General features: G+C 44.3%; 2 protein-coding genes and 1 pseudogene across 6 annotated transcripts; 1 reads left to right on the forward strand and 2 right to left on the reverse strand.

Moving 5' to 3' along the window:
* Positions 1-5,576: 5,576 nt before the first annotated feature.
* Positions 5,577-8,867, reverse strand: LOC140907804 (large ribosomal subunit protein eL38 pseudogene; annotated as a pseudogene).
* Positions 8,868-9,421: 554 nt separating this feature from the next.
* LOC140899739 (protein mono-ADP-ribosyltransferase PARP12) lies at positions 9,422-53,395 on the forward strand. Of its 4 annotated transcripts, none has more exons than XM_073315718.2 (13): positions 9,422-9,826; positions 22,848-22,980; positions 28,656-28,917; positions 29,041-29,172; positions 31,239-31,337; positions 33,335-33,458; positions 36,101-36,272; positions 39,806-39,926; positions 42,219-42,315; positions 42,952-43,030; positions 48,522-48,652; positions 49,908-50,059; positions 51,216-53,395. In XM_073315718.2, exons 1-13 carry the CDS (start codon positions 9,540-9,542, stop codon positions 51,311-51,313), a joined length of 1,887 nt encoding a protein of 628 aa, XP_073171819.1. In that variant the 5' UTR covers positions 9,422-9,539; the 3' UTR covers positions 51,314-53,395. The 4 variants fall into 4 exon arrangements, with proteins under 4 accessions (XP_073171819.1, XP_073171809.1, XP_073171839.1 ...); XM_073315708.1 differs by having other exon boundaries at positions 50,814-51,308; XM_073315738.1 differs by lacking the exons at positions 48,522-48,652; positions 51,216-53,395 and having other exon boundaries at positions 49,908-50,051.
* An 8,334-nt stretch (positions 53,396-61,729) lies between these two features.
* LOC140899753 (tetratricopeptide repeat protein 38) lies at positions 61,730-101,207 on the reverse strand. 2 transcript variants are annotated; one of them, XM_073315761.1, is made up of 14 exons: positions 101,105-101,207; positions 97,925-98,002; positions 94,297-94,378; positions 91,927-92,098; positions 90,603-90,776; positions 89,362-89,437; positions 87,971-88,090; positions 82,880-82,939; positions 82,072-82,110; positions 81,004-81,085; positions 79,861-80,026; positions 65,544-65,703; positions 65,186-65,259; positions 61,730-63,061 (listed from the first exon to the last, which is right to left on the reverse strand). In XM_073315761.1, the coding sequence occupies exons 1-14, from the start codon at positions 101,126-101,128 to the stop codon at positions 62,968-62,970; spliced, it is 1,401 nt and encodes a 466-aa protein (XP_073171862.1). In that variant the 5' UTR covers positions 101,129-101,207; the 3' UTR covers positions 61,730-62,967. The 2 variants fall into 2 exon arrangements, with proteins under 2 accessions (XP_073171862.1, XP_073171869.1); XM_073315768.1 differs by lacking the exons at positions 94,297-94,378; positions 101,105-101,207 and having other exon boundaries at positions 97,925-98,004.
* Between the last annotated feature and the right edge of the window lie 1,432 nt (positions 101,208-102,639).

Consider the following 102,639-nt stretch of genomic DNA (forward strand, 5'->3'; position numbering starts at 1 on the left):
AGTGCTGTGGTCAGATATAATGGCTCTGCCTGGGTTTCCCTTGTTTGTGTATTTTGGGAAGCATGTAGAAGGTCCCTGAGGTAGATTCATGGGGGATGAGGTTCATAGATTCATAGATATTTAGGTCAGAAGGGACCATTATGATCATCTAGTCTGACCTCCTGCACAATGCAGGCCACAGAATTTCACCCACCACTCCTAAAAAAGACCTCACACCTATATCTGTGCTATTGAAGTCCTCAAATTGTAGTTTGAAGACCTCAAGGAGCAGAGAATCCTCCAGCAAGTGACCCGTGCCCCATGCTACAGAGGAAGGCGAAAAACCTCCAGGGCCTTCCAATCTGCCCTGGAGGAAAATTCCTTCCCGACCCCAAATATGGCGATCAGCTAAACCCTGAGCATATGGGCAAGATTCATCAGCCAGATACTACAGAAAATTCTTTCCCGGGTAACTTGGATCTTACCCCCATCTAAAAACCCATCACAGGCCATTGGGCCTATTTACCATGAATATTTAATTACCAAAACCATGTTATCCAATCATACCATCTCCTCCATAAACTTATCGAGTTTAATCTTAAAGCAAGATAGATCTTTTGCCCCCACTACTTCCCTCGGAAGGCTATTCCAAAACTTCACTCCTCTGATGGTTAGAAACCTTCGTCTAATTTCTAATCTAAATTTCCTAGTGGCCAGTTTATATCCATTTGTTCTTGTGTCCACATTGGTACTGAGTTTAAATAATTCCTCTCCCTCTCTGGTATTTATCCCTCTGATATATTTATAGAGAGCAATCATATCTCCCCTCAACCTTCTTTTAGTTAGGCTAAACAAGCCAAGCTCCCTGAGTCTCCTTTCATAAGACAAGTTTTCCATTCCTCGGATCATCCTAGTAGCCCTTCTCTGTACCTGTTCCAGTTTGAATTCATCCTTCTTAAACATGGGAGACCAGAACTGCACACAGTATTCCAGGTGAGGTCTCACCAGTGCCTTATATAACGGTACTAAAACCTCCTTATCCCTACTGGAAATACCTCTCCTGTTGCATCCCAAGACGACATTAGCTTTTTTCACAGCCATATCACATTGGCAGCTCATAGTCATCCTATGATCAACCAATACTCCAAGGTCCTTTTCCTCCTCCGTTACTTCTAGTTGATGCGTCCCTAGCTTATAACTAAAATTCTTGTTATTAATCCCTAAATGCATGACCTTACACTTCTCACTATTAAATTTCATCCTATTCCTATTACTCCAGTTTACAAGGTCATCCAGATCCTCCTGTAGGGTATCCCTGTCCTTCTCTAAATTAGCAATACCTCCCAGCTGAAGTAGATTCATGGGGGATGAGGTTGTAGAGTTTCTCTGAGTTGTTTGAGGAAGGATTTTGATATCCTTAACTTCCTGGATAAATTGTAGTACGGGATCTTCTTTGAGTTCTTTATAGTTGGAGGTCATGGAGAGTTGTTGGTTGGCCTGGCAGGGCCGTCCTTGACAAACACAGCATACTCTCCTGGCTCTTCCTCTCCCTGTTCTGACCCTTCCTGCTGGTTCCCACAGTTAGCTGCTGCAGCCTGATGACTCTTACTCCAGAGGGGATCTAGTAACTTAAAAGTGAAAAAGCCTTCAGCCCTCCAGACCTATGAGCAGAACACTGAAACTGTTAAAGAGCCATTCAAGTGGTAATGAAGCCATTTAACAGGCCTTTGCCAACCCACAGGGGTGTGTGTGTGTATGTATATGTGTGTGTATATATATATATATACACACACACACACACATATACATCTGGCATGCAATGGAAAACATACTACAAAAAAACACCTCTTCTGCAATTTCTTTTTAAAGAAAATGTTTTGTTTTTTTCTCCAAATGCTATCTGCTTCATTTGGGTTCAGGGATTTGGCTGGAAGAGGGTGAGCAGGGTGGGGGAGGGAAGAGAATAGGGGGACAATAGGGAGAGGGCGGGGCCTGGGGCAGAGCAGGCGGGGCCTGGGGCAGAGCAGGAGTGGAGTATGGGTGGGACTACAGGCAGAGGTGGGCTGGGGAGCTAGCCTCCCCATGTGGCAGCTCCACCCACTGCCCACACCACCAGGTAAAAGCAAGTTGAGTCCTGTACACCTAGTGCACACTACGGTCCCCTTAGGCAGGGGCCATATTCACAGAGCTGAATATACCAGTGCCGCGCATTCTGCGTGAGAGAGAGGGTACTGGGGTCTCTGCGGGGAACTGTGACTTACCGCCACCATGAAGCAGGCCAGATGTCTCGGTATCCTTTGCTGCCTCCCCCCTTCACCCCGGGTTGCGAGCCCAGGCTGCCGTCGGGCATAGGGGCACCAGTTTAATATTGCGTAGGGCCCCATAAATACTAAGGACGGCCCTGTGGCCTAGCTAATGTACTCATCGCAGTTGGAGACTATGATTGGGGGTCCTCCCCTTTGTCTGCTAATTTGATCAGCATCTGGTGGTAGAATTTTCTGCATAGCTGTCCTCTCAGCAGTGGGGAGATTGTGGTAGATGTGATGTTTCAGGATTTCACAGTCAATCAGTGTTATGATCAAGAGTGTGGTTTTTGATGTCCAGTCAGATTCTTTTTTCCTATAACTGTTGGTGGGAACATGGTAATCGTGGGTGACGACATTGTTGTGAAAGATTTCTTGTAGTTCTCCACGTGTTAGTATGGTATAAGGTTCTGTTGGGGCACAGAAGACCAGTCCCTTGGAGAGTACAGATAATTCAGCTCCAGTTGGGGGTAGTCTTGATAAACTGATGACCAAGCTTCTTAGCTCAGGAACCTTTCTCCCAGTATCCAACAAGTACTTCCCTTGTTGCTTTAGGTGCCACCAGTGTGATGGGAATGGGGAGAGAGAGGGTCCTGACCTAAGGAGCTTGGTCAGTAAGACCACTGAAAGTGAGAAAACTTTACTTCGAATTTAACACAATTTGAGTTACATGCTAGCTGTGTTTCATGTAATCATTTCTGACTTTTATGCCTCATTACTTGTACTCACTTATTAACTACAAAGAGATTTTAACTGTACTTTAATTTAAACACACTGGATTAGATAAAATAAAGTGTCTGGGAAACACTATTTGGGGTGGCAACTTGAGTGCATATTATTTCTATTCTAAGAAATAATGGACTTTATATGATCTGTATTGTCAAGAAGAAAGTTGGGCAATATAGGACATACATGTCTGGGGGGAAATCTAAGATTGGGGGTGTGTTGGGGTCACCTTGTAGTATAACCAAGGCTGGTGAGAGCCAGAGTGTGATCCAAGTGTGGCTGGCAGGCTGCAATGGCACACAAACACTCATGTGTGGCTGGAAGGCTGTTTGTGAGGAGCCCAGGTGGGAACTCCTTCAGCAAGGCAATGCAAAGCACCCAATGTTGCAGGGCAAGCGTGAGACAGCTGCTCATAAGTCTGGATTGTAACCTGATATGTCACAGGCATTGAAGGAACAGAAGTTCGACATCATGTAGAGTCAAGCACGAGGGTTTATTACGCACAGTGCTGGCAGAGTGTCCCTTCGCTTCTTAGGCTCAGTGAGATGCTGCTAAACAATTGATTTATGATAGGGTGCCAATGGGTGGAGAGAAGTGACTGGGTGGGAATTCCCAGGACCCTGGATACGTTCTAGCAGCAAGACAAAATTAGCACAACAAGCCAATAGTCTAAAAGATTCCATAATGGCTCTGCCCGTAGCTCAGGTTAACATGTTAGCGAATACACAGGGGTTATCCCTCAAAATTCTCCTCTTGCAATGTGTAAGTTATATCCTGATTTCAGGTCCATAGAAATGACAGTGGCTCTTTCCAGACAGGTTCGCCCACAGCTACATTCTTGGAGGGTCTTAAAGCAAAAAGAACAGTAAACAGTACACAGCAATGACAATCATGTATGATTTACCAATGCATTTCTGCGAACTAGGATTGGCATCTGTGAGAGACGGATGCCATAACTCATGACGTCATGTTAGGCCTCTCCCTAAACCCTGATTAGCATTCGGGGAGTATGTACAGTTATCTCCTCCTGAACCAGGGAGCAGACTTCAATGCCCCTCTCAGCGAGTTCTGTGTCTATAACTCTCGATAAGCCTCCCAATTACTGCTCTCCACCTGGAGTTATGCTGTCTCAGCTTATTTTATGTATAGTTGAACAAACAAAGTTGCTTCCTGCTTATCCCAGCTTTTCTTTAGCAATGTATTGTCCATTGTTAATCAGGCCTCATGCCGCAGGCCGTGGAGTTTGGGCTTATGTGAAAGATTCTTAATAGACTCAGTGGTCAAGATCTTGCATACAGTCACTCCCCAGGTTATGCAAACCCGACTTACACAAATCTGCACTTACAGAAAAAGTTCCATAAGCTAGAAATAGGATGGGTTTGGGGATTTTTTTTGGCATAATGGTCAGATACGTTTCCGACTCTTGCAAAATCTGAGTTACGCAAGTGTTCCGGAGCAGAATGCTTGCGTAAGTTGGGGAGCGTCTGTAAATATTATTGGGATTTTGGCTCTTCAGCCATGTTGATTCTTCCCCAGTAAATCATATTAATCTGTCTCTGAGAATTCTCTTTACAATTTGCATGGTACTGATGTTAAGCTTACTGGCCTGTAATTTCCAGGATCATCTTTGGAGCCTTAGGTTTTTTTAAAAAAAAGTAGCTATTCTCTAGTCATCTGGTACAGAAACTTATTTAAGTGATGTTACATACCACAATTAATAATTCTGCAATTTCATATTTGAGTTCTGTCAGAACTCTTGGGTGAATACCATCTGGTTCTGGTGACTTATTACTGTTTTATCGATTGTTCCAAAAATTCCTCTATTGACACATCAATCTGGCACAGTTCCTCAGATTTGCCTTCTAAAAAGAATGATTCTGGTGTGGGAATCTCCCACATCCTCTGCAGTGAATACTGATACAAAGAATTCATTTAGCTTCTCCACAATGGCCTTGTCTTCCTTGAGTGCTCCTTTAGCACCTCGATCATCCAATGACTCCACTGATTGTTTAGCAGATTTCCTTCTGATCTACTTAATTTTTTGCTGTTAGTTTGAGAGTCTTGCTCGTTGCTCTTCAAATTCCTTTTTTTGGCCTGCCTAATTATACCTTTACACTTCACTTGCCAGAATTAATGCTCTTTTCTATTTCGTCAGTAGCATTTGACTTCCAGATTTTAAAGAATGTATTTTTGCCTCTAACTGCTCCTTTTACTCTGTTCTTTAGCCATTGTGGTATAATAGATATTACCTCATCAACCTTGTCTCTCATGGTGTGTTTTTTTTGTGTGTTAACATTTGGGCTTGGCCAGAGGTGTTGCATGGAGGGTCAACGAGCATGCTCAGTAACACTGCTGAAGTTGGCTTCCCTCACTCTGCATCCCTCCTCTCCCCCCCCATCCCACTATTGGCAGGTACAGGTCATCTCTTGGCTTGGCAATATTGCTATGGTACAATCTCCAGTGCTCTGTCTACATTGAAGCTTCTGTTCGGTGTTTTTTTAAAAAACAAAAAAAGAGTTCCCTCTTTTTTTATTATAATACATGAAAAAAGCTCTGTGCATGACTGGTTCATTTCAGTTCTTCCACAGTCAAACCAGGTGGCTGGGATGCCTTCAGTTTCTCAGCCTTCTCCTTATCTGTGATGAGCAGAGTGTATAGGTCAGCGATCAGCAACCTGCAGCACGTGTGCCAAAAGCAGCACGTGAGCAGACTTTTACTGGCATGCTGCTGCCAGCCGGGGTCCTGGCTGCCAGTCCTGCTCAGCCAGCTGCCTGCCTGGGTAAATAGAACCCCCAGGGGGCTGAGCAGGGCTGGCAGCTGGGACACCAGCTGGCAGGAGCCGGCGGAACCCCAGACCAGCAGCGGGTGAGCTGCTGCCGGTCTGGGGTTCTGTCTGCCACCCCGCTCAGCCTGCTGATGGTCTGGGGTTCCAGCCGTCAGCCCCTTGCCAGCTGGGGTCCGGGCCATCAGCCCCGCTCAGCCTGCTGCTGGCCTGGGACCAGCATGGGCTCCACTCACCTCGCTGCTAGTCTGGGGTTCCAGCTGCCAGTCCCCATGCCAGCCAGGGTCTGGGCCTCCGGCTCTGGTCAGCCTCTTGCCAGCTTGGGGTACTGGCAGCCAGCCCAGTGCTCTACAGCCCTTATCAAAAATTACACTACAATTAGCTTAAAAACTTTGTATATTACAGTAATAATGTATATAATGTTAATAAATACATAGGTTTGATGAAAGTAGTTGTACTTATGTGCCTGTGCTTAATTTTGGTGTGTTTGATGATTTACCTTCTTAAAGTCTCACGTCTCACCCCCAGAAGGGGCATTTTGCACCCCCCAGGGGTGTGTGCACCCCAGGATCTGCATTTTAATCTAATTTTAAATGAAGCTTCTTAAACATTTTAAAAACCTTGTTTACTTTACATACAATAGTTTAGTTATACAATATAGACTTAGAGAGAGACCTTCTAAAAACATTAAAATGTATTACTGGCACATGAAACCTTAAATTAGAGTGAATAAATGAAGACTCAGCACTCCACTTCTGAAAGGTTGCTGACCCCTGGTATAGGTAGGTACTGGCTTCAGCACACCTTGAATTTCATGGTCTTTTGATTCTTGATCTTAACAGATTTTGGATCCTTCCTCCTGGCTGTGAGCAGGAAGTCTTTAATTTCTTCAGTTTTGTGTGGCACGGCAATGGGCCAAGCTCTAGGCATTTGCTGCTCAAGCAGCCACAGACATGATGGTAACCTGTAAGAAGAGGAGTGGTGTGAAGACATTGCAAAATATTAGTGTTCTCACTGGACCACTGAGTGAGTTGAAACTGCAGCAGTGGTGAATTATGGATCACCCTGAAAACATATGTTCAGGGTTGGGTTACATTCCAGAAATGCATGCAATGAAGTCCCTGTTTAACTTTCAGCTGTAATATGAACAAACAAACAAAAACAAACTTTAGTTACTGTGATTTGCATTGTAATGGTTTACAAAGAAAAGGAGATTAGAGCAGGTTCACATGCCACATAAGTTAATTGGTTTTCATCAAATAGTACAAGTGGCTTAGGCCTTGTCACTGCCACTTTACAGCGCTTCAACTTTCTCGCTCAGGGGTGTGAAAAAACACCCCCCCGAGTGCTGCAAGTTTCAGCACTGTAAAGTGGCAGTGTAGACAATGCACCAGTGCTGGGAGCTACTCCCCTCATGGAGGTGGGAGCTTCTATAGCTCCCAGCACCGGTGCCGTGACTACACAGCCACATTAAAGCACTGCTGCAGTGAAGACATGCCCTCAGTATTTGTGTGTAACTTCCTAATACTAAACGACAAGTTAACTTCATTAGTTTAATCTTCTAACTCTACATTGTTTAAATGTTTAACATTTAAATTTCTTCCTTATGGATTTACTCTAAATTTTCAGTTTAACCACAACTGACTTTTCTCCTCAATGTGTGTTTACCTTCCCACCTCTCTTTTTTCCCCCCACAAACAAACCGCATTGGAAATTAACAAAACTTATTTACTTGCTTGGTTCTGCGCAATCGTTTATTATATCAGCACAGCTTCGCACATAGATTGTATTAATTAGCTGCTGCTTTCATGGCTAGCAGAAGGAATGGCAAGGACACAATGTGTAGGTCCTACATAAACAATATTTCAGAATGGTAGCACTCTTTTCTTCCTTCTTATTTAAGTTATAGCTTTGAAACGCACATGTGTGCACACAACCTGGGGAAAATTTCTGACTCTTAGTGTCCACTGAGAGTCCATCACAATCATTTGTCTAGCCGGGGATTGTGGATTTGGAAAGATATATTCATCTAATGTAACACCATTGACTTCAGTGATGCATTTGAAGCTTGGGGGGGGGGGGGTTGGTTTTTTGGGTTTTTTTAATTTTTTTTTGGTTTTACTCTTATACATGCAGCCCACAAGTCATGTGTGCTATAGCTCTTGCCGGTTATATTATACTGGCTCAAAAAACCATCTCAGGACTAATAGCTTTTACATTTATTTTGAGCTTTCACCTATTGTCATCAAATGTCACCAGTGTTGTGCTCAGCTCTGTTGTATGTTGATAACAATCGGCTGCATGTGTGTGTTCCATCTATATGCTGCCCCAGCTCTGCAGATCACTGACACAGCAGACCCCGAGAGAATCCCCAATGAACACAGACTCTGATAAGGTACGAAGGCACCCGGCCAGGCTTACTGCCAAGCAAAACAGTCTCTAGCTCCCCAGATCAGATAACTACAGTTCTGCTAGTACATATGTGCTCCCTGACAATGGACCAGCTCAGTCATTGGCAGGACTTACCACTGCCCCCTAGGCCAGTCAAAGACCACTCTTCAAGGGTACGCTTTTATACACCTGTACAACCAAGTTACACGTTGCTCCTGACCTATAGAGATGCAACCCCTCTACATGTTAGGGTACCACCTCTCACCTTGTACATGTTGGTTCAAACAAAACAACTCTCTCATATTACCCTCCTGCTGCAAACTTTAGGATGGGTCAGTCTGTTCCTTGTTATCTATGTGGAATGTGCTTGTATCATAATGTTCCGGTACCATTCCTGGCACATGTTTATATTACTAGTGCGTAGTACCTGTTTTTGGGTATGTGTATAACTGCAATGTCAGTCGCCTTGCCAGCTTCTGTGAGCAGGGCCTCCCTCTGGCGCACAGCTTAACTTTGATTTATGCTAGCAAAGTCTTGACCATTACTTTAGTTCAGGGCTTGGGTCTCATACCAGGCCTCTGATACAAGGGCTTATGTTTCAGGGCCTCCTCTTACCACACCCATTACCTGCATATAAACATGTTTATCCTAATCTTCACTGCAGAGGCTGTACGGCCAGGGTCCATCCAGGGCGTGGCGATGATTATTTTCTGGCCATGCCCCCACGGTTGCAATGCCACTCATTAACATTCAGAAGGGATGGGTGTAAGGGTGCATGGGCCAGGAGGGTCAGGCTGCTGCTGGTGGTGGTTGGTGCCAGAGAGGGGAAGAGGAGGGTCAGGCAGAAAGGGCAAAACTGACCCTCCCAGTTTAAATGGCCTCCTGCTGCTCCTCCTACACTGTATGGTCAAGATAATAACATCTTTCTAGTTTGCAACTTGTATCCCTTAGCTTTAGATCCAGGATAACTTTATTCTGTAAAGGAGAAGCTGTCTTTTCCCCTTCTCGACTGCAATTCTACAAGTGGGAATGAATAAACGCACGTCACAGAAAAGGGCAAAGGCACCCACATTTCAAAAGGAAATAGACTGGGTATAAAAATGCCCTTCACTCTTCCTACATATTTTGCATGCTATCACTTTTTAATTTGCTGCCTTAAACCACTGCCCTGCCGCCCGTCACCCAAAGGCATGCTTTTTCTGCCTTCAGTTTCGATTCTTCTTTCCAGCTGGATGGGAGGAGGAGCCTGATCCGCCCACGAAACCGAGCGAGCGGACGGAGAGGCTGCCTAGTCCGGTTTTAGAGTGGCAGCCGTGTTAGGCTGCCTAGCCAGTAACCCCCTGGGCTCGAGAGCCAACATGTCTGACCCCGCGGTCTGCAGCTTCATTACCAAGGTCCTGTGTTCTAACGGGGGGCGGCTGGAGCGCAGCAAGATCCCCCAGCACGTTGAGCTCTCCGAGCAGCAGCTGGAGGAGATCCTGCAGGATGTGGGGCACGAGAGGTTTCTGGTGCACGAGGAGGGGGGCTGCCGCTGGGTGCTGGCTGTGTCCCCGCTGCGGCTCTGCGTCCGCAAGGAGTGTGAGGGCTGCGAGCGCCTCCACTTCTGCAAGCTCAACCTCATGGGCAAGTGCAACTTTGGAGTCCGGTGAGTGAAAAGGAGGGGAAGGGAGGAGGCTGGCACCGGGGGCAACACTGGGGGAGGGAGTAGGGGGACAGGCACTAAGGTGCAAGGAGGGGGAGGGGAAAGAAGCAGGGGGCTGGTACCAGGAGCAATAGTGGAGGGACGGGGTCGGTTAGGCACCAGGGTGCAAAGTGACCGGGGGGCAGAGGATCTCTGGCAACACAGGCAGAGGGCCTGGTGGTTTGTGCCTTGCACTCCTGATACTGTACTCTAGGCTGGTGGGGCATGTAACTAATGAACCCCTGTGGTTGCACTGAACAAGGGTGGATAAAAATCGATTATTTATATACATAAAAATCAGGTCTTTTTTTTTTTGTTCAAATATATTTCTTTTTTAAAATACAAATATTTGAAATTATGATCCTATATTAAGGCCCAAGTATAATCCGTTGATTTAAAGTTAAGTAACAAATAATGGTAAGCAGTGCATGTTTGCCACCGAAGTTTTAAAGAAAGTCAGATGGACTAGACCAGGGGTTCTCAGCCTTTCTTTCTGAGGTGCTCCCTCCCCCCTTCCCCCATGCTATTAAAAACTCCACCACCCACCTGTGCCACAACATCTGTTTTTTGCATATAAAAGCCAGGCCTGGGGTTAAGGAGTAGCAACCAGAGCAATTGCCTGGGCCCCCAAACCACAGGGTGCCCCCACAAAGCTAAGTTGCTCAGGCTTCTTGCTTCAGCCACAGGTGGCAGGGGCCCAGGGCATGGCAGGGCTTAGGCTCTCTGCCCTGGGCCCTAGGTAGTCTAATGCTGGTCCTGCTTGGTGGACTCCCTGAAACCTACTCCCCACAGGGCCCGAGACCCTGGTTGAGAAACACTGGACTGATGCCCTCACGAGGTCCCTTCCAGCCCTACATTTCTGAGATTCTGTGAAATCCTTGAACAGGGGCACCATTTCAGATTTTGGTGGGGGAGAGTGCACAACTTTAACTATGATTCCAGAGGCTACTTGGGCACCTGAAAACTCATTTTTTTTTGCAGATAACTTAGATACAGTGCTCCTGTCAGATAATTTCTAATTCCTATATAAAGAAAGAAATAGAAAATTAAATAAATAAATATTAGATCCACTCAGCTCTAATAATATTCTGTCCATTCACTTAAGGGACACTGGTTAGGTTTAAAAATGTAATGTATATTCTTACTTTGTTACTAACTCTTGAATGTAACAATTGTAGAAAAATCTAGGTTACTTTGTATGACTCTTTTTGCAGTTCATCAAACTTGGAATAGCTCATTTAACTTCTGGAAACATCCTGCTAGGGCATGTTCCCATGAGTTTATACTGCACCTGCCTGGGACTGTAGGGGTTTTACCTCACTACAAATAGACTAGAAACAGACTTTAAACAGGAGTGAAACTCACACGTAGTCTTTCATGATTTTTGAATATTTGGGGTTGGCAATACTATGAATCAGGCTCACCAAAAATCATGAGATTGGCTTTAAAATAATGAGATTATGTAAAAATAATGTTTTTATTTACGTTCTGCTTTTTAAGCCTTTAGGGTGCCCTGGGGTCACATTTTGATGCTTTCTCCACAGCCACAAGGGCTAGAAACTTCATTTTTCTTTAAGAATGAGGGCTGAAATCATCACACAGCCACTTGACTCCAGGAGTTGGGGCTTTAAGCAAAACACAAAAATCATGAGACTCATGACAAAATCATGAGAGTTAGTAACACTATTTTCACTTCTGTTTAAAGGCTAGTCCCTTTCCAGAAGGGCCTTAAACATAACACTACAGTGATTGAGCTGCAGTTTTCACAGGAGAATATTTTAAACCAAACACCTACAAAATTTCATGTTTTAAAGTTGAGGGGGGAAAAATTGAGAGTTCTGAGGTATATCAGGGCCACTGCAGGCAGGAAAGGAAAATAAACAGGCACAAGAGCTCTGGGCAGCTTTTCCTCTTGAAAGAAAGTTGGAGGGTCAAATCTTCTAGTCCTTAATCAAGTAAAACTTTTATCGCCATCAGCGCCTTCACTCATAGATATGTTATCACATGTTCACTGTGATAATATGTGGTCAATAACTATACACTTAATATTTATATATCTGAGCCATCTTATCCAGAGTTACACATCTTGTATGCATTGGCTCCGGAACTACATTTACTGGCATATTCTGAACAGTGCTGAGCACACAGATAGTGCCCAGTGAATAATACAAATCATAACAATAATTTGTTCACTTTATGGACTCTGTGTATACAACTTCTGTTCTTCGTTCTATATGACCTCAGGTCAATGCCTTAGAGACAGAGTTTCAAAGGTTTTTAGGCACCCAAAGAGGCATCTAGTGGGGTTTACAAAGCACCTAACCTTCTAGGCACTTCTGAAAATCCCACTAGGTGCCTGAAAATCTGTCCTTTAGCCTGTGTCCCCATCAGTGCCCCATCTATACAATGAGGATAACAGCACTGCTCTACCTCACCGTGGGGCTGTGATCTAAGGTACTCAGACTACAGTGATGGGGTACCACAGGTATAGAGAAGTTCCCACTCTACTACTGCTATCCCTCCCCTGGGTTTTGGCTCCTTCTTTTCACTCCTGCTCCCTCATCTCCCTCTTTTCTGAATATAAACTTGGCTCAGAGGGCTTAGCTGTATGTCTTCTGAGTCCCCTGCGTTGTCTCTTCAATACCTCCCTCCTCCCCCAGGGATTCCTGGTTTTTACAAAAAGAAAAGGAGTACTTGTGGCACCTTAGAGACTAACCAATTTATTTGAGCATAAGCTTTCGTGAGCTACAGCTCACTTCATCGGATGCATTCAGTGGAAACTACAGTGGGGAGATTTATATACATAGAGAACGTGAAACAATGGGTGTTACCATACACACTGTAACCAGAGTGATCACTTAAGGTGAGCTATTACCAGCGGGGGGGAGGGGGGGACCTTTTGTAGTGATAATCAAGGTGGGCCATTACCAGCAGTTGACAAGAATGTCTGAGGAACAGTGGGTGGGGGGGTGGAAATAGACATGGGGAAATGGTTTTACTTTGTGTAATGACCCATCCACTCCCAGTCTTTATTTAAGCCTAAGTTAATTGTATCCAGTTTGCAAATTAATTCCAGTTCAGCAGTCTCTCATTGGAGTCTGTTTTTGAAGTTTTTTTGTTAAAGAATTGCAACTTTTAGGTCTGTAATTGAGTGACCAAATAGACTGAAGTGTTCTCCAACTGGTTTTTGAATGTTATAATTCTTGACGTCTGATTTGTGTCCATTTATTCTTTTATGTAGAGACTGTCCAGTTTGACCAATGTATATGGCAGAGGGGCATTGTTGGCACATGATGGCATATATCACATAGGTAGATGTGCAGGTGAACGAGCCTCTGATAGTGTGGCTGATGTGATTAGGTCCTATGGTGGTGTCCCCTGAATAGATATGTGGACACAGTTGGCAACGGGCTTTGTTGCAATGATCGGTTCCTGGATTAGTGGTTCTGTTTTGTGGTGTGTGGTTGCTGGTGAGTATTTTGCTTCAGGTTGGGGGGCTGTCTGTAAGCAAGGACTGGCCTGTCTCCCAAGATCCGTGAGAGTGATGGGTCGTCCTTCAGGATGGGTTGTAGATCCTTGATGATGCGTTGGAGGGGTTTTAGTTGGGGGCTGAAGGTGATGGCTAGTGGCGTCCTGTTATTTTCTTTGTTGGCCTGTCCTGTAGTAGGTGACTTCTGGGTACTCTTTTGGCTCTGTCAATCTGTTTCTTCACTTCAGCAGGTGGGTATTACATCCTGTGGGCATGAATCACACATTGTGTGAAAGTTTTTTCTTTTATTAATGTTGAATTTGCCACTGTAGCCCATAAGGCTAGCTTAGCACCATCTTTCAATTTAATTGAATGTCCCTTGTGCTGGTGTTCTGAGGCAGGGCCAACAGACTTTCCTGACCCACGCATTCAGATCATTCATTATGTGATATAACTTTATCATGTCTCCTTTCTAATACAAACACATTCCTTTCAGTCCTTCCTCATGATAGTTTTTCTGTACTCCAGAGTTAGTCTCAAGGACCTTCTCTGAACCCTCCGTATGTGGTGACCTCTACTGCACACAGTACTCTAGATGAGGGTGTCACCAGCACAGCTTCTCCCCAGTTCCAAAATACACCGCCCCATGCAGTGCCTTTCAGGGAGGTTCAGTTTCTTAAGTAAACAGATAATCTTTCAACTCAGTCCTCACTTTCAAGTTTCATCCTGCTCAGGGACCTCTGGCAGCTTCCCACTTCTGACCAGCTCTGCCTCCTCTCTGGGACAGCAGCCCCCTCAGGGCAGCCTCCTTGCTCCAGGCGGCCCACCACAGCTCCACTCTGCTGTAGTTTTCCCACCCCAGGCACAGGTGCATAAGTAAGGGGACTCCTGCTATGTGCTCGCTGTGTCCCTGATATGACTCTGCTTTAGGGTTGCCAACTTTCTAGTCACACAAAACTGAACACCCTAGCCCAGTCCCTTCCCCAAGACCCCGCCCCCGCTCACTACATTCCCCCTCCCCCAGTGGCTCGCTTTCCCCCACCCTCACTTTCACTGGGCTGGGGCAGGGGGTTGGGGTGCAGGAGCAGATGAGAGCTCTAACTGAGGATGTGGGCTCCAGGGTGGGGCCAGAAATGAGGGGTTCAGGGTGCAGGAGCCGGCTGTGGGTTGAGGCAGGAAGTTGGGATGTGGGAGGGGGTGAGGGCTCTGGGCTGGGGGTGCTGGCTGTGGGGTGGGGCCGGGGGTGAGGGATTCAGGGTGTGGGAGGGGACTCTGGGTTGGGGCAGGGGGTTGGAGTGCAGGGGGGGTGAGGGTTCTGGCCTGGGGGTGCAGGCTCTGGGCAGGTGCTGGGGATGAGGGGTTTGGGGTGCAGGAAGAAGCTCTGGGTTTGGGGCGGTCAGGGCTGGGGTAGGGGGTTGGGGCTCGTGGTTGGGGCATGGGCTTACCTCGGGCGGTTCACAGTCTGAGGCTAAAGCAGGCTGGCTGCCTGTCTTGATAGTGGCACTGCGCATGCCCACTGCACCCCAGAAGCAGCCAGCAGGTCCGGGTCCTAGGCTGGGGGCCCGGAGGCTCCACCCACCACTCTCACTTGCAGGCACTCCTCACCGCCCCCCAGCTCCCATTGGCTAGGAACTGGCCAATGGGAGTACAGAGCTGGTGCCTGGGCAATGCGTGGAGCCGCATTGGGGGAGCCCCCCACCTAGGAGCCGGACCTGCTGGCTGCTTCTGGGGTGCAGCAAGGAGCCGGGACTAGCCTGCCTTAGCACTGCAGCACCACTGACCAGACTTTTAATGGCCCGGTCGGCAGTGATGACCACGGTCCCTTTTCGACCAGGTGTTCTGGTCAGCAACTGGACACCTGGTCACCCTACTCCGCTTTCACAAGAAGTGTGCGTGGGCAAGTGCAGTGTTGTAGACAGACCAGTGGTATGAAGTGTAAAGCAATGCAAGAATCGTTTCAGAGTAACAGCCGTGTTAGTCTGTATTCGCAAAAAGAAAAGGAGTACTTGTGGCACCTTAGAGACTAACCAATTTATTTGAGCATAAGCTTTCGTGAGCTACAGCATCCGATGAAGTGAGCATACTGTGGAAAGCACAGAAGATCTTTTTATACACACAAACCATGGAAAAAAATGGGTGTTTACCACTACAAAAGGTTTTCTCTCCCCCCACCCCACTCTCCTGCTGGTAATAGCTTATCTCCTTACAATGTGTATGATGATCAAGGTAGGCCATCTCCAGCACAAATCCAGAGTTTAACAAGAACATATGGGGGGAGGGGGGTAGGAAAAAACAAGGGGAAGTAAGTTACTTTGCATAATGACTTAGCCACTCCCAGTCTCTATTCAAGCCTAAGTTAATAGTATCCAATTTGCAAATGAATTCCAATTCAACAGTTTCTCCCTGGAGTCTGGTTTTGAAGTTTTTCTGTTGTAATATCGCAACTGTCATGTCTGTAATCGTGTGACCAGAGAGATTGAAGTGTTCTCCGACTGGTTTATGAATGTTATAATTATTGACATCTGATTTATGTCCATTTATTCTTTTACGTAGAGACTGTCCAGTTTGACCAATGTACATGGCAGAGGGGCATTGCTGGCACATGATGGCATATATCACATTGGTGGATGTGCAGATGAACGAGCCTCCGATAGTGTGGCTGATGTTATTAGGCCCTGTGATGGTGTCCCCTGAATAGATACGTGGGCACAGTTGGCAACAGGCTTTGTTGCAAGGATAGGTTCCTGGGTTAGTGGTTCTGTTATGTGGTATGTGGTTGCTGGTGAGTATTTGCTTCAGGTTGGGGGGCTGTCTGTAGGCAAGGACTGGCCTGTCTCCCAAGATTTGTGAGAGTGTTGGGTCATTCCTCAGGGTAGGTTGTAGATCCCTAATAATGCGTTGGAGGGGTTTTAGTTGGGGGCTGAAGGTGACGGCTAGTGGTGTTCTGTTGTTTTTGTTAGGCCTGTCCTGTAATAGGTGACTTCTGGGAACTCTTCTGGCTCTATCAATCTGTTTCTTCACTTCCGCAGGTTGGTATTGTAGTTGTAAGAATGCTTGATAGAGATCTTGTAGGTGTTTGTCTCTGTCTGAGGGGTTGGAGCAAATGCGGTTGTATCGCAGAGCTTGGCTGTAGACAATGGATCGTGTGGTGTGGTCAGGGTGAAAGCTGGAGGCATGTAGGTAGGAATAGTGGTCAGTAGGTTTCCTGTATAGGGTGGTGTTTATGTGACTATCGTTTATTAGCACTGTGGTGTCCAGGAAGTGGATCTCTTGTGTGGACTGGACCAGGCTGAGGTTGATGGTGGGATGGAAATTGTTGAAATCATGGTGGAATTCCTCAAGGGCGTCTTTTCCACGGGTCCAGATGATGATGTCATCAATATAGCGCAAGTAGAGTAGGGGCGTTAGGGGACGAGAGCTGAAGAAGCGTTGTTCTAAGTCAGCCATAAAAATGTTGGGAGACTGTGGGGCCATGCGGGTACACATAGCAGTGCCGCTGATCTGAAGGTATACATTGTCCCCAAATGTGAAGTAGTTATGGGTAAGGACAAAGTCACAAAGTTCAGCCACCAGGTTAGCCGTGACATTATCGGGGATAGTGTTCTTGACGGCTTGTAGTCCATCTTTGTGTGGAATGTTGGTGTAGAGGGCTTCTACATCCATAGCGGCCAGGATGGTGTTATCAGGAAGATCACCGATGGATTGTAGTTTCCTCAGGAAGTCAGTGGTGTCTCAAAGGTAGCTGGGAGTGCTGGTAGTGTAGAGCCTGAGGAGGGAGTCTACATAGCCAGACAATCCTGCTGTCAGGGTGCCAAAGCCTGAGATGATGGGGCGCCCAGGATTTCCAGGTTTATGGATCTTGGATAGTAGATAGAATATCCCAGGTCGAGGTTCCAGGGGTGTGTCTGTGCGAATTTGATCTTGTGCCTTTTCAGGGAGTTTCTTGAGCAAATGCTGTAGTTTCTTTTGGTAACTCTCAGTGGGATCAGAGGGTAATGGCTTGTAGAAAGTGGTGTTGGAGAGCTGCCGAGCAGCCTCTTGTTCATATTCCGACCTATTCATGATGACAACAGCACCTCCTTTGTCAGCCTTTTTGATTATGATGCTGTGGATAGCATTGTGTTCTGCATGGCTGAGGTTGTGGGGCAAGTGATGCTGCTTTTCCACAATTTCAGCCCGTGCATGTCAGCGGAAGCTCTCTATGTAGAAGTCCAGTCTGCTGTCTCGACCTTCAGGAAGAGTCCACCTAGAATCCTTCTTTTTGTAGTGTTGGTAGGGAGGTCTCTGTGGTTTAGTATGTTGTTCAGAGGTGTGTTGGAAATATTCCTTGAGTCGGAGACATCAAAAATAGGATTCTAGGTCACCACAGAACTGTATCATGTTCGTGGGGGTGGAGGGGCAGAAGGAGAGGCCCCGAGATAGGACAGCTGCTTCTGCTGGGTTAAGAGTATAGTTGGATAGATTAACAATATTGCTGGGTGGGTTGAGGGAACCGTTGCTGTGGCCCCTTGTGGCATGTAGTAGTTTAGAAAGTTTAGTATCCTTTTTCTTTTGTAGAGAAGCAAAGTGTGTGTTTTAAATGCAAGAAGGGGACTGGTACCAATGGGCAAAGAGAAACTAAGAGATAAAGGGGACTGACAGCCAGTGGTTTGGGAGTTGTAAAAGGACAGTCTCAAATCAGTCTTTCTGATTGTGCTGGCACAAACTTTCACTCTGGATCATAGTAGTGGGTGGAGGAGGTGGAGAAGACAGATTAGCATACCGTTTAAAGTGGCTGGGACCTGTGCTCACAACTTGAGTCTGTTAAACACTGAAATACCCCTCTTTCTTGGTACTGGAAATGGTAACCATGTGATGTTCCCACACTGGTGCTTTTCCAGGCATTGAAGGAAGCATTGAAAGCTTAATCAAGGGCTTACAGGAGTTAACTAGGATGTGGGCACAAGTGTGATCTAATGCAGGGGTTTTCACAACCACTTTTTTTGGTGACCTCAGTGTAGCCACCAACTCTTGCTGCTGGCCATTCTGACAAATTGTGCTAAGATACTTAATTTTAGGAAAAACAAATTAAATATATGTCCAAATCATTGTAATTTATGTAGAGTTTGTTTGTTTTTGTTTTGCAGACTCAATAACAAAAATAACACCCTATATATGTAAAAACATATGTATGATATTCTTTATTTGCCCCAACTACCTCCCACAACCCATCCCCCCTAGGGCCCTGCTGCCTTCCTCCCTCCATTTCCCCCATCTCCCTTCCACAGTCTCACACCCCAGGCCCATCCTAGTCCTTGCCTCTTGACCATGGCACACTGTGCTGTCAGCTGCTGAAGCCCTGCCAGAGCCCCGGGGGCTGAAGCCCAGAGTCCCGCCGCCAGAAGCCCAGAGTGGGAGCGCTGGGGGCGGAAGCCCAGAGCCCTGGAGGCAGGAACCCTAGGGGTGGGAGCCAGAGCCTGGGAATGGGAGCTCAGGTGTGAATCCCACCACTGGAGCATGGGGGCTGAAGCCTGAGCCCCCACCACTCCCAGGAAGGTGGGTCAGGGAACTCACCAGCCACCTGTGGAATCCAAGGTTCCTCCAGCATCCTGCACACCATCCCCAAACATCTGCAGAGGCACTGCCTGGACTCCTAAGGAGGCTGCGCAGTGCAGGGCACCAATCCGCAGCTGGCGGTGCCAGCAAACACCAAGGCAGCGCCTCCAGGACAACAGCTGAACATTGGAAGGAGGGGCTGCTGCTTTGCCTTTTCCCCCATTCTCCACACAGGAGGCTGTTGTGGCCACAGAAAAATTCCCAGGTAGCCGCATGTGACCACATATGAGAAATCATAGAATATCAGGGTTGGAAGGGACCTCAGGAGGTCATCTAGTCCAAACCCCTTGCTCAAAGCAGGGCCAATCCCTAATTTTTGCCCCAGATCCCTAAATGGCCCCTCAATGATTGAACTCACAACCCTGGGTTTAGTAGCTCAATGTTCAAACCACTGAGCAGAAATGCTGATCTGATGCCTTGAATTGCTGGATGGGGAGTCATGAAAAATATTCCTGTCCTCCAGGAAGCATTATGTGACTGGAAAGTGGTGGTACTCGCTCCCGCTTGCAGATAAAAGGCCCTATAGGAAACTTGCTCAGTTGAAAGTGGCCTAGGTGGGATTTAGCTCTGGATATGACCAGTGTGTCCTCACTAATGACTGATGTGTTATCCAAAGATTATGGTGGTGGTGTAATTTGTCCTAACCCACCCTGGGCTGACCCCTCTCAGGCATATTCCATGTGTAGGAAAATCCAACATATAAGCAAGATATAACCTGTTAAAATAAGTTAGTTAGAAAGAGACAGAATTGGAAGAACAATTGTTCTGATTCCTTCCAAAGAGAATATGCTGTGCTTTGCATTATTTTTAATGAGGCTTTTCACTCCTCAGCCCCACAATCTGCATTTTATAACGTTGTTGTTTTACATATATAGGGAGATATTCAAATCTATTAATTTCCTTTAGGCTCATAAAGAAGGAGACAACATTTTGATAAAATGTAGATAAAATGCATTCCTGGGTAAATAGTTCCCCTTTTCTTAGGCAGTGCAAAGTTTTTTCTTAACATAGGAATTTTTAACAGGGATTTATTCTACAATAAATTATCCAAATTCTATTGGACAAGTAGTGTTGTAGGTTACTTTGAGTTTATGCTGGAATAACCCAGAAGAGAATTTGACTCTAGGGATCAAATCTACACTTAAATATGCAGGAGTATCACCCTTTGAACCTATCCTGCTCTTGATTTCTCCCCACCTCCCCCTTGTCGCCCTGTTGACTTTACTGTTTTCAGTTTATTCAGTACAAGTAGGATTCCATACAGGCCTAGGAGCCTATACTTTCAGGTCCTAATGCGGAATTAGGGGTCTTGGATCATAAACTCCTTAAGACGGAAAATAAGGTCAATTTGTTAATAAAACACAAGGCAAACCTGTAGTGTTATATAATGATACTGGGAGGGGAAAAAACTACAGGAATCAAGTCTTGTACAGGACAAGGGGCAGATCAATAGCAGCATGTGAACAGAAGGTTCAAAAGTCAGAGACCTTCAGAGGGTAAGCACTAAACAGTAGTTACATTGAACAGTGACAGGAGAAGTTTTATTTTATATATTTTATTTTAGTACGCATAGTTACAGGGCTTTACTGAGTCACATTTCAGACTAGCCAGACTAACAGTTAGCATTGTTTCTGGATCTATCCTAGTTCCCTCAGCATTCCTGATTATCTTATGTTGTCCTTCATTCTCACTGCAAATGGCTTATTGTTGCTCTGAGATAAACCGATCCCTTTTAATACTTTATTGTCCTGATTTCTCCCCTCCCTTCTTTGTACACAACCCATAAGATTGGGTTCCATATTTCTTTAAACTTTTCTAAATCTTTCCTCTACCTTCCTTGTCAACAAGGTGAACCACGTCCTTGTCCTATTCAACTCCTTTCTCTATTCTGAGTGCACCTTTGAGCGCTTGACAAACTGTTGCTGCTTTCTGTGCAACCACTCCATACCACTGCAACCATTTTTGCCATGTCCTTCTCTGTAATCTGTAACCACCACCGTGTCTATCCAATTTTATTTTTTTGTGATAAAGTAATCTTCCCCATCTGCTTTTCTGACCATGTCACTCTGACACACTTCACAAGCTTCCTCTCACCATCCATGTCATTTTCGAGCTCCTTGTCCTTGACTAAGCTATGCAGAAGTTCATTTTGTTTCTTATTAGTAAGGATACAATATTGTCACAGAGGTTACAGGACACCGTGACTTCTTTAGCTTCAGCCCTGCTGCAATGGCGGGACTGGAGCAGCTGTCTGCCCCCGCTGCAGGAGCAGCAATCAGGGTTGGAGCAGTGGCTGTGGCCAGACTGGGGCAGAAGCAGTGGCCAGGGCTGGTGCTGGAACAGGAGCTGGCAGGGGTGCTGGAACAGTTTTTTATAGTGCGGGTGCTGAGAGCCATAGAACCAAACTGTAAATCCTGTAAGTGATAGAAACCACTTCAAGCCAGGGGGTGCAGTAGCACCCCTAGTTCCAGCACCTATGCGGGCTGGGTGAGCCACCAGGGCCAGAGCAGCTGCCAGAGCTGGAGCAGCCTAACCCTAACTCCCCCTCCCAGTACAACACACCCATCCAGTGGCCCCCCTCCTCCAAACTGTACCTCCTCTCCCCTCCCCCAGGAGTGTCCTCTATTTGGGGATCTCTGTATGGTAATCCTAGGGGAACAAGGTGGAAAAACAAGAATCAATTAAAAGACCGAAGGGGCAGAGTTTTCCCCCCAAGATGTGCCCAGCTGGCACATGTGACACAGCCAGATGGAGGCACCCAAGAAACTACTTTCAGTGGGCTGGGTACATAAGAAAAAAATATCAAAACAAGTTTTGCTTTTAAAACTAACTGATTTATTAAAGAAAAGCAGTAGTATCTGCTGTTAGTGAATTGAACAAATTGTTTCTGTGGTCATCACGCCCTTCAAGTTTTTAGTAGATCTTATCCTCTCACACCTAGGGCAGGCCTTCACTACCTGCTGGATCGGCGAGTAGTGATCGCTCTATCGGGGATCGATTTATTGTGTCTCGTCTAGACACGAAGTTGCGTATTTTAGGTTGACCGCCCCGCCCCCCGTGTAGACCAGGGCCTAGTTCTTATGCATAGATTGTAAGAAGAAAACAAGCATCCCTGCATTTTCAATTCCAGATTAGTTTCTTAGCTTTGAATGAAGTAGTTATTGAACTGAACTAGTTGAATAAACTGAAAGAAAGAGAATTCTCTCTGCACCTACAAGAGGCTACTGGTGTCAAAAGCTGGTTTAGCAGTTCAACAAATGCTGGTTGCAGGTGCTTAGTGAGTGACTTTAATCAGCTCAGTGATTTGATAGGAAACTTACTACTTAATTTTTAAATTTTAATTTAAATGATTTTAATAGATTATAGTAAATTTAGGTCTTAACATAGGTTGTCATAATTTAAAATTAAGTTTTAAATAGGTTTATTTTTTAAAATAAAACTAATTTAATTTAAATCAGATATTTAAATAAAAAAATCAATTTTTGAAAATTCATTGTTTTTGTTTTTATCCACCCTGCTTAAGGCATTAGCCTAGGACTTGGGGAACCTGATTCTGCCAGACTTCCTTCTGCCACAGAAGTCACTTAGCCTCTCTGAGCCACAATTCCCCATCTGTTTTAAAAACAAAACAGGGATAATAGCACTTCCCTAGCACACAGGGGTGTTGTGAGGATAAATCTATTAAAGAACCTGAGCACCTCACAGTCTATGCTAATGGAGGCCATTATATATATAACTAAGATAGATTTCTTGCTAGGCTTCCCTTGTTCTCTATGCTTCTGCCAAGCTTCCTTTCTAGTCTCATCTGTTTCCTTCTCCCACTCTCACCTTCCTTGCTGTTCTTTAGGTGTGGTTGCTTTCATAAGCCACCCTGGTTGAAGATCAACATATTTGATCTGAATTTTGTGTGTTCCTTTCCAGGGCATGTAAATACTCCCATGATATCTTCACGGATGAAAACCGAAAAGTGCTGAAGACCCATGAAGTCAGTGGCCTCAACGAGAATGAGCTGCGGGTCCTGCTCCTCCAGAATGACCCTTTCCTCCTGCCTGATGTGAGTCATACTGATTTCTTAAGGAAAGGCTCTTTGCTGAATAGGGATGGAAGAGGTGAGATATGATGTTGAAGCTGAAGCATGGAATTGGATGTCAGGGAACCTAGATTTTTTTTTTTCCTTTGCAACTGATTCACTGTATGACTAAATCATCTACTCTCTGACTTAGTTTCTATGGCTATGTAAATTGGAGATAAAATACCTAGCGTGAAGGGCTGTTGGGAGGCCTTGTCTACATTACTAGTGCATTGCCAGGATAGCTGTACCAGCGTGTAGACTGGCTGTATGCCAGCAGGAGTTTGTCAGCATAGTAACACAACTTCTCTGAATGACCTTAACTAGGCTGACAGAAGCCCTCCTCTGTTGGCATAGCTGTGCCTGTGGTGGGGTTTTGGCAGCCTAGTTATGTTGGCTGGCGGGGGGGGGGAGCGTGTCTTTTCACACCCCTGACTAACACAGCTGTGCCAACGAAACTTTGTAGTATAGACCCAGGCTTACTGATGTTTTGTAAAATACTGTTTTGCTGGAGGGTGTTTGGTGGCTACGAGCAGGCATGTCTTTGAACTATAGGTGAGCACTGAGGCGGCTGGGCACATTAGCTACCCTTCATTCAAGGTAAATGGAAGAAGCAATTAAACTCCTTTTATGGAGTAAGAGAGCTGGGGACAGTGGATGCAACCATTCAAGGGACTCAGCTACATGCAAGGCTGATCAGAAGCTGAGCTCTGTGGATGGTAGGGTTTCCCTTAGGAGCTGATTGCAAACACAGGGCCTATGTATGTCTGAAGCAGACAAGACAAGAAAAAGGTAGGAGACAGCCAAGGAAGCACTGGTAGGTGGCCCTGGGAGGAAGCCAAGAGAGCGTCTTTTGGGCAGCCTGCTGGCTAGAAAGCGGCTTGGAATTGTGAGTAAGGAAACTGCCTGCTGTTTGTTCCTGCTGTGTTCAGAGAAACAGGATGTTGGGCACATTCTGTGTAAATAAACAGGGTTGCACCCTATAAGACTCATCTGACTCCCATCATCAATTTCTCCTCCTAATGGAAACAATCTGCAAGCTCCAAATATTGACTAACTGTTTGGGACAAAAAGGCCAACAATACTTTGAAATCCAAAGATGGTTCTGTAAAAATATTAAGTATTATTGCTTTCTGAAAGCTTACAGTAGGTTTGAATTAGAGGGGAAAGGTGGTGGTGGGGCAGGGAGTTTGCTTACATCTTATTCAGTATTGAAGTTATGCAAGGAAATGACAGAAAAGTGTCTATTTTTAAAATTATTGTGCCCCTCCTAGAATAGAAAGGGTCCATTTTAGGGCTGTCCAACACCCTAACAACAACAACAAAAGCCCAAGCATTTCCACCTCTTTAGTCCAAATTTTACAGTTAGCATTCAACTCATACAAACCAGATCATGAACACTTTTCCTGGGTAGCCGTCTCCATAAATTCAGTCATCTTGCAAAACGAAAAGGGGTTGTGCTGAAGATGCAATGGACAGTGAATATGCACTCACCAGAGTTAGAAACATATTTGAATTTTTTTAGCTCCTTGGAAAGAATATCAATATTTGCATACAAATATCTTACTCTTGGGGGAATTCTGCACCACTTGCACAATGCAGAATTTTGCAGAAGTTAATGTGTGTGCAGAATTTCCTTTCCCCCACAGAAATGGGCTGCAGTGCTGCTCGCCGCCACTAGGGGCCACAACTTGGAAGAGCCCAGCTTGCACTTAGAAGACACTGCTGTGGGGAGGGAAAGGGAGTTAAAGGGTTCCTGGCAGCTGCAGTTCACAGCATGCCCTGAGGGAAGCAGTGGGCGGCAACACGGGAAACTCCCGCACACGGGAAACTCCTGGGACTGAGCATCAGGCTGTTTATTCCCTCCCCCAGAGCCCAGGGATTCAGAGGAGGGAGTGGGTGTCTGTGCTGGGGGAGCCACAGCTTCACTCTAGGGAAGAGGGGGTGCAGGTATCTGGCCCCCTGGCTGGCTCTATGCAGGGGGAAGGGGACAGAGAAACAGGAACTGGGTTGTTATAGTTTCTTTAATTCTCTACTTCTGGGGGGATTTTTGCATTGTCAGTATTCTTACAGACATACTTGCTGACCGGTGTTTTGAAATACATTACCCAGATAATTGAAACTGGCTTGATTATATAATGTTGTTTTGACAAATAAAATTTGCAGAATTTTAAAATATTGTGTGCAGAATTTTTAATGTTTTGGCGCATAATGTCCCCAGGAGTAATATCTGCTTTCACACATCCTCCCCACCACATTTTAATTCTTACTGTGACCATAGAAATAAAGGCTGGAACAAGCCTGATGCAGTGTCTTCAATCAATTCCCTGCCACTGCGAAGGCCTTGGGTATGGGGCCCACAGGAGTTCAGTTTCCTGAGGACTGAAATGCGTTGGTCTAATTAGTCATTGGGGTTTCTGAGCCAAAATTTGTTTTGTGCTATGCAGCAAGTCAGACTAGATTATCTAATGGTCCCTACTGGCCTTGGAATCTCTTAAACAAGCAGCAACCAAGACCGGGACAGAAACATGAAGACAAACCACACCCCCCCCTTTCAACAAACACATTTATGAATGAGCTAAGATACCAGCACCTAGTCTATTTACTATTAATGAGCTTGAAATCCTAGAATAATTGTGAGTCTCATGGATTTAACGCTCTTTATCCTTTTTTTTTACCTTAATTTGTCCCCAGAGACTTGTGTGCTTTGTTTCTTATCTGGGTGAGAGATGTACCATTGTATTTCCTGGTTACTTTATCTCCTTGATGCTGTATTTGCATTTGCTGTGGCAACTAAGTCAGATGATTTGCCTGCAATTTTCCTCTTGTGTGGTAACTGGTGCCATTAATTTATTTTGTACAAATTTTGTGTAATCACAACTTGTGAAGGATAGACTGTAGGCTAGCATGATGTCTGGTTTCCCCTCTGCATACAGCCACAGCTTCTCCAGTATATAGTCATGACTTGTAGCCTCTCCAACAATTCCAGTCCTGGCCTATAGAGGCGCATACACATCTGCCAAAGCAAAAATAAAATCCAACATTGTGTAAGGACATTCCTAGTTGGCATTGGAATTCATGACTCTTCTACTGGTCTGTCAGTTTCTGCTGGAGGACACTAGTCCCCAGAATCCCTATGCAGTGATTGACTGGTTGATCCATTCCAAAATCTAGTTGTCAGCTGAAAACTGTTAGGATTTTTTCCCCTGAAACTTCTGCTAGGGATACTTCTTTCAAAATGGGAGGCTTCCATAAATGTGTGTCGAGGCATGAATGTCTGTTGTTCTGGTGCCGGAGTCATTTTAAAGCACTGTGAAAGGTTGGTTGACATGTAAGAGAAGCAGTTTTGTGAGTAAATAAGGTGATGGAGTGAGAAGGGGAAAGTGAGTCTGAGATGGGAAAGTGACAGAAACACTAAAATGTCTTGTGCCTAGCAGGGGAAGGTGGGGAAGAGAGATTCCCCTATCTGGAGAGGGGAAAAACAAGTAGCAGCGAGCATTCTACACAGAAAATACTGAGGGTCTTCTAGCGCTGTACGTAGGCAGTCAAATCAGACATGTACCACTCCAAGCCTAACAGCTTTCTCCATACTGAGCAGGCCTGGGTCAGGCTTCCAAAAATCTGTGAATCATTCCAGCTTTTCTGGTTTGTATACAGCCCACATCAGTGAGCATCTTCTAAAAGTGTATTAATAATTATAAGAGTTAGACAATTTATTACAGAGCTCTTCATCTAGAGCTCAGAGTACTTTACAAAGGAGTACAAGTATCATTACTCGCACTTTACAGATGGAAAAACTGAGGTACCGAGTGGGGAAGTGACTTGCCCAGTATCACCCAGCAGGCCAGTGGCAGAGCTGGAATGTCTCCTGAGTCCCAGTCCAGTGCTCTATCCATTAGGCCAGTGGTATGCAAATTGGAGAGTGCACCCCCCTTGGGGTGTGGGAAACAAGAGATTCTCTGGGGAGTGTGAAGAAACTGGGATCCTGCAGGGTCTGCTGCTGTAATAGCAGGAGCAGGATACAAATCGAGTAGGTATTGCAGGGTGGGATGGGAGCAGGATTAAAAAAAGTCGTCCTGCGCCGCAAACACCACGTATGCCCTGGCCAGCAGCTGCTACTCTCCCTCCTGCCAGCTCTCAAGGCAGCTCCGCCACTAGCAGCAGTGCAGAAATAAGGGATTACTTCAGATTACAAGCAATGGAGGGGGAAGGGGGCGACAAATTCCGTGAATGGTAACGGGGGGTGGGGTGACTGGAAAAGTTTGCACACCACTGCATTAGGCCTTTCTGCCATTAAATAAGAGTAGCCTCTGTCACTTGTTGTGTTTTTTGTTTATTTTTGTTTTTTCCCCCTCTTCCACTTTTAGGATAAATTGTGTGGGGATTTTTTTAGGAAGTCTGTACACAAAGGCAGTTTCGTAGAAATGTCTTGCCCTTGGAGCAGAAGATGGTTCCAAGATCCTGTGGGATTTTATTGTTTAGTCATGGAGTGGTCTCCAAGAAAGCGTTGTCTCCTGCACAGGCTAGAACATAAGGATGGCCATAGTGGGTCAAACCGATGGTCCATCTAGCCCAGAATCCTGTCTTCTGATAGCGGTCAATGCCAGGTGCTTCAGAGGGAATGAACAGAACAGGTAATCATCAAGTGATCCCACCACTAGACTCACCTTTAGAGTGGAAAGTTCCCTTCTGCCAGAGGAGCAGAGCTTTCAGCTGCGGTTGTGGGTATCCTGGGCCCAAGTCATTGAGTGCTCCCTCTGTTCAGTGAGCAGACAGAAAACAAGGATAATGCATCTCAAAATGTACTCATAGTTTATTTTGGCAATATTAGTTTTCTCTCTAAGTTGATGTACTATTTAACTCTTTACAGTAACATACTCTAGTCATACTTGGCATTTTCTAGCACTTTTCCCATCCAAGGATCTTGATAACGAAATCTTGGTAAGAGACCGAATAGTAGTCTGTGTTAAGTAGGGAGACAACATCATTTGTGTGTGAATTGTAAGGTGTGGCTCACTTACTTCTCAGTCCAATGTAAGAAAGACCTAGAAAAAGTGTAGAACAAACCTGTTAAAAATGCAATCATCCAAGCAAAAAGGAAGCCTGGCTTTTGCAGTTTAGAATTTCATGTTTTTAATTACTGTAACAGCTAAGAGCCTTAGTCATGGATCACAGGACCCCATTCTGCTAGGCGCTGCACAAACAGAGAAAAAGGCAGACCCTGCCTCAAGAAATGATACACTTTTGCAACCTATTGTAAGCTGAGTGAGGCAGGGGCCATCTTTTGTTCTGTGTTTGTACAGCATCTAACACAATGGGCGCCTGGTCCATGACTGGTGCTTCTAGGCCCTCCTGCAACACAAATAATAAGTACCATATAAAAACAACTTGGTGTGGCCAAAAGTGCCATTTGTTAGAAAGGTTGGCATGCCCTCTGGAAACCTCACATGACTTTGAAATCCATGAAAATGCTTTAAAATGTCTGTTCCTGGTGAACTTCCACTCCAGAAATATGCCCAGTGATTATGGGTTTTGTTTTATTCCCAACTTTTCCATTACAGAATCCATATGCAGGTTGGGTTAAGAAAAGCGTAATGACTGGAAGGGGGGAGGGAGGGGAGGAGTGTTTCTCTCTTTTAGTCATTTCTCCCTCCCTCCAGGTCTGCCAATTCTATAACAAAGGTAGAGGACCACATGGGACTTGCAGCCAGCAAGACAATTGCAACAAACTTCATGTTTGCCGACATTTCCTCCGAGGAGAGTGTAGGTTTTCTAAGTGCAACAGATCCCACAGGATTCTGGACGGCAATGTGCTGAGGTTGCTGATAGCAGAAGGATTAAATATTATCACAGCAAAGAACATCCAGGTCATCTGTGATCACAAGCATACTGAGTTCAGCAAGGAGGTGGGCCAGTGGAAAAGTAAGTGTTAACGAACAGGTGTAAATTGTAGCATGAATGATGTTCCCCCTCCCTTGGACGTGTTGGAGGCTAGTCTTTTTACCTACATCTTTGTGGGATTTCACCATCCTTTTCTGCTTTCAGTGCCTCCCCCACACAACAGAGCTACACCAGTTGGAGATAAAAAGAAAGCAAGTGCTGGGAATCCAGAAGAAATTGGACCTAGGCCCACTTCCACTACACCAGCCTCTACATCACATGAGCCTACCTCACAAGGTAAAACTATAGATGTGCCAGTTAATTTGTATGTTGAACCATCTTTTCTGCTTTCCCATTTCCTTAATTCTTGAGTGTAGGCCTGCGTATTGACATTCACTCCTCCTCTGCCTTCGTGCTCACAAGAATGGATCAAACAGTGCTAGACCCTATCACAGACCGTGCATTGGAGAGCACTTCTAGGCAATATGTATCTGTATCTTTTCATACACAATAGATCCCTGGCCAGTGATTGTTGTACAGGAAGCTGCTACTGGGGACTAGTAGTCGAATTTCAATTTCACTAGCTGGAATGACCACGTTCATTTGTAAGAATTACTAATAATAGATTATATAAGTAGTAGAATGGTGGTGGGGAAAAATACAGTTTGTTTGCCTTGAACATTAAGGCCAGGTCATGTGCTCGTGTAAACCAGTATGATTCCACTGATGTCAACCAGGGAGGATCTAATCTAGTGGCTGCTTTTCGTTGGGTTATGATGTGGGTCACGTAAGGTGGAAGAGTGCTAGAGCAACCCCCGGAGCTGAGAAGTGATTGAAGCAAAGATAAAGGCACAGATCTTTTTTGCCTGTGAACTGCTAGGAGAGGCTATTGCAGAGTCCTGCTCTCTCCCTTCCCACCTTTTTTCCCTCACCCTTGAGGCTGAAGACTTCTTCGTTTTTAATTTCCATTATAGCCCATCTGTTGGTGGTTTGGCAGCTTGTTAGTATGCCCGTTAAATCATCCCACATCGTGGCTTGGATCTTGGTTCTTCCCATCTCTTGTCCCCAACAAGTAGAATATAAAATATAGTTATACATCTTTATTAGCTGAGAGGTGGTGTTGAAGCCCACTCTGGAATATGAATAATGTAGTAGAGAGAGCGCCTGGAGCACGGGACCTGGTGCAAGACGTGCGGCCTGAACAGGCAGCAAAGTCAGGCCATGTATCAAAGCAGATGCTTACAAGGTCACTGACCAGTGCTTGGCAATGGTATAGCTAGCGTTGCTAGAGCACAGGCACTCTTAAGAAGTACTAGGCGCTGGGTATTCATCCGCAACTTGTTTGTGTCGATGTATAAAAGAGAAATCCTAGGAGGGGCATCTTTGCCCAACCTAGGGGACAGCAGAGACTCCTGCTGCTGACTGACCTGGTACCATTGTCATGGGCATACGTGTGTTAGTGTACCTGTAGCTCCTATAGGGGACTAGGACTGTCCTTCATCGACAATAAACGTGGCCGAGCGCCTTCGCCACTGAACCGAGTCTGTGGTCTTTCGGGGGGGTACTGCTGAGGTCTGCTAAACCGACTACAGACAGGGCTGGGACAGAATAAGGAGAGAAGATGCACGTGCACACACGGGCCCCAACACTGGCAACCCCAATGTGGTTTCTCTTTTGTACATTGATACAAACAAGTTACATATTAAACTGCTGACGTGGTTAGTTACCAGCCTGCACCTTGTACCTGTAGGTTCGAACAAAACATCTCCATCCATTATCTTGTCATCCTTATTTTAGGAGGGTTTGATGTGTTCCTGTACCATCTTCAAGGAGTGTGTTTATGCCGTAACTCTATGTTGAGGCAGGCCTGTGCTAACCTTCTGGAATGTGTTTGCATGAATACCCAGTGTTTAATACTATTTAGGAGTGCCTGTGGTTTAGAAACACTACTCATACCACTGCGAAGTTCATGTAACAGACAGTAAGCATCTGCTTTGTGTGGCCTGACTTTGGTTCACAGCATGGCCTGACTTTGCTGACTATGGTTCAGGCCTCAGGTCTTACGCCAGGCACTGTGCTCCAGGCACACGCATGCGTGCTCTCTCTCTTTCTCCTATAGATAGTAACACTACTAAACCTCCCTTCCAGGTTCCTGATGTTAATGTAAGTGGTGCCAGTTAGTGTTGTGTGGGCAGCCCTCACTTGCACCAGGCTCCGAATCCAGCAGCTGCAACCAGCTCCTTGCTGCCTCTTGGACAGAACCGAGAATCCAGCTCATCTATTTTTTTTCTCTGTTGCAGGGTGTTTTGTTGTTTGGCATGAGGAGATATGTTTGATGTGCTCTAGACTGTTCTTTCCCACAGGTGTCAAAGCTGTTCCTCCTTCTAACGCTTCTGGGAGCAGTGAAATTAAATGTGATGAGATATGCCTGTACTATATCTGGAGGTACTGCAAACATAAAGGTAAGTCTGACTAATGATGTTATCTATCGAATGTCAACAGGAACTGCCCTGTGCAGACTTCATATCTCTGACTAGTAATGGGATATGGAAACTTTCATATCTGGATCACTGGCTCAGTGTTGGTAGTAATGATTCTCCATCCCATATCTGATGCCTTCAAGGTGAGTTGGTCTAAAACAGGGACTAAAAGCTGTCGCAGTTGTGAAGAGATTCAGAGGAAAAGTCAAAGGCTGACTAGACAAATACTGATGTGAGAGGTGGGCCCTCCCAATCAGGGGTGAGTCATGCTGGTGGGGCTAGATGGGGGAAGCTTGCAGTGTCATTGCTTGCATGTTTCTGTGGCTAGAGTAAGTCAGTCTCCAGGGCTGTTAAACCTAATAGTTTTGGTGGGTTAATTTTTTAAAAGATAAAAATCGGAGAAAGCTGCTGTTGTCAGACTTGAAGCAGAAGTCCTTGCAGACCAGTACCTGGGTCTGATTATAGCCATGTTCATTTCCCGTTAAGCCCTTTACTATATGGCCTGCAGTAGCACATCGTCTAGTTCTTTTTATGTGAACCAGCTGAGTTATGTCAAGCTGCTTCAATTACTGATGTTGCTGATTAAAGTTGAAAATACTGAAGTGAGTTGCCTGGGAGGTATGTTTTTTTTGTTTGTTTGTGCCAGACTCATACTCCAGGAAAGATTGTTCTACTAAGGCTCTTTGTCTGGTATGCAGTGTAAGAGTCAGACAATCCTCGTCCTGTCTTGGTAATAGGATTCTAGCATTTGTTTTTAAAATATTGTGCTTTTAAAGAATTGACCCCCTTCTAAGCTTTCCTACATACAGCAAGAAATTAGCTCTGGCCAAGAATGACTAGCCATGACTCCCTCTGGAGTGTCTCCAGGCCAATGCAAGTGCTGGCTAAAGGAAGGAACTTGACTTTCACTCTCTCTGTGAGACTGAGGAGTGAGATATATGTAGTAGTTTGATGTAAATGCAGAGGAGACAGAGCTGAATGGGAGTTGCCCCTTGCTAGGGCTCCGATTATGGGCATAATGGCTCTTTGGGACAGGGAACATCTTTTTCTTTTGTGTTTGTACAGCACCTACCACAGAAGGGGCCTAATCCATGACTGGGGCTCCTAGGCGCTACAATGATACAAATAATAATAAACCTTTCCTCAGTCCTGCTCTGGCTGCATAATGGACGTGGCAGTATTGCCCATCCTGCACTCAGGGACGACTTCTTCCTTACTCCACTGAGGGCACATGGTGGCCCAAAGAGAGCAGGGAAGAGGCAAGGCCTATGGCTCCATCCAGCCCCAACACTTTTGCCTGCCGAGCAAGCTGGCTGCCTGTGAATGAGTAGTCTGCGCTCTTGTTGGCGCTTTCCTCTCGAGTGTTGCGGTTCATACTCCCCTGTGCTTTGGGCTGGGCCTAAAAGGCACAGTCAAGCCTTCAGTGTGTTCACCTTTCTGGTCCTGAAACTCTCTTTAAGAAACTGAGGGAGAAACAAACCAAAATAGCACCAGGGTTTCCCTGGTGTAACCTGCTTGCTTAACCTTGAGAGGAATTGCGCTTACTCCCCTTGCGTGTTTGGGGCTGAGCTGATAAATGCTGGGTCATACCTACGTGTCACAGTGATAAACAACACTGCTCTCGCACATGCCAGTGTCAGTTGTCAGGGCGATATCTAAGCAAAGAAAGGTGTGTGGACTCCGACTTAAAATCAATAATGTAAAGAGCTTACGCTGCTTCGCTAGTTAGAAAGGGCATGTTTCAACTCTTCCTTCAGTTTTACTCCAATCTAGCTCTGACTTCAGTGGACTAACTTTTGATTTACCCCAGTGTACATGAGAGCAGAATCAAATGGAAGGGGAGAAGGCCAAAGAGATCATGATGATAATGCATTGCAGGGTTTGCTGCTTATTCCTCCTCCCTTGGTTCATTTCAGTGTCCTGCCATCAGTCTGCTCTAAGGTTATATGAGCTCCTTAGCATGTTTGTTCTCTTTGCAGATGACTGCAGGATGATTCATTATCATCTGCCTTATCGATGGCAGAGGTTTGATGGAGTCAATTGGCTTGATGTTCCCAGAATGGAGGTAGTCGAAAAGGCCTATTGTGACCCCCAAAACGACAGGTATAATAATGCTTAAAACCTCTTTGCTAAGCTCTGTAAAGGAGCTACATAGCTTTGGGGCAGCACGAGGATAGTCCAGCTCTTGTTTCTGGTTAACTCCTTTCCTCAAGAGAATTTAGAGCATGAATGCTTGATGCCCATCGAATGCTTCATGCCCAAGACTTCACCTGAAAGCTGTCTGTTGACCTCATAAGCTTCTGCTAGAGACTTCTCAGTAACATAAATCGTTGCTGAACAGGATCTCTGAGACTATACAGAGAGACAGTTTGAGGGTGCACAGGAGAAGAGGTTTCAGAGTAACAGCCGTGTTAGTCTGTATTCGCAAAAAGAAAAGGAGTACTTGTGGCACCTTAGAGACTAACCAATTTATTTGAGCATGAGCTTTCATGAGCTACAGCTCACTTCATCGGATGCAATTATAATTATAATTCAAGAATTATAACATTCATAAACCAGTCGGAGAACACTTCAATCTCTCTGGTCACGCAATCACAGACATGAAGGTCGCTATCGTAAAACAAAAAAACTTCAAATCCAGACTCCAGCGAGAAACTGCTGAATTGGAATTCATTTGCAAATTGGATACTATTAATTTAGGCTTAAATAGAGACTGGGAGTGGCTAAGTCATTATGCAAGGTAGCCTATTTCCCCTTGTTCCCCCCCCCCCGCCCCTGGACGTTCTGGTTAAACTTGGATTTAAACTTGGAGAGTGGTCACTTTGGATGAGCTATTACCAGCAGGAGAGTGAGTTTGTGTGTGTGTTTTTGGAGGGGGGTGAGGGGGTGAGAGAACCTGGATTTGTGCAGGAAATGGCCCACCTTGATTATCATGCACATTGTGTAGAGAGTTGTCACTTTGGATGGGCTATTACCAGCAGGAGAGTGAGTTTGTGTGGGGGGGGGGGTGGAGGGTGAGAACCTGGATTTGTGCTGGAAATGGCCCAACTTGATGATCACTTTAGATAAGCTATTACCAGCAGGACAGTGGGGTGGGAGGAGGTATTGTTTTATGATCTCTGTATGTATATAGAGTCTGCTGCAGTTTCCACGGTATGCATCCGATGAAGTGAGCTGTGGCTCACGAAAGCTCATGCTCAAATAAATTGGTTAGTCTCTAAGGTGCCACAAGTACTCCTTTTCTTTTCAGGAGAAGAGAGAGAAGTTAGACAGTAGATAGCTTTATGAAAATGTTTACCTGTTCTTGTGGTAAGTGAAATAGCCTGTAGAGGAGTTCTGCCCTGTTATTAAGATTATATAGGCAAATGAAACATGTAGCATTTGATGCACAGACTGGGTGTATAATAACATAGAGTTCATATTGAAGTTATTACCAATAACTGAATGAAAGCTTCTCCTAGACCGGGGGTTCCCAAACTTGGTTTGTGGCTTGTTCAGGTTAAGCCCTTGGTGGGCCGCGGACACTTTGTCTACCTGAGTGTCTGCTGGTAGCTCCCAGTGGCCGCAGTTCACCGTTCCTGGTCAGTGGGAGCTGTGGGAAGCGTCGCAGGCCGGGCCACCACTTCCTGCAGCTCCCATTGGCTGGGAACAGCGAACCGCGGCCATTACCTGCGGACACTCAAGTAAACAAAGTGTCTCGCGGCCTGCCAGGGACTTACCCTGAACAAGCCGCAAACCAAGTTTGGGAACCCCTGTCCCAGACTGTTTTTATGGCTGTCAGTCCTCTATACAGCCATTATTTGGAACTTGGCATGACGAATCTTTTATGAAGTTCTCCATTGTGAAGGATGGGCCCGCCTGGTAGACCTTATTCATAGATATAGAATGCAATAGGAGTGTTCTCTAGATTCACCCACTTTCCTATTCGTTCTCTCAAAGCCCCACATTCCACTGACATGTCACTCTGATCATAGGGCACTGGTGATCTCTGAAGCTCAAGGGTGGCCAGATGTGATTGCTTGAGAGTTCTGGCCCTTGCCTATCCAGGAACAAAAGATTTCTGTTCTGTTTTTACAAAGCCTGTTCTCAGGCAGCCCAGAACAGCAGGCTTTTATCCATCTTTGTCAGGCAAGGCTCACTTCGAGGCACTTTGCCTGAGCCAGCCAGACTTATTTTAAGTCAAATTCCAAAGCTTCTCAAGGATTAAAATCCGGCATGTCCAAGTGCAGCTTGAGGGACAGATGAAGCCTACAGAGTCCTCAAATAGGGCCATTCCCTCCATAACTGCCGCATGAGAAGAATGCTGATCAACTGCAGGTTTTTATTGCTGGTGAACTCCAACACTACACAACTTATACTCTTCTGGCAAGGAGGATACAAACACAAGCAAATACTAGCATCATCAGCATTCATTACAAAAAACATGTATCAATAAATTAGGTGTAGCCCCAGACTTTCTAGAAAGTCAGCAATGATGCCTCTAGCATCATGTAGTTTGCATGCTCTGTGTTAGATATAGACAGTGTTAGCTCTTTTTTTGCAGGAGGGTGTCTGGTCACAAGGATCTGAAGCTCCTGAATCAGAGCATGCCTGCGTGGGGCAATTTTCTGATCTACTTTTCTTAAGCAACCTTAACTAGAGGTAGTGCTACCAGTTCTACCTATAATGTGAAAGCCCTTTCAGCTGGTGATCAGAGAGGATAATTTATGCAGTTAGCACTAGTGTAATTCTGAATTTCTCTCTAGCTTAGCAGCAGATCAAAACATCAATTTCAAGTTAATTACCTCTTCTTCTGCTCTGCTTCGACGCCTCTCCACACCATCATCGGTTACAAAACCCCCCAAATTCATAATGACGACAAAATGGATTTGGTATTGGAAAAATGATCTCGGCCAGTGGATTGAATATGGGAAACAGGTGAGCACCTTGTAATGTCCCTCTTAGCCACCTCTGGAAGGATGTCACAAATAGTCTCCTCTATATTGTAACCTGTAGATATTGTTTGTTTTTTTGATTTTATAAAACAATGGGCCCCTTCCCATGGCGTAGTTAGCAATTAATAAAACCAGATGATTGACACTGTGTGGGTATTTATTTCTGGCAAAGCAAGCACTATAAGCTTTTATAAGCCCCCTCAAAAAGGCATCTGATTAAAATCTTGTACCAATTTCTCTACCCCTTCCCAAAATATCATGAGAAAAGCTGAGACTTTCATCATATCCAAGAAGCAGAGATCTAAGCAGTAGCAGGCTTAGTGATGGGGAATCATAAACAGGATATATGCAACATTCATGAAGAATGCCCTTCCAGTAGCAGGCTTTTCCCCCTTTTTTTTTGTATTCTACTCAAGAAAACTATGTAAAGAGAACATTATTAAGGTTGCAAAGTCAAGCACTCCAAAATTGAGAGAGGCCAGAATGAAAGTAGCCTGTGCAATCGTAATTTGGCTCTCTTGTACGTGCGCACTGATACAGTCTTTAACAACATGATCACGTACTATTTTTTCCCATAGGACTTCAGCCTCAGAGCAGTCAGGATGGATGGTGATCAATGAAGGGGTAGTTGTTCAGTATTTATTTATTTATATTCTCTTCATTCAGTCTGTGGGACTGGGCTTTATTTACTTTACGTGGTCCAAACCCAGCACTTAATAAAGAATTCTAAATTTTCTGTGGCAATCATGACTATAGTAGGTGAATGCTTCACAGCATTAATGAATTAATCTTCACAAGACCCCTGTGAGATGAAGGGATGTTATCCACAATTTACAGGTGGGCAGCTGAGGAGCAGAGTTTAAAACTAAAATTGTCAAGTGTCCACTGATCTTTATACTGGCATTTCCTAATTTATTTTCACATATGACTTTGTAACTTTAACATTCTCTTTAAGTAATCTTCAGTATGTAATTTCCTTTTAAAAAAAGTGTGTGTGTGTGTGTGTATATATAAAAGCAAATTGACAAAAGAAAACATTCACCAAATGAAACCATATTGAGCCTGTCATAGGGTCTATACACCTCATGCTGGTTCATTAGCTAAAGGATTAAAAAAGCAACTGCCTGCCTGCTTAGCCAGAGCTTAATGGCAGTCCCACAGCAGCTGGATAAAAGGGCTGCAAGGTAAGTGGGTGGGGCAGCTGCAAGAGAGATGATCCCTCCAGCAGACTGGTGAGAAGCTGCCAGACAAACCAGTGCTCCAAAGAGGGATAAACAGGGCTGGAGGCTGGCAAGATTACAAAGGTAGGAAGCGGCTGAGAGAACAGCATGGGACTGAGAAGGATTCTCGCTGTTCCAAACAAGGGCCCTGAGCTGGAACCCAGTGGATTAGGCGGGTCTAGGTTCCACTACCTATCTCGGCCAGGGATTTTTAGAGAAGAAGTTCCCAATCCCAGGAGACCTAGACTGATTAGCCCCTATTGGAGCCATGGAACTTCTGCCGTCCCATTATCCTAATGGGGGCAAAGACTATTGAGGACCTGGCCAGGAGGGATTGAGCCTTAATAAGGACTTGACAAATGCAGAGTTGGGTTTGGCAGCGTAACGGGGAGGGAGTCAAGTGGGTATAGTTCCCAGTCCTGCCACAAGGGGGTGCTGACACACACCCATATTACAGATTAGCCTGTGGGTCATCAACAGGGTTGGAACAGCACAGACCTCTACCGCTTGAGCTAATGGAGCAATTGGCAGCAGTAGTAGGCTGTTATCCTTATAAATGGACCATCCTATATAAGGCAATGAAAGATCTACTTTGCCAGCAGATTACACGTGCATTTTCTAGACAGCAGAGGAACATTGTGATTCAGGAGTCCTGAGTTCTCTTCCAGGTTCTGGACAGAAGTGTATCCTAGTGGTTTTAGACTCTCTTGCCTTGTCACTCTCAGCCCGTCCCCTAGTATATTTCCCACACCTGTCCCCACCCCCTCTGCTCCTCTTCACCATAGCCTGTCCCTGCTTCCCATTTGCATGTGATTCAGGCTGCTTCCTCTTCCTCCATGCTACCTGGGCACCAGCAGTGGAGCCTTGAGTGTGCAGGAGAAAGTCTCTCTGGTCTCTGTTCAAGTGCCTGGCACCAAAGTTGACCCTGACGTCTAGGAGGAAGGCTGGCAGGAAAAGCCCTCTGAGCCCCTATAGTCCTCAATTGGAGCATGCTCTGTTCAGACAGAATGTTTGAAGAAATTAGATGCCAAACTTGTTACAAACGTCTGTGGCTCACGTGAGCTTGTAAAAATGGCAGTATTTGGAAGCTGATAAACTTGGCCAAATTCAGGTGGATTGTCACAAGGACAACAAAAGGCAAGTCTCTGACCCAGGGCAGTCCCCCACCTTGCCAAATTTCAAATCTCTGCTCCCAAAGAATGAGGGCTGTAGAGCTTCTCAACAAAATGATTTTAAGAATTTTTTAATAATGGCAAAGTGTCTCCCCCCCACCCCCCAATCTAATTTTCCAGAATGGCTGAGCTGTTTTCGCTAAAACTTGAATAGTTCAGCCTCCGTTAGCATGGGAAAGTTCAACTCGAACAGTTAAAGTTTAGTAAAGTTATAAGCAACTGAAATAAAAGGGTCTATAATGGAGGAGTGTTCAGGCAACCTAAACTATGGTGTCCCAGCCAACTCCATCCATAATAAAGAGATCTCTGCACGAGCAGCTATAGCCTGGCACAGGAATAGAAATGTTCTCATAGCTTGTTCCAACCAGTAGCAGCTTGAATTCCACCGGGTAACTTGTAAGGGCCCAGTATCATTTCCAGAGCACATTTCCAATTGAAGTCAATGGGAGCTGCAGGTTAGAGAACAGGTGGGGCTTTTGGAACCTCTGATGGCATGGGAGGGGTGCTAGTGATCAGCGGTGAAATGGTTCAGTTTTACATCAAGCTTGGCATCATTACATTTCAAAGATAATGCCCCATGAAGATGAATGTGGCATTTCTCATGTCCAGAACTATTCCGGGTGGGTTTCTTCATTGTATAGATTTTTGGAGGGGCACGGGAGGGTGATGACATCCTTTCCTTATGCAGCACTTTTGAGTTCTATGGATGGTAGGCACTGTAAGTGCTAAGTATTACTATCATTTATTTATTTTTCCTCAGTCTCATTCTCCCACAAACAACTCTGTAACTTCCTCTGTGCCTGGAGCAAACTTCCTGACCCCGTGTGCCTCTTTCAAAGTTGCTTCCTCAGTTGACCAAAGTTGACCTCCACTCCTCCCACTATATTTTTCCACTCTCAATCCTGTGTTATACCTGATATAGATGTGGCTAGGGAGCTGTCACTTTATTTACCTGTGTAGGCCCAGGCCCACTAATGACGTATAAGCAATGCAGTTTTTTTTTACTAGCAGAGGTCAGAATTCATGGCTCACGTTTATCAGTGAATGAAAAAGGCAGTTGTACAATCTTTTGTCCTTCCAGATGGGTTTAACCATTACTTTTTCCCTACGTTTCCATTCTATAGGATGGACTGCAGGGAGCCTCTGCGCTAACTTCTGATGATTTGGAGAATTTATTTCTGGCGAATCCAAATGACATCCTACAATTTCAGGCTGGTTCCCAACAATATGAGATCAATTTTAAAGGTACTGTAACCCTTTAATTCCAATTGAACACAATGCATTATAGTTTATAGTTAGTCTGGTAGCCTTGATATGCCACGTTGCAGTGCTTTTCTGGGAGAAGTGTACAGAGGAAGAATGCTGCAAATAGGGCTGGCTGGATAGTTATACGAAGGGGAAATAGTCTACATATGCAGGGTGGAATGTAGTAAGAGGAGAGAAATCTGCAATCTGTAAAGTGGGGAATGTGTAAATAAGTGTTATACCAATAAAATAAAAACCAGTAGGATCTTCTTAAAGGGGGAAAAAGGCAAAATGCCACATTTATTGTGAATACAGAAAGAATTATAGTAAGCAGTTAGTTATAGCTATAACATTCCATTCAATTTCATATTTATTCTCACACTCACACAGGTTCTGCAAGGTTGTTATCATAGTTATCAGCCTTAGAGTTGCTCGTGCCAAGCCACTGGCCAGGTGGCCTGGACACGAGGAGGGAGCAGGGCCTTGTCTGATGCTCCTGGAACTTGGTTTGCAGAATCAGACCCCAAAGTTCTCAGTTTCTAGAGGTTCATTTCTATAGGAATTTATTCCTATGCCAGTCTATGGAAATTGATTCATCATGCTGTTGCTGAATCAATCAGCAGATGGCACATTCCTGACGGCTCCGTGCTGCCAGACGTTATCTTGATTTTCAGTTCTCCCATCCTTGAGCCTGTTGGGTGGATTCTAGTCTGCCCTCCGGGGGTCCTCTGGTTGTTTCCACTTGATGCCTTCTTAGGCTGATCGACACTGGATTTTTAGGCTGGCACCTCCCTGATCATTCATTTATTATCCACACCAAGCATACATCCTCTATCTCTATTTTAATCACAGTTAACAAAGCAAGATAAATAGAACAAAAGGGCGGGGAGTCTCTGTGTGAGTAGTTGTTGTTGTTACAAAGTATTGATTTGAGAACAGACTAACACAATTAGCAGCTTGCAAGTTTCACACAGAGGGAGAGAAACCGTAAAAACAAGAGACCTCTTAATTAGTAATACCCTGGAATTTAAACTTTGGGGAGTCAAACTCATTTGTGATTTTAATACAAAACTTCTTTAATATGATCCAACATAAGTATGTGGACAAATGAATGACCGAACAAAACAAGGCAGAAATTGGACAAAGAGGGCAGGGTAAGGTGCATGAGGTAAGGGGAGGGAGCGGGGGGAAGAGGTTTTAAAGAACGCTTTTCCTTTTAGAGTAAACTTGTGGAAGGACTCATCTAACCAAAAACGAAATGATACTTGACCAGCCGCTGGTTGGTTTTTTTGCTATGATTATTACTTATGATTTTGTTTAAGATGGCTCTGTTTCCCTGAGAGCATCATGTGCAGCTTTTTCTTCTGCCAGATCCTGCAGCCTTAATTCTGAGCTTCTGACAAGTCTACGATGGGAATACTTCTAATATCACAGCTTTCAGAGTAGCAGCTGTGTTAGTCTGTATCTGCAAAAAGAAAAGGAGGACTTGTGGCACCTTAGAGACTAACAAATTTATTTGAGCATAAGCTTTCGTGAGCTATAGCTCACTTCATCGGATGCATGTAGTGGAAAATACAGTGGGGAGATTTTATATACACAGAGAACATGAAACAATGGGGGTTACCATACACACTGTAACAAGAGTGATCAGGTAAGGTGAGCTATTACCAGCGGTGGGGGGGACCTTTTGTAATGATGATCAAGGTGGGCCATTTCCAGCAGTTGACAAGAAGGAGTGAGGTGTATCAGCTGTAACCCATCACACATCTGTAGCTCTTTCTGGGGATCTCCATGGTCTACAAAGTTATTTATGAATTCTCACAACTTTCCTTTGGCCTATTATTATAATACCCATTTTGCAGAAGGGTTACTGAGGCTCACAGGGGGCACAAAATCTGTCAAGCTCCTTCAGCGCTCCACTCCAGAATTGTCAACTTCACTGCAGCCTTAAATGGGAGCAGAAGACAGGAGATGAGGGAGTGAGCTCTTATGGCTTTACTATGTATTTAAATGAATTGTCTGGTAGATTTGAACGTTTTCCATGCTATGAAGAAAGAGTATAAGTGAGATGGAGGGAGCAAGTGAGTTCCGGAAAGATAGGAAAGCTCGAGTAAGAGAGTCATAGGAAAGAGACAGAGAAGATTGAGACAAAGTAGTGGGGCTGTAGAGATAGCTGTTGCTAAACAGACACAAAGTTCAGCTGGCCACATTCCATCAACAAATGAATGTTTATTTCCTCTCATGCTCTGTGTGTGTGTGTAAAAACATATAAAATAAATTTTCTCTTTCAAGAAATGGTCCAGAAAAATGTCCGCTATCAAACTCAAAGAGAAGTCCGCAGGCGACCAAAGTTTGTGTCCTCAGAAGATGTGAAAAAGATGAAGAAAGGGTACTCAACAATGCGTTCATTTTTGTTTGTTTGTTTGTTTTTTCCACTGTAAAATGAAATGCCCCTGTATGGAATGGTGGCTGCATATGGGGAAGTTTCTTGATTCTCTTCAACAATTCTTCCATAGCGGTTGGTTGTACTGCAGTGCAACTGTTCTTGCTTTTGGTGGAATCCTATAACAAACTGCTGGTTTGCAGAAAGTTGCAGCAGTGCCACAATCGGTGTGCAACGTTGCAGTTCTCTGCTGCATGAGCAGGAATCTGCCTGTTCCTGTGGTACACAGGGTAAGAGGAGATGGGGGTGTTGAGGAGGAGGAACTTGTCTCTTACAAAAGCATAGTAAGGGGCCAAGGCCTTGTCTACACTACATGCTAGATCGACTTACATCACTAGTATACACCAGGCCTAAGAAATGCTGCCCACCAGAAACAGGGGACTAATTCCTGTTGGGAACCCCCTCGTTACATGATGATACTTAATTGGCAATCTGCAGTATGTAACAGTGTTGTCAATTCTTACAAGGGAAGTGACCAAAAAAGACTGATTCCAAGGGGACCCTGTCCGTTTGGAAGAAGGTTCAGGACAGGAGTGGAAGTACCATAGACTCATTCCTGGTTTTCTTTTTGTTTGCAAACAGCCAAAGAGTGACTGATGCTCCAGATCAAAACTATCCTAGAAACTGGGACAAATCAGCGCTGCCTGACGTGGGGTACAAGGTACTTGTGTGTTCTCCTTTTTGCTCCAGTGAGATTGGGTTGTTCCTATACAGGTTCTTTTGATGGAAAGGCACTGAGCCCAAAGTGACATGATAAAGTGTCCAGGTCTAGTGAAACATTTGCCATTTGGAAATATAGTTACAAAGGGACAGATTTTAAAAGGTATTTAGGTTGCAGATTGGTGTCCAGGCACCTCTGAAAACCCCACTAGACACTGTACTAAAAATCTGGCCCAAAGTGTCCTGAGACTAAGATGTGTGCCAGGTGAGCTTGAAAACCCACCAAAGTATGTTTACATGGCAGTTAGACCCCTACGGCTGGTCCATGCCATCTGACTTGGGCTCATGGGGCTCAGGCTCAGGGACTGTTTAATTGCAGTGTAAATGTTTGGGCTTGGGCTGGAGCCCAGGTTCTAGGACCCCGTGCGGTGGAAGGGTCCCAGAGCCGGAACATTGGCATTGCAGTTAAACATGGATTTTTAATTGTAGTGTAGATGTATCCTGAAGTTCATGTCTATTCAATAGGAACTGGACTGAGATTACCAACTCTTGCCACATAGGCCACCAAAGAACCATCATAGATGATGATCATGATATGGTCATTACGAGGTCAAGTTTGGACTAGTGACTTAAAAGTGAAAAATCTCCATATACCATTAACCACATCCGACACCACCAAATGTTCCTTTTTAAGATCTGAGCATAGGTCAAGGTCCCCTGTGAATGGGAGAGATTAATGGTTGTTGCTAATTATAAATGGTAATTGAAAATAGCTCTCATATAGTGAAACTTCTGGCTCGCCTCACGTGAGCTTGTAAAATCTTTGCCCCTCTGTTTTCATATCTAATCAAACACATACAGTGTTAAATATATAATACAGACACAAAGAAATGAAGCAAAAAGAAAAGGAGTACTTGTGGCACCTTAGAGACTAACCAATTCATTTGAGCATGAGCTTTCGTGAGCTACAGCTCGCTTCTCCGATGAAGTGAGCTGTAGCTCACGAAAGCTCATGCTCAAATAAATTGGTTAGTCTCTAAGGTGCCACAAGTACTCCTTTTCTTTTTGCGAATACAGACTAACACGGCTGTTACTCTGAAAGAAATGAAGCTAAGCAGTAAGAGAAGAGCTGTTGGACATCTAGGAAACCTGTTGTTATTGGTGGTTAGTGAGGTGAGAGATTAAAAGAATCCAGCTTTCGTTTCAGTCAAGTACCTCGTCTCAGTTGACACTTTAAGATTTAACATCTTCCATCTTAAAGTGTAGACCAGGTAGAAGCATAATTGATCTGAGATTGATCATTACCTCTCTGACCATAAGGTTTTTCTTTCACAGTAGTAATCCTCCTCTTTCACTGTTTCATGGCTGGCTGGGAATCTACATGCCTCTGTGGTGGCCTTCACAACATCTGACACCTCAGCCTTGATGAATTTCCTACACTTCAGACATTGGCCTTGCAAACTGTTCTGGAAAATCTTGCTACACTGGAAAGGATCACTTATGAGAGACTCTTCACCCCTCCTCCTCCCCCACCCCCCCCAAAAAAAGTCTTCCCTGTTTAGTGTAAAATCTTCTATTTTCTTCCTCCTTCCCTACACATAATATTGGAGATTGCAGTATTTATTCTGTAAAGCATTTTGAGACATGAAAGATCCTATGCAAAGTAGAAGTTTATATGTCTATAATCTATATTGTTAGATATTGATAGCTTGTTAGGATTAGTAAATCAGGTGTTGTGAATCCCCCTCCTTTTTTTTAAACTTTGTGTAATGGTGACAAAATGGAATTGGTAGCTGAAGAGAGAGAAATGGCAAAAAATGAGTTGTGATGTTGTCGTAAAATGTATGAATATAATATTTGTGTTGGAGAATGAGCAGGCTGACCCAGAAGCGGATTGAGTAGAGGGGTTTCTTTATTGTGGTACTTGTTCCCCTCGACCCAATTGTTGAGGAAGCCCTGAATTAGTTACAGCACTCTTTTTTTTTATTTGTTAGTATGTAAATATTTACATTTACTACAATACCCCCAAAACCCTTACTGAGTAATATTAATGTCCATACAATGAATATTAATAGCTATATACTGAATATAATTATCCCCGCCCCTGTACTGTTTACAACATTAGCATATCTTACAAATAATTTTACCTTGAAGATACATTTCTTTGCAGTAATTGCAGCCACAGATTCCCTTGATTAGCAGTTTGCAGGGAAGGGAGGAAGAGGCCATGACCCTGAGCTCATTTATGTAGCTGGGAAAGGAAGGGAAGGGGAGAGAACACTGCTTTACACAAAGAGTATCCTTTAGATCCCCATATTCCTTATGCAGCTGCAACGCCTATTAATCCTTAACCAGGAGACGGGAAGGGAGAGGGGTAGCACTCTATGTATCAAGCACAGAAGCGGTGCCGACCCGTGCTTCTACTCCCTAATACCATGTCTGCACACCAGCGGTTTCCCAGGTCTCTGTTTAACCCTTACATATCTCAACACTTCGTAGTCTATATTCTAGTATGCTATCCTTTTAACATATGGAAATATATGTTAGGGTCAGAGCATTTAGTGACGCTTCCCAGGGTTGTGAGGCACCTTAATACCACCTGCCCTTGGCATAAGGCAGCCTTGTCCATGCCTGCTGTGAATCAGCTCCTTGAATCCACCAGCTTCTGGCAACATGAGGCCTTCCAAGTCTCCCCATCTCCCCCGCACCCCACAGGTTAGCGATGAGCCCACACCAACCTCTCGAGTCCTCCAAGCACCCCTCTCTTGAGTGCCCAGGCCCTGACCCACTCAACACTCGCAGAACTATCCGATTCTAAAGGAACAACACACACATCTGACAAGCTTTAACTCAGGATTATCACTCTGCTTATCACACAGCAGTCAGAGATACTGAAAGTGAAAACAAGAATAAGTTTATTATCAAATAACAGAGATTCAAATGATAATAAGAAAGAATAATGGAAAGAAATGGTTTACGTATAAAACAAAATAACATGCTTGCTAAAGCCTAAACTTTTCCCCTGTTTCCTATAGCATAGCTTCCCCAAATCCTTTTTGTAGCATTTTCAACCAGGACGGTTCAGATCTTCCTTTCATAAGATCAAGCCCACTGACAGCTTGTCTTTCCAGATTGAAGGATGCCAGGTATACATCCGTACCCGCAGTGATATTCCCAAAAGTTCACTGTCTTTTTTACTTTTAAACAGGATAATCCCTGCTGTCTTTGCTTTTTTCCTGCAGCACTTGCAATCTGTTCATTAGCATTTGGCTCCATATGCAAATAGGCTTCCATTGTAAGATACACAATACACAGTGGTCAACCAGGGAGATAAATGTCTCCCACTTCCTGTTTGGAGAAATCTGTCTCCATTGCACGCTACCTCGGCCTTTAACTGCAAAGCCTGAAGAAGATAACATAACATGACACCTTTTGGTGAACTTAGGGGATCCCTGTAACCTGATGTACTGCTGTGACCTCTGCCAGTTGGCATCAAGAGGTCTTTGGTCTCTCTCCTCTCCATTCTGTGTCTCTGTTAGGTCTGTGGACTCTTGTCATGCCAGAGAGAAGTCACTGAGCTGAGATGAAAGCGTTTCTGGAAGTCAGAAGATCTAGTTTTGCCACTGATCTTGTGACTTTGGACAAGTCGCTCAACCTCTCTGCCTCAGTTACTCCCATCTCTAATATGGGGATAGTAATGCTTACAAGTGCAAAGCTACTGTTATACCACAGAACACGTCAGCCTATAATTTTAGATGTGGTGGTATTCTGCCAGCCTGAGATTTGGTTTTATTTTTGTTTGAACCACTCCAGTGAAACGGGAATGATTCTATAAAATCCAGGAGAAATGAGTCAGTGTGTTTGCTGCTTGGCAATCAATGTAATTGTTTTTTCTGGATATAGGCGAGTTAGGATTTGCCACTCAGATATTTTCTGTAAGATCATAACCCTTTCCTGACAGCACTCACCCTGCTCTCTGGCAAGTGGTGTGTGTGTGGGTGAGAGAGGGAAGGAGGCAGGGGAAGCAGGTACATAGCTTGCAGGCAGTGCCAGGAGCTCCTCGGCCAAGCTGTGCCAGTGTTGTTCAGGGCCAGTTGGGCTCAGACCACCCCTCCCCACCTCCAGCCACGTGTGCCCAGGAAGTGGGGAACTTGTAGCAGCTTCAGCAGCTCCGTTGCTCAGGTCCAGGCTGTGCAGACCCCACTCCATGTGCTTTAGCTGTTTCTCTCCCGGGTATCCCTGGTCTCTGCTGTTACCCAGACCCAGCTGAGAGTTTCATTCTCTTACTTCTAAGGCAGAGAGCACTGGACAAGTGAACCACCCAAAGCAGCAAGTGGTACATGGATTGGGGAGATGCCAGGAAAGCTTGGGATGGTAGCATGATGGCGGGGGAAAGAGGCTTTCTGGGTGATATTGAGGCTAAGGAAGGGGTGGGAATTCCTTCATGGAATGAGCAGTATGGAAGATGCTGTTAGTTTGGATGACCACAAAAATGCTTTTATTCTCCTACATGAACAAAATGAATAATTACGGTTGCCTGGTGCCAGAATACAGTGACACAATTCACATTGCTGCACAGTCCAGCAGTTCTCCTGTCACAAAATATGGATCTACTGTGATGTGAAATACACTGGGCTCAGCCGAGGGGAAGTTCTAATTTGTTAAGTGAGTTTTGCATGAACTTGATTTTTATTGTGAAGTGGCTTCGTAAAGTGTTTTTTTGCATAAAAGAAATGCGAGTTGCAATTTTCACACTGGTAGGCTTTTTAATAAAATCTAAAGAAATAATTCTTGCCACTGCAGCTTGGATCATTCTAAAATCCCATTAACCGATTTAAGATTTGTCCATTCAGAGGTTGTCTAATATATAAATATCTAGTAAACAAAAGTAAACTGGATACAGATCTCATTGTGCCACATCTAAATCCTACTTAACTTACAAAATCACTGATGTGCTTGAATTTTCATTTTTGATTGACTGAGCTGACAAAGCTGTTGCTTTCACCATGCCTTCCAGAGCAGCCACTGCTCCCTGTTTTAAGATGCACCGTTGAGACATTGGAATTGGGGCCTTTCACTTCAAGTTTTGATTTCATATTTGCCCTAGGCAGCAGTGACTGAAAAATTGTTACCAACTGAGGTCTGTCTGGTAGCCCTGTGTTACAGGAGTTGGTAGTCTCAGCCTAGTTTATAGTTGACAGGTCACCATCTCAACAGACAAAGTATGAAACCTATACAAACACTTGAATTCATCTCTCCTCCACCTGAGAGGTCCTTCTCAAAGAGAGGTACACTGCACAGAACAGAATGTGGGAGCTCACTTAGCAACTATCTGGGCTGTTCTGTTCTGTTAGTGAATAGGATTTCAAGCCCTACATACACTCAAAAGATCCACCTTTGGTCTCACTGGCTCTACCTATGAAAGTGTGGTCACCCCTTACACCCAGTTGAAACTTTCTGTAATCTTTGGCTGTGGCTTGGTATTTTTATAGGCAGTGGAGATCACTAATCCATCCTCTGAATTCACTGAAATTGAGACCCTATTTAAAAGGACAATGAACAATTATGTTATCCAGAGAATAAGGAGGATTCAGAACCCATCCCTTTGGCAAGTCTTTCAGTGGTTTGTATCTATTTTATTACGTTACCCTAGTCGTGGCAATAACAAGGGGTGTGAGTCTCATAACTTCCAAGGCTGTCTCCTGGGCATACATGCTGGTGACTGGCATTAACTCTGGAGGTTGCCCGGTGTGATGTGGTTACTTAAAGGAACTCTCAGAAATACCCCTCAGACCTTTCTGGGATAATTAGCTATTCATTGTTGATGTGCTGCTGCCGCTGAGCTTTAGCGCCCCCTCTTGGAAAAGGTCACATTCCCTCTACGGCAAAGCTGCTGACTCTGCGTGGAGTAGCTAATCCACGAAACTTAACAGATGGGACTAGCACACAGAATTGGGATGCAAGTACGTCTGTGTTTCCTGAATATTGAATTGCCCCGATATCGGTGTCTTCACTGTCTGCACAAGTTCAAAAGGAGACTGTATCCCTGAATAAGTCTGCTGCAGTGGATCTAGAGTCTCTCTTTTAATGGGTATTTTACAAATGTGTCGCACTCCTCTCTCCGGGCAAGGTCCCTGAAGGCATATTCGGGGCTTCTGGTGTAAAACAGCCCAACTACATTGAGTACAATGCCCAAGGCTTGGGTTATTTGTTACTGATGTGCTCTAGTTCCTTTTGTGTTTTAAATGTCTGCAGCATAGTTGGCCAATTAAGAACAGCAGCAGAAACATTTAAGAAGAGTGCTTTGATGCAGTGGCAATTAGGGGGTGGGGAGAGCATATAAGACCCTACCTAGATAGACAGAACATTTTCCCCTCAAACAGTTTGGGTTTGGCAATGGTGGAGCTAATAGTCTAACCAAGCAATAACAATTGCTAAGCAGCAAAAAGGAGTTTGCTAGAAATGGCTTGTTTTAACAGAACAGACCTTGAAAATAACTGACAGCTTTTACCACAACCTGAGAACTAATCTTAATCCATTTGCCTTGTATCTTTTTCCACATTCCCTTTCAGATTTTTATCAAATGTAGGGAGACAAGAACATGGTCTCTCTGTTCCCCTTAACTTTGAGCCCTTTCTGAAGGAGACAATGTTGCTGACTTGCACAGTAAAATGATTTCTGAAAATCCAGATGAGGTTTTGACAACATAAATGTTCATGCTCTTTAAAAATTACTGTCTCTCTTCCATCTTCCTAGTAGTTTTTACTGCCGTTCCCAGACTAGCAGCTCTAATTTGACTGCCAGTGGAATACAGTAGGTGGCTGGAAAATCTCATCCATATTATAGTGTGTGTCTTTTAAAAATATTTTTCACATCAGGCAAAAAGAGCAGATGAAGAAGAAAAATGGAGGGAAAGATGTAGATGAGAAGCTCCTGTTCCATGGAACCAACAATTCCTATTTGGAAGCCATCTGCAATCAAAATTTTGACTGGAGAATCTGTGGGGTCCATGGAACAAACTATGGAAAAGGTGAGGAGGACGTGACTGTGTATATGAGATCACAGACTTTCTTTAAAGTACCCAATGATGATGTTACAGTGGTAATTGGTCTTTATAAGTTGCAGTGATTTGTTTGTTCATGCCTGGGGGGAAGCGATGTGGGGGAAGCTCCAGTATTCTTTCAGGTTGAAAAGGAATTGGTTTGCGTGAGTGGAGAATTTGATATGAGGTTGAGAGAATTTAATTTGGGGGCTGAAAAAGAATTGTTATATTGGGAGGCAGGGGCATGTTTTGATTCCTAGGAAGTAGAGGGAAACTTGCCAGTCCATTACCTCCTTCACCTCAGCAGGAGGGGAGTTGAAGATGGTAATTCTCTGTTGGATGGAGACGAGGTCTCTTTCTCCCTTATGCCCCCATGATGCTGTCTTTTTTCCTTCCGCTCTTAACATTATTTTTCCCCTTGTGCTATACCTGTTGATCTAATGTCTTACCCTGCCTATGCTATTTTTCTTTACTCTCCCTTTCTATCTCACTCCTTCATAACCCAGCTTGCTCTTTCCCTCCTCTTTAAATTAATGGGAGTTTTACGGCAAAATCCTTTAGCTGTCTGGTGTGAAATCTCCACTAAGCATACTGGGGTGCCAATAAGCATAAAGTTCATTTATTGAAATTTGAGTCAGATACATCTTAATTATTGTGCTATGCTAACTCTTTTGTGCCTGATGTATACAGTACAGCAGACACCTCCAGTATCCTTACAGTGCCCTTTTTTTGTCATTCCTAGGAAGTTACTTTGCCAGAGATGCTAAGTATGCCCACTCTTATAGTCAATCTGCTGCAAAAGGGAACACCATGTTTGTGGCTCGAGTTCTCATTGGAGACTTTGTTAAAGGAAACCCAACCTACGTTCGTCCCCCACAAAGAGCTGCTAATATGCTCACCTTTTACGACAGCTGTGTGGACAATGTGCTGGTTCCCTCCATTTTTGTCATCTTTGAGAAGCATCAGATTTACCCAGAGTATATAATAGACTATACTGAAGAGGAAAAAAAATGTTTTGTATCTTAAATAAGGGAGAGAGCAGTTTGTATCTCTCACTGTAGCATTCAGACCTAATTTTACATGGTTTTTAAGGGTTTCTTATCCTGGATTAGATTGTCTAATACTCATATTTCATTTTTAATAGAGCACCTTTCCAAATACTACAAGGAGCAAATTCTTTGGATGAAGCAGGTTGGCAGGAGGAGCATCCTGCACACTAGGCAATTACTCTTTTTCATCTAACTGTTGACTTTCACTTGTTCATAATATGTAAACCTTAGGGTAGCCCCACACAGGAGGGGTCAGAATTGGGGATGTGGGAGTGGAATTTTGTGATTCTTCTTTGTGCAGCAACAGCAAACTTTGGAAATACAGTCTAGAAAGCATTTCTCTTCAGAAATACGTTCAACCGAGAGAAAAATTGTCAATTCTAGTTTAATATAGTTGACAAGTTGATTTTGTAATGCTCCAAATGATGAGTCATTCAACTCTGAGGTGGCTCTTTCCCTTGCCTGCCCTATCATTTCCAAGGGACTTGTGAATTAGTTTACTGTGGATTTGACAGGGTGGTGTTCTTGAAGTACCATATGTTGATGTCAATATTTTAGATCAAAATCAGTAACTAGACAAATAAAAAGTCTGTTTTTTTGTAAACTGGTGTAATGAATAAGGTCTCAAAAGGAGGAATTCCTCCTACTGCACAAGCAATGTCAACCTAGTGGTTAGAGCAGAATATGGTCAGCCATGGGTCTGTTTCCAACTCTATAGCAGACTCGCTGTGCAACTTGATCTGGAGGTAGACTATTACAATTGACAGTCTGGGAAAAGGCATGCCCCAGAATTAGTTGTTTCAGTTGCTAATGATTACATGCATAAATTTAAAGGCTTGGTTGAGATTCACTTGAAAACTTGGCCTTTAGTGTATTACGTTTTCCACATGTGGATAGTTGTCCAACAAATGCTGTAGGACAGAAGTAATGTCTTGGGGTGCTTTGATGTTTTTCTGTCATGCAGGATGGACAGTAACTTTCGTTGTGCCAGGGAATCACGTGACTTGCGTGGGGTGAACATCTTTAAAGATGTTCTTCATCACTCTGGTGCAGTAGAACGTGCTCACTTGTCAAGAACTTGTTAGTTCCTCGTTAACTGTCATATTCATTTTCTATGGCCAGTTCTACGCTAGAAAAATTACCCACTGCTGACAATGATGAGCCAAGCATAGTCATAAGTGTTCTAACTATTGTTTCTGAAATGGTTTGGGTCTACATTTTCATATAAACCATGTTTAACATTACCCCATGTCAGCAATGGGTAACTTTACTAATAGTGACCAAGCATGTTTTATTAACAGATCTGCAGTCTGTTGAGCTCTCATTCAAGGGGTTTTTTGGGTAATGAAGATCACATTTCCATTATCCCCCTACTAACTTTCTACGAGCGCACCTTTTGGGCTGAAATGCCTCTGCTCAAAGGTGAATCATTTTGGCAAGAGTGAGCAAACTCCCTTGGCTGGTGGGAGGGGAACACTGCTACAGCAAGAACTACTGAAGTTTTTATAATGTGGCATGTTTGAAAACTATTGCATTTTTCTAGGCTTCGGCAGGGGGGAGGGGGAGAGAATCTGGTTTTGAATTTAGCCAAGTTGTAACAACATCCTGGGCATAGGAGTTAGACACATTCCAGGCTGGAGATGCTCATGTGAGATGCTGGGAACTGACAAACTCACTGAGGAAGAAGGGTGTGAGACTAGGAAATGTAAATACAGTAAATGTGTCAAGCCTTTATACAATCAAAGAATATTTTTCACCTTTTAAAAACAAAAATCAGAAATATAGAATCTGGTTATCCATGGTGGTGGAGGACTTGTTGGAGGCATTCCAAAATATGTTTGAGTGCTTTGACACCTCAGCTGAAGGGTGAAGAGGTGTAGGTTGATTCTGAAACACTTGTTTCTCCCACATGTTCACTAGGCTCTGGAGTTTTATATTTTTAGACTCCTATTTAATAGAGTATAAAAGTCAGTTCTATTACTCAGCTTTTGTCTCTAGTAATGAACTAATGTCGCTAGACTTAAATGTGTAATGTAATGTAAGCTTATGCCATAATCAAGCAGACAGGTCAATTAATACTGCTATTCCAGGCTTTTTACTTTTGTGTTTCTGGACTTCGATTTGACCTTGGCAACTGTAGTGAGACCTCAGGTAATTCTACATACACAGCTAAGTATGAAGGGCTGCATCAAACAGAACAGCTTGTGTACAGAAGCTGTGTGTGACTGAGCTTTGCAATCACAAAATGTCTCTTAATAAACTGAATATCAAATTATGATTGTCCAGTATCTTTTATGTTTAATTATGTGGCAGTGGGGACACTGTCTTCTATGAGCAATTGCTTTAGACAGTCATGGAAGAAGCAAAAGATTGAGAGGAATTAACTGTGGTACCATTGTTCAGAAGGGGGAAAATGTTCTGGCAATGGCTGGTCAATAAGTAACTATTTTGCTATGGATTTTACACACACACACACCGACAATACTGATTTTTATTGTCATCAATACAGTGCAGTCTAGGTGCATTTTGTAAGATGCAAAAGTGCCTAAGTGATTTTATTTAGGCGCCTGAGTCTCATTGACTATCAGTGAGTTGTAGCTGCATATGCGCTGGATTCACAAAGGAACTTAGGTGTGGTGATGCTGAGCATCACTGTGCCTCACTTTAAGGCACCTTGAAAAATCACTGGGGTTCACAAAGCCTGAGTTTGGTGCTTCAGCTTCCTGCACAATGAATGGATAGGGAGATAGGTGCCTCAGAATTGGATTCACAAAAGCTAGCACACTAGGCATTTCCCTGCCTAAGTTAGCTAGTGGGAAGTGCCAAAGTGATGGGTTTGTTCTAAGCCCCACCCCTTCAGAGTTTGGTGCCTAAGGGCAGGCCAACACTTAAAATATTGCATTCACACAGCTGCACCACTGTAGCACTTCAATGAAGATCCTGTAAACCGATGGGAGGGAGCTCTCCCGTCGGCATAGTTAATCCACGGGCTCCCTGAAAGGTGGATTTTTCATACGCCTGGGTGATGTAGTTATACGGATATAGATCTGTAGTGTAGACTAGACCTCAGTCTGAGCTGGAGGGAGGTGTCTCCCTCTGCTTGGGAGTCTCAGCTGCAAATACTTTCTTGGTGTTAGGCCCCTATTGTGTTTTAGCAAGAAATCGGGGGGAGGGGAGACCCCTCTAACCTCTGGGCAGAGACTCACCTGGATTGCAGAAGACCTTCTGTTTCAAGTCTCACCTGAGGGGGAGAAAGGATTTGAATAGGGATCTCTGACATCCCCCCCCAGGGGAATGTTCTAACCACTGAACCATGGGATATTCTGCTGCGAGGGAGGACCCGTCTCAGTCTCTCTTGTTGCAGCTATTCCATTGTGGCTAAATGATGAAAGAATCATTGGGCCAGAGAGAGACAGTATGCATGGGAATGACATGGTAGCCTGGGGCTTAATGTGATTACTTGGGAGGTAGGAGAACCAGGATCCCTACTCCAGTGACTCCTAATTATTTAGCCACAGTGGAACAACTTCAACAAGAGCGATTTAGGGAACATCACATCAGAAATATCCTGTAGTGGCTAGGGCACTCACCTGAGACCCCTCTTCAAAGCCTTTCTCCCCCTTGGGAAGAGATGGGGAGGGAGGGAATTGAACCAGGGCTCTCCCACATCCTAGATAGTACTCTAACCACTAGCTAGGCTAAAGGTTGATTAAGGTCTTCCTCTCTCCTCTCCCCCCACCTTAGAGATTCAATAAAATTTTCTTTAAATGGGCTTGGCTGTGGGCTGGAATGAGGTTAAGACTAAACAAAGACCAATGTAGGATGCTGGGGGGGGGGGGGGGGATAAAAAAGCAGGCAGCCAAGAATTAACACTGATGCATAATTTAAGCAGGGGGTTGCCACATATTTCAGGCGCTTTCTGCTGCTAAGTTCGCATAGTATTGACTATAGATTAGCAGGGGATTTCAAAATCTAGAGAAATCATCCTGGGGAATTAAAAAAACAAAAATCATCCACAGCCAACTGGTGTGAGGAAGAGGAAAGAAATCACATCAACCTCCTGGTACTTCTGGATAACCTGAACACATCAACCGTAAACCAGTATCTTGCTGCATGGGGCCTTGGTCTTACAAAGAATGAGGAAGAAAAATCTGACCTCCCATCTACTGGCAATGTGTTAACCAAAAGGCTAAGATAAGTGGACTTCTTTACAAGAAAAGAATACCATGAGCAACAGAGGCTCATACTATCCCATTCCCCCTTGAAAGTCTATAATAAATAGCAAGTGGGAAGGCTGACAAGGACAAATTCTTGAAGGGTTCATCTAGCCACAGAACTCAATAGCTGCTGATTGTGACATCAGCTTAAATGGGGATAAGATCCGGCAGCTGGAGTCTTGGAGGTGTGTTCTCTGCACTCCAGCCACAGGCAAAGAGGAGGAGTGAAAAGAATTCTTTGGCAGCATGGAGAGAGCCCTGCATTCCCCTTCTATGGAATTATACTGCCACCTAGCATGCATTAGGCACAGGAGAAACCCCAGCATCGCTTCTGCATGCAACAGAAATCCAAACGTTGGTTTGTTAGGGCTACTACTCGGACTTCTGCTTCCAAAATGAGTGGCTGTAGCTAAGCCAGAACACGAAGAAAGAAAGAGAAGAGAGATCATTACAGCTCAGTAATTCAATTTGGCTTATGGCATGCTATGAAACCCAGCTGGATTGGTTCTCGGGCTAATTGGCTTGCTTTCAGAGGCTGGGTTGTAGAACAGGCTTATGCCATAGGGCAAGGAATCTGGAATTAACTTTCTTCATTTAACTGAATATACATATAGCCTTTTAGTCCAACTATTCCCAGGCTCAATCCTACAACATTAGCTGCAACTAGAGCCCCTCCCTCCTCCCTTAAAGGAAACATGCAGTGATAGAAAACTGTAATCCCCCCCCCAAAAAAAAAGTTAGGGTGCCACCCACTCAAGTCCTTCAGCATGAAGTCCCATTTTTTAGGTGCCCCTGCAAGCTATAACAATACTGCTTGGCTGCCACCTTACCCCGTAGGTGTCTCAACTCACCCTAAGGTTTTGCAGTTAAATTGCTTGAGCACCAATGTTTCTGCCTCTGGGTGTGCATGCTGCTGCCTTGCATTAGGCATCTAGACACCTAGCCCCCCAGAGCATTTCACAAACTGGGGAAGAGAGGTGTTCTTCCACCTAAGTTGAGTGGGGGGTGGGGGTGGAGCTGATCCCTTAGGCATGCTCAGGAGGCGGCTGGAACTGGGACAGGGTCACCCGCATCTTGGATACGTACCCTGTCCACTACTCAGGTAAGGTTATAAGCAGTCCCACTCCCCACAGCTGTTTTATTTCAGCCCTATGCACGTGACTTAGGTGGAGGAGCACCTAATGTCTCCCAGATCAGGGCTTGCTAGCAGCCCTAAGTGCCTCACAGCAGCCCAGACTAGGGAGCTCTACAATGCAAAGGCCCCCCAGAAGCAAGTTTCAGAACCTGGGTCAAGTGACTAGCGAGGTACATGCTGAGGGGGCTAAAACTGATAGGATGGTGGTTGCTGTTCGGGGTGGGGCCTGGACCCCAGGAGCGCTGCTGTGTTCGCCTCGTAGTGTGAGCCCCGCAATCCCAACTCAGTTGACTCAGTCATCTTTTCCTTTTGCAGTGTAGATGTAGCCCTGGCCACCTAAGAGAGCCAGGGCCTGGGACACAACCCTATCCTCAGCATTTCCCATTGGTTCACATAGGCAAGGTGCCACCTATCATGCTGGCTTTGTGGGTCACATTCTCAGGCACCTCGCTCTTCTCTCCCTTCATTGTACAGGGAACCTAGACACCCAACGCAGGCTGGGTGGATCCCACTGTTGTGCCTGTGACTTTTCTAGGCACTGTGATGCTCCACATCCTAACGCCCTTCCTGGCCCCCACCCTTGTTCCCTAGCACTTGACATCCAACACCCGCCAAACAGTAAGGCTATGTATACGGTTTCATGGAAACAAGGTGGGAGGGAATGGGTCAAGGCAGAACCTCTGCAGTAAAGCTGAGTGGCAGTCCTATTAAGGATAATACGGTTCGCTTTATTCCATGTTGGCCAAAAGTGACTTTCTGTGAATGTGATCTATGGCAGCGCCCACACAGCAGGTACCGCCCGTCCAGCGAGAACTCAGAGAAAAGCAAGGATTCAAAATTGCAAGGTACTGTAAGTGGCAGTTTATACGGCATACTTCAGAAGTGACTGACTGCCATTGCCTTCAGTGGGGACTACATTTCCTCAGCACCCCCGACATTGCAGGCACTTTTATTTAGGTGCCTCATTTTAGGTATCCGTTTGTAGGCCCTTATCGTTTAGGCTGAGCTATTTTACCAAGTATTAATGAGTGATTACCTCCTTTGGTCACCAGGTGTCACTTTCCCTCTTCAGCACTACCCATGCTTAGCAATAGCATGGTGGATACACTGGCACCTCTGTTTTTACAGCTGTATATCTTACAGAAGAAAGATTAAAAATTACTGAAATCTTTCTGTCCTAGATTAGACTCCTAGACTTTAAGCTCAGAAGGGACCATTACGATTGTCTAGTCTGACCTCCTGCACAATGCAGGCCACAGAATCTCACCCACCCGCTCCTGTAACAAACCCCTATGTCTGAGCTACAGAAGTCCTCAAATGATGGTTTAAAGACGTCAAGGTGCAGAGAATCCTCCAGCAAGTGACCCGTGTAGCCCCAGGCTACAAAGGAAGGTGAAAACCCCCCAGGGCCTCTTCCAATCTGCCCTGAAAGAAAATTCCTTCCCGACCCCAAATATGGCAATCAGCTAAACCCTGAGCATGTGGGCAAGTCCAGCCAGACACCCAGGAAAGAATTCTCTGTAGTAACTCAGATCCCACCCTGTCATAGGCCATTGGGGAAATTTACTGCTAATTGTCAAAGATCTATTAATTGCCAAAATTAGGGTATCCCATCATACCATCCCCTCTATAACCCTATCAAGTTTGGTCTTGAAGCCAGATATGTCTCTTGCCCCCACTGCTCCCCTTGGAAGGCTGTTCCAGAACTTCTCTCCTCTGATGGTGGCTAGAAGAGCAAGCTTCTTAATAGTTTATTTTACCTGCTCAGAGAAGGGTAAGCATTTATTCATAGAAAGCTAAAGTACATAAATACAGGAAATTATCATTTTAATTTTTTTGGAGAATATATGGGCCAGATTCTGCCCTAGAGTGCATGAATGGCTTCTGTCATTGTCTCTGACATTGATGCACTCTGATATTTGGCAAGTCACTTTACCTTCTCTCTTTTTCAGTTTTCCCAGCTTTAAAGTGAGAGTAAGAATAGTCGCTTCTTGGCAATACTCTAAAATCAGATGGAATATTTCATCGAACACTGTAGCAAACTATTTTATATGCTCAGTACCTATCTGTAAAGGAACACCTTCTGTAAAGAACAAAGGCGTTGGAGTATATAGTAACCTACTTCTCAGGGTGAGTTATTGCTGAATAGCATACAGTTCAAGTCCATCCTCTGTGACTCCTTGTTGGAGTAAATAAGAACTGTGCATGCATTTCCCTTCCATGTATTAAATGCTTCTGTGAAAACATGGTCCCGCATGTTTCTGCCTGGAATTTCCCTTGGACAAACTAAGGGAACGATTAAGCAATATGTTGCTAGGAAGCTAAACAGAAAATTGTTTAGGAATAAATCATGGTTTTTTTTCCCTTTAGAGTGAAGAGACCTTTCTAAATCTTTTAACAGACATTACAAAAGTAACTACAGTCAAGCAATTTATTGGGATAACTAAATGTTTATCCTGCTAGCCCCTTAAATCACTTTGTATGATTTTTCTCTGAACTCTCCAATTTATATCCAACTGATGAGGTGCTCAGAAGGGAACATAGTGTTCCAGCTATGGTCTCCACAGTCAGCTCCTTCCCCTCTTCTTTTACACTTCAAGAGATCTGCCTGTGGATATGCTGCTTTAGATTTTTTTTTATTTTTTTAAGACTTGGCATAACCATGGCTTTCAGGAATGCCGCCTACCCTAGGCATTCAAAATGTGGCTCAAAATATTCACTTAAGAAAATCAACTACATTAAGAGTGGGATTTTCAAAAGCTTCTAAACAATGGACTTACCCTGGGGCATCAGGGGCTCCACCTGTGAAGCGTGGGGTGAGAGCCAACAAGCAAGGTAAGTAACGCAGTGTCTACAGGTTCACTGCATTGCCCTAACTACCTCCATCTAAGCCCTATGCCTCTTGTGGAGGCGGAGTTAAGTGGGCGACTTACATTGGTGGGGGATATGTTGTAGTGTAAAAAAATGAGGAGTACTTATGGCACCTTAGAGACTAGACGCTTACAGAGTTAAGTCACTGTAAGCTGCCTTACATCAACCTAACTCTGTAGTGTAGACCAGGCCTCAAAGGTACTGAGGCATTGCTCTGCTCAGTGTTGCAATGCCTAAGCCATCTGGCTTGCTCTCTAGGGGAATCCTCAGCTCTGAGCTATGTACCTAGGCTCCCTACATAATATGTGCATGGGGAGAGTTACAAACCTAGGAAGGAGATCCTCAGAAGCCAGCAAGTGGAGTGCAGAGCCAGGGGTGAAATGCCAGGGAGAGGGGTGCAGGCACCTGAATGGCTGACTTGATGCACTTGGCTTATGGGCCGGAGAGAGGCAGCTCTCTATGCTTGGGATCCTCAGCCATGAGCCATTTCCTGCAGTTAGGCACTGAAGAGTCGTCAGCCAGTTAGGTAGCCATTACACTATTAGCCAAAATAATCTCTTTCTGTCTCCTGCTCATGCTAGATACCTCTCTCAAGCTTGCCCCTTTTCCCTGTGTGCCCCAGGCTGTCTTTTGTGCAGCTGCCATGTCCCTCCCAGCCAATCTATGGCCTGCATCCAGCCCTGCTGCAGGGACTGACAGGTCTTAGGTGTGGTCATAATATGCCACCAGGATAAGGCCACACTGGCAGAACAGGCATTCTCCTGTCTAGTTTTGAGAATCCTGCTTCAGGCCTGGGCTTGAGCTAGGCCCTCTGAGCTGCACATTAGCTGTGGGATGATGTCAGGGCTTGGGTGGTTTAGAAAATGCCAGTTGGTACCGAGTTAGGTGCCTACAGCATTTGGGAAATTTCAGTAGTGTTTAAATGGTGGACTTCAGCACCAAAATAGCTTCGAGGATATCAGCCTTTGTTACTTAGGGCTGTATTTTCAAATGGCTTTAGCAGCATAGCTTAATTTAAAAGAAACAACATGTAACTAAAATATTCCTGAAAACACAAACCAGGCTACGGTGGTATCCGGATCAAGGTCTAACAGGCAAAACAAACCTGAAACAGCTCACTGTGTTTAGGGTTTATAGACAATGCTTTGAAAAGCTGTTTGGTAGTTTAAAGTTGGGACCACTTGTGTCTTCCCGCTTCCCCCTCTTTTTTACATCTTGTGACCATTGCCAGGGTAATTTTACGGAAGGAAGAAACACTGCCCCCTTGCCTGATATTCCTTGTTAAATAGGTTTCAGTCTCACATCTACTGTCAGAATGTGGTAGCCATCACTCAGCACAGAAAAGGAAGGACTGTTATCAACCTAGTACTTTTGGGGATGACTACAGTACTGTTGGCACAGCTGTTCCCTGAACTAACCATCTCTCTAATGAGCAAATGTCCTTGTTTGTGATAGAAGACTGCCTGTTAGATGGACGCTATTGGTATTTTGTGGAGAGAGAGCAGAAGTTCAAAACTGTAGCCTTGTATAACACTTGGCTGTGGTAGTAGAAGGAATGATACTTAGTTACAACATAAAATGTAAGCAAACAGCTGGAGAAGTGCTTACATCAGCTATAGTCAAACTGTACAAGTTCAGTGTAGGGTCAACATCCCTCTGAGGCAGATAAAGGTAGTAAGTACCAGGCAGTTTCATCTGTATGGGACCTAAAAGAGAGATTGTCTGTTCTACAAAAAGTGTAAACATTAATATCCATGCAGCAGGAGGCACAGCTGGGGCCAGTGTACTTGGACAAGTTTTTAATTCCCTGCTGTGTACACGTTAGTTGCTTCTCTCCACCTCAGCTATGGCTGTACTTCGTTGGTGCTGTGTCTGCAGTTCAAAGAGCACTTTGGGAATGTTCAGCATAAAAAACTCAAGTATGAATGTGGTTACAGTTCACTCCAATTTGACAAAGAGTAACTATGGATTTATAACACTTAAAAGAAACCACTGCAGACTCATTTTAGGGACAAAGGAGTGGGGTGATGGCAGGGAAGGACAAATGTAAATTATAATCTTCTCTATCTGGCAACAAAAATGCTTAACACCTGTTTAAAGAAAATGGTTCAGGTGCCAATTCCGCTTCCGAAAATGAGTCCCAAAATGAAATTTCTTTGAGGAGGGGGAGGAAGGGAGAATAATGTTACTCCACTTGATGCCTTAAGTAAGTCAGATTGTGGTTTCCTTGTACTTGCGGAGTGTAATAGAACAGCTTGACTTCAGCTCTGCTAAAGAAAGATGTACACTAAATAAAACCCAGTATGGAAAATATTCAAAACCTGCACAGTTTCATACATTCGTCACTTTGGTGATGCCTAAGTTCAGGAAAAAAAACAACTAATCATCATCTCCTTGAATTTAATGAAGTTCTTTAGGATTCTATGAGTAATGCCATAAATTACATTACAAATCTAAGAGCAAAATTTATGGCAACGGAGGAGTAAAGTATCAGTTCAACGCTAATCAAAGGAACACAGTTACATATGAAAAAAGATCTATACAATTCTTAATAGATTGCACGAAGATTTTTCTGAGCCTAGCCACTGATGTTATATCCTACTAAGGTGGCACAAACTTCTATTAAAAATGCAATAAGAGCATCAAGTAGTAAGACGTTTCAATTAACAACTATGAAACGGTTGACCTGAAAGATCAGTTCATACCTGTATGACTTTAATAGCAAATGATACAAAATTATGCCTTTGAGGAACTTGGAGCCAAATCCTGGAACCAGCAGGCGGGCCAAAAGGACCTAGCTGCATGCTGGGTAGTGTCACTCTGGCGTGGCTGTGTTATATGTGTGATAGAAGTCCTCATTCACCTTCCCCCAGACCTTTACTGCCACTCCAGGGCTGAAGCACCCCCTGCAGCTACTGCCACTCCATAGGAGAAGACTGTCAGTGAATTCCTTGGTTCAAATTCCTGCTCTCCTGCCGCATGTCTACATGTGTTAGGAACCTAATGGAGCAGAACTGCATGGAAGCAAAGGGTTGCCAAATACTGGCCCTATTTGCAGCAGTAGTTCTGTGGAACAAGGGCTTTCTATGGTCATGGGGGAGTGTTACTTTGGGCCAACACATATTAGTTCACGTTCTACACATTTTGGCACCATTTAGTCCTCCCTAGTACATCCCACATGTCATCTTTTTTCAAAGGCTCTTCACATGACAGCTCGACCCATCCCCTCTCATGTTTGAGAAAAGCAATACCACTGCCTACTTTGGCAGTGCACAACTTTATAATAGCAGGGTTAGCCCGCAACCTGATAAGCATAAGACTGATGCGTTCTCCTGAAAAGCAATGGCTCAAGCTTGCTTTAAACAAATGATTGATATCTATTTCATTTGCTACTGTCGCCCTGCTAGGCATAGCGAGGCTATAATTTTCCAAGAATCAGAGGTGTTCCAGAAGCTCAAGCAATGATGCTGAATCACCACAACAAGCTTCCCAAAGCTCAGATATTTAGAAGATCTGATATGGCTGCTGATGCAATGTTTTCCCCATTTTGTTTCTTCTAATGCCATAGAAAGTGACTGATTATAGTGCTAATTATTATTTCCACTGGAACAACAGATTTAAGATTTATCCCATCACATGAACAGCTGATGCCTTCCGAATAAGTCGCTCAGTCAATGGTGAATTTGGTCTCAGCCCATCACGTTCTGTTAGGAGGCATCTGAAGGAGGTAAGGGAGGGGGGATGGGAAAAAAAGAGGCCTTAAATACAGTGCTCAAAAGCATAGCAAGCAGGTTTTTCTATTTCCTGGTTTAGTAGTCATGTGTCATCTGAAAATAAGGAATTAGCTGCAGCGAATAGGCTGGTCACTGGCACTTTAAGGAGTTATTCAAGGAAAATCAGTGTAGAAAACAGCACAGCTATGTTTTTAAATGCCCGTATCATATGCTTTGACCACAATGCAGGACACAGACTAAGAGGGTGACCTTCTCTTTCCCATTTCTAACCCTCCAACTAATTGTTCCCCATTTTCACCGCCAAGTGGCACTGAAAATAGCAAAGCATAAGAACTCTGTGAGGTTGTGCTAAATAATCTCGCTCTCTTCCTGTCAAGATCCTAAAAACTCCCTTGTTGTAGCTCACCTTCTACCACTAACCATCCGCTCCTGCTCTGATGCCTCACCTCATAATCCTTAACCATAAACATTTGAAATAAGATGTCTCACACATAGACTACCCGCTCACATCACTTTTGATGTTCCACCCCCAACTAATACCTGCATGTTGTCTAGTTTTGATCATAAGGGGTTTCTGACAGGGAGATATAAGAAGAAAATGAATAAAATGAGCAAGAATCTCTTCATACCTGGGAGGCTGGAATGATTTTCATTACTTAGAAGCTAAGGGTCTGATTCGCCACTCATTTACATTTGTGTTAATCAGGACTAACCACAATGAAGTCAGTATAGCTACTCTTACACTAGTCTGACACCAGAGAATCTGGTCTTAAGGCTGCAATTCTTTCAGCTGGCCTGCACAGGTAGCCACCTTCAATAGACTTAGATATTGGCACAGGAGTCTGCTACTTTGAGCAGCTCTTGTGATTTCTACTAAAACCAGGCTGCACAACAAAGAGCTGATGTATGGCTCGACAATAAGTAGGTTTGGCAGCATTCCATTTTAAACTGATAACTGTCGGCAAATGTCGATTTCAGCTGACACACTGAAATTGGGCGTGTGGGGGAGGAAAAATCAATTGGTAACAGTTGGTGCCTGCAGGGATCAGGTGCCACCGGCCCAGTGGCAGTGCAGGTAGGCCTCTGTAGCTCTGCTGTCATGGGAGTGAGGGAGCGGGTCCAGGACAGTGCGGTTGCATAGGGCTGCCTCAGGGTCAGTGAACCCAATCCCTGCAGGCACAAAGTGTCGGGGGAGGCAACTATGCTGGCAGGGCCAACTATCCCCAGCCAGGACTGTGAGGAGAACTAGGAGCCCCTGGCCATGGGTGAGCCACTCCACTGCTGAGTAGCTCCTGCTAAAATGGAGGGAGTCCTTTGCGGCCCCTTGTCACATCTGCTCTGCCCTGCCAGGATGGCAGCCTTGCCCACACTTTAAGCTTATAGGGATCGGGTGTCACTGGTCCTGTGGCCATGCAGGGAGCCCTCTGAAGCTCCACTCTCATGGGCGTGAGGGAGTGGGGCTGTGAGAGTGGAGCAGCAGAAGGCTCCCTGCATGTATGTGGGGACAGTGACAGACTCAGTCAAACCTCTGCAGACAGAAGGTGTTGGGGAGGCTGTGGTCGTGCTGGCCCAGTGAAGGGAGGTCACCCCACTACTGAACAGCTCCTGCCCAGGGACAGCTCCCACACTCCTGACCGGTGACTGAGTGCAATGGTGGCACCTGATCCCCGCAGGCACAAAGTGTGGAAAAAGCTGCAGTCCTGGCTCAGTGGAGCAGAAACCCTCCAGTCTGGACTCGGAGGAGGAGGAGACCGGCCTCTTGCTGAATAGCTCTGTGCCCAGCCAGGAGCCACTCAGCAGCAGGGCAGCCTCCTCCTCCTCGCACCCTGATCCCAACCTTCACCAGTCTCTTGTAGCTGAACTACTGACTGCCAACATTGACCAGCCCAGTTTGTAGCAGCTGAACAAAGTTAATATTTGACAATTGCTGCAGATTGTGCCCTAAAAGATTAAATGTAATATTATATAGCTTTAGTTTTGCTAGCATATAATGTTACTTACAATTTACAATGTTTAAAAGCATTGACAATTTCTGCTTTCATAAATACTATTTCTATTGATACATATCATGGAATCCAGAAGTCCTTATTTTAGCAAGTGGTACTCACCTGGCCAGGTTCTGATGGGCTTTTGATTTGCAATTTAAAGCAGCATGGATCAATAGCTGGTTGAAAACATCCCTCTGACAAGAGAAGTCACAAAAATGAACGTAAGTTAATATTTAGTAATAAATGCTGCAAGTAACAATTGCTCGGTTTCTGGGAGTTGGGTAAACCCATCCAGAAGGGATCTACTTCTACCAACAACATTAAGCAGCTGACACACAGTACTTTTTATTTGTAAATTTGTCTCAATTATCACAAATTTAGAAAGGGAAAACGAAAAGGGAAGCGTAACAGATGCTACCGAAAGACAAACAAGCCCTACCCAAATGCAGTTAAATAAAATAATCTTCAACCCCTTTACCTGAGCATTGCTGCCTCCTATCTGTAAGAGCTGGTAGCGAATTGGATAAAGTAATTCTACTGTCTTGTCATAATTTCCATTGTCAAACTCTACCAAAGCCTGGCAAAGCGGCAACCCCAATTTCGGAGCCAGACCGAGCTCATGGTCTTCACCGGGTGCTCTGCAGAACAGGAAAGAAGTTAACTGCCAATGAGCAGAAGGTCAGACTGCAGCACTTGTACTCCTTTTCGTGCTGTTCTGTCACCTCCTGCAGCGCGACACTGTCGGCGCAAATTAGTTTCACTGAGTTTAAGGAACAGTGCTACACAGAACCAAATCAAACCCACACCCTGTACATTTTGCTCAATAAATGTAGTGCTTACTTACTCTACAGTGACTGTGTTCTTAGAGATGTTTTATCCCTACAGATGGGGCTCTGCAGGATGCGCATCCACTTGTGCACGCTCAGAGACTACAAAGCAGTTTGCAGGCCTGCACAGAGCTGTGCCTTGTGCTTTGAATGAGGGCATATAAGGAGGTGCCAGTTGGCTGTCACTCAGTTCCTTCTTGACCATGAAGCCGGAAGGTGGAGCACTCATTCGGACAAAACATCTCTAAGCACTCCAGTTACTGTAAGGTAAGTAACAGCTTCTTCTTTGAGTATATGTCCTGGTGGGGGCTCCAGGCTTGAAAACTCCCAGACAGTGACTCAAGTCCAGTGCAGTTTGTAGGACTGCATCACCAAAGGTGGGGTCATCTTTGGCAGAGGTCAGAGGGCATAATGCTTGGCAAAAGCGTGGACAGAAGACCGAAGAGCAGTCCTGCGGATTTCTGCTATGGGCCCATCCTCCGGGAGGGGACTGAGCACCAGTGGTATGTGCTGTTACTCGGGGAGGAGGCTGCACAGCAGCATTCTCATAGCAGGGCAAGATGCAATCCAACACCCCACTTAGACAGCTTTCGGGTAGAAAGCTTGCGTGTAGAAATTGGTTTGACCTGTCTTCATTTCTACGAATGACACAAATAAGCTGGGAGAGGCCCAAAGGTTTTAGTCCTGGCTAGATATAAGGCAAAGGCTCATTTGGTGTCCAAGGAATGAAGGCTTGATTCCTCCAGGGAGGCATATGGTTTTGGGCAGAACACTGACAAGGGAAGTGCCTGGTTAACATTCCATTCAAAGGACACCCTTGGGAGAAAGTGAGGGGGGCATTGTATGAGCCTCTGTCAGGGTACATCTGGCCCATGTCCATCCAGGTCTTCTCAGTCTTTGCCCACCCTATCGCAGCCAGATTCCTGAAGGGTCTACACAACATGTTTGCTCCCATTTGACACCCAGTCCCACAGCGGATCCTCAGCCTGGTTCTAAATGCCCTAAGGAGAGCCCTCTTTGAGCCAATGGCTGTCTATCCACCTCTCCCTCAAAACTTCATTCCTAATTGCCAGCACCGCAGCAAGATGAATGGGGGAGCTGGGAGCGTTGATGGCTGACCTACCATTATGTTGGATCATATTAAAGAAGTTCTGTATTAAAATCACACATGAGTTTGATTCCCCATAGTTTAAATTCCAGGGTATTACGAATTAAGAGGTCTCTTGGTTTTTGGTACTGTTTCTCTCCCTCTGTGTGTGAAACTTGCAAGCTGCTAATTGTGTTAGTACATTCTAAGACAGAGTCTGTTCTCAAAGCAATTCACACAGAGATAGACTCAAAGCAATACTCTAACAACAGAAACAGCACCCAGAGACTCCCCGCCCTTTTGTTGTATTAACAATTGTGATTAAAATAGAGATAGAGGATGTATGTGGATGGATGCTTGGTGTAGATAATAACTGAATAATCAGGGAGGTTCCAGCCTAAGAATCCAGTGTCCATCAGCTGAAGAAGGCGTCAAGTGGAAATAACCAGAGGACCCCCAGAGGGCAGACTGGAATCCACCCAACAGCCTCAAGAATGGGAGAACCAAAGAACAAGATAACATCTAGCAGCACGAAGCCGTCAGGAATGTGCTATCTGCCGACTGATTCAGCAACAGCATGATGAAGCAATTCCCATAGACTGGCATAGGAAGAAATTCCTATAAAAATAGACTCTAGAAAGTGAGAACTTTGGGGTCTGATTCTGCAAACCAACTTCCAGGAGCATCAGATGAGCATCTGACAAGGCCCTGCTCCCTCCTCATGTCCAGGCCACCTGGCCAGTGGCTTGGCATGAGCAACTCTGAGGCTGGTAACTATGATAACATAGTTACCTGTGTGTGTGTGTTTGTAGGAATGAATGAGTGAATACATATGAGATTGAATGGAATGTTATAGCTATAACTGCTTACTATGATTCTTTCTGTATTCACAATAAATGTGGTATTTTGCCTTTTTCCCTTTAATAAGATCCTGATGGTTTTTATTTTATTGGTATACCAATACATCACCTTTTATAAGGACAGAGTTATACAAGGCACAGAGATTGGAATAGTGTTAATGCCCTGGCCATTGCTGCATGAGCCTCTTGGGCAACTGGTCTCTGAGAAGCCAGTTGTCCAAGTATGGGAATACCCATATACCCCAGTGGCAGAGGCAAGTGGCTGCCCCTGAAAGAATCTTTGTGAACACCCTCAGGGCTGTGGACAGACCAAAAGAGAGAACTCAATATTGACAGTGATATGTCCCTATTACAAAACACAGAAAGTGTTTGTGTGAGGGGTGGATGGCTACATGAAAATAGCTGTCCTGTAGGTTGAGGGCAATGAGCCAGTCTCCTGGATCTAAGGCTGGGATTATGGCAGAGGTGGGCAAACTATGGCCGGCGGGACCCTCCTGCCCGGCCCCTGAGCTCCCACCTCCGGCCCCTCCCCTGCTGTTCCCCCTCCCCCGCAGCCTTAGTGTGCCGTGCTGCCGGCACAACGCTCTGGGCGGCCAGGCAGGGCAGTTGCAGAGCCACGGCCTGACCCGGTGCTCTGGGTGGCACAGCTGTAGTGCCGCCAGCCACCGGTGCTCCAGGCAGCATGGTAAGGGGGCAGGGGAGGTTGGATAGAGGGCAGGGGAGTTGGGGGGCTGTGGTCAGGGGTGTGGATAGGGATCAGGGAGGTCAGAGGCGGGAAACGGGGGGGGTTGGATGGGGCAGTAGCGGGCAGTCAGGGGTGGAGGGTCGGGGTGGTCAGGGGACAGGGAGCAGGGGGTGGTGAATGGGGCAGGAGTCCCAGGGGGCTGTCAGGGGACAGTGGGGGTTGGATGGGGCAGGAGTCCTAGGGGAGCTGTCAGGGGGAGAGAAGGGCCGGGGGGGAGGCGGAGGCTGGGCCATGCCTGGCTGTTTGGGGAGACACAGCCTCCCATAACTGGCCCTCCATACAATTTTGGAAACCCGATGTGGCCTTCAGGCCAAAAAGTTTGCCCGCCCCTGGATTATTGTAACTAGTATCAGCATTCTCAAGTGTTGTGCTAGGACACAGCTGTTCAAGTTTCTGAGGTCAAGAATTGGTCTCCATACTATGTCTTTCTTGGGAACAAGGAAGTAACAGGAATAGAACCTTCTTCCAATGAACTCTAGTGAAACTGGGTCTATTGCTCCCAGGAGGAGAAGAGAATGAACCTCTTATTTCAGGACTTCCTCATGAGAAGCATCCCTGAAGGGGATGGGGATGGAGGAGTGGAATGGAAGTGGATAGAGTAACCTACTTTGACAACCTCCAATATCCACTTGTTTGAGGTGAGCGATTCCCAGGCTGGTAAGTAGAGGGACAGTCGATCTCCAAAAGGCAGTGTAGTCATACAACAACTGATCCGATGGAGTGGGCTGCTTGATGCCTTCAACTGAGGTGTCAAAAGTGCCTTTTATAGGTTGAGTAGAAGTACGGGTGCAGCCCCTGTTTTTGTGGTTTCAGCTGTCTGCAGAAGCGCTCCTGAGGCTGAGGGAAAGTGTGCTGATGGTATTGGAATGATCTCTATCTCTGAGCAGTTTGGGATCTACTAAAGTGCCTTTTAGTCACAGGCACATAAATCCCTAGTGACCGCAACGTTGCTCTTGAATCTGTGTGTATATGGAGGGAAGAGTCTGAGTGTTCACTGAAACACTTAGGCCCTTTAAACAGCAGCTCTTCCATGTTATTCTGTACTTCTCTCAGAGGACCCGAGGTCTGGAGACAGGATGCTCTTCTCATGATCACCACAATGGCCCTGGAGGCTGTCTCAGCAGCAGTAGAGCAGCTGGCAGGAAGGCTTTTGCAACCAACATGCTACAGTGATGAGAGATAAACTGAATATTTCTGGTCTTGTCACAAGTGCTCAATGAAGTGTATAAACTTGGAGTATGTGTTAAAGTTGTGTTTTGCCATTCAAGCTTGGTAGTTGGCAATACAAAATTGGAGAGCAGCTGCTGGGTAGCTCTTCCCTCCCTGCAAATCCAGCCGCTTGGATTTCTTGTCGTATGGAAAAGGCCTAGAGAAAGATTCATTGCTTTTCTCATTGGCTGCGTTGACTACCAGGGAATTGGGGCTGGGGTGGGAGTAGTACTCCATTCTTTCCAGTGGAATGTAGTTTGAGGTGACGTGCAAGTGGGACGCCAGCAACCACTTCCTCCCTGGGGGCAGCTTCATTGGAAATTGATCCACAGTGACCGGCTCAACTGCGTCCCACTGAACGGAGCCATCCACCTCAGGAATTGGGACAAGCGATGCAGGAAGTGCAACTATGCCAACGAGACGCTAACCCACATCTTTTGTAGCTGCAAGCCCCATTCCAGAGCCTGGCACCTGCACCACAACGCCATCCAAGATTGCCTAGTCAGAGCCATCCTGCCACCCATGGAGAAGGTGGCCGTGAACTCTGCTATCCCCAGAACGGACAGCCAACTGTGACTGGATATCATCATCATCAGCAAGGACCAAAAAAAGATCATCATGGTGGACACCGGGGTTCCCTTTGAGAACAGGACCCCGAGCTTGAAAGGTGGAGAAATATGTCCTTCTAGCCGACACCTTGAGAGCTAGGGGCTACGTTCAAACTCACACATTATCATCAGAGCCCTGAGTGCATGGGACCCAAACAACGAGTGAGTGTTGAGAAAATACAAAAAGAAAAGGAGGACTTGTGGCACCTTAGAGACTAACCAATTTATTAGAGCATAAGCTTTCGTGAGCTACAGCCCACTTCCTCAGATGCATATCGTGGAAACTGCAGCAGGCTTTATATATACACAGAGAATATGAAACAATACCTATTCCCACCCCACTGTCCTGCTGGTAATAGCTTATCTAAAGTGATTTCCAGCACAAATCCAGGTTTTCTCACCCTCCACCCCCCCACACAAATTCACTCTCCTGCTGGTGATAGCCCATCCAAAGTGACAACTCTTTACACAATGTGCATGACAATCAAGCTGGGCTATTTCCTGCATAAATCCAGGTTCTCACATCCCCCCCACCCCCATACACACACAAACTCACTCTCCTGCTGGTAATAGCTCATCCAAACTGACCACTCTTCAAGTTAAAATCCAAGTTAAACCAGAACATCTGGGGGGGGAGGGGGTAGGAAAAAACAAGAGGAAACAGGCTACCTTGCATAATGACTTAGCCACTCCAAGTCTCTATTTAAGCCTAAATTAATAGTATCCAATTTGCAAATGAATTCCAATTCAGCAGTTTCTCGCTGGAGTCTGGATTTTAAGTTTTTTTGTTTTAAGATAGCGACCTTCATGTCTGTGATTGCGTGACCAGAGAGATTGAAGTGTTCTCCGACTGGTTTATGAATGTTATAATTCTTGACATCTGATTTGTGTCCATTTATTCTTTTACGTAGAGACTGTCCAGTTTGACCAATGTACATGGCAGAGGGGCATTGCTGGCACATGATGGCATATATCACATTGGTGGATGTGCAGGTGAACGAGCCTCTGATAGTGTGGCTGATGTTATTAGGCCCTGTGATGGTGTCCCCTGAATAGATATGTGGGCACAGTTGGCAACGGGCTTTGTTGCAAGGATAAGTTCCTGGGTTAGTGGTTCTGTTGTGTGGTATGTGGTTGTTGGTGAGTATTTGCTTCAGGTTGCGGGGCTGTCTGTAGGCAAGGACTGGCCTGTCTCCCAAGATTTGTGAGAGTGAATCACAGACAGCCCCGCAACCTGAAGCAAATACTCACCAACAACCACATACCACACAACAGAACCACTAACCCAGGAACTTATCCTTGCAACAAAGCCCGTTGCCAACTGTGCCCACATATCTATTCAGGGGACACCATCACAGGGCCTAATAACATCAGCCACACTATCAGAGGCTCGTTCACCTGCACATCCACCAATGTGATATATGCCATCATGTGCCAGCAATGCCCCTCTGCCATGTACATTGGTCAAACTGGACAGTCTCTACGTAAAAGAATAAATGGACACAAATCAGATGTCAAGAATTATAACATTCATAAACCAGTCGGAGAACACTTCAATCTCTCTGGTCACGCAATCACAGACATGAAGGTCGCTATCTTAAAACAAAAAAACTTAAAATCCAGACTCCAGCGAGAAACTGCTGAATTGGAATTCATTTGCAAATTGGATACTATTAATTTAGGCTTAAATAGAGACTTGGAGTGGCTAAGTCATTATGCAAGGTAGCCTGTTTCCTCTTGTTTTTTCCTACCCCCTCCCCCTCCAGATGTTCTGGTTTAACTTGGATTTTAACTTGAAGAGTGGTCAGTTTGGATGAGCTATTACCAGCAGGAGAGTGAGTTTGTGTGTGTATGGGGGTGGGGGGGATGTGAGAACCTGGATTTATGCAGGAAATAGCCCAGCTTGATTGTCATGCACATTGTGTAAAGAGTTGTCACTTTGGATGGGCTATCACCAGCAGGAGAGTGAATTTGTGTGGGGGGGTGGAGGGTGAGAAAACCTGGATTTGTGCTGGAAATCACTTTAGATAAGCTATTACCAGCAGGACAGTGGGGTGGGAATAGGTATTGTTTCATATTCTCTGTGTATATATAAAGCCTGCTGCAGTTTCCACGATATGCATCTGAGGAAGTGAGCTGTAGCTCACGAAAGCTTATGCTCTAATAAATTGGTTAGTCTCTAAGGTGCCACAAGTCCTCCTTTTCTTTTTGCGAATACAGACTAACACGGCTGTTACTCTGAAACTTGAGAAAATACAGAATTGATCAACGCTATGCTCAGCTGATGTGGCAACTCATGGTGTCAGATGCCAGCAGGTAGTCAAGGGACATCGATCTAGAACACATCACCGGACATTGGCAATACTGGGAGAGATGAGCTGGAGTGCTGATGAGAAGCGCAGTTTAGAAAGTAACTGAAATACTTCCCTGATGGATTGTATTTTCTAACAGACAACCTATCCTAAATTCTCAATTACTGAGGGACAATCTTCACTTATTGATATAGTATTTGCTTTCCACAACCAGCTCTCTGTATAACTTTTCATGAGTGATGTACCCAAACATTTGGATGGTAATATTTAGTATTTGGATGCTATTTGTATTGTTAAATTTATTAATCTTATTTGTGTTATTGCTGATTATGTACTATATGTATTGTACTACTTTTAAACCAACCCTTGTACTTTTGGATAATTTAAGCACTATACCCAGATGTACAGACACTCTTTTCTTAACCTATGTATTATATAATTTTAGCATTAGTTTTAATAAAATTTCTTATCTGCCCATTTACACCTTAATAGGAATATGGCAGGTGTTTGCCATAGGGTGTATGCAGGGTGATAACAATGCCTTATTGATGGGTAACTTATAATTCAGGATGTCCACCAAGGAATGTTTCAACTGATGCACTTCCTCAAATGGGATTTGAAGAGAATCCACTAGCCTCTTCATGGAGTCCCAAAAGGCTTTGAAATCACCAGTTTAGGACGGCTGTGGTGGCATTACTGCCTCATCCAGAGATGACCTTACAGAGGGAGGTGAGCTGTCCTTGACCTGAAACTCTTCTCTTCCTGTATATCATAGAATATCAGTGTTGGAAGGGACCTCAGGAGGTCATCTAGTCCAACCCCCTGCTCAAAGCAGGACCAATCCCCAATTTTTGCCCCAGATCCCTAAATGGCCCCCTCAAGGATTGAACTCACAATCCTGGGTTTAGCAAGCCAATGCACAAACCACTGAGCTATCCCTCCCCCGCAATAAGTGCGCAGTACTGTGATGTGCAGTACCAGAGGACAGTCTGCAGGTACAATACCAATGACTTTTTCTCACGTATTCAATAGCACTGGTCACTGTAGGGATCCTCTGAGTCACAGCGACCCCAGGGGGGAGGGAGGTAAGGGAAGAGGCCCCCAATGAAAACCATAGTCACTGAGCCTATGGTATTTGGTAGTACCCTAGGATCCTCTTAATGAAAGGGACTCATGGGAGTAGAATAGTACAGTACCAAGATAACATCCTGTACCGAGATCTCAGTACAACCAATCCTTCCCTGACTTAAAAGGGGGGTGGCTCTTTAACCAGGCTGGAGACTTAAACAACTCTCAACTTGCAGCTGTCAGGGTGGTACTGGAGAGGTGTCTCTAATAAATCAGCTCAGTATTGAAGATTCAGGCTCTTCAGAGATCATGCAATCCTCTGAAGAAAGGAACCTGGAAGGAGGTTGAGGTCTCAGTCTCTGATAGCCTTCAGACAAAGTGTGTGTCGGTACCAGAGGTGGAAATGCCGACTGGTGAGACAGAGGCTATTGCAGGACGGAGGTGGTTGTAGAGTCATCTCCCACCTCAGATGTACACTGAGCTGCCGGTGCTGGGGCATGGATGATACCTTGCAGTGCTGCTAAACACACAGGGCTGTCAGGTGGTGCCACCATGGTGGTTACTCTGGTGGTAGGTATGTTGTCCAAGTGGGGCTTCTTCCACAGAACCAATCCCTCCGTTCTGGACTCAGTCAGTGCCTCTACTGTACCCTTAGAGTGACAAGAGGTCTCCCGAGAGCAGGTTTTATGGTTTATACCTCTCCAGGCAGGGAAAAGGAGTATGTTTCTTCTTTAGAGTTTTATTCTCTGGGGCCATAAACAAGACTATGGTGACCTGTGACATAGAGGCCAGTGCACTAGTGGTGGGGGGGCAGACCTCTCCAGAGTTAGATCATGTTCCATTAACAGGAACTTAAGTCTAGTCTCCCTATCTTTTTTGACTCTACCTTTTAAACCCAGACAAAACTTGCATTTAGAAGGATCCTGGGAGTTCCCCAAACACCACAGGCAACTTGAGTGTCCTTCACTATAGGGAAAGGACAGGTGGCAGGTCTGATAGGGCTTAAAACCTGGGGTTTGGGCATAACAAGTTGTGCTCTGGCACGAAAGAAAGGTCCATAAAGGGGAGGAATCAGGAAGCCCTCCTTGCCCCTACAAGCAAAACAGTGCTATATAAAATCAAGAGTAACCAAATGAAAATAGATAATTTCTTATTTACTTCATTATTTTATAGTTTAACGATTCCCAAGGTGAAAGGCAGGAAGCTGAATACTACGGACAGCAGAACGCTTGCTGCAGGAGGTTGAGAAGGAACTAAGTGGCAGTGTCCTCACATCTCCTTATATGCCCTCATTCAAAGCACAAGACACTGCACTGCGCAGGCACAGACCCATAGACACTAATTTGCAGCCTCTGACCAAGAGCGCTGGGGAGCACACATATTCTTTACTGAAAATCCATGGGGACATGTACTCAAAGAAGAACCTTATTTGCTGTAACTTTAAAAATTCTGAAATCTTAAGTATTTTAATTGGATAAGTGAAAACATCCTTTCCATAATCCCTCTTGACCTGAGTAGTCAGCCAATCATCGGGGCCTTGCAGGTTGTTTCCATTCAGAGGAGATACTGATGACACATAAGGCTAAGATTTAGTCAGGGGTATTTTTAGTAAAAGTCATGGACAGGGCACAGGCAATAAACAAAAATTCATGGCCTGTGACTGGTCCCTGACTTTTACTATAAATAACCCTGACTGAATCTTAGCTGCTCTAGGGTGCCCCTGGGCACCGCTGCTCTGTGGGTCAAGGGGGGCTGATGGCTGGCCCCTGCTCTGGTGTCTGACTGCTCCCAGGGACCACTGCTGCTCCAGTGGCCTCCAGTACCAGCCGCATTGGCCACTGTATGGGCAACCCTGGGGCTAGCTGCCCAGGACTGCCCAAGCAGCAGCCCATGCAACTGGCTCCAGGGCTGACACAGCAGCTGGCCCCGGGGTCACCCCAGCAGGGGTCAACTGCGCTGGCCACTGCAGCTGCTGAAGTCACGGAAGTCCTCAAAAGTCTCGGAATCCGTGACTTCCATGACAGACTTGCAGCCTTAATGATAAAGTCAGATATTGCTTGATGCAAACCTGTTTATTAACAAGAATGTACAAAGAGTTCTGTTTCCCTCAACACAGTAGGAAATGAACATACAACAGAAGCCAGTTTTTATGCTCTATATTCCCAACCTCTTTTTCCAGCCAACACTCTACCCAGAAAGCGTGCTCAGATGTTTTTTTTCCTCAGGGTCATGCTAAAGTGCTTTTCTGGATGTCCTTGGCTTTTGATTGCCTTCTCTGTCAGAGTGCCACTCTCACACACTTACCCACCAACCAATATCCAGCAAACCTTTGCATCCACATAGCTCAGTTTCTGACCAGCTTTGCTTACAGCCTGTGTTTTGGGCAATGGCTCCTGTTGTTTCTGTTATCTTATTCCAAAAGAAGTCTAACTGATTCTTACATTATCCTGAATAAAAGGCAGGGTTTACACCCAGCAGCTTCAACAGATTTCACCCCACCCCAGCACAACACAGAGAATTTTGTTTGCACACTGATCCACTCAAGAGAGGGGAAAGAGTCATCAGGTTTATGACCCAGTAGAACAGATTATTCATTAATCCAGTTTATTATCAATTCCAAAGGGAAACTAAATTAAGCTGTGTTGTCTGTTTTATGGACTATAGGTTTCTGTTTAAAATTTAATTGTTATAGTTCTCTGTTGTCAGTTGAAGCATTTTCTTAACTCTAAGTGTGTTCATATCTGACATTTAGAAATCTTTATAATTACATAAAACAGCTTAACCCTATGGAAATGGAGTGCTAAACTTTTGCTACTGAATTTGATGAAGGAGCTAACAACAAATAGCTGAGAGACAGTACTCTTAAACTACTTGGAATGTCAGCTAGTTGGCCCAGGACTGTCTTTTTTTGTTTTGTTTTTGTACAGTGCCTAATACAACAAGGTCCTGTTCCATGACGAGGGCTTCTAGGCACTATAATACAAATTAATAATGAAAAAGAGGCACACTACGTTTATGAAAACTCACAAAGTAAAAATGTATATGCAATGTACAGCTGCAAGCATAAGAGAATATACAAATACATCTTTTAAATCTTCAAACTTATCCCACATCTATAATAGAAAATCTTGAAAATATAGAGCAGGCTGTTGGTTCTTAGAATTTTATGGTTACCCTAAACAAATACAAATAGTTTCTAAGATAGGTAATGTAACTTATTCTTGACTTGAGTAATAGTCCTATTTATTACATTTTGGCTTAGTATACAAGTTTAACTGGATATTTAGTTTTTCAAATATGCCTTGTGACAAAGCTCTGTCCTTGTCTCCGTGGGTCCCGTGTTTCCTGGCGGATTTCACTAGCCTCAGAAAGACAAGGAGTACTTGTGGCACCTTAGAGACTAACCAATTTATTTGAGCATAAGCTTTCGTGAGCTACAGCTCACTTCATCGGATGCATTCAGTGGAAAAAACTGAATGCATCCGATGAAGTGAGCTGTAGCTCACGAAAGCTTATGCTCAAATAAATTGGTTAGTCTCTAAGGTGCCACAAGTACTCCTTTTCTTTTTGCGAATACAGACTACCACGGCTACTACTCTAAAACTAGCCTCAGAGGCTCACTGTGACCCTCCATGTAGCCCTTCTCTTTCTAGTGGCAAGGGTCACGGCTTACTGAGCCATTTTCATCATAAGCCAGCAAGGGAGGTGAGAAGCGACCCTTCCTCACACAGTCTCTGTTGTCTCCCAGTCTTAGTGATTAATTGGGGAAGGGAGGGGGGACCAGGCCAGCCCTCTACTCCAGGCTCCAGCCCAGGGACCCTAATAGTAGCAGCTATGGTAGCTGACTTTTTGGAAATAGGACATGTACAATTCCCTGGGCCACTTCCCCAATATCTTCTTCACCATTACCTCAGGGCCTCCTTCCTTGCGCCTGATATGGATTTGTACTGCTTAGTTCCTCCAACAGTGTGGCTTCCTCTACCAGCTCCTGACACACACCTCACTGACTAAGTGGGAGGCTTTTAACTAGTTCCAGCCAGCCCTTGATTGGCTTCAGGTGTCCCAATCAACCTAGCTATCTCCACTGCTTTCTAGAAGGATCTTAATTGGCCCCAGGTGTCTTGATTAACCTGGAGCAACTGCCATTTGGTTACATAATACCAGAGATTTGTTTAGCCTGGGGCTAACATACCTGTTCCTCACTACTTTACTATAGCCATCGGGCGTTGCCCCATCAGCCTATTCATATCAAGATATGCTTTATAATATAAATAAAGTAAAAATAAGTTTTATAATGATTCAAACTACTGCAATCCACAGCAATGACAATGTTACAATAAAAGATGTAAAGATAGGCAGACAAGCAGAGGAAAGTCCCGTAGCACTGGGTGAAGGGTTAGCAATACTAAGTGTAAACTAATTAAATGTTCTACAAAATATCCATCCACTAAAGTTTAAGTTCTACAGCTCATACAGTAGCTATAGAAAAAAAAAGTCCATCATGATCTGCTAGTAGTAAGCAAACCAGATTATGTGATTTTTCAACTCTACATTTCTCACATTTTCTTCTTGACCTCTTAAAGCCTCAGTGGATCATATTCACAGAATGTGAATCAGAGTTGTTCTGCAACTTTATGTCCAAAACAAAATCTGTCATACTTCATATTAAGGTTCCATTTCTAAATAATTTCTAAAAAGGGTAACAGATATTACTCTTTTTTTGGAAGATTGTTAGTGAATCCAACAGTTCAATAAGTTGCTTATAACCATGACTCATCAAAAACACTTTCTATTGTTATGCTTATAATCATCTTTAACACATAACTCTAACATGCTTTTAACATCATTTAATCACATATTAACCTTTTATACACCATTTATAAATGGAATCATAATATAAAGTAGGAATACAGTAACCCTGCTCCCCTGTTTTGTCAGGTTTATAAAGGCCCTGCTATCATTTTTCTAATGCTACGTATAAACCATCTCTATTTTTAGTGAGCTGTGTGTAGGGTGTGGGAGGGTTGCTGTTTTTCTCCCTCCAGAATACTCATTACTCTTCTGCAAACAAAGACAAATCACATTCTCTCCCTTTCTTTTGTAAGTGAAAACAGCTGCCATTGTAGGTGGCTACCTATTTGCTAGCCCTGTCCATTTCAAAGTATTCTGGGGTACCTGTATGCCACAAATGTCTTTCCTCTGGCCCCAAAAGTAAAAAGCACCAATTGGCTCAGATTGTACGTTGAAGAAAGAAAGGAAATCAGTTTCACCCACAGAAAAGTTGTCTACATAAAACAAAAATCGGGGAAAAATGTAAGAGTGGATTGTCATTCTCATCCTGCCTATGATGGTGATCAATAGCAAAATAAGAGCAAGAAATATTTTTTTTCATACATAAACAAAGATGTGACAAATATTTTTCTATTTTGAAGAAATACAAAAATATTAAAATTAATATTGAAGAACCAAACTGCCAAATCTTAGCAAAATTATGTTGTTAGCGCTTTGAACTCCATTTCATGTCAAAATGATAATTTGTTGTATACCTACAGCAAATATAGGATTATCAATATGGACACTTTATAGAGATCTGGTAATGAATACAGAACAATGTTTTAACTTGATGTAGCAGAGCAAAAAGGGCCCTGATAGGTAGTTGGCTTATATTGTAAAGTTTGCTCGCTTGCTTTACAAGAGAAATGCCTCTGTTCAGCAATGAACACTTACATTCCTAGTCTATACCCATTGTAAGGAAAACAACCTCGTTTACAGGTTAAAATGTTACAACCACTCAAAGCAAAATCCTACACTGCTGGGACAAGGATGCTATTGTCTGACAAGATTAAATACACACTCTAGACAATTACACACACTCACAATAAAAAGTAACTATTAGGAAATCCTTATTGTATAACTTCAGAAACAACACCCTGCTGAAACTAGAGTTCAAGTTATAACAGCCTAAACCAGAAAAAAATATTATGGTACCTAGCAAACTGGAAGCAATTAATTATAATACTAATAAACCTTGTAATGGGAAAATATTTATTCAAAACAACATTTTAATTCACTTGCTTACTTTGCAAGTTCCTGAAGAGTTGTTAAGAGCTCATTGGTGGTTTTGTGGTCTTTGGCCCCTAGCGAAGACATGAGAATGTGGACATCATTGAAAAACAGAACATGATCTTTGGAGTGTTTCTTTGTGAGTTGGATAACTTCATTCCACCTGTCTCCTACCTTTACACCTAGGAGTAAAATACGTGATTTAAAATAAGACTTCACTGCAAAGCAATTTCTTTAGCATGTATTTTCAGTTTCATTCAACCTTGTAAGCTTTAAAAAACACCTTACAAAGTCTGCTGCGTTGAGAACTACCACTCAGTGTCATATCTCCCACTTTTGAGCAAATACTTTATTGCTTATCTCCAAAAACACCTTCCATCACCGATGTCCTGGTCCCCTTTAGATAAGGTTCAGGCCTAATCATGAGATAGATGACATCCCCGGAACACAGATGAAGGAGGATAATGCCCACAGTCGTCACTCTGGATCTGTCTGTGGCATTTGATTACTAATACTGGACTACATATATAAATATGCGCAGCATGACTGGCTGTAGCAGAGTTCTGTGAAAATTATTATTTACAATTTAGGAACTAGTATTTTTTTCTGGAATTCTAACTTCATCTTCACTTTTGAAAGTTAAAGTCTGCTGGCTGTATATTTAGTCTCATAGAACTATTAGAATGATTGCTACAATACCTATAGTGGACTACGTTTTTCAAATATCAAAATTTAGAACTAAATATTAGTGTTGGCTTGATATTGACTATGAGAGCAGTCAATAGCTGTTTAACAGTTTATATGTATGATCTTTTAATCTGAGGCTGAAAAACAGGTCTCTGGGGACAGAGAAAGTGAAATTTGCCAAAAAAAAGAAAAACGTGATCTATGTTAACTTAGTTGAATGGAATACTGTACTCACAGGAAAATAATAAACTCTAGGGAGAAATAATGGTAATGCATGTTATAGAAACTTTAAACTCACCTCCCAACAGCAGCAGCTCTTTAAAGTATTTATTCTCTCAAGTAACCCACTACTCAGAGTTGCTCTATATATTTTTGTAAATCTTCTTCCGCATGTTCGCGCATGAGGAGGAGTTTTATCTTACTATTTTAAGAAGAACGAGTAGAATTGAAGCAAAAACTAACAGTTCTTTACCTTCCAACTGAAGCCGGTACAGCATGGAGCAGTTATCTACTACATCTAGCATACTTCCACTCGACATGCATCTGGGAGCAATCTGCAATCAGAAAGCATTCTTAACTGCATTACATATATTTAGGTGGGAAGTTAATTTGAAAGTCAAACTTACTATGACCGTTCAAAATTAATTCTGTCTCTTTACGCTTCCAGATATAGCTATTTTATAACAAACCAATCACATCTTTCAGAAATATAACAATCCACAAATAATATTCATATTATTTTCTCTCTCTTGTTTTTCCATTTATAAAATCAAATACAGTGAGAGTGAAAACTACTTTTCCCTATGAGCTCTCCCAAAATGGAGCCAGAAGCTCTACTAGACTTTGCAACAGTTACTAGGTAGGACAAGATATTTTCATAAAGTTTAACATCAAAACAGGCATGGCAAGACTTATTATGCCGACTCCTAGTTAATTTACTGTGGATTATTTTAGAAAAATTCCTCTCAAGTTCAAGCAGGAGAGACCTTTAACAAGTCACCTAGAAAGGAAAAGATATGACAAAGGAAGTTGGAGCCAAACTAGTAACTGGCTTGGTAGTTAAACTGTGAGATCCAGCCTTAGTCATGATACCTTAGACCTACAGAAAAACTATTTTACAAAATGTTAAACTTTTTAAAAGTATCTATATTTTTTTTCTGGTGCCCTCAGGGCCTCTTCATAGCAACTAAGACAACCTGACTAAAGATAACAGGATATGAAAGTGGTACCAATAAAAATAACTGGAAAACACTAAAAAAAATTAGTAGTTTCTAATATGTGGTCTGAACAAAATATAAGTAAGATGGTGTGATATAAAGGGTTTTTTTGGCACTGGTTTAGGATGACCTGTGTAACTCACATGTAGTTTTCCCAGTTGAGTTGAATAATCACTCTAAAATGGCAATTAAACATTTAAAAATAAAACCAGAAAACGGTATCACACTTTTATATATTTTGTGTCGTATGAAGAATGAGGCATGTGCACCCACTCTCATTGGAACAATCTCTTTTCATTAAAACAAAATTGATTTAAACTCACGTGATTGTCATAAATTGTCAAAGCCGCTTCATAATCACCCTGTAAAAGCAAAGGAGGATTGTGTGATGACCTTTAGGATACAGTGTCCATAAGTGACTGGTAGAGTTTAATAACAACAGATTTTTATAAGGATATCAGTGATCCTATCAATAAATGTCAATAGGAGCATGTGCCACATAGCCTGTTTCTTCTTCTTCCCTATCTCTAATCTAGGTATCTGAAAAAAGAGCTCCCTAAATCATCCTGCATAAAAACATAGTATGTATTGCAACCCAATACGCTCGATAGAAATCTGTTTGTAAAGGGTTTCAATACATCTGAAATACTTTTAATAAGGAGAATTTAACAACATAAAATCTCTGATTCTTTAACGTAATGGTCCTATTGGTCAGTCTCAGGTAATTTTTGCAAACTCTAGCCCCTTATGTTCTTTGTGCCAGCAAAATTTATATTCAATTCAGTGGGAATTTTGCATATGCAAAGACTACAGAACTGGGTTCATCTTTCTATCACAAAATTAGTGAATTTGCTCTGAATGTAATATTTAATTATCTCATTTCAGTAATTTCTCTATATTCCCGTACACATGATTTTAGATTTTTTCCTTCTAAAATATCATTTTCGAAAACACTTTAGTAAAGTACCAAACACCACAAATTATACTGCAGTAGATTCATAAAAACACCCAAATATTAAGAAGGGAGGAAAGCAGACCATACCCTTTTTGTCAGCACTGCCTGCTAATATGAGAATATTCATCCACCTGGAGCATATAGCATATACTGTAGATGTAGAAGTGTGCTCATACCTTTTCTATGAAATACAAAGCCCAGTGCCAGTAATTATGGCAAGCAAGCATGTCACAATCCTGAGAAAAGAGAGAAAAATATTTTACTTCCAATATAAACTCATATTTAAACTCATCCAGCTGATTTTATATGGCACTCTTCTCCTGCAATAAATCTGAGGGCATAATAGATCAGTGGCTATTGGAACCAAGGAGCATACACTGTTGTTCCACTCTGAAAACTAACTACGTAACCCTCTTATTCAATACACTGTCCTTGCGGATAGAGACACAAAAATATGGAACCTCACAATTCAAGTTCTACAGAGCCACTTTTCAGAGCAGAACTGCATTTTGACTCAGACTCTACCTCATTCTGCAACACCTTTATTGGAAAACCTCCAAACTGACAGGACTAACTTCACACCTTTCTGTCCAGCCACAAGCTGACAGCATAAGGTCAAATACTCCTTTCCATCACACTGGCACAAGCCCATTGGAAACAGCAGGCTTTCACTAGTGTAACAACCAAGAATCCAAGTCAACAATACATTTGTGACAACTCAAATAAGCACAAAAATCACAAAGACTCTAAGACCCCCTATTCCTGCACAGTGTGGTGGTTAAAATTCATCTTATCATAAGGAGGACAATGTGCTCATTTAAGTAGTGAGCATTGCAATATGAATCTCTGAGAAGCAGTATATCAGTATTTTATGATATTTACATAAGCCAATAGTTTATCATCACTTGTTTAATATTAAATTGCAAAAAGGACTGCTGAGTCAGATGGTTAAGCACCTGACATAAAAGAGCGCCCTTGTTGCCAACAAGGCCAACAGCATATTGGGCTATATTAGTAGGAGCATTGCCAGCAGATCGAGGGAAGTGATTATTTCCCTCTATTCGGCACTGGTGGGGCCTCACCTGGAGTATTGCATCCAGTTTTGGTCCCCCCACTACAGAAAGGATCTGGACACATTGGAGAGAGTCCAGTGGAGGGCAACAAAAATGATTAGGGGGCTGGGGCACATGACTTACGAGGAGAAACTGTGGGAGCTGGGATTATTTAGTCTGCAGAAGAGAAGAGTGAGGGGGGATTTGACAGCAGCCTTCAACTGCCTGAAGGGGGGTTCCAAAGAGGATGGAGCTAGGCTGTTCTCAGTGGTGGCAGATGAAAGAACAAGGAGTAATGGTCTCAAGTTGCAGTGTGGGAGGTCAAGGTTGGATATTAGGAAAAACTATTTCACTAGGAGCGTGGTGAAGCACTGGAATGGGTTACCTAGCAAGATGTTGGAATCTCCATCCTTAGAGGTTTTTAAGGCCTGGCTTGACAAAGCCCTGGCTGGGATGATTTAGTTGGTTAGTCCTGCTTTGAGCAGGGGGTTGGACTAGATGAGCTCCTGAGGTCTCTTCCAACCTCAATCTTCTATGATTCTATGATACCAAATTCGGCCTACACAATAATCAGTCTCAAATGTCATGCAGGTAAGATTATTGGTTCCCCCTCCATGAATAAAATCATAGCTGCTTAGTGCTGCTATTTATGAGTATCATACAAAACTAAATTGTAATTGCACAAGGCAGTGCAGTCCTGTGGGCTGCTCTAATTCAGAGGAAGGAAAAAAAGAGCAAACTGCTTTTTTTCATTACTGGATCAGTTTGGGTGAACAGAAGAAAACAATAAAATACAGAGCAAAGCAGCTCCTAAATGTATTTGTCAAAATAAAACTAACCAGCAAGAAAGTCCATGCAAGATCCACACATCTCTTGCTGGGGAGTAGAGAAGGTAAATTTTCAAAAGAACTTAAGTGATGTATTTCAGAGTAGCAGCCATGTTAGTCTGTATTCGCAAAAAGAAAAGGAGACTTGTGGCACCCTAGAGACTAACAAATTTATTTGAGCATAAGCTTTCGTGAGCTACAGCATATGCTCAAATAAATGTGTTAGTCTCTAGGGTGCCACAAGTACTCCTTTTCTTTAAGTGATGTAGACACCTAAGTTCTATTTCCAAAAGTGAACTAGCACTTAGGCCCCTAAGTCACTTAGGTGCTTCTGAAAATGTTCCCCAAATTGCCTACTGTTAATTACATTTTTAGGGTGTTCTTATTGGTTTGGGTTTTTTGTTTTGTTTCTGTTTGTTTATTAAGTTGTTCTGCAAGGGGGAATTTAAAAAGTTCTTTCTAAAATGACATCCCTGAACTTTGAACGAGCACTCAGAAAGATTTCTGTTTATAGTTCCAATCGTGATATTCCTAATATTTCTAACGTCAAAAAACAACCCAAAAACATTTTAGACCATTCTGCTCCTTGTGCATAGTGGAACTGTCTACTGCCTGGAGGGACAGTGTGCGAAGTGTCTGCCTGCTTGTGTGTTAAGCGATTACACCTACCCGACATAGCCCCTTCAAGAGGTAAACCTGAAGGTTCACACTTTTGGAAGGAGTTCTGGGAAAGGGTTTGCTTAAGCTAGGCAGGTACTCTGGAGGTCAGTGGTTGTCTTGGGGGCATAAATCAAGTGGCCTCTGGGGCTTTGCTTCCATGAAGAGGTAACAGACTGAGAGTTGGTGCTCAGGAAATGTGTCCAAAGAGGGGACACACTGCTGTGGCCTACTGAGACCAAGGGAAGCTGAACAAAGAGGGGGAATTCACTGTCTGGACCTCTCCCACAGCAATCTGTTGAGTGGCCAAAAGGGGCACTGGACTAGACCTGTGCCAGATGGATACTGTATAAGACCATAAATAGCAGGAAAAGGTACACGGCACCATTTTTCTTTCTTTTGCAGTCAATCTTTTAACATCCTCCCCTCTTCAGAAGCAAACACAAGCATCTTTGGAGGTATTTTACAATCTTGCTATGATTGTCTCCCCCTGCAATTCATACTACATTCATTATCCTTTTTCATGAAATAGTTTTGCCAAGTCCCCCGATTTACTCCTGAAGTGCTGATCCTAGGTTGAGTAGAAAGCCTGTAAATTTCACTTTACTACCGGCATATCAGAACATAGGGCCTATAGCCACAGCAGATAAAAGCATTATATGCACATGTATATTATCTGGCTATGCTGAAAGAAGGACAGGAGACATCTGACATGGGTTTAATCAGGCCACAACTTTATTATTAGATGTCTGAGACTACCCAGCAGATAACAGTGTACAGTGCAGGTAACCCCGTGTTTATCCCATAATTACTGGATGGCTTTTACCAGCTCCCCATTTTTCCATCCAGGCCCTTCCAGCAAATACATTGCCGGGACCTTACCATACCTAGGGTGGGATGGGGGGGCTTCTACCAGCTCCCCCTCTTTTTCCCATCCTGGTCCCTCCAATAAATCCATTGCCGGGACCTTACCATCCACCCTCCCTGCTTTGTAGGAGGGTTAAGGTGGGCTATAAGAAGGGGGTTGGCTCCCTGCCATACCAATCATAGGAGTCCTCTACCGCCCCCGTTCGTTCCTTTAACAAACGCCTCTTTTTAAGTTCTTTTCTAAGCCATTTATCCTGTCACTGTATACTTTTCCTATGGAGTACCTGCACTGGACATCCGCCCTACACTTCAATAATGAGTTGCGACATATGGCCTACTGCCCGTCATGTCATGCATAAACAGAGCCCCTTCCTGAAACCTGGTGTGGGGAAGGCGAAAAAATCCCCAACTGCACCCAAGCCAATATGGTGGTAAAAGAAAAATTCCTTCCCAGCCCCTCTAAAAATGGGGCAGCTAGCGTAATGCCCACAGCAGGCGCTGACCAAACCTGGTATTTTTCACCTAAAAGGGAGGGACGGTGGGCCCTGCTTCAGCCTTGGTCTGTGTAAAAAGGAAGGCTCATGGCACCACTCTGCCCCTTTTCAAACCCTGCATTCCCAGAGGATCATTCAGGGACCACTCTGCCCCTTTTGCAGCAGTTTTCATCTCTCCCCCTGTCCCCCTCAGACATAAAGCACTATTCCCTTCACTCAGCCTGCCAGCCAAACATCCCTCTGCTTAAAGATGCAGGACGGTCAATACTCAAGGTCCAAATCACAAGTGGGATGTAAAATGTTTGACTTACCAATATTGGCCATGTCTCTTTAAGACTTAAAATGTCTAACTAATCTTGTGCTTATGAATTGTAAAACATTTTATACGTAAAATCAGACACTGGTTGAAGACCAGGTTTTACCACAATATTTCTAGGTAAAATAAGATGAATTGAGGAGAGGATAGAAATGCTGACCCCACTGAAGACAATGGCAAAAGAATTCAAAAGTGAATTAAACTGAACCAAATTAAGACCACTTTGAGAGTGTCCATATAGGGAATTAATGCAGTTTAACTAATCTATTTTAAATTCACACATTTAGTTAATGCCGATTAATTTTTCTGAGATCCCCATGCAGACAAACTCTCAGATTTACACTGGTGTGAAAGAGGAGAATTTGGCCCCTTGTCTGCAGTGTTTCATCTCAGGACAAACTGTGAATGGCTGAGTTAGAAATCTTTATAATGAAAAAGTGGTTCTCAGTTTTTGTTTTCCGGCAACATCTGACACAAGATTCTTACTCCTGAATTAGTGCTCCCTAGCACTAAGTTGGTTTTCTGTTAGGGCTAAATCAGGAGTGAGAATCTTCTGTGAATGGTGCCTTCAGGGAAGTAGAATTACAGGAAAATAATTGTCCATTCTCTTAGGCATACTGGAAATCTTGACTTCCACAGATGTCAATGGCAAAACCTGTATTGACTTCAATCAGGCCAGGATTTCATCTATTTCCTTTAAGTGTCTTTATCTAGGCCATGAACATAGAAATATTGAGGGAGGAGGGGTAGCTAATTTTTTAAAAATTATGCATTACCAATCCCAACCATAAGCGCTGAGGCTAATTGTTTCATGACTAATACCAAGAGTGAATTTCTGAAACATGGAACTGTGATTGCATTTTCTGCCTGTTTCCCAAGTGCCATGAACAAAGGTTCCACACTGGAGCAGCAGCGTCCTCTTCTTTGTGAAAGTATTCCTGTGCATTTTGTACTAGATCTGATGAAAAGCACTTAAAGAGGAATCACTAGTATTTAGTGGAAGGGGAAAAACCCCACAGCCAGCTATTTCAGAGGAACTGTTAAGGAAATTTACCTTCCAGTTGTTTTCAGTTTGCTTCAAAAATGTCAACCCATTCTTCAGGTCTGCTTTCATTTCATTTATGTGTGCTATGGTATGGACAGACCATGCATCTGATTGGTTTATAGCTAAAGCCTGATGGTGGGAAAAGAGAAAACACCATGATGTGTACTGGGTAGATTACAAATAGCTGTACATACTGTCACTAGTACAGAAATTGAAGACTATTTTCTCAGGTACAGTAGATATCAAGTATATCTTTGCTAACAACTTCAATCATATCCTGTGAGACTGTTTCAGCAGAAAGGCAAAAAATGTTTACTGGAGTTCACTTGTTGGCATCTGCTTAACAATGATTAAAAGTTAAAAAGTAGTTTTAGAGAATGAAGGCCTTAATCAAGACCACCAATTTATACTTCATTCTACAAACTCTCCTTACACTTCTGCCTCAGAAGAGTTACATGGCCAGCACAAAGCCATGATTTATCCCCACACCATCCATATGGGGAGCATATAAACTGATCACTTGCTTTAAAAGAAAATAATAATCCAATTCCTTGCAGTTAACCACTTTTCTTATAACTAAGAACAAAGGCTCCGCTAGGTTCTGAACATCAGATAGATGTATCTTTACCATTCCACCAATTCCCACTCATTTGTAGAATTTTTTCCCCCACTTTCAATTGATGACAATTTAATGAAAAATAAAAGATTAAATTTTTGTTATTACTTTCAGCAATCTGATGTGTAAAAGCAGTTTGGGAAAAAAAATGAACCTTTGAAAACACAACAAGGTGCCAACTGATTCTATTTGTGCTATACTTTACATAGCTTTCCCAAATTACAGGGAACCTTTGTCATATGGATATGTTGCCAGCTTTTCATTCCCACTGCAAATACAGTAATGAGATCATCTTTATAATGCGTGAATGAGGTGTACTCAATTTACAAGGGCATTATACAAGTTGCTCATCAGGTTAACCTACTGCACTGCTGATATTCTGTGACCCTCACCAAGATTTGATGGCAGGTGGACACAGGTCTCATATATGCTGCATTTCTCAATGACAAGTTTCCATTTTATTCTCTCCAGCTTGCGTAGCAAGATTCTTTCTGATCTCCTCTCATTGTTCCCCTCCCCCACCAATCTCGAATTAAAAAAACCCAGCAAAAACTGAAGAAAAAGGAGAAATCCCCTTTTCTGAGTTCTTAAAAGGTAACACCTATAATGGCAAAGTTATTATTATGAGGATGTAGCACATGAATAGTTATGAATTTCAGTACAGTTGCTTACTTTTCTTTAATTAATTTTAAATGGTCACAAACCATCTCTCTCAAACAAACATTTGCATATTACATAGGATTAAGAATTTAAAACCTTTTAGTACCAATGATGTCCAGCTTACCTCACTGGCGAGCTTTTCAGCATGATCAAACAAGTTAGTTTCCATCAGTCCAAAAGAGAAAATGCCTTTCACATAGCTAAACAACAAGAAAAACCCATTTAGCACTAGGCAGATAAAGCTAATATTGCAAAACACATTAAAATAATTTAATACAAAATAACTCTTACACTGTTAGTAGTAATACCAAATAGTGGAAGAAGGAAAAAGAGTGCAGAATCTAATAGTTTTCCCCTACAAAAATTAGCACATGCAGGAAATGACCAACTTTCTCTTTCCCAGCAAACACTGAGAAGACATGTATTCATGTGTTGTGCCAACTACAAAATCACACAGACCTTTGTAAGATACAGAGTACTATTGCATTTCTATTGGATAAAAATTACAATTGTATCACAGAGCTGCATTTCCTCCTCAGCTCTCCTTCCCTCTTCTGAAGTCCTGCAATTTACCTGACCCCAATGAAGTCAATGGAAGCCTCTTTAGCTTCTGACCTGCTATAGAACTAGTAGATGGCACCAAAGACATATCTAGGATTATACTAACAATTTACAGAAAACTTATAAATTTACCCTAACTAACCTAATCTAAGACTAACTCCCTAAAAAAGAAAAGGAGGACTTGTGGCACCTTGGAGAATAAAATTTATTAGAGCATAAGCTTTCGTGAGCTACAGCCCACTTCATTGGAAAAAACAGTAACTAAACGAAGCTAGGAAACTAGTTAGCGAGCTGTGGATACAAGGAATTTGAAGAGGTTCATGACCTTCTGTTGCTACATTTGGAAGGAACTGAGACAGCCCGACGCACCAGGCATCCTTTTATAGCCTCACCCTCAGAACATTTGGGAACACTGAGGGGAGGGAGAGGAAAGGCACATGGGTGGTTCTATCTGGAAATGCTATGAGAAGGTTTCACCATCTAGATTGTACCAGCTGCCACATCCCATGAGTGGGAAAACATGGAGGACATTCAGAGGAACAGCTCAGTTAAAAACAACTGAACAGTGGGTCAGTAGGAAAGCAAGAAGAGATGTTAATTCTTAACGTACATATTTTTAAAGCCAGGGTGGTTATTTAGAACTCCCTTATCTGTCCTCAAACAGAGACTACAGGGAGAATCAGGGTTTGTGTGCTGCCCCTATAGACATTGCTGACCAGAGACATCTGAATTTATGCATACAAAGCACTTGCACACCAGAAGTAGAGATCCATAGACATCATCTGAAGATCAACTCTTGCATACCTACTCAGGGGAATATCAGGTGTCCAGTGAGGATATACGCGGGCAACAGAGTCTCGCATCTGTGTTTGATATCCCAAATAAAAATAAGTGTCATGGGCAAATTTTAGAGCTAGCATGTCAGTTGGATGGTCCTGCAGAATCTTATCCCATATGTCACAAGCTTTAGGAAGACGCCTAGAGAGAAAAGCACATATTAATCATTGACAGGGCCAGCATGACCAAACTGCCTGAATCTAATTTTATTTCTAAATTTATACTACTGTGGCAAGTGGGAAATCTACTGACAATTCCCTAGCTTGCAAGAATATTTCTTAATTCTTAGTATACATGATTGCACCATGAAGACAGCTGAACACTTTCTAGACAACCTGTGTATGGTATTCTTTGTTTGTTACTAGTAACACACTGCAACGGGGAGAGGGGCGGGAGTGCCTTTTAGGCCCTGATTCAACATGTTGATCCATGTGGGAAGACCATTACCTCTGCAGAGAGCCTCACTAAAATCAATGTGGCTCCACACAGGTATTGGGGTCCAGCCATGCAAATCAAACACCATGGGTCAGAGCTTTAGTGATCTCATTTCTTATCTTTGTTATCAAATACTTTTACTGCTAATATCTCCCATGTGGATAATAAATAACAACATTTAATAGTGTTTGATATTGTCTAGAGAATACACAAGCTCAATATATTCCTGTAAACGTTCAATTCCCCAAAGTCCTCATTTTCTTGGAGGGCTTACAACACCTTGTATATCGTCTCACCTTTTTAGAGGTAACAGAGTCTATAAGTGGAAAAATAAAACAAGACTGCTCGTATTTTTGCTTCTACAGTCCAAGTCTTTGGGAAGTTAGGCTCAATGTTTAGAATAGCCAAAGATTTAGCCTCTTGAGTGGTTTTCGTTTTAAATCGTTATTCCAGTAGTGGAATTATTGGTAGGTTTTAAAATACAGAAGACTTTAAACTAATTATATGTAACATACTGGCATGATACCAATATTTGTCATTATAGGATTGTTAGCTAATTAGATGCATATAATTTGGGAGAGCTAAACTTAAGAACCAGTTTCTATGCGCCACTGTGACATTAACCTATGGTGAATCTCCAAGATAAAAGCAGGCAATATCTCTTGCCAGCTGTACTACTGAGCGGCACTGCTTTCCAGTCTAGATTAAGCATTTAATCAATCATTTAAGTGGAAAGAAAGATGCTAACATAACAGTAAAAATGTGAACAGAAAGGGCAACATGCAACCACGCTGTATATAGTCTGAATGATAAAACCAAACCCTCTCTACCCCTCCCCTAAAAACCAACCGCTTACCCAATGGCAAACATGTCTAGTGCAGACACATGTAGCTTCTCCCTCTCAGTCAATGGTTGCGACTCTGAAAGTGCCATCATCTTTTTCATCGCACTGTCCAGCTCTTTGTCTAACCGCACTGAACTCCCGGTGCCAATCAGAACCAAGCCATTGGCAATCACGTGTCCCATCGCTGAAGAAAGCAGCATGGAAAAATTTAGACACTACAGGTAATTTACAGGTGCAGAAGCTCTAGGCTAAACTATTGAGAAGTTTAAATGAGAGCCACAGGTAGTAGATGGCAGTAGTGCTAGAGACTGATTAGGATCCCACAGAAAGCCCAGGCAGCTAAGGAACAACCATATATTAAGGGCTTGTAGCACTTCAGTGAAGACGCTACCTACACCGATCGGAGAGGTTTTCCCAACAGCATAGGTAATCCACCTCTGCAAGAGGTGGTAGCTAGGTTGGTGAGAGAATTTTCCAGTCGCTCTAGAGCCACCTATACCGGGGGTTAGGCAGGTTTAACTGCGTTGCTTGCCGTGTGGATTTTTCACACCCCTGAGTGATGTAGTTATACCGATCTAATTTCCTAGCATAGACCAGGCCGAAGTTACTAGCAGGAAACTAGAATTTTCCTTTTAAGCAAATCTTTTATTTTCAAATTCTTCTTTAACATCCCTCAACCCTCCCAAACAACCACCTTGTTATTAGGAGCAGTTAACCAATGCTGCCTCTGTCCTCTCTTTAGCAGAGCCTGTGATCCTAATTTCGCGCTATAATGAACCATGTACAACAGGATGGAATAAAGATCACAGAAACTATTTTAGGACAGGCCAAAGGCAGCAACAGAAAAGAATTTACAGTGTGCCCAACACGGGAATAACAGAGGTGGAGAACACACTGCCTATGTGCAAGGCACTTCTAAGAGTGACTTTATTTCTAAAAAGAGCAACAATAGGAACGTAATTTCATGGACAATGAAAAGAGGAAAAGCAGATGTGCAAAAGGATTAAGAGAGGTGGAGCAAGAAGATGGGGCATAAGGTGGCTCAGGACTTGTGGGCCATAAAGTTCCTTTCATTGACTGTGATATATAACACACATGGTGCATTTACATTGCAGCTGGAAGAGTGCTTCCCAGCTCAGGTAGACAGATACACGTTAGCTCTGCTTGAGCTGGCGCCCTAAAAATAGCAGTGTAGCTGGGGGTAGCACAGACGGCAGCTCGGACTAGCTATCTGAATACAAACCCATCTGGACCCTGGGGGTACATACCTGGGCAGCAAGCCTGAGCCGCCACTCATGCTACACCCAACTACACTACTATTTTTAGCATGGTAAGTCGAGCAGAGCTAGTACATGGCTGTTCACTCAAACTGGGAAGCACGCTCCCCACTGCAGCGTAGACATACCCACAGAGAAGCACATTCCTTTGGGGCTGCATAGGTCCAACTACCTCTCCCCAGGGTAAGGCTGTCTCGATACAGGAATTTTGTCCCCAGCATTCCTTTCCGGAGACAAGTCTTTAAAATTTGGCAAAGCCAAACACCTGCAGAATTAAAGTTGTTATTTTGCAACTGGCAGGTACTAGGTGCATCTATCTACCTCTCCCCCAGTGGTTTATTAACTCCTGGTACATTCCCTGCCTTGTTATTTCTGCGCAGATGTAATGTTCACACACACTGCCCAACAGAGTGAAGCCATATTTGTCTTGTATATGTACACAGATGCCAAAAACATCTTGATACTGTGCAGGAAGGTGTAAAACAAATGGTGATAGCTTTAAATGAAGTGTACTGTAAAAGTTGAATTTATTCTGTTTAATTAGCTAAAATAAAATAAATGCCTGCAAGTCTCAACCCTCATGTTCTAGTCTAGCATCAGAAGATATCCTTATATCAATGCCTTCGATTTGAGATTCACCACTTTCCCCTCCATATGCTTTTTCCCTGGCAAGTGGAAACTTCCTTTCATTAATCATATCATGCTCATATGCCACAAGGAAAAGCGTGCATAGCAAGGTTTGTCTCTTCCAGTCCCTTTAAAGGCCTAACCATATTCCTTCCACAATAAGGCTGAGCTCTAATACCAAATTCTCCTTCATTTCAACCTGTACCACCAAGTTACTGGGACAGCTACGAATTTTTCTTTTTAGTTGTGACATTTCTTAGTTCATAGGATATCAATTTTTCCAGCCTATTTACTATTTCTCATATTTGCTTTTTAAAAATGATCATACGCAAGGGAAGAAAAAAAGGCTGTCTAAAAGAGTTCTAAATGAAAACAATCAATGTTATACTAACCCAGCCCTTCAGCTTGTGTGTATGAAATAAGTTAACCATATACAACTACTGTACTGTATATCCAGCAATTAAAAAGTTATACTTACTAAAAGTTGGATCTGCTGCATGTAACTTGGAGAGAGATCCTTCAATGCCCCCTAGACTCTTATCATTGGTCCATGTAACATACTGTAAAATAGAGTGTGACACTGACTAGAAACCAAATGAAACTAAGGTTTTTTCCCCCATGGTCCCAGCTGAGTGAAATTCAAAAGTAAACAAGATCAATGGTAAACAGCGAGACTTTAAATTTTTTCAGAAGTAATCATCTCTGGCCTGGTCTACACTACAAAGTTAGGTTGTAAGCTACCTTGTGTCGACCTATTTGTGCATGTGTCTATACTCAAATTTGTCTCCGGCCAACATAGGCAGGGGTGCCTATCCCTGTTACAGCAACATAGTAACACCACCTCCTGAAAGGTATTGTGCCATGATCAACCTTCTGAGGCTGATGCAGTGCAAATGTGGACACTGTGTGACTTATATCAACCTTAACAGTCCTCAGCAGCTGTCTCATAATGTCCAACAATGACAGCTCTGGTCACAATTGTGAACACCACTGCTCAGGAGTCATGGAGACTGGAAGCCACCCTTTAAAACCTCCATGTATTTTTGAAATGCCTTTTCCTGATTGACCAGCTGGTGAGTACATCTAGCACCTCTCCCTTGTTGCATGCAACTGCCCAAATGACCATGCTGGTGCCACACGCTAGATGTGCTACTGCCTAGAGTAGGGAGGATGTGCTGGATCTCTTGGGCCTGAGGGAAGAGGAGGCTGTGCAGACACAACTATGGACCTGTCATAGAAACATGGACATCTACGAAGAGATTGCACAGGGAAGGAAAGTGAAGAGGTCTGACAAGGATCAGCAGCACTGCCATGTGAAAGTGAAGGAACTGTGGCAGGTGTATGACAAGACCAAGGAAGCCAACAATCTATCTGGTGCCGAGCCGCAGACCTGGCACTTTTTCAATGAGCTGCATGCCATACTTGGTGGCCACCTGCACCCAGTAGACCACTGTGGATACTTCTGAGGAGTCTGAGACACAGACCCCTGCCATGAACAGGAAAGAGGAGGAGCAGGAGTAGGGGGTCCAATTATGCCATGAGCTAGGATCTTTTTGAAACTCCACCATAGTCAAGCCAGTCCTACCAGCTGAGTATGGATAAGAACTCAAGTGTGTGCATGCATTTTTCCTTACATGTTAAAATGTGATGATAGCACCCGGCCCAACCCCAGTTAGCAGGACACAGATGTCAACTTTTCACCGTTTTACTTGTATGAGAAGAGGTATCAGCTCTACTTCTGTTTGTATCACTTTTGCTTTTCATTCCTATGTAGGGGTAGCAATTGGGGGGAGGAGGGGGGGGGGAAATGTAGCCAAAAAGGACTGAAATGGACAGAAATGTTTTCTACCTTTCTAGTTTTAAAGTTCTGTTCCATTAATTTATTTTAGAAGTTTGTATTATATTTGTTTTTTAATTGCACATTATTTTTCACTGTTTTTGGTATGCAATAAATTTATATTTTTTTGGAATAAATTCATCTTTATTATTTCAGAACATATACTGCAGAATGCCTAGCACTACTCAGAGCACTCACTGCTTGTAATTGTATAGAACCCACTGAACTCACAGGATCAGTAAAAAACACAATGTAAATAATTATAAATGTACAGCAAGCACTGCACAATTCACAGGTGCATTGAAAGACAGTGTGATATGCAGAAATGTACACCAAACACTACACAATCCCTAATAGCCCCCCAAAACTTCAGGGTCAGGTAAAGCATAGTCCACCACACCACATTACTGTGGCTGACTAGTAAAGAGCTCTTTCAAGGCCTTCCTCAGATGCATAGCTCTGCACTGAGCTGTTCCTTGTTTCTGGTTGTTCAAACCAGCAGACAGCCACTACACCTCCACCCTGGCTACAACATTTCCCCCTTTGCCTCGCACATATTATTCAGCCTCAATAGGCAGGTATAATCTTTGGGATATTTTTCTCACTGAAATCTAAACTTCTGAATAACCCCACCATTGTCCCTTATATCTACCAAAAGCATCTTGAACTGTCATTCTGCACCTGCTGAACTGGTAGTTGAATCTTTCCTTGGTGCTGTCAAGGTGTTAAGTGTCGCTTCATGAGCCAGGGGAGCAAAGAGTAGGGCTGGGTCCCTCAATATCACTACTGGCATTTCAACATCGTCGACAGTAATCCGCCAGTCGGGAAAGAAAGTCCCTGCTTCACCTTTCTAAACAGTCCTATGTTCTTAAAGATGCCAGCATCACATACCTTCCCGGACCAGCCCACACTGATCTCAGCAAAGCGTCCCCAGTGATCCACCGATTTTACAACCATAGAAAAGTAGCCCTTTCTATTGATGTAGTCTGTGGCAAGGTGGGTTGGTGCCAAAATAGAGATGTGCATGCTATCACCGCAGCACAGTTCAGGAACCCCACTACTGAAAATCCATCAACTATGTCCTGCACATTGCCAAGAGTCACAATCCTGAGTAACAGAAGATTATTAACAGCCCTGCACACTTGTATGACAACAGCACCCACTGTGGATTTTGCCCACTGACTGGTAGCAATCCAGCATTGCAAGCTTCCACAGTGCACTTCCTGATCCACTGTCAGCACAGTTGTCACTCCGGTGACCCTGCACTGGAGGGCTGGGGCAAGCTCAGCACACAAATGCAGGGATGAGGCCTTTTACATCCAAAAGTTCTGCAGCCACTATTTGTCATCCCAAACCTGCATTATGATGTGATCCTACCAATCAGTGCTCATTTCTTAGGTCCAGAAGTGGCACTATATCATTATCGGCAGATGCTCCAGGAATGCCACCAAAAACCTTGAATTGTTTTTCACTATATATCTCAGCAATCTGTCCTCAAAGAAACTGTCATACCCCTTCCTGTTACGGTTCTTCCCTCAGCTCTGCAAATGCTCGAGGACTGTTTGTCCTGTGGTTGCAGTGTTCATAACAATAGTGCAGAGCTCTGGGGTCTCCATGCTTCTGTCGGAGACAGCAGATACCGGAAAGTACCGTGCGGGTTTCTGAGATTTTAAAAAAGGCATGAAAATGATGGGATATGGATGGCATTATGGGATGGAGAAATGTGCATTATGGGAACTTGACCCCTTGTTCCCAGTCACCCCATGCATGACTTGTTTCTACCCCACAATGCACTGCGAAAATTTCCCAAAAGACAGTGTAGTGTGCTGGACGGTAGCTAGTTGCACATTGGGTTACCATACCACACTGTGCATCAACACAGGGTGAGTATTTGCAGTACCAACGCAAGTAGCCAAATATGCATGCACATGAGCGATATGCTAACTGTGGTGGCTTTCTGGCAACATAACTTGCATCAACCAAAGTTTGTAGGGAAGACAGGGCCTAAGATGTCATCAGTAATACATAAGGGAATCTGTTTCTTTAAAATGGGATTTTTTTTTAACCAGACTCTCCTTTTGATTTATAAAGAGGATAAGCAATTTAAAAATTAGCTGCAACAAACACTAGTTTTATACTTGCAAGTCCCTTCAAATCACATTTTATCAAAACCCAGCCATATCCAGTGGCGGATTAGCCACTGGGCCAACTGGGCCCATGCCCAAGGACCCCGGCCAACTGGGGGCCCCGAGAAAAAATCAGCCCATACCTGAGTCAGCGAGGCGTCAAACATTTTGCAGGCCTCATTACTAGTGGTGGATAGGACAAGTCCAGCATCCTGCCAGGCCTATATAAAAAACAAAAAGTGAGACTGTTTACTGAACACGCTGATTTTCCAGATGTCATGTTAGCTGAGCTCTAAGAACCAGAAGAGTAGATTTCTGGCAAGTGTTTCATCTATCTATAAAATTACAGGAAATTTTGAGAAGCATGTAAGTCTTTTACTCTACTAAAATTATGTTTGAGGAATCCTCTTAATGGGGATGGAGAGAACGGAATGGTAGTGGTAGAAAAAAGACAAGGGAAATTGCATAATACCATTCTCTCTTTAAACCTCAGTAGTATGCTAGTCCCATCACTTCAAATATACCACTTTCAAAATGGATATGTGGCAAAATAAAATTCTGGGCTGGGGGTGCAGGCTCTGGGGTGGGGCCAGGGATGAGGGGTTTGGGGTGCAGGAGGGGGCTCAGGGCTGGGGCAGGGAATTGGGGCACAGCTCCCAGTCAGTGGCTCAGCGGAGGTGCTAAGGCAGGCTTTCTGCCTGTTCTGGCACCGCAGACCACACTGCGCCCTGGAAGTGGCCAGTAGCAGGTCTGGTTCCTGGGTGAAGGTGTGCAAGCGGCTCCACGCAGCTCTTGCCCGCAAGTACTGCCCCCTCCCGCCCCCAGCTCAGGGCAGGGGCAGCGTGCGGAGCCCTGTGGCCCCTCTGCCTAGGAGCTGGACCTGCTGCTGGCTGCTTCTGGGGCACAGAGCAGTGTCAGAACAGATAGAAACTAGCCTGCCTTAACCAGGCAGCAGCGCCAACGGGACTTTTAACGGTCCAGTCAGTGGTGTTGACCAGAGCCGCCGTGACCCAGTGCCTTCCATTCCACGACCCAGTACTGGATCACGACCCGCAGTTTGAAAACCACTGGTTAGATAGTACCTATGGGGAGAAGCAGGTACCAAGTGTTGCTAGCCACAAACTTTGTTGGGAGCTGGAGTGAAAAGGGGGGGAAGGGGCATGGGAGCAAGGTTTGGGAAGATGAATCCTCTGCTTCCTCTCTTTTTCCTATGGCGCTTCAAAAGGCCTCCAAAATGACAGAGAGGCCCTTCAGGCAGCAGGGAAAGTCAAGATTATTAGAGCCTGGATGCATAACTTTCACTGGCAGTGAAATCGGAAATGCCTCTTCCACAACTACTGATGTACCTCTCAAAGGGTGAAAGAGCCCCCATCTCAAACCTTCAGGCCATTTATACTTGTGGAGGAGGGCCTGACTATTCTCTGCGCTGCTCTTGGGAGAGACAAGGCACCACAGTTCTGGTCTTGCCGCTTCCCTCATTAAGCTGAGATTTTAGTGTGGGCAGGGGAGTGAGGTGTTTGATCCTTCCCTTCTCTCCCCTATACTCCTAACTGGCTCCCTAGGGACCTTTGCTTCTGTCTCTGCAACAGATTTTCAGCAGCTCAGCTGTTTACAGCATGGGAGCCATACCTTCTACTGTTTGAGAAGCTGTCTCCACGGTTCATTAATACATGACAGCAGCAGCATGGCACCTTTTTCTTCCCTTCCCCTTTATATTCCCTTCCCCACTTGGGGCTATAACTGACTCTGAAGCTCACTTTTTTTAAACAAAGTGGTGATTGAGGATATAGCAATACTTTAAGCCAGAGCCAGCATAAAGGTTGCAGGGCCCTAAAAGCAGCATGAAGACTTTGGAACCGAAACCACAATCAAGCATCTCAGAAGGTAACGAATTTGGAGAGACAAGACATACGAAAGAAACTCAGCAAGGCCCCAATTCACGGGTAGCAAATATAATAAAGAAAAAACTTGATGAGGCTGTGCCTGTAGCGGAGACAGTGGGAATCATGCTGGAGGCTTCTGATCCCCTTAGTATTTCCTGAAAAGGGCCTCCCTAACAGCATTTTTTCCAAATTTCAAAAAAGGTTCAATTTGCCCTACCTTAACTGATTATAGGATTACTGCTTACTTTGAAAAAAGAAAAGGAGGACTTGTGGCACCTTAGAGACTAACCAATTTATTTAAATAAATAAATAAATAAATAAAAATTGGTTCGTTTCTAAGGTGCCACAAGTCCTCCTTTTCTTTTTGCGAATATAGACTAACACGGCTGTTACTCTGAAACCTGCTTACTTTGAAATACACAAGCGACAGCTTTATCTAGAGGCCAGACGCTCAGATTCTAGTGAACAACTGGCTACTTTTCATAAATGTTAAATACTAGCTTGAAGAAAGGACAACTCTATGAAACTTGCATTTAGAAGAATAATGTGAAATCTGAGACATGCAAAGAAAGAATAGCAAAATAAACAAAAATGTGAACAATATTGGTAATTAGCACTTGCATCTAGCCCTTTAAACCTTCAAGATCAGAGCTGGTTACAAATGAAATAAATGTCCACTGGCTTTTAAGAAACAGAGACTGATTAGTAGTGAAGCAATGTGAGGTGCAATTAAGTGTTTCTGGAAACATAGGAGAGAAATAAGGGGAGTTTCTGTTCCTGTATGTAGAAGAGTGCCCTGACATGTTCACTTTACCTAACAGCACCAAGGGACTCCTTTGTTAACCCTGAGCAGTGCAGTTTCAGCCAACGTTTTCCGAGATCACCTCAGACTCAGAGTAATAGTTTTGCACTGTATGCTGCATGTTGAACTCTCCTCTCCAGCCCCCGAGGTTGCGCCCGATAACCAACATTTCTCCGCCAAAAGTTCACCTCCACACATTTCCCACCCAAGCTCTCAAAACACTTCACACGCACGAGTCAGAATCACAGCCTCCCCGCGAGTCAGATCTCACCCCCCACTTTCAGACGGGGAGCCTGAGGCACACAGCCTGAGACAGCGCCGGGGAAGGGACCCAGGAGTCCTGACCCCTCGCCTCGAGTCACCACCGCAAACCCCCCGTCACTGTTTGCGCAAGGCTAACACGGGCGCGGAGGCAGAGGGGGGGCTGTGGTGACAGGCTGTGTGTATCAGGCGGGGGGCCGTCACACTAGCCCGGGAGAGCTTCTAACGGGGGCGGGGCGGGGCAGGGCGAAGCTCCGCAGGGAGCCGGGGCCCGGGTTGCGCGATGCCCCGCCACTTGCACCTGGGAGAAAGAGACCACAATGTCCCCCCACCCCGCCCCCAGCCCATCGCACCGCGCGGGCCGCTCCCCCCCTCACCTTGCAGTCTCTCAGCGGCACCATGTTCCACACCGGCTCCTTCTCTGCCCCTCGGCCTGCGGGGTTGGGGTTGGTCCCGCCCCCAGCAGCGAGACACCTCCCCCGGTGGGGCCAGGCATGGGCGGCTCGTAAGGGCGCCGGCGGGGGCGCGATTGGCGGCTGCGGCAGAGCCCCGGGGGGGCGCCCCCGGGTTCCCAGTCCTGAGGCGGGGAGCCCCGCCGCACCCCACTCGGGGCTGGCCGAGCAACGATCCCTGCGCCTGCCCCTGCGGCCCGGTCAGCGCCTGCGGGGGGCCCCGATGCGATGACCCCACCAGCCGGGCCAAGGCAGAGACCCCGTCCGCAGCTCGGCGGCCCCGGCCCTGAGCCCCAGATCAGGGAAGGGAGGAATTTAGGCGCCACATAAAATGCGCGGCGGGCTGCCCTGGGGGGTGCAATGGGGAGATTGGGTGGGGGGAGGTGTCGGCTGTGCCGGGGGGGGAGGGGGGGGGGTTTTCCGGGCTCCTTGGCTGTAGTAATTGGGAGGCCCCAGCTGTGTCTGGGTGGGGGATCCCGCCGCTGGCTGCCAGTGCGGCAGTGCTCTTTGACAGGCTGTGCTCCCCTCTTCTTCTTCCTTTGGGGACATTTCCCGCTGTAACTTTGCCCGCAACAGCGCAGGGCCAGCTCAGAGTAGGCGACCACCCTACCGGCCTGCTTGCTGTAACCAGTGGCTCAAGTGCACCAATGACCGGCGTTTTGAGTTGGCTGGTGGAGTACAGGGTGGCTGCAATTTTAAATGATATTTGGGGGGCGGGGAGTCGAACACTTCCTAGCTTCTGTAAACTGACTTCATGGCACAAATTAGGCCCTCCCCCTGCATGTCTACTTTCCTTCACAGAAGCTCCCCACGTGCCCCCTCCCATCACCCTCTATTTGAGGAGCTCTCTGCAACTCCCTCAAACCCAAGGCCCGCTCTCTCTCCTTCCACACCTCAGTCCCTGCAGGCCAGTGGCTTTGCACATACCCTTATTCCCACTTCCTCCCATTCCCTGCTTCCCCTAGGCATGCTCAGAGGCAGCCCAAGTGGCTTCTGGCCTGTGTTGTGAGTACCTGAATTTGGAGCTGTCCCATGGCGGCAGGAGTTGGGAACACCACATGGCTGGGTGCAGCATTTAACCACAGACACTCTTCAGTGTGTTTTATTAAAGTTTTATTCCTGTCTCATTTACTGGTTTGTTAGTTGAACCTCAAGATCGTTACACGGTGTTAGAAGTGTTGAATGAGAAGGAAACAGCAGTCATGTTGAAGTTAACTCCTGTGTTTGCAACTGAAAGCAAAGACAAAGGGTGGCACCAGAGAAACGCATGGAGCAGCAGCCACAGAGGCTTTTGCATATATGGGGGGAGCACAATAGTAGCTTGACTAGTTTAAGAGGGGGAAAAAAGCCAAAAATGGATATTTGCAACCTAAGATCCCTATAAGCTGCGGGGCTGCACAGCAGGCTATCAAGGGCTGTGCAGGCAGAGAGAGGATATAAGAGCCAGTGTTGAAGTTCTA

The sequence above is a fragment of the Lepidochelys kempii genome, chromosome 1 (genome assembly GCF_965140285.1).
Source record: "Lepidochelys kempii isolate rLepKem1 chromosome 1, rLepKem1.hap1, whole genome shotgun sequence".
In the NCBI taxonomy this organism is placed as follows: Eukaryota; Metazoa; Chordata; order Testudines; family Cheloniidae; genus Lepidochelys; species Lepidochelys kempii.

Excerpts from the sequence above, each read along its gene's own strand:
- LOC140899739 (XM_073315708.1), top strand. The coding sequence starts at position 9,540 with ATGTCTGACCCCGCGGTCTGCAGCTTCATTACCAAGGTCCTGTGTTCT. Across the intron at positions 42,316-42,951 it reads GTGAAAAAGATGAAGAAAGG|CCAAAGAGTGACTGATGCTC; the intron begins GTACTCAACAAT and ends GTTTGCAAACAG. Across the intron at positions 50,060-50,813 it reads TGGAACAAACTATGGAAAAG|GAAGTTACTTTGCCAGAGAT; the intron begins GTGAGGAGGACG and ends TGTCATTCCTAG.
- LOC140899753 (XM_073315761.1), bottom strand. The coding sequence starts at position 101,128 with ATGGTGCCGCTGAGAGACTGCAAG. Across the intron at positions 80,027-81,003 it reads GTACCGGCTTCAGTTGGAAG|GTGTAAAGGTAGGAGACAGG; the intron begins GTAAAGAACTGT and ends TTTTACTCCTAG. Across the intron at positions 65,704-79,860 it reads ACTCTTCAGGAACTTGCAAA|AGCACCCGGTGAAGACCATG; the intron begins GTAAGCAAGTGA and ends CCTGTTCTGCAG.